The sequence below is a fragment of the Crassostrea angulata genome, chromosome 8 (assembly GCF_025612915.1).
Source record: "Crassostrea angulata isolate pt1a10 chromosome 8, ASM2561291v2, whole genome shotgun sequence".
Lineage (NCBI taxonomy): Eukaryota > Metazoa > Mollusca > Bivalvia > Ostreida > Ostreidae > Magallana > Magallana angulata.
In genome coordinates, this window is record NC_069118.1 from 42,200,849 (window position 1) to 42,321,429 (window position 120,581).

General features: G+C 32.1%; 5 protein-coding genes and 5 long non-coding RNA genes across 13 annotated transcripts; 7 read left to right on the top strand and 3 right to left on the bottom strand.

Annotated features, from left to right (window-relative positions):
• Nucleotides 1-2,640: 2,640 nt before the first annotated feature.
• Nucleotides 2,641-3,576, bottom strand: LOC128161634 (uncharacterized). Its single transcript, XR_008240397.1, has 2 exons — nucleotides 3,317-3,576; nucleotides 2,641-2,836 (listed from the first exon to the last, which is right to left on the bottom strand). It is a non-coding gene; the product is annotated as an uncharacterized LOC128161634 (long non-coding RNA).
• A 4,815-nt stretch (nucleotides 3,577-8,391) lies between these two features.
• On the top strand, nucleotides 8,392-9,434 carry LOC128161585 (uncharacterized). Its single transcript, XR_008240390.1, has 3 exons — nucleotides 8,392-8,559; nucleotides 8,746-9,005; nucleotides 9,271-9,434. It is a non-coding gene; the product is annotated as an uncharacterized LOC128161585 (long non-coding RNA).
• Nucleotides 9,435-11,975: 2,541 nt separating this feature from the next.
• Nucleotides 11,976-12,957, top strand: LOC128161227 (uncharacterized). The gene is made up of 3 exons (XR_008240342.1): nucleotides 11,976-12,154; nucleotides 12,377-12,569; nucleotides 12,799-12,957. It is a non-coding gene; the product is annotated as an uncharacterized LOC128161227 (long non-coding RNA).
• Nucleotides 12,958-20,419: 7,462 nt separating this feature from the next.
• Nucleotides 20,420-21,308, top strand: LOC128161624 (uncharacterized). The gene is made up of 3 exons (XR_008240396.1): nucleotides 20,420-20,527; nucleotides 20,681-20,870; nucleotides 21,112-21,308. It is a non-coding gene; the product is annotated as an uncharacterized LOC128161624 (long non-coding RNA).
• A 5,173-nt stretch (nucleotides 21,309-26,481) lies between these two features.
• On the bottom strand, nucleotides 26,482-30,518 carry LOC128157992 (uncharacterized). Its single transcript, XR_008239903.1, has 2 exons — nucleotides 29,833-30,518; nucleotides 26,482-26,783 (listed from the first exon to the last, which is right to left on the bottom strand). It is a non-coding gene; the product is annotated as an uncharacterized LOC128157992 (long non-coding RNA).
• Nucleotides 30,519-38,146: 7,628 nt separating this feature from the next.
• LOC128158623 (inhibitor of nuclear factor kappa-B kinase subunit epsilon-like) lies at nucleotides 38,147-75,650 on the bottom strand. Of its 4 annotated transcripts, none has more exons than XM_052821550.1 (18): nucleotides 75,472-75,650; nucleotides 74,881-75,009; nucleotides 74,237-74,366; nucleotides 73,373-73,463; nucleotides 73,182-73,272; nucleotides 72,769-72,926; nucleotides 72,315-72,425; nucleotides 71,433-71,612; nucleotides 69,868-70,094; nucleotides 69,189-69,345; nucleotides 68,533-68,698; nucleotides 67,813-67,922; nucleotides 66,742-66,858; nucleotides 66,251-66,349; nucleotides 65,399-65,492; nucleotides 64,793-64,875; nucleotides 38,602-38,673; nucleotides 38,148-38,322 (listed from the first exon to the last, which is right to left on the bottom strand). In XM_052821550.1, the coding sequence occupies exons 1-18, from the start codon at nucleotides 75,565-75,567 to the stop codon at nucleotides 38,271-38,273; spliced, it is 2,163 nt and encodes a 720-aa protein (XP_052677510.1). In that variant the 5' UTR covers nucleotides 75,568-75,650; the 3' UTR covers nucleotides 38,148-38,270. The 4 variants fall into 4 exon arrangements, with proteins under 4 accessions (XP_052677512.1, XP_052677510.1, XP_052677509.1 ...); XM_052821549.1 differs by lacking the exons at nucleotides 38,148-38,322; nucleotides 38,602-38,673 and adding exons at nucleotides 63,321-64,009; nucleotides 64,285-64,356; XM_052821552.1 differs by lacking the exon at nucleotides 74,881-75,009 and having other exon boundaries at nucleotides 38,147-38,322.
• A 1,012-nt stretch (nucleotides 75,651-76,662) lies between these two features.
• LOC128158624 (uncharacterized) lies at nucleotides 76,663-81,348 on the top strand. Its single transcript, XM_052821553.1, has 8 exons — nucleotides 76,663-76,799; nucleotides 77,159-77,532; nucleotides 77,643-77,702; nucleotides 77,920-78,015; nucleotides 78,175-78,225; nucleotides 78,344-78,406; nucleotides 78,671-78,748; nucleotides 81,289-81,348. The coding sequence occupies exons 2-8, from the start codon at nucleotides 77,164-77,166 to the stop codon at nucleotides 81,346-81,348; spliced, it is 777 nt and encodes a 258-aa protein (XP_052677513.1). The 5' UTR covers nucleotides 76,663-76,799; nucleotides 77,159-77,163.
• A 2,859-nt stretch (nucleotides 81,349-84,207) lies between these two features.
• Nucleotides 84,208-86,818, top strand: LOC128158625 (uncharacterized). Its single transcript, XM_052821554.1, has 2 exons — nucleotides 84,208-84,294; nucleotides 84,901-86,818. The coding sequence occupies exon 2, from the start codon at nucleotides 84,901-84,903 to the stop codon at nucleotides 86,635-86,637; it is 1,737 nt and encodes a 578-aa protein (XP_052677514.1). The 5' UTR covers nucleotides 84,208-84,294; the 3' UTR covers nucleotides 86,638-86,818.
• Nucleotides 86,819-94,538: 7,720 nt separating this feature from the next.
• LOC128158629 (MAM domain-containing glycosylphosphatidylinositol anchor protein 1-like) lies at nucleotides 94,539-102,803 on the top strand. Its single transcript, XM_052821558.1, has 6 exons — nucleotides 94,539-94,961; nucleotides 95,084-95,141; nucleotides 95,399-95,484; nucleotides 100,921-101,065; nucleotides 102,363-102,541; nucleotides 102,634-102,803. Exons 1-6 carry the CDS (start codon nucleotides 94,665-94,667, stop codon nucleotides 102,718-102,720), a joined length of 852 nt encoding a protein of 283 aa, XP_052677518.1. The 5' UTR covers nucleotides 94,539-94,664; the 3' UTR covers nucleotides 102,721-102,803.
• Nucleotides 102,804-112,348: 9,545 nt separating this feature from the next.
• Nucleotides 112,349-116,178, top strand: LOC128160979 (MAM domain-containing glycosylphosphatidylinositol anchor protein 1-like). Its single transcript, XM_052824255.1, has 6 exons — nucleotides 112,349-112,745; nucleotides 113,969-114,023; nucleotides 114,375-114,460; nucleotides 114,721-114,844; nucleotides 115,001-115,179; nucleotides 116,083-116,178. The coding sequence occupies exons 1-6, from the start codon at nucleotides 112,449-112,451 to the stop codon at nucleotides 116,176-116,178; spliced, it is 837 nt and encodes a 278-aa protein (XP_052680215.1). The 5' UTR covers nucleotides 112,349-112,448.
• Nucleotides 116,179-120,581: the final 4,403 nt, after the last annotated feature.

A 120,581-nucleotide genomic window follows, 5' to 3' on the forward strand; every position in this document is an offset into this window, starting at 1 on the left:
ATTTGTCTACAGACTGCAATACATTCCACAAAAAGAATTTTGCTTTGTAAATTTTCGAAAACTAATTAACAGATATGAATTAATATGACATTTTACTTTAATATATATCGTAAATATGTTATTATTAAGTTTTTATGCACATATTGGCCGCTAAATAATATTTTCCTCACTCATAGAGACCGATTTCAATGAATTTTTTTTTAGACCCCGTGTAAGCAAAACTTTTGTTTAAAAATGAATGATATGATTACAAATTTTATTTTGATATAAATTGATTAGGTTTGATTATACTTTTTAGTAGAAAACTTAGTTTTTGAATATCTGACAGGAATTCCGAAATATTTGGATGTAAAATGAAGGCGGGAAACGGGCGTTAGCGTTCGCAGTTCTTTAAAAACTGGGTTTTTTTTTTTAGAAAACAGTGCGGAATATTAATACCAAGTGAATGTGTTCACCAAGATATTATTTTTCTACTTCGGAATCGACTCGATCTTTGAAGCTACCGTGCCATGGTATCACGTGACAGTTAAAAATAGATCTCTTTTTTACTTTAACAAAAAATCAAAAAGTGTAACACTACCCCGAAGTTCATTTGTTTGTTTGCTACAATAATTCGATCGGCAATTAGCTCATGTTTCTTAATATTACTGCTAAAATCCTATTGTTAATCGCATAAAATAAATATTGTAAATATCAATCGGAAACCCTCTCAACTTTTATAATTTCATTGTTAATAGTTACGCATTTTTCATTTAAAACAACGAAGCACAGGATTCTAGCACCACTTTTCAAGTAGGTTAGGTCATATACCGTTGATATTTACCAAAGTCATCTTTCATAATATCCGGGGTAGTGTTACACTTTTGCCTTTTTTTGTACACACTGACAGAGGAAAGGCTGGTCAAGCCATATAAATGTCGATCTGCTTACCTTATAACACTCGCTGATTAAAAAAAATACCCATGCCTATTTTATCCTGATTATATCCTAACTGACACTCATTTAAATCTTAGGTATCTTTATTAAATAAGTCTCATTTCGGCATTGTTTACACTGCATTCCGATGATTTGTCTCCCGACATGATCTTCTCTATTAGACATGCTTGTGACGTCATCAATGATAATTATACGTTATAGAGAGAAATCGAAGATATATTCAGTTAGGATAGTTTCTAGTGATAATTTATGCCTGTAGTTTTTATCATTTAAACCAGAGATAAAGTCAAAATCGACATGTATCTGAGTAAAATATGACATCATGCTGCTTATTGTGACGTCATGTCGATCAGAGGAATTTGATCGCTGAGAGTTGCCTTATCATACCCGTGCATCTGCCTTAAGGAGCTGTCTCTTAACTTGTACTCCCGAAGTGCAAATCCTTAGTTCCCCTCAACTAGGAGCGTCCCGACGCAAGGCAGGAATTTCCCTTGATTTTCATCTTTCTCCCCCGACTCATCTTCCAGATTACCACTTGGCAAAGATTCAGTTATTAATATTTCCACAGTCATTTTGGCCTTTATACTTCTGATGGGTCGTCTCTTGGCCTATAGAGTTGACCCTATCCCGTTTAAATGGTTCTCCTTCATTTGCCCACAATTTTCGCCTGTCATTTTTGTTGATAGTTGGGATGAAATTCTGGTGCATTTTGTGACATGGTACTAGGAGCTGAGTCAATCTGTCTCATAGCTGGTTGCTGCTCCTCATTTGTTTGAGATGTCTGGTTGGCTTGTCTTGGTTGGAATTGTTTATTACTAAATTTCTCTCTTTTATTTTTGTTTCGACATTCTCTGGCAAAGTGTACAGGTAAGTTACAGAAAAAGCAGTTTCCATTCGCTGTATTTCTGGGCTTAGAATTACCCTTTCCAGGTGTGAAGTTGTCTCCCTTTTCATAAGTCTTGGCTTGCCTGTTAGGGCGTCTCTCTTCATTTGGGATGGAGATGTATATATACATATATGCTGCAACTTGCTGTACTGCCTCTTCAATTGATGATGGATCTCTGTGCAACTAAATATACTGTCTTGCCTTAGAATCCCAAAGACCTTAAAGGAATTTTGAAATCAGGTCCTCCTGACGAGTCCTAGCGTCTCTGATAGGGAGAGCCCAATAATACAGACGTTTGGTGTCTGCGGCTTATTTCTCAAGACTTTCATTTCTTCCTTGTCTTTTGTTGTTGAACTGGGTTTTATAAACCCTTTTTTTTCTAGGGTTCCGAATCTGGACTCGGTCTCTGCCACTAGAGTCTCATAGCTGGCCATGGTTTCCTCCTTGAGTTGACCAAAGACAAAGTCAGCTGCATTACCCTGGATTCTAGGCAATAATTGTTGAAGTCCAGTTTGCTAATTTGGCCACTGATTCAAAGCAATTTAACCATACTCTCCATTTCTCCGAGCCTGTGTATGGAGGAAGTTTACAGTCAAGCTTGTGGTTGTCTGACTTCCTTGACTTGAACAAATCCTCAGTGGCTATAGAGTTGGTCGATTGCTCTATTTCAGATTCGTCTGTATTTTCACTTGATTCCTCATGACAGCTTTTAGTAGGGTCCAGTTTATTACTATTTGAGTTTAGTTAGCTCAGTTTGCTCTTCTTGGACTGTGTCACGACAGCCGTCGTGACTGTTCAGTCAAACACAACAAAATTCGTTTTATATTTACAATTTTTATATAAAATAAAACCAAACAAATATACATATTATAAACAATAAGATATTTAAGTTTTCTGATGTCCATAGTCTTCGTCACAGGCATGTAGAAGAGTAGTGGGTAGATATGGCATGGCGTGAGACAGTGGCGGACAGGTATAACCACGGCGATGGACTGCCAGAAACTGGATAGGGACCTTATTAAATTAAACAAATAAACATATTTTGAGTAACATGATTAATATACCTTACATAAACATAGGCTAAGTCGCACGGACTTAAAATATAACATTATGGCAACAACAGCACGCCATACAATAGCACGAAACCACAGCGAATACGATCACTGCATAACGTTAAGAGTATCACACTACTTAACAAAGGAAAACCACGTCAAAACGATATACAAATACTCCGTACTACACGGACAATATACAAGTACACCGAACTACACGGCAAAATACAAGTATATCATGCATTTATATCCCAATATAAAGCACACACACTCGACACGTGACCACACAGGAACACGCGCGAGCAAGCACCTATGTTTAACAGTTCTACCTCGTAAAACCAGTATATCAAAAGTAACAAAAGATACTTAATATAAACTCCACAGTAATGTAAAAAGACTGAGCCGTAGTTAAATTACAAACGTATAAAATAGTTTAACTTACCCCTAATAGGAGAAAGGGTTACTCAAAACCTTAGCTGCTCATACCTGTCATGGAGAAAACGTGGCCACTGTCTGCCAGGTCTGCAATGCGGCAGTTTAAATAAAGTAATCGAACAATAGAAAAGAACTGACCAATACGTACTATAGCTGACACCGTGTCCAGAGAGGTACACTACGGGTAAAAACTAGTTACACAGGAACGTTAAAGAGGGTCCCTACAGGATACTAATATGTAAAGAAAAAATATAATACCGGTAGATACTGATTTGTGACAGACTGTTTCTGGTTATTCACATGTCTGAGAGTCTCTGTAGTAGCCTCCATCATGCCTTGCATGGCTTTCATTGTCTGGGCCATCTGCTCCATCATCAGTTTCATGGAATCTGTAACAGCATTATTGTAGGATTCAGGGGTTCTGACAGCTCGGCATAACAAGTGGCTTAAGGAGTTATCCCTCTTTGCTGTCGTAAAGTCCTGGTTGATCTCTTTGCTTTTGATGTAGGAGTTGACATACTTGGTCTGTTAATTGGTACAAACTCATCTTCTGTAGTTTCATGGTCATCAGAGCTGCTGTGATTTCTCTGGAGCGTTCTACTCAATTCAGACGGCGACATGTCTATGAGGAGTTCCTCCTCTGTAGTTGCCTCCTCTGAGTGTCCAGGATTTACGGACAGCTTCATGCTGGTCTTGGATCAGGTATTGTACCTGTCCGTGAAACTGGTAGTAAGGTATTTCTCAGCACTGGTTCTTGGTTACGTATCACTGGATCCGCCGATGTATTTCCGACAGATCCCACCGCTGCCACCAAATGTAACGGACCTGAGTGCTTGCTATTGCACGAGTATATATATACGCAATCCTGCACGAGAATAACCCGTGAATTTAATTCTGACAAATTACTACGAATTTCTCGTTAATATTACTCCTTTTGATAAAACACGAGAATTATCTGTGTTTGGACTCGTATTTAGGTTATTACCGAGGGTAATTAAATATAAGACTTATTTAAATTTTACGTAAATTTAATTCACTGACAATCGGGAATTACCCAAATCGAACAGTGGGACTACAGCACAACCTTCGTGTGTACGTTAATTCAATAAAAGGGGAGGGGGCACTAAACGAGAATGACCCGATCAGTGTACAAATATATATTACTGAAATCGAGAAATAATCTAGAATAACCAGACTATATCTCACTTAACTGTTAACGCAAAGCTTTGCCAATTATTTACAACAATAAATCTAAATTTACGTATAAATTATTCCTACTGTAACAATATATATAGGATCTCTCATGATTTGCGATGGTATATGATTTTTATCCAACGAGTTGTGTGTTTTCTATCCCCGAGCCTTGGCGAGGGGATAGAAAACACATAACGAGTTGGATAAAAATCATATACCATCGCATATCATGAGAGATTCTTTTTATCACATGTTTTACCTAATCCCAACTTTTTCTGTAAAAATTGTGATTGTGAGCCGCACAACACATTATTTACAACACGTCAACAACGTTACGCATGGAAAAAAGTTCCTTGAAGTTTAACAAACAGACATTTATTTTCGAACATTTATTTATGAATTCATGACAAATAACTGAAACAACATTAAATGTTTCAAATTTATATCTCAACACCCCTCAACTGAATTAATTATTTACTTTTTCATTCTACGTCAATCAACCGTCTAAACCTACGTAATGATTAACTATGACGTCACGTGGCGTAAGAACACACAGTGGAATATCAAAAATTTATCCCATGCGTAATATCCACTGTATATTGGGATAAACATGTGATAATATAAATATCGATAATTAACTTATTTAGAATAATAAAATTCCAAAGAATTATCAACGTTTACTAATTATTTAGTCGGTAAGACTTCAGAGATTAACCCTTTGTCTAACCGTAAATAAAACGAACTATGTCGTCTGTATCGAAATTAATTCAATACAAACTCCCTAAATATTAATTATTAATATCGTGTAAACGAGATTAACCCGTAATACTACGATGAAATAATAAATAAATTATTCAAAATCTCCTAATTCTACCAAAAATAATCAAAGTAGAAAAAGAAAACACCCTCTAACCTCAATTGCTAAACCCCGATGCCACCGGATAGAGTGATCTTCCCTTTTTATACACATACGGAGTCCTCCCGGTGACCCAAGCGCTTCCCTAGGGATCAACGGCTGATCACCGGCAGCACCGGCAGTCACCGGCAATAACATAGACAAATGTATAAAATATAATTCAACAATTAAATTAGGTGATTTTCACAATATGTGACAAATAAAATCATAGCAATTCATACAACAATTCAATTTTATACAGAAATCGCAATAAATTGCTAGTGCACAAAAAGTTGTAATTCACATCGGGCGTGAAATTCTGAAATTACAATACTGAATTTATGAATTATGAAATCATTTGAAATAGAGCTTGCCAGCGAAAATAAAAGACCTGAAAGATTGAAATACAATCAAATATTCATGTTCATCTGATGCAGTAAGTAAATAATAATAGTACAAATTAAGATATCTTGCTATAAAATACAATCGGTAATAAAGGGGAACATGTCAAAAAGCATTACGTACGTGTGCACTATCAAAATAAAATTCTACATTTTATCACAATCATCACATATCTCAAACAAAACAAGTAATCCTCAAAATTTCTATTTTGTGTTACAAGATTAACTCAATAAACAAAGGTTGATCCAAAAGTAAAGTCATAAATGTAGGAAAAGAAGAAACAGTTGGCGTAGAACGATGCAAATTCGTGACTGAAAATCTTTATGTAAGGTAATATTATTTTCCCGTTACAAGACTAGAACGATATACATATACAAGGGTTGATCCATAGTAAAGTCACAAAAGTAATAAAGTCTTGAAATAGTTGGCATATAAGGATGCAAATTTCTGACAAATACGCTGTATCTTTAGCAATGCTATTTTTATTTCGAATGAACAATGACAATAACGAACTGTCAACCATCTCAAAAATCAATAAAACTAAATACAAATTCAAAGCAGAGCAACACAGACCTCTAATAGGATAGAGGTAGGATCAGGTGCCTAGGAGGAGTGAACATCATCAGCTGGCCGGTCACACCCGCCGTGTGCTCTTTGTCGTAATCGGGAAAAAACGGAAAAGTCCGTAGACATTTAGGTGAATAGTTATGGTCTAACAATTAGCACGATAAACGTCAGTCAGCATGCGACCCAGTGGAAGTTTGTATTTGCTGACAAGGTCGTTGTATCGACCATAGAACTTACGACAAGAGAGACTTCCAACGAGACTGTTGATAGTCCTGTTTTATCAACTTGTTTGTTAGAAGTTTGCATCGCCTTAGAAATTGTTCATACGAAGAGCATAATATGATCTTATGATTATGATTAACCATAAACAATTGTTACTCAAGAAAAAAAGAAAATATACGGCTTGCTTTTAAATATGCCTGTTCGACTTTGTCTATGTTTAAAGACTTAACTACCGGGTTTTTTTTTTTAAAGAAATGAATAATCGTGATCGTATAAGAATATTTTTGAACTATATTTATATAAATATTGAAATAAAGAGTTTAAAAAATAGATACAGAAAAATACACAAACAAAAAGCTGAACCACATGGATTCTATTTATAAAAAAAAAAAAAAAAAAAAAAAAAAAAAAAAAAAAAAAAACCCAAACAAACAAACAAATAAAAAATAATCGCATTGAAAAAAAGCTCTATATATGGCTAATTTGTGACCATTCGTTTTCTTTTTAATGTTACATATTTATTATTTTTATTATATATAACTATTAATGTACTATTTGCTTACTTTTGCTTACTTTTTGATCAACCTTTTAGCGTATATTTTAAAAGGGCACATATTCTGATAACGTTTCAAAACAGCTCATAGTGCTTCTCATGAAATTCAATTTAAAAACCTACGAATATTTGCCTAACGTACGTGTATGTGTTGTTTTCCAAAGCTAGTGCATTTGGCAGTTAATGACTGACATGGTATCTGGTCTGCTTGCAAGACTGTGTCAAGTAATCACCTTTTCGAAAACCATTAAGTCACATTTCAGGTAAATTCATAGCACAGATTCGTCCTGAGTTAGATACTAAGGTTTTTAAAGGTAATCCTTGAATATTTTGTCAGGTTTTCATCAATATTTACGAAATGCACTTTCATGTGACATGAAACACCATGCATGGCATACGGATATTAATAAAAAAATATATTATTCATTCATGTTTACACTTGTGTTTGATTGTGATGATTTTCTTTTAATATAACATGACATTTTAAGTTAGGATTTATAAATTTCTGTGTTTAAGACATCTACATATTTAGTCATAAAACAAATGAAAAAAAATCACTCTTGCACAAGCATGGTAAATTTTGGATTGTTCGCGTATATGACATGAAATATCCGACTCATCAGGGTAAGCTTTTTTGCGCCAAACTATTGGTCCAAATATTCAAAAGTGAGTCAGAAGTAAAGTATGTTACAGGTACAGGTACACATGCTTTGAAACGCTTCTAAACATAACAAACATTCCCATTATTTCTCATTATTGTTAGAATGGGAAATACCCTTTTCTAAAAATAAGCAATATGTATATTTAGCGCATAAAGAAAAAAAAACACTGAACTATTTTAAAATTGATATTTTAGAACCTTTATACATAACACAAATTCACGGATAAATACTTTCATACAAAAACCCCTGTTTAAATGTTGATTACTGAGTTTTTGTTTACAAACACTGTGGTTTTTCTTCAGAAAATAAGACAATGCATCAATGTGTAAATGTAAATATATAATGTCTTAATATCTGTTGAAGACATACATACACGTTTTTCAACTTTACCCATCAGGGAAACAAAATAACAAAGCATGTTAGACTTGATAATGCTTACGTTTTTGTGATACCCCGTTTGAAAAGAAAAAAAAAGTTTTTTTTTTAATATCGAGAAATTTAACCCTAACTATGGCTGTGAAATATGCATTTGTTATGTAACCTTTCATTAGTCAAAATTTCTCAAAGTCAGCGAATAAGTTATAACATCCATGCTAAGAGGACGTGTACCTGTGCAACATATACGCTTCATGGCGTTATATATGGGGGAAAACCCAATGCTTTCAGCTTGCATTATATCAGTCTTTGTCAGATATATTTCATATTCACATTGGACTTTGAGGGATTTCAAGCAAAATTGAAATACACATTTGAAGGTAGGAAACTATTTTTGAGAAATTAGCTTGTCAATTTATTCTTTGGTTATAATTCATTTGTCTTTGAAAATATTTTGAAGGGGTTTGTTTCAAAAGTAATGTTTAAATTCACATAATACATGCTCCTTAAATGTTTCCATTATCGTTATTTTTAGTGTTAATGAACATATACTTTCATTGTTACAGTTTTGAACCCTGTTTGCATCTTATATAAAGAAACTAAGTGATATAGTTTGACAGAAGACTATATATTCCTCAGTAACGATGAGACGGAGTTCTTCAAAGATTAGGGAGTTCGGCATTGTCATAATCGGTGCTACGGGAAAACAAAAAAGGCAAACAAGGAAAACTAGGAAAGTAAAGCAGAAAAGAAGTGTTTGTCCAATAAGTTCAACAAAAACGATAAAACGCAGGAGGACATGTACAAGACCCCGTGCTGATTTAGTGTGAGTACTATATAAAAGCCTTAGTGTTTATATTTCTTTTCTGCAAATTAAAAAAACATGTTATTTTATATAATAAAATAAGTTCAGTGGTTTAATCAAAAGCCCTGGGTTATGTTAGGTTATGTCTTTGTGATGAAATTAACAGTTTCAAACTTCTTAATGTGTCGCATGCAGAAGATAATTATAATATTTGATTACTGTTAAGGTTACTTTACTGTATAACTTATTTATTGTTGACAGTAGAGTCAAAACATATTTTTTATAGAGCAATTTGGGCGTATGCAATGAGCACTGGAATGGTTATGAGAAGTACCCGATAAGTGCAACATGGATATATGGACAGCTAATCTCAAAGAAAATTTTTAGCTGTTTTTGAAATCATATATGTTGTATATTGATGTACGGATTTTATCAGTCTGAATAAAATTGGATGAACATGCATTGTGTTTTTGTCTTTTTGATCTAGGATTTTAAAGGGTGCATAATAATTCTCAAAAAGTTGAATTTGATAAATGACACACATTTAATACTTTTACGAAATCAATTTTTAAAAAGCATTCAATATAGAATGTCTCTCTAATATTTTTAGAGCTGTTCTTTAAGTTTTTATCTGAAGATAGCGGTGCGGATGAACTTAATTTACCAAAACTGATGTGGTTTGCAAGAGATGTATATTTTTCTTGGAAATTATCGGAAAAGATTTTTTTATTTTTGCTAAATTATACATTGGATTGCATTGTTATAATCCGAGTAGTATTTTATTCAGACGAGAAAAATATAGTGGAGTCTCACTTATCCAGATACTTGCGTTCCCACGTGAATTTTTTCGGAATAGGTTATACGATTTCTTACTCCTTTAATTGTGATAAGAATTAAGACAGTTTAAGCAATACAGCTTATGTTGTTTACTAAGATTGTTGATTTATATGACTGATGATTCTACAAATCTTTGTATAGAAGTATCTTAGATGTCAAACGTGTTTTTTTTTCTGGCAACAGAAAACCTTTATTTGACAGTACTGTCACGGACTTTGAGCGAAAAAAGGAGATGGTTCTTGCAGTTAACATTGGAGTCATTACAGGCTTGGAGTCAAAATTAGCTGCAATATTGTTGTTACTTGATGAAATGAACAGGAAAACTTGACTTTTATCATAAAACGAAATCCTTGAACATTGGAAGTTTTATACCTTTTTTGGGCACGCAATCGTTTAAAAAGAAAAGAAAAATAGTGGAATTGGTGACTAGTTTGACATTAAATATATTTATGATAAAAAATAGGTTTTTAGAAAAAAAAAGTGGTATCCTGCATCTCAAAAAAAAATTTGGAAAAATGTATACTAATTATAGAATCTTAGAAATGCCACATTACCGCAGGGTTATATTTTGGGCTACCTTAACTAGATGACGCAGAAAAGAAAACCGACACGACGCACCTGGCAAACAAATAAAACGAAACCGGAACAACCTTGAAAAAGATACCTTGATACGAAGCAGTTAGAAAAACTACTGCACAATATTGTCTATGAAAGGAAGAATGTAAATTTTAAATCCAGAATTTGTTTTAATTGATATTGAAAGTACTACCGACGGACAAACTTATTACAGTTATCTTCAATATGTACTTGAGAAACACCGTGAAATTTAACGTTTTGGTTATCGTATTCATTGTTGAACATTAAAGTTGAAAAGTGTCCTCCTTATTAAATTTACATAAAAAGTTGAAAGCTGTACTAGGGAACGATAACGGATTTAGAAGCGGTAATATGCCGCAATGATCATCCTGTTATCATTTTATCTTTAAGTGGGATGTCCTAAACAGACATAAGATACACAGTCCGTTCTAAATTATATCAAACATACCATAAACATAGAATATTAAAAAGAGACAAGCCAACCATATGAACATATGAAAAAGTTAAATATCTTTTCATTGATAACCTTGAACAAATTTTAAGTTATGGAAGCTCATTTTCTATTTCCTCTTGTGGACCTTTTTAATCTTCATATTACAAATATACAGAATATCATATTTTTTTATTATAATAATTATTTAATGAAACATATCAAACAATAAGCAAAGAGGTGTACAATAAGTTTCCTCTTCATAGTCTATGCAACCAATAAACTGAAGTCAGCAAATGTCATGCAAATGATTCAAGTTTGCCTTTAAAATTCTACATCCATCACTTTAGATATGACTGTGTTTTTCTTTTAGATCGTACATGTAGTTGCATGTATTCAATTTTGACAAATAAAAGCATCTGTAAATGCTACGTTCAGTAAATTAATTCAAAACTAAACATATTGAAAGGACATGTAGGTACAACGATACTAAGCAATGATTCTAATTTGATATAATCCATTTAAGCTTGATTAGATATCAACGTATTGAATGGTGTTCATTTTGTGAAATTGGAATGATTTTTTTTTGTACAATTTGATGTTTTATTTATAAACCGATTACAAATTTTGTAACCAGTTACCATCGTTCCTGTCGAGCAACCTGTCCGAAACTGCCATCGCTAATGCATGTATATATAATAATATAATTAACTAAAGTAGCTTAATTTACTCAAACAAGCGTGAAGTGAATGATTAATTGATTATTCTAGAACGATCGGCCAGCATCTAAATTGATAATTTTATATATGAGAAAATGCTTGTAAGATTTCTATGGAACCTTTTGTGTTCATGCCTTGTGTTTTCATTAAAATGTTGATATGATATTAGTGTTGATTGATATTACGATAACGTATTGTGTGTAAGCCAGAGAAATATTCTAAATTCCCGATTTATGAAAATACAGCAAATAAATTAAGACCAACATTTTATGAATAATTAGGCGCTACTTGTTTGAGACATATTTTATGTTATCTGATATAGCCGGGCGCCTTCGCAAGCAAAAATGCAAAAACGCTGCAGGTCATGAATATGAAATACAATGTTTTGTGCTAAAAATAGGGACATCTCATAGCGTGGATCGAGCAGGTTTTTTCTTCTTTTTAAGAAAGCGTGCAAAACCAGGTCCTTGGCCTTTAAATCTGGTCTGCGTCTTATGATTGGTCCATCGGTACATGCATATTTTGAAGTTACCAATTTATTTTACATTCAGGCGGCTTTCTCATTAAACTGAAATAAACAGCATAAGGTAAGAATTATACCATTTGTGTGGGACTCGCATGTAAAATGAAAAAAAAAGATATCGCTTCTCTTACAAATCATTCTCTAATTTGTTGTTACAATGTCTAAATTGGGTTTTTCCCGATTTTATAACACTCTTTTTTGTCGTTTTGACCATAATAACTTATACATGTACAATATTAAAAATGTTCGTCGTCATTAATGTCTAAATCTTATTCTCATAATTAAGTATAGAGGAAATTTCAACATTCGAAGTCTTAGACAAGATGGTTAGAATGGTTCTAGTTGGTGAAATTTCCCATCGGAGACGCAATGTTAACCGAAAAGCAACTAGACCCCCAAAACGGCGGAAACAAACAACGAAAAATGCAAAATCCGTACGAAAGAGGACAGGGCGCCGTGTTGGAAACGTTTTTGTATCGGTAAGTGATTTACATAACATTTTTTTTGTATATTTTTACACGACACTATACTAATAGTTCAGTGAAACAATTAAGTCATCAGATTATGTAAAAAAAATTAAATTCAAATTCATACTAATCGAAACAGTTTAATTAATATTTTGATCAGAAGCTATTTATTAAAAAAATCTACATTTATTGGTTTACATTATTTGTTGTTGGAAATTGAATTTGAGTTTTTATTTTATAGAGGTTTTTGGGCTTTTACTGGTAGAAGAACTACAAGAAAATAAGCAATCTTTGATAGCTTTTCTGGTTTAAAAAGAAGAACTGGAACGATAAAATGATCCGGAAAATAGTCAAACTGTATGATGGATGCATTCAGTGTAGAATAAATTGACCAAATCAATCTTGTTGTTGTTGTGTTTCTTTGTAAACAGATGATAATAAGAATGCAATAGGAATTGAAAACAGCATTATCTAGTAACCTGTTTAATTCTTTTTTAATTGGAGTTTCAAAATTGGATATTCCTAAATTTGAGATCCAATTCCATTTATATATGATAGAAAAAGAAGAAGATTTTTTCCACACAATATCCTTGTGGTAGAGTCAAGTAAATGGCACACCTACTAGCTAAAACTAGTTGGTTTAACCGTTAGCTCGATCGGTAGAGTACTGGGTGTGCATGCCAAACAATAAAGGGTTATTCCCAAGAATATTTGTCTCTGTTACATTTAGATAATTTAGTACGCAATAGTTTGGGATTTTAAAGTAATTTTTAAGTTGATCAGATAGTGGTCAAAATGGTTATTAACAAATAGAAATAATGTAATATACTTGATAGAGTTCATAAGAGTACAATTATTGTAATTAACGAAAACGATTCAACTGTCTATGACAAAAAGTTAATTGCTCTCTGACATTTGTAAAATATCTAACACGTGTAAAATATATAAACATAAATAATAACAATCAAATTACACTGTGATATGAGTACTTGTTACATGTACAACCACAGTGTACATTTTTTTAAAGGAGACTTCATAAACTATTTTTAAAAATTGATGTCATTCAATTAAAACGAAACGAGTTTCATATACAAAGTCAGAAACACAGTGAACTACGTAGAAATTTTTTAACACTCGGGTTTTAACTCCGTAAAAGTTTTGACTGACCTCTGTCAAATCAGATCATAGTAAGGCGGAGTTAGGACATTGCTGCTCATGACTTGAATAAGAGAGAAAAGAAAGAGAGAAAGTTAATGGAGTAAATTACAGATGATCCAGATGAATAAATTATCAGTGGGCACAAACTAGCGAATAAAGTAAGGTTTTTATGTTACCTCGATGTTCTGAATTGATGTAACTATAAAATGTTTTAAAGTAAGATTGTTCAAATTTCTTCGGCCATCGACAACATTGCCTAAATGTATACTGTAATGACATTCTGACATAATGTAATTTGGCATTCACTTTGTTTATAGACTGTTGATAAGTATTTCAAAGTTTTTCGGGCGCAGCTTCTCAAAAACCTTTTTTAGTAATATTACACAATTTGGATATTTTAACAACACGTCATTCCTATATGTATATAGACTATTTTACATTGTCGCCATTTAAAGCAAAATTACATCAATATAGGTTACAATGGACCTTAGCTTATTTGACAGTTATATATTATAACTAATGATAACCTATTTTAGTTCTCTTACAAATAAATAAATAAAAAAAAAATAATTGTAAAAAAAATAAGTAAAATTCACTAGATAACAGTTAAGTTATCTAAAAGAAACAGCTAAATCGTCTCCTATGGGAATTTGCGTCTGACATCTTCAAAATTATTTCGTGTAGTCTGTGATTTTTCTTGGGTCGCTGTAGGTATCGACCCAACGATAAACGGGGTGTGAATATTTCCGTCCTGTCAGTTTCCTCTCAGTTTTAGTCGCTTCAACCGATAAATGGGGCGTTTAGATTTCAGCCTGGTAGTTTCTTTAGATAATTTTCTTTTTGAATTAACTATAATTTTCGTAAGAAATAAATCATTCAATAGATGTAAATATTAAGAAATATTGAACAAGACTGTCTTCTAGCTAGATCCGTAATCTTTGAAATGATACGTATTTTGTATATACATGTGTACTTATTCTTTTTTCAAAAGTGTCATCAATAAATGACTTGTGTTGATGTTAACTTATAGCGCACGTTGAAAAATAAACATGAAGCTGCGTTTACTTGGTCCCACATTTAACACGCATTGAATACTATTTTTGAAGTATTGTCTTGAATTTTTAAAGCTCTTTGTGTAGCCTGACAAGAAGGAAGAGTGGAGAAGCAGAGACGATTGGAACATAAATATATGTACCAGATGAATTATTGAACTACAAATACGTATAACAGTTGACAACCTAGTTCGTTAAAAAGGACTCCATCAAAACATGCTGTAACGAAGAATTTTGACCCGGGTTGAAAATTGACCCGGGGTTCATTTTTCCACGTTGAGTATTGAGACCAAAGTTGTTGAATAAAGATCCTAATCCGTTGAAATTGATCCGGTTCAAAATTCAACAGCAAAGAAGCACAAATTAACGAATCACTGTTTATAACTTGAGTTTATTTAATTAAAAATTATCAGTTTTTACATATTTATTCTGTAGATTTACATGTTTACACCATTCAACGGGGGGGGGGGGGGGGGGTGTTAAAAATGAGACTTAAATGATTATTTTTTTGAATTTACAATTAATTCCTTCAAATATTTAATAACTATTTTATTCATAATAAACTTTTCGCATATAATTGCTGTTTTGTGTGATATCTATATATTTAAAAAAAAAAGATATGTTTTTTAAAAAAAAATATTTGTATACATGGTTACACGTTAAACTATTCAATTCAGAAATAACTCTATTTTTTAAATTCACTTGAGAAGTGTACACATATAAATAATTTAAAAATTACAATACGTCATATTGTTTAATTTTGGTTTTACATTCACACAATAAATTGAAACTTTGATATTGTTCATTGTATATTTTCTGGGTGGGAGAAAATACAAAATTAACAGTATATCATGTTGAGATTTTTGTGTTTGCACCCACTCAGTTTGTTAAAATTTTGTATTCACACCCATCCAGCCAATAATAGTTTACAAAATGATGATACGCTAACATGAACTCTTTCGAGAACAATGCTGTAGTAACTATATATCTTGGAAGCCGATATTTTTTAGTGTTTTATTTATTCCGTTATAGGATAACTTCTGATGGAACTAAATATCATCAAATCGCTAATTTTTCTAGGCATAAACAATTCTGCTTCATGGAATCTGTAGCAAGTTAGCAACCTAATTTTTGTACCGGATGACAATATAATGATTTTGCTTTAATTGTTTCTAAATTGCTTTGATCACAAATATTTAAAATAAATTTACTAACAGTAATTGTTTTCGTCAATAAATAGGTAAATTATATTTTTTGAACAAAAATATTTTGTACAAGATTATACAACAGCGTTGGGGTAGATGGTTGACCTTCCTATCACAGGCACCTACATTGTTAATTTAAACGTGTTTTATTAAACGGAATGTTCAAGTTATTGGATTGGATAACAGATAAGCCTATGTTAACCATTCCAAACATACAAAGTCAGGAAGAATTATCTATGGGCATAAGAATATGGTATTACAAATTTAAAGAATATTATTGATATTATGTGTATAAAAGACAGGGGATACAATTATCTGAACATCTACCATATATGACTGTAAGACATATTGTTGATAAACATGTTCACTCACACCTACATTAACAAACCTATCACCTTCATTTATAATTGCAAATATTCAAACCCAAGGATGGGATTTTCTTGATCCAGCCCATTTGAAAAAAAACAGTAAATAATCAAAGTACTGAAGTACTGTGGGGAGTTGATTTTATTATTATCAATTTTAAAATCAACGAAATGTAATGAAAATTTTTAAAATATGAATTCTCGAACTTTTCCGACAAGAATTTCGAGAAAACCCCATATGAATCATGTTGTGTAATATTTAAAGATAAAATTAATTCCATCAAACTGTGTATAAGTAATCGAAATGTTTCTAAAAATTGTACACGTCTGGATCCAAGCAATATTGAACTCTAGTCTCGTTCAACCAGACGCTCGGCTGTCTCCGTTAATCTCCAACTACCAAGAGAGACTCTCTGCTTGTCGGAGATTTACGGAGACAGCCGAGCATCTGGTTGAACGAGGCTACATTGAACTCTAGCGTAGAAATACATGCAACTACAAAAAACAATTGAATTAATCGTACTATATAAAATCTGACTATTTTCAAGGTATTTATAGATACTTTTCTTTTGAAAAAACAATGGTACAGCATACAGTACACCGAATTTATCTATTATTTTAAAGATCTACGTCTTGTCAGCGGTGATGATCTGTGCTTAGGTCCAAACACTGTTTCATTTTCGATTTGCCAGAGTAACTGCATAGGAGAGTTGATTAAAATCAACTCCCAAAAAGGAACTATATAATAAGTATATATACATGTATAATACTTAAATAGGTTTAAAAATTGTAACTTAAGAGAATCAAAAACGCTTGGGAGCTCCAATATAAATAAAAACATGGGAAACAATTTTACAGTTTTATTTATATGAAAAATCAGAACTACCATAAAGTATATTGATCATATGAAAAGGTGCCGAAATGCCGAAATAGAGCACGGCGAATATTTTCAACGAAATCTGTCAAGCGCCGACAGCGGGATTCGAACTCACGACGCTAAAATCATTGATTCTAGCATGAAGCCCAACGCGTTACCGCTACGGCTAAATTAGCCGTTATTATGAACTCCGGTATTTAGGTATATAAAACGTAGATATGTACGACTGACATCAAGCAATTAAAATCATTCATTTTTTCAAAAAAAAACTTCATTATTGACGGTAATTTTAAAGTTAAAGTTTCCTATAAACTTTTGAACAAATTGATTGAACATTTTTCAAAGAAATTCTACATGAGAATCACAAAAACGCTTTTTTAAATGACGCTTGACAAAGAATGTTCAAGAAAAAAAATTCACTGAGATTTCGTCTGCTAAACATTTCGAGTTTTCTCGGTAAGGCCAAACGTCTCTCTATTTCTTGAAAAGAACATAAACCTTTGTTGACTTTTTATTGTACAACAATTTGTTGATTAAATAGACAATCAAATCAATTGATTACACGTAATTTAAAAAACAACAAACGCTTGCTTTTCCGGTGATTATTTTAAGGGACTTGTCAACACTCGAACGTCAGAGCTACTTACAGCAAAGCACGTCAGTATATTCAACAGTCAGCATAATAATAACAATAGTGTTGTGTTGTGCATGTACTATGCCTAAATAGTAGTCAAGGTTTGATACATAGTGCACTCGCCTCCGGCTCGTGCACCATGTATCAAACCCTGACTAATATTTAGGCATAGTACATGCACAACACAACACTATTATATAATTATAATTTGTTTGCACCGCTAAGTGTGTTATAGGACCAACGACATCCAAGAATAAGCATTCAATGATTACATGTATATTTATATTCATACTAATATCTGCATGTATTTGTATGAAAATGTTGTGTTTAAAACCATTATATACGCTCTTAGTCAGGGATATGAAACATACATGGAACAGTCATATATAAACATGTTAATAAAATCTTTTTATTGACCAATAGATAAGGGTTCACGATTATTTTCCATAAATACATATTAAATTGGTTAAGTAAGTTTGAATCTTTCACTTAATATTACAATGATAAATCCACTGTATACTCCAAACGCCTGATGACGTTTATATTTATGTTCATGTCGCATGGATTGGCTATTAGGTGTATTCAAAGGAAATGGAACGTCGCACGTTTTTTAATGCAACAAACAGGGAAATATACACTGAAAGTAAATATTTGCTAGTGGTAATGTTGTCCTGTTCATGTAAGGTCATTTTTTGTGTTTTATGGATTATCATAGAAAAAGAGAAATTACCCTCTTTTTCTATAATGTGTATCTTAAGATTATTATATCAATAAGTGAAGGATTTCTACAATGCTATTTAAACCTTACAGTGAATGTTTAAAAAAGTTACTTCAGCGCACGAATTAATCTTACACATAGTACAATTAATTTCAATTTAGCAGAGTGTTGTTTTGCCGTACGATTAGTCCATATTTTCACAAGAAGATGGATATTACAGTATCCATAACACAGATTACATGTTCTTCATTTATGTATGATACGCTATTATCTCGCATTCTTGTTTGAATTGGAAGTACCCTTTTCTAAAAATAACTACATTGATATATTTAGCGCATTAGTAATTTTCAAAGCCATTGCTATGATAAAAAAAGAGCATTTTAGACTGTTTACTTTACACAATTTCAGGAAACTAGCATCGATGAATATTCTGATTACAATACTTTGTTTAAATTTTATCAATATTTTTCTTCCGGTAAAGGTTATGCATTTACGTGTGTCATACGTGTTTTTATTTAAGATGTTTATTTAAGATGTGTTCATAAGGAAACAAAATAACAAAATTGAAGGGTAACCGTAATAATGAACATAACAATGTTATTAATAATACTTGTGATAAGATAAAAGTAGGTATTTTTTCAATATGGAGAAATTAAACCAGCCCCGTGACCACTAGGTAATTTACGACTTAAAGCAATGTATGTGACAGTATGTGACAGTCGATTTAAAAAATGGAAATAAAAAAAAAACTTGTATAAATATGTTATCATTGACAATGTGATGCTAAAAGATTTTGATAGAAGAAAGGGGAATACAAGTCATTATATATTTCAGATTTCTAAAGTTTGGTTCAAATGATTAGATTTGTATTTATTCCGTGCTTAAACTCCCTAAAGATGATACATTTTATAAATGTCGTTTCGAATAATAAAGGATTTCATAATTTCAATTTCTTTCATCCATTTCATCTCAATATTGAAAAAGCCTTAAACGTGATTTAAGAAATTTTCCGACGATGATCAGGGTAATTTCAAGAACTCGGTTGCAAAAGTAGGAGTTGTCGACTTTGTTTTATTATTCTAAATGGTTTTAAATTGACAATTTGCTTATATTTTTTTTATTAGCTGATCAGATAAAGATTCCTTCTTCATAACTGGCACAGAAGGGATTGTGAAATATGCACTTGTTTTAAGAACTTCGGTTTTTCAACATCTCTCACATGTAGGGAATACCTGTATAACATACTAAGAGTACATACCCGATGCTCTCACGTTGCATTAAAGGATCAATCATTGTCGGATATATTTCCTATTCTCCTAGGCAATTGAGAGATTTCCAAGCAAAAGTGAAATACATCGATATCGTTGAAGGTAGGAGACGGTTTTGTCCCTCAATTATTTTTCTGATTAAGATTTTTTTTCGGATAGGTTCTGAAAAAATGTTTTTGAGAGGTTCTTTTCAAAATTGATGTATAAATTTCGCATCATGCATGCTCCAAAATGTTTTTATTTTTCGTCATGTTAAGTTTTAATAAACATATGTTCCATTGCCGATGACCATAATGATTGCAAAATCAAAATATATTGAATATATGAATATTTATTTTAAAAATATTGATAGATATGTCTCTCTTTGCGTCATATACATAGAATAATTGCTAAAAAAATAAATGTAGGCAGATTTAAAATTAATTCATTCTTTATCATAGAGGAATACTACAAATTCATATCATGGATTCAAGTTTATAATAACTATATATAAATATAATTACCGTTAGTGCTTGCGCGCAGGTGGATTGAGTTGGTGAACTCTTTATTTGTTCTTCTATTGGTAGTTATCCTCATTGGTTAATATAATATAATCGAATCAAATCATTTCTTATGTTATATGACCCGATAATTTTTTTTATTGCTTCACTGTGTTTTCGACGATAGTTTGTGTATACCAACACCTCGCACAAGGTATAATTTATTGTTAGTATTAACTTAAATAATCTATTCTTTCTTGCTTCATTCTAAAGTTTAATTGTAATTCTAAACCATAATGCTAAACTATAATGAGTTTTGTTGCGTATAATATAATATATATTTACATGTGCTTATATTAATTTACAGAATCACCTTTTTGTCCATATTAAATCCATCAACAGAGAACCATGGTCAGAGCAATGAGGAGAGTGAGCAGTTCACAGGTTCAGAGGGTCACTGTTGGTACAAGATACACCCAGCAAAGAACTACAACACAGACGATAAGACGCAGAACAACAAGACCCCGTGGTGGAAATAATTTGAGGAATACAATAGCGTGAGTATTATAAAAAACGCTTATTTTTGGCAATTAAAAGAAAGCATACTATAAAAAACTTCAGTGATTTAATTAAAAGTATTGGATAATGTTATCCTGTGTTTTGCTAAAATTCATAGTAATAAATTCTCTCGAAAGTCTTATTTTAATGTATTGCATGCGGAACATCGTAATTATAATACATGACTTCTGTATACTTTGCCATAATACTATTGATTACTTCATTTTATTTTTTCTGTAGAATTACTTTTGGTTTGACAAGGAGTACTCGCAGGAGATATCTCTTATAAGTGCAACTTGGTTGCATAGACAGCTAATCCGATGAATGCCGGTGAGAAGAATGTATGACCGGACAATCTTTAGCTTTTTTGGAAACCGTGTAATTCATATAATGATGTACTGATTTTATAATTTTTAATAAAATTAGATGAATACATATTGAAAGTTTTGGTCATTTTCATCTAGGATTAATAAGGTGCATAATGGAATAATGGTTCTCAACAAGTATAATTTAGATGATTTTAATATAATATCATCTAGTCAGTTAAGGCCATACAGTGTATGTTTATTAATATAGGAACATTGATCTATATGGGAGATGATTTTACAAATCTTCGTATAGCGGTATCTAAGATGTCAAAGGTGTTTTCCTGGTAACAGCAATTCATTGACCCTACTATCGTGGTATTTGAACGGTTAAAGGACATAGTTGTTCTTACCCGAATAGCCAGCAGACATTTGATTCTTTTCAATAAAGGTCATAGAGTAAATAGAAGATGCAAAAATTGTTGTTACATGAGTGAGGCATACATCAAACAAATATATTAAAAACTAGACACGATCTCGTTGCGAGCAACGAGGAGGTCTTCCGTCCAATTTTAAGAAGAGGAAATGACATTGCTCTTAATATTCGTCAACGAAACATATCTGGAAATGGAGGCGGGATCTAAGAGTTATGTATGAAAGACTATCTACCCCTTTCTTGATCACATAAGAATGCTCTTGTCATTTCAAATACATTTTGTTCCACAAGTGTTTAGGAATTTTGTAACGTTCTCGAGATATCTTGAGAAGGTCGTTTTAGGGGCCGACATGTAACTACTTTTAGATACCGGATAACAAAGAAATTTCGGTTGCACTTTGTTTAGCACATTATTTTGAGCATATTCTGTTCAATATTGCTTTTCAGAATTTCCCTCCATTATGAGATATTAAAGATCAAAGTTTCAGATATCTGGCCCCTTAAAATCTTTAATTACGTAACAAAAGAGTAAATAATTGTCATGCATAGGTAAACAACGTTATAAGAAACATAATTGCTTCTATTATGTATTACAAAATATTTCACCGTTAAAAGTAATCTTTAAAAAACTTTAGAGCTACCTCAGCCCCTTTTTTGAAGGGCCAGCCCCTTTTTCTTGATATCATAAGAATGTTCTTGTCAATTCAAACACATTTTGTTAACAATTGTTTAGAAATTTTGTACCGTTCTTGAGATATCTGGAGAAAGTCATTTTAGGGGCCGACCCTATAACTCCTTTTAGGGACTGCATAACAATAAAATTAAGGTGGCATATTGTTGAGCTCGATATTTTAAGCATCTTCTGTTCAATATTGCTTTTCAGAATTTTCCTCCATTTCGAGATATTGATGATCAAAGTTTTGAACTTCTGGCCCCTTGAAATCCCTAATTACGTAATATAGGAGTAAACAATTGTCATGTATAGATAAATAACCTTATAATGAACATAATTGCTTCTATATTCTATCACAAAATATTACACAGTAAAAAGATATAATTTAAAGATTTTAGAGCCCTCTCAGCCCCTTATTTGAAGGGCCAGCCCCTTTTTCTTGATGTCAAAGAAAAGCTTTTGACGTTATAAAGTTTTTTTGTTCTACATGTTTAAGCAAAATACTATCGAGAAAAGAGATATTGAAAGAAAACCACGAAAAATCACGACGCTTTTTCAACCGTAATTTTCGAGCTCGGGCGAGCTTCGGCGCTTTTCGTCACAAAAAAATATATGTACCATATTTCAGATCTACAACCTTTTGTCTACAATCCCTGAAAGTTTGAACTCAATATCTCAAATAGTTTAGGAGTTTATCCCCGGACAAGCCGACCCTCTGAAAATCGTTAAATTGTAAATATCTCAAAACCGGAAGTGATGTCATCATTCAAAAAAAATTCCAACAAGGTTCAGATTAATACCTATCAGATCTGAAAGTTTGACGTTAATCGGTTCAGCCGTTTCTGAGAAATCGCGTGCACAAAATCGGTAAGAAAAAAAAGAATAATAACTAGAGCAAAGCTCGTTGCAAAGCAACGAGTGGGTTTTCCGCTAATGTCGAAAGTAATGCTAGAAGTACCTCTAAGAAGCAGTGTTCTTAATCTAATGACAAAAGTAACTTAAGTACAAAAAAGATTTTAAAAATCGAATGATTCTTGGTATGACTTAACAAAATCCGAATGGTTTTAAGTACAAATTAACAAAAAAACATAACCATTTCAAGACCGAGTTAACAAAAAAAATCTGAATGTGTTTAAGTACGACTTAACAAATTTGACTTCATTTTAGGTAAAAGTTAACTTTACCTGGAACTAACATCTAATTTCTTAACCCAGAATGCAAAATTAAAATTTCCGTAAAAAATCAATTTTGTTTAAAACATAATTCCGAGCAACATTTCCTCTACACTGCTTTTCAAAGGGTTGACCTTTCGTACTATGTGCTTGTTGCATCATCAATTGTCAGAAACTTATCGATGTATAGTTTACTTAATTTTATTATTCCTCTGTGAATATTTTTATTTAAAATTACTATGAACCAGACAACATTGAAATGGTGAACATTTCAAAGGGCCCCGCTGATGTTATTTTAGAGAATTTTGCTTTGACCTTGACCTAAAACTTGAAATTTTTCCAGCTGGCATAGAACTTCTAATTCAATTTCATTGCCCCTAACATATAGGCATTTTTGTTCAATCTGACCAAGATTAAGCATATCCGGGAAATAATCTACTGTCTAAAACTAATTTTATTAAGATCTGCTATGACCTTCACATTGACATGGTTCAAGGTCACTGCACGCCATTAACCAATAAGCTCTGTTTAGGCAAAATATTAGCCAATTAGGGGCTAAAAGGAGAGTATATATATGCTCTTAAAATATGGATTTTTGTGTGATCTGATATGACCTTGACACTTGATCTACAAATATCATTAGAGGTCATTGCATATCCTTTGATCAAAGGCATCATGTGGGTGAAGTATGAGACTGATTGGAGCAAAGGGAGAGAAGATGTACTCCAGACAAGGATTTTTTAAATATAATTCTGCTATGACCTTCACAGTTTACCTTGAAAATAGGTTCAAGGTCACTACACGCCCTTTACTTAAAAGCTCTGCTTATGTGAAGTCTGAGCCCTATAGGGGTTAGTAGAAAGTATATATGCTCTGAAAAAAGGATTTTTGCATGATCCGATATGATATTTCACCCTTTACCTAGAAATTTCATGCAAGGTCACTGCACATCGATTAACGATAGAGACAGTCTGTGAGTATTAGCCAGATTGGACCAAAGGGAGAGAAGATATGCCCCAGACAAGGATTTTATATATGTAATTCTACTATGACCTTAACCTTATACCTAACAACATGGTTCAAGGTCACTGCACATCCTTAACCCAAAGGAACCCTGTGGATGAGGTATGAGCCAGATTGGGCCAAGGGGAGAGAAGCTATGCTCCGGTCAAGCGATCTCGGATGGACAGACGGACAAACTGATCACTAGAAGGCGCCCACACAAACTTGCTTTCTATCTAATTTGAAATAGTATCCATGCTATCTGCCCATGGTGAATAGTCATCAAAACCATTCATCAGCAGAATTTGATTTCCCTCCTTTTTAAACTCGGAACACCTCTGACCTAATCAGATCACCGCATTAAATACAAAGTTTGATAACTCTAATTTGTTTATCATCAAGAAATTCTGCATCGCTGACAAATAAAGTTTTCTTCGGTACAATAATTAACTGACTATCTGGACAATAGCAAGTTTATTGTCCCACCCCACAGCAACTATTTCCCTTGGCTTTGCCTCATGAAATAGTTGCTGTCTTGGGGGACAATAAACTTGCTATTGTCCTCATACCCAGTAGATACTAAATAGGCATATAATATCCCATCCACCTCCATTTCATGTTATATAACCTCCAGCTTGTAACCTTCAATTTCACTGTGTAAAGGCAACACAACAGTCAAAGCCGCAAGTTTCACAATTTATTACTGCTTCTCATGTACTTAAAATTAGCGGCCTTAATATTGCTTAGGCCTAAAAAAAAAAAGTTGTGTGTTTCGGGTAACCCGACCTAACCTACAAAAATGGCCCAATCCTACCATTTTTAGATGCCTGAATTTATCCGACTGTGAATTTCATCTTATTTCCAATAAAAAATACGTTTTTAAATATGAAACAAACAAACATTATTAGGATTCAGGCAAAAAAAATAGATAAAATAAAAAAAAATCCCCACCTACCTTACCTAATTTTTTCATCAGTGTTACCCTAAACACACTATTTTTTTTTTAGGCCTTACCAATTCCAACAAGAGACATCCCATTAACTATTGATAAACATTAAAATTCATTTCATGAATCTACGCAACACTGGTAAATCTTCAAGTACAGTCACTATCAATTTTACAAAAATATTGACGGTTCTTTATCCGAAACTATTCCTTGTACATGTACCTTTAACTGCAATTAGTACACTAACATTTTATGAAAGGACGGTTTGTCTTAGAATAAGAAAGCTAATGCAATTCTGAGAAAAAGAATACCACATATTGCAAATTCCATTGAGGTTTAATAAAAATATGGCCATTTAAGTGAACCCCCCATTTCCAATTTCCATTAGTAAACATAGATTTACAGGGTTCTCCATAGTAAAACATCTTTACCTGACCTTTAAGAGGTCAATTGTTGTTCAACCACCTTTGAAAAGAAACCTTATTCAATACAACATTTACCTAATTTTATGAAAGTTATGGCAATTTCCTTGAGTCATTTCTCACACATATTTGAAAACAATCATCAATGATTCTAAAATTTGATCCTAATTATTTGTTTATTTTATGATTTACACCATTTTAATTAACATATAGACAGCTGTCCTGCTTGTGATTTCTTGTTTTTATGAAAAAAAGTAAGCTAACAATCATATTTAGTGAATATCTAATCTATTTTGATTTCTAGTCTCCTTCTAACCATGCTAAAACAGTAAGATACAACCTACAAGTTAGAAATCTGCCTTAAATTAAAATAAAATTCAAACACCCAGGTAGCTGGAGACATGAAAAATGTTCAAAATTTGACATGTTTTTCTCCTTTTTTTATGCATATATACCTTAGAAAGGTAGAAATAGGTTGTTTCATGTTCATTTCAAAAGTAATTATCACAGCAGTTATTATTTCAAAGTCAAATGTACATTTACATATCCTACATGTAATCTTAATGCAGACAATTGGATGGGGTGGGGGGGGGGGGGGGTTCAATTATGTAAACACATCTAAATACCTTTATAAAATAAAAAATAAAGGAAACATAATTGCATACTTTTATTGAAAAACAAATTTTCACAACAATTATGAATTTCTTTAAATAGCCTTAATTTTGTTTTTCATAATTTCTTATCAAACACAAACCACAACATGGGATGATGCTTTCATAAAGTTCCATTATTGTTCATGCATTATCCGATTTAATTTGAATTACCGGTAAAAAGTCTGTAGAACACAAGCAATATGCATGTGGATAGAGGTGACAGGTTAATCTCAAGAGCTGACCCACAAGAATCAACAGGTAAAAGCAATGTGGTGCCATGTCGGAACAAGAGTCCGTTTTGAGCTGAAATAAAAAATAAATAATTAGCTGTGTTTACATACATGTTCTAGTAATAGCTGTGTTTACATTAACATATGCATATTATTTCTGGTAAAAATACACTGACCATGCAGTGTAATAAGTATTACATATCCCAATACATGACATAACATTTAGGCAGTACAAGATCAAAAATTTGCATATCAAGTCATAATATAATATTTAAAAAAATTCTTAGGTATAGACACTTATTAGATTGAGAGAGAGTTTGAGAGAGAGAGAGAGCTAGAGTTTATTTCTTGTAGTGCAACAGTCAAACATTTCAATTCGAAAATTACAAAGGAATATTACCCATCTGAACAGCGTCAAAGTACATGTATTTCCTTCTGGTATACCATGTTTTATCAATTCTACCGGGTTTTTATTTTGCAAATAAATTTGGCGAGGGTTTTGGTTTCTTTTCTTTTAAATTACATTTTTTAAAAACAATACTATGTGTAATAAGCATAAAACATGTATGAGTAAACTTAATGAAGAATTTTTAATAGATTATTTTTCACAGAATGTGTTACATTACATGTATGTCAATCTTTATAAAAGTAGCGTATATTTCGTGCGTCATAAATTGGAAGTTTTAGTAAATATCATTTACTTGCATGGTAGATATATATGTCTAACCCAAATTTTCTTCATAAAGCTACAGCTGTATGTACCACATAATCATATATTTGCATTTCCATTGTTCTTTCCCACTGTAAGCCCATACAGAGGAGCTGCAATTATATCTCTATAATCTCAATTGCTCTGTCAGTATACTATGACGTCATAAAGGTGTAACGTTATATATACTTTTCCATGACGTTATAGATTTATACCACTATACGATACATCATGTGTTTTTCTCCATCTCCATTAAAATTGACGCATTTACATGTAATATTAAAACATGTTTTTGATAACAATTTAAAGGAATTACTGTTATAACATATCATTGATTCTGTTAACAAATCTATGTGAATTAAAAAGATACATTACAGTCTGAATGTTTACTTTTGATGTAATAGCTAAATGTCAAGGTCTAGGCTAATACAGGGTATTTGCGAGTGGTAAAATGCAAATATAAGTAATAAACAACGATTATTTAGTGAACATGGCGTTATGAATAGCAACTGCTCTGCTGGCATATTTTCCATGATGCGCTAGCGCGCATCATGGAATATGCCAACAGAGCAATTGCTATTCATAACGCCATGTTCACTAAATAACGTTGTTTATTTCTTAAATGTTTTGTCACAAGTATACATTTTTAAAAAATACCCAAATTCCAACAGTTGAAAGTAACTCGAATTTTTCATTCTCTGATAAGTTCATTGTGTTTTGTGCGTGCATATATTAGAAGTCTGCTGCAACAGCAGCCAATCAGCGGTAAGCTGAATCCACTTATAAGAAAGTTTGTGGTTTAGGAGCGGGTAAAATTGTTTATGCATAATGTAGCTGACACTGACTTGAATAGATCTGATATATATGTACAAGATGGGAGAAATAATGACAGAACAGACTGGGATTCGAACCTTGCCCTCTGAATCTCTAGTCAAGTGCTCTACCAACTGAGCTACATGTATCTGGCACCGGTATTCAAACCAGTCTGACCGTCACATCCCCCCCCCCCTTAAATGATCTTCACCCTCAAAGATCACCCCTGGCTCTTCCCCTGGCAGGAGTTAACCTGTCAGTTCCAGGGGTTGGTTACAACACCAATATTGTATAGGGATGGAACGATCCACCGATGCACCGGTGCATCACGGTATTTATTTTGACGATATTTGGATTGTTACATTTACCATTAATACATTACGATACCTATGCGGTCTTTTTTTTATTTTCCAAAAATATCTGAGCTTCATATATCGGCTATTTTTAGTCTGCGCGCCTAATATGAAAGTACAAAGATGGCGGAAAACCTCGTAAAGTTGTCAAACCTGTTAGGAAGCTAAATCTGGAGTGTGGACAACTTTTGGATTACTTGTTAATGAAAAAGTAGTGTATATGAGACTTAAGTAATTTGTAAATTGTGCAACGCTCATTTTAAATATATCAAAATAACTTTGGACATGCGGTAATACATCGACAGATTGAATAAATTTTTAACCCTTATTCATGTTTTCATTTAGTTGCAATGTATCGTGATATGTATCGTATCGCATCTCATGTATAGTGATATGTACCGAATCGGGTAAGTACAGAAACGTCCAAGCCTTAATATTGTAACAGGATGGGAGAAATAATGAAGGACCAAACCAGGAATTAAACCTGGGCCCCCTGATTCTCTAGTCAGGTGCTCTACCAACTGAACACTGGTATTTAAACCGGTCTGACCGTCACATATATAAAAAGTTATTTTAAACAATGGTGTTCAATAAAAAAATAACACTTGCAACCTTCAGTTTTTGTCTGTAATTAATCAATATTGGCGTGCGATCAGTTATCGTTGAGTACCATTTTTCATCAGTGCATTGTTACGTCATTTTATCAACACATAAAATTATATACGAAAATATGATGTAACATTGCACCAGCGAGAAATGGTCCTTGACAAGAACTGCTGGCATGCCAGTACTGCCAGTAGTCAGATTAAACACCCACACCATAACAAAACATCTAACTCTGTAATTCTTATAAAATTCTTAACCCAGCAGATGTTAAATCATCAAGATATATTTGTAAATTCATACGCGATGGACATATAATAAGAAAATCTATGTACAGTACCAACTACATGTATATTTGTATACTGTATGTATGACTTTCGCCACATGTGGATTTTGTCAATAAATTGAATTTTAATTTACACAAAATTCTGGTAAAAAAGGAGAAAAAAACAAGTGAAAGGTACAACATTTGGGATTCAATTCTGTTAAAAGGATTTATATTGTCTGGACTAGAAAAATAACATACATCAGTGACAGTGTGCACGTACTTACATGTACATCTATAGACTAAATGTTAACCAGTTAACATGCTGACATTTTAACCACTATAGACAAGAAACTTTAAAAGGAATAAAAAGCCTCACCTTCTTCAGTAACATCCACATAGATCACACACTTTAATGTCCATCTTTTCCCCTTTATTACTCGTAGCTTATCAACGGCTGATCAATGGAAACATAAACATCCGTCGACATGGTCGACAGAAGTGTGGCTGTCAGAATTTCCTCGTAAACGATTCACACGAGAATATATCCCTCCTTATACAAATATGTAGTATTGTTCCCTGTGCATGTTCATATGTTTCACAGTAACTTGAAAATGCATGTGTACACCGAAAAATGCACAACTTATCTTCTGCATTACGCTCTCTCTTTTCTACAATGCCGTTCGTTACTGTTTACATTCGCGGGTCCGCGACAAACATTGCAAACATTTGTTCTGCGTGGCCGATTAGAACGTGTTAAATAAGTAGTTGAATTCAAAAATGATATAGCCTAGATGAAAAAAAAATGAAATTGAATCACAACAATTTATCTAAGACGCAACACAATGTAATGCAGTAAATGCCTGGGCCTTAAAACGGCATTTGTTCGCTTGTGTGTCTATGTAGACAAATTAACTCGTTCATGTACGATTCACACATATTTGTTTTATGAAATTTGAAAAAAAATAGGGCACAGAACTTTTTTAATTTGACACCAAATGACATTATTTAATATATTAACAATAACTGAATTCATTTTTTTTCATAAAATGATAACGATTTTTGCTATCAGAAAAATACGTGTATGAGCTGCTGACCCCTAATTATAGGGGCCAGCCCTTTTTTCTTAATTTTAAATGAAAGCTCTCGTTATTCTTAACAACTTTTGTTCTATATGTATTAACAAATTATTTTTTGTTTAAAGGTTATTATACAAAAAGCAACAAAATTTCAGACCCCCCAAAACCTTAAACTTTACCGGCAAATAGCTTAAAAACTAAAAACCATTTTGCCAAAATTTTCATGCCAGCAAAACTATAAAATGTTACCAACAATTCTGCTAAATTTCATGCAACTATCTTTTGTAGTTCCCGAGATCAACTCTGGACAAAAGACCCCCAAATTTTCAATTAAAGGGCAATAACTCATAACCGGTAGTGAATTTTAAAAATTTGAAAAAAACGTCCCTAGATATTAACATTGTCTACATACCCCGAAAGTTTCATAACAATCAGACAACAAATGTACGAGAAATGGCCTACACAAAATTTGCGGATAAAAAAAAAAAATAATAATAAGAAACAGTAGAATAACAGAAGGGTTTTCCGTTGAAAAACGGAAAACCCTAATAATAGGGAAAAAGAAACCTAAGAAAAACAATAAGGTCTTCCGTTGGAAACGGAAGACCTTAATGAGGAATTAAGCAAGAGAGCATGTTCATAAGGCAATTATCAACATTATAAATGTTCATGTGATTATAAAAACAAAAAAGTCCGTAAACATTGAAGGTTAGATAAATTTTCTTATTTTTCTTCCATTAAAACTGAATACTGCACAAAATATATTTTTCGCGATTTACCTGAGATAAACTGGTTCGCGGCTACTTTCTTGCACGCGATTAAAAGTTGGTCTACAGTGGATAGATAGATAGATAGATAGATAGATAGATAGATAGATAGATAGATAGATAGATAGATAGATAAATAATTTGCCTTGACAATTATTCTCTGTCAAGATTTTTTGCAAAACCTTTATATTGTTTGAATTTAAAGATATGATGTTTCATTAATGCTTACGTATTTATTAAAAATGCATTATAAATTTGGTTCCGGTATTGATGACCAGTTGATTTAAAAAAAAAATTTGTAATAAACATTTTTAAAAATAGAAATAGTATTTTCGTTCTACTCAAAAATAAATCTGAAAAAGAAAAAAAAAATCAATACTAGGTATGACAATAGAATGCAAACTAACCGCAGTGATATATTTTAAAAGGCTTCCTCAAAAAGAGGAAGCAGTCGACAAATAAGGGAAAAAACCGATCCCACAAAAATAAAATGCCCAAAATCGAACGATGTTACTTAAAAAATTCACAAAGATATAATAACCGAAACCGAAACAATTAAGGTACTAAAAAAACCACATAGAAATAAAATAAAATACCCGAAACCGAAACAATGTACTTAAATACCCGAAACCGAAACAAGGTACTTAAAAAATCACCAAAAAAAAATTAACCGAAACCGAAACAAGGTTCTTAAAAAAAAATAACAGCATACACACCGATGCAACGCACATATACAAGTCTTTGAAAAGAAAACTATTGATTTTTAGATTAAGGTTTATTTTTAACTAACAACTGTCAAATGTTAAATTGATACTACGACGACATTAACAATAAGTTCATTGTTTGAAACAAGTCCCGACATTGTATGATACTGTCTTGGTACAGAAACTACCAGCCGTGGGCATACTTATAACATAAAAAATATGTACGAGCATTTGTTAATTTATTGATTGATTATAGTTTTTGTTCTTTTATTTATTTATTTTTCTCTGAAAATATTTAACTTTTACATCACAGATGTATTAAAATCATACATACTTGAAACAAATAACGATAGATAGATAGATAGATAGATAGATAGATAGATAGATAGATAGATAGATAGATAGATAGATAGATAGATAGATAGATAGATACTGTAAACCATTTGCGCGCACCGGACCCAGAAACATCAACATAGGAACTTAGAATGTCAGAACCATGTATGAGGCAGAGAAAACTGCACATATTGCAGCAAAGATTAAAAAATTATAATCTGACACTGCTCGGCATAAGTGAGACAAGATGGATTCAATCAGGACAGTGCAGATCAGCTACTGGTGAACTACTCCACTATCTGGACATGAAGAAGAAAACTCTGCACACACACATGGAGTGGCACTAATGATATCCAAAACAGCAAGGGATGCAATGATAGACTAGGAAGCACATGGGCCACGGATCATTAATTTAAAGCATCATTTAAAACAAAACACAAAAGAATTAACACAAATATTATACAATGCTAAGCACCAACTTAGAAGAAACTAAAGGTGAGTTCTACAACAGACTCCAAAGTGTTGTAGAAAATTGTAAGGAAAGAGATGTTACCATCATGATAGGAGACCTAAATGCAAAAACTGGAAAGTATAACACCGGATATGACGATGTCATGGGACAACATGGACTGGGCCAAATGAATGAAAATGGTGAAAGACTTGCAAACTTTTGTGCATGCAACAAACTGGTTACTGGTAGCACCTGATTCCAACACAAAAGAATCCACAAAGCCACATGGGTATCACCTGATCAAACAACTGTGAACCAGATAGATCATATATGTATGAATAAAAAGGTTAGAAGATCTCTGCTGGATAACAGGGTCAAACGAGCATGGAATACAATGGACACCATGGGCACAGTTAGATGATCTAGACTTTGCAGATGACTTGGCACTTCTCTCTCACACCAACGCTCAAATGCAGGAGAACATTAACGCAGTGGCAGAAACATCACACGAATTGGACTTAAAATCAACATTGCTAAGACAAAGATCATAAGAGCAAATACAACATCAAATGATACATTGAATAAAGAAGGAAAGGAAGTAGATCATTTCACCTACATTGGTAGTATAGTTGACCAGAAAGGAGGAACAGAAGAGGACATTAAAGCCAGAATAGGAAAGGCGAGAATAGCATTCCTGCAACTTGGAAACATCTGGAAAGCCAATGGAATCACAACACAAACCAAAATTAGGCTGTTTAACAGCAACGTAAAGGCAGTGCTCCTATATGGCCCAGAAACATGGAGGATGACTATATCTACAACAAACAGGATCCAGACTTTTACCAACTCATGTTTGAGACGTATATCCAGATCAGATAGCCTGACAAAATAAGTAACACAGATTTGTGACAGAGAACAAGCCAAGCTCCTATTGAGGAAGAAATTCTGAAGAGAAGGTGGAGGTGGATAGGGCATACGCTACGCAAACCACAGGATAACATCATAAGGCAAGCCCTATACTGGAACCCCCAAGGAAAACGAAAGAGGAGCAGGCCAAGAAACACCTGGCGGAGAGATTTAGAGACGGATATAAAGAGAATGGGTAAAAACTGGAAAGAGGTAGAACAGATTGCACAGGATAACGGGACATGGAGAAATCTTGTCAGTGGCCTATGCTCCAGAAGGGATAGCAGGCATAAGTAAGTAATTTGCGCGCAAGAAATATTTGCGAGATTCACAAGAGCCTCTTCGTAGTAAATATTTCTTGCCCCGAACTAGTTTTGTAATTTTTTTTATATATGCAAGTCTTTATTTGATTTTCTAGAGGATATTTTTTTCGGAATGTATTTTTACTAATGCTCAATGTTTTTTTTTATCAAATCATCAAAAGTCTGATTCATACAGTGTAATATGAATTGGGTACCCAACAAAGAGACTTTGTATGATACCAGTCTTCTTTTCGTATGAATCTAAGGTATAATGAATCATTCTTGGAGTATTGTAAGAAGTGATCAATTATTGATATTGTTAGGTTATTTTTATTTTACTTTATTGGATGATACGTTACAAAATTGATTCGTAGTGTCACCAAATACTAGTATACATGTACGTAGGTGCTACGTCTTCGAGACATAGAATGCTTTGATATAGCCGGGTGCCTTTGCAATGAAAATGCAAAACGCTGCAGGTCATTGAAAGTGAAATAAAACGTTTTGTGCTAAAAAATAAGGACATCATAAAGTGTCGATTAAGGGGGGGGGGGGGGTCTAATGACAGTGGGCAAAACATGGGCCTCGACCTATAAATGTTGTCCGCGTCTTACGATTGGCCCGCGAGTACATGTATTCTTGAAGTTACGAATTTAACAACGGTATTCGCTAGCACTATTATATCTCATTCAGGCGATTTTGTCATTAAACTGAAGTAAACAGCAAAAGGTAATAATACCATTTTCGTGGGATTTGTTGCAATGAAAAGAGGTTTGTTCAATTCACAAATGAAAATGCAAGTGTATATGTTTTAATGTGGTTTTTCTCGATTTATTATAACGTTTATTACACTCTATTGTCTTTTTGACCATAGCTATTTTAATTTTTCTCAATATGATTATGAATATAAATATACATATTTGCAACAATTTTCGTAGTCATTTATATCTGAATCTTATTTTCACAATTAAGTCAAGAGAAGATTTCAACACTCGAATTCTTAGAAAAGATTTTAAGATTCAGCGTGGTAATAATTGAAGATACTTCACATCGAGAATGCGGCCGACAAACAACTTGAAAGAATCGAGAAAAAAAACAGCAGACACGAACATAAAAAAAAGGCCGTCACACTGTCAAGATTTATACAACGAATTACTAAAAGTTAAAAATCGCAATTACTCGCCAGGTCAGTCTTGCGATAATTCTACAGACGGTGCTTTTCAGATGGAGGCTGTATGACAAAATTATGTTCATGTGTTAATTGTGCCCATAGTCTGAACGAGAGGGAGAGAGAGAGACAGAGAGAAAGAGCGTTTAGGCGTAATTTTACGTAATTTTTATCTCTGTCTCTCTCATAATAAGAGAATATCTGGATCGACGACAATCATTAATCAACAAACCTTTTGTAAGATAGAAAAGGGAGGGGTTGTACGGTTAGACAAAGTAGTTTGCAATTTAAAGGATATATTTTGTCTTAAACAGGTGAGGGTTTGAAAATCACCACACACAGGAAATAATATCGACTTATCTAAATATACACAAGAGTAATTCAGGTTGTATGCATTTAATAACACATACAGTTTCCCATGTTTTGTGATGTAAAATAATTTCCTCCTTCCTTTTTTGGTAAAAAATAAACACCTTTAAGTGGTAATATAAAAAGCTTGTAAGGTTAAAATAAGAGAACAACACTTAACAGTTATCGTGAAGGGGGCTATTATCTTAATAGTATTTACCTAACTCTGGTATCAACCTAAAATACATAATCCTCGCGCAATAAAATTAAACTGCTTCGCAAATATCTATCATGATAAGTGGTAAGCGCGCTGTTTTTCCTTAAATAAAAAAATCATATATTGTCATTAGTTTAATTTTCTCCGAAATTGATACTTTCAGTACTTTGATTTCGAATCTAGTACGACTCGACTACGATGTCTGCTCGACAATGTTCAATGTTTGTGCGATACCATGACGAGTTGTGGCGATTTATGTACGAATTTCGGCGATTAAGTAACGGACGCTTTGAGATCTTCCTAGGAGCAGGTACATGTAAGTTGGAAGACGATTTTTATACGATACCCTTACGAATGAGTACGAAATTGTACGATTGATACACGATATTACCACGAATAAACACGAGTTTTACAATTATATATCTGGTGTGTTAATTTATAAAGTGATTATAAAACAAATTAATGATTGCCTTTTTGCATAGAACTACATTCCCATTCACTCGGAGGACTCTCGGGAAAGACTCGAGAAACAATCGCATGAACTCGAAGAATACTCGGGGTATATCGAAGGATATTCGTAGCATCGTAAGTACTAAGAAGTTTCGCGAGTTTCCTAAGAATGTAGAAGGAGTTTGTAAAAAAAAAAAAAAACCGCAATCTACACTCATTGTAACAATTTAATCAATATTTCGACGAGGAACGCCATTTATAAAAAAATACTGTATGTATTGGTATTCATTACTTGGTTTTTTTAAACTGAAGTTGAGAATAAGCATTTTTTTAATTATAGCAGCATGTTGGCTTTAACCGGCAGAACAATTGCTAAAAGATAATTAATCATTGAAAGCTTTTATGGTTTAAAAGGAAGAACTAGAAGGAACAAATCATCCTGAAATCACTCCAATTGTATGATGAATGTATTCAATGAAGATCAGATCGAACAAATCAATCTTGCTGATGTTGTTGTTTTCTTTTTAAAAACAAATAAATATAAGAATGCAAAAGAAATGGAAAAATATCTTTAAATAGTAGCCTGTTTATTTTTGTTTTCTAAGTGGCGTTTCAAAAATGGCAATTCCTCGTGAGATCGAATCAAATTCAATGTAAAAGAAATAAAAATCCACGAAGTATTTTTTGGTAGAGTCAGGTATATGGCATTACTACATGTACTAGCTCTGGTTAGTGTATTTATCATTTAGCTCGCGATCGGTAGAGTGCTAGACGTGCATGCCAGAGGACTCGGGTTCAAACTCCAGGCAGCAGAGACAATATTTTAGACAATTTAGTTCGCAATAGAATCGGATTTTTGAGTAATTTTTTAGTTTGTCAGATAGTTTTCAAAATGGTTATTAACAAAAAAAAAAATGATGTATTAATAATTATTATGAATGACAGATTATTATGTTAAGGAACAATAACAATTCAGATATATCAAGTGTTGATTAAAAATAGTTTATTATTCTTTGCCATCCCTAAAATATCCAACACATGTAAAATATATGAACATAATTAGTAAACAAATTTAACTATAATCTGAATAAGTACATGTACCTTTTTTGCACAACACAGTCACATGTAGAACTACATGTACATTTTTTTTTTAAATAGCGAATTTATAACTATTAAAAAAGTTGATGTAGTTCATTTAAGAAGAAACAGAGTTTCGTGAACAAAACTGTACTATATAATAAACAAATTCAAAAATAACAATCATTAAGAGATAATTAAAGTTTGGATCTACATTGCATAAAATAAAAGATTTTGGATTAAATTTATTTTATGCTTAAGAATATAGGACGTTACTATAAATAAACAGAACGATTTTCAAAAAAAATATCTGAATTCTTTGTTACTGTAAGTCCCATGTTCTTGCTTTCATCGCTTTTTGATGATTTTTAATAAAAATACACATACCTGTGAAAGAAGTACAGTTGAAATCGATGAAATGGAAAATTTGCAAGATATCTTCATTGACAAATTATCCGTTTTCGCTCATAAAAGTTTACAGGAACGAAAACAAATTTCTTACGGAGATTTATAATGGGAAATGTTTACATCTTTTCTCCATTCGGAAGTACTCGGGACACCTCGCGCAATTTTTCAACGTTATCATCCGGGCTTATTAATGGCTGATGCAATGCAAAATCCTCGTAGACTTTCTATTTTGGGATGTGTATTGAAACCTGAAGCGGTATAGGGGGCGTTTCAAAACAGATATTCTGGGAATTTTACATATAAATGGATGAAATTAGTTTGAGCTCAAAGGTATTTAATATTATCGAAATACCAAGCAAAAAGTGGTGGAAGCAAAATCTTGGGACAGAGTATAATACATGTAAGTTGCCCCTGAAACCATTCCAACATATTGATCCCCAAAAGCTTATAAAATTACAATTTAAAAAATAGCATAGTAAATAACATAACAATATTTTAAAAATAAAATCAACAAAAAACCATAAAAATAAATGAATTTAAATAAAAATCTTGACTTTGGTCTTTTATAACAATGGAACAGCTCTGCTGTAGTTCATTAAGTGAAAGTTTAGTCTGATAAATCACAATCCTCCAAATCATCCAGCATCAAGGACGACAAACTGTAAAGACAACGCGTACACTTACTGATCAATATAATATAGACTGTGTGCTTATAAATGTTATGTATATATGCTGTAGAATCAACATCCAAAAAGCCCATTAAAAAAACCACCACTTCTGTTATGCATTGTAGATTGAACTTATAAAATGCACCAGTACAGTACATATCAAACAGACAAAAAAAACATGGAGATAGAAAATATACAGACAGGCAAAAAGGACACAGAGACAGATAGGCGGGCAGACAGACAGACAGACAAGATATGTATACAACAAACCTTTCCATATGGATTCGGGACTCTTGTGCTATCTGTTTGGACTCACTCATGTCTTGACTTATAACATTGACTCTACAAGAAGAACACGTGCAATTGAATAGAGGAAAAGAAAAAAAGGATGAACTGTTCAAAGAAAATGGGGAAATCAAACACGATATATTTTGGTGCCAGGGCCATAAACTTTAGACCAGCTCATTTTTTATCCAAGTCTCACTTTCATAAAAGGAATATACTGGCATAGCAAAAAATGAGACAGAGATCAATTGCAAAATGAGTTCATCTTGGTTTTAAAGAACCTATGATTCAAAACTCAAAAAGGTGTTGACCCAAACTCCTGTTTCCTGATGTGTACATGCATGATCAATAGACAAATACATTCAATATGAAACATGATCACCATTATGCATGTAGATTGTAAGGTAAAGATTCTCTGATGGAAAAGTTAAAGTCTGACAACAAATGACCACAAAAAGATGGAATTAGATCAAAATAATTTTAAACATTAATTTTTACAATGCTTCAGTGGGGCATTTTTACAAAGCAACCAATTTTTAGGAGACATTCTTTGATTTTAAAGCGAGTTACAGAGCTGACAGTTCGTTGCTATGTAAGCAAAGCTTTTGTTTACATTTTGAATGTTAAAAAGTAAATTCCAATTTATGATCATTACCTTGTTTTGACCTGTTCTGCCAGTTGCCTTTGTTTCATGGAGGGTTTCTTAACTGACGACAGAATGGTTTTTTTTTTAAACCTGTTCGATTGAAATCATAGAATTAAGCAATTTTTTGAAAATCTTTGCTTTTATTTTTGGATAGATATAATCCATTTGGAATTATAAAAAAATTTAGCATTCGCGATTTATATTCTCGCGATTTGATGAAAAACCGTAAAATCGCGTAACTAAGTACTCGCGTAATATAAGGAATATACAGTACACTTGTTCATACCTTGAGGTTGGAGACGAGTTCTTGTAGTTGCCTTGACACTTCCATCGTGGCAGCATCCACTTTCTCATGCATCTCTATCACCTTTATATAGGCACTGTTTCATATTAAAATCAAAATAGAGCATTAATTATAGAACAATTTTAAAGCAAGACTTTGGACTTTCGTTAGGACATAACGATATATTTTTTGCATCAAAACAAGTTGAAAATGGGTCTGGTTTCAAGTGAAATATACACAGATTGCTTAAAAGCCAGACAAATCTTGATGATTTCCAAGAGCCATGGCTGAGTGACCAAAAATGAAATTGACAGGCCTACATCATATTGCTGTTTGACACATCTACCAAAAGTCCAAGCTCTTATTAAAATGGTTCAAATACAAAATGTATCGATAAAAATTAAATGTTCATCCTTATTGTATTTTCGACTCATTCACTCTCATTGCCAGTGGGCAATTGCTTAATGATAGTTATATTCTTTTAATGATATACATATACAAATGCATCAAGGTGAAAGTAAAATAGCTAGGACAAATATATACTACTACTACTATATACTACTATACTAAAATAATAGACTCGAATTTTTGGGCTTTAATACCGAGAAATTGAAAGAGTACTGTCTTTTGTTTTATATATTTTTAACATTATTTGTACTTAAAGATTACCAATTTGTTTGTATTTTTTCTCAATCAAGCTTCGCTAAATAATAATCAACGAAAATTCCTTTTGAAAATCCGGAAAGCATCTGTATTTTTTGGATTTTACAATCTTCCGCATGCGCATTACATTCACGCTAAATCACGGGAGGCTCTATAGTTTATGTTTCCACAATATTACATTTACATGGATAAATTCAGAGACGATAAAACAAATATGTGTAAATTTTCATTGAAAATTTGCTACTTATTCTGTTCATTAAAAAAAAAACAATACAGGAAATAACTCTAACTCAGTGCATTTAATATGAAAAATACCGAAATTTCCGAATGTCAACACAGTGTGTAAATTTGAAGCGAGTAAAAATTGTTTGTGAACAAGTGTTAAATTCTTCATTTATATGAATTAAATTTTTCAACAAAAAGGTATTTACTGTCTCAAAAACGGTTTGTTATGAATATTTTGACTGTTATTTTCAATTCAGCTTCATTAATTTCCTCCATAATTGTTTCGGAGCGATTCTGCAATTTTGCTCCAGATACGAGTATATGGGAGGCATTTTAACTGTGGTGAAGGCCTGTCCAGAGACACGTACATTATTCTAACTAAGCAGAGTGTAGTGAAATTAATAGCATTACTGTAGGCTTAAGGCTTGGTTATGTAAATGTGGTGTGCCGATGTATCTATTTCGTAAATGTCCATTATCATTTGCAATGTCTACTCGTACACGCAGGGGTCAAAGTCTTAAAAGACTAGTTCTTTTTCAATTAGATATTAGCTATTCAACACCAAGGGAAAATAACTCTGTTTACAGAAAGAAAAATGTCTTCTGTTTATATGCAGATTTTCATGAAGAAATCTCAAATAATTTTCATTTATTGTGTGCTATAAATCATGAAATTGGCATCTTTGAGTATAACATAATGTTCAAAACTAAACTAGGGAGTCCGAGTACTTTTATTAACATTTCCAAAAAGGGTTCCGGTCACGTGATGAAAGCTGACTGACGGTTTTTTAGACGGCTCCGCAAAAATTGCTCTTTTTTGTCTCTTTAAAACTTTAAAGGCTTACTAAAGGCGCTGAATCCATAAACGAACAGTAGGAAATCCGGCTGTTGCTGTATTTTGTGTTCTTTAAAGATATTATATTGTGAACTGTGAAGTTAAAATATTCGTAGTGAGTACCTACTCATCGGACTGTTTTGTGTTGGAATATGTCGCTGGCTATGGAGGGAAAACAAAAACAAGAAAAAAAGAACGAGAAAACAACAGACAAAAGGTTAGTACAATTGAGTCTGCATTCCGCCCCATCGTCTGTAAAAAACTCAACTGTATCTGACAAAAGACCGTCAAAATTACAGCGCACGAGTAGTTCAGATACGGACGGTCACGCCACTGATATTTCCGATGAATTGAAACTCATACACCAAAGTTTGTCAGAAATCAGAACATCAATGGTAAAAAACGACGATATTAAAAGCATTGTTACGACGATTGTGTCTGAAATCAAGGGAGAAATAAAAAATGAAATCATCAAAGAAGTAAAAGAAGCGCTTACAGAGGAACTCACGTCTACCGTTACGGCCAAGGTGAGAAACGAGTTTGATAGTAAGATCGACACAAAAGCTAAAGAATTTGAATCTTGCACCAAAGACATTTCAGAGGGAATGAATATGGATCTAGACGCATTGAAAGAGAAATTCCACGAACATCTGAAAGAACTGCGATCTTTAAAAGATAATTTGAAGCGGTATCAAACTTTAACAGAAACTGCATATACATTAGCGAATCAAAACCAGCAGTATTCCCAAAAGAACAATATTAAGTTCATAGGATGGAAGGAGAAAGGACAGGAAAATCTCCGAGAGGATCTCTGCGCAATTATGAAAGACACAGTAGGAGTGATCATCGACCCTGCCGACATCTTGGAAATCCATCGGATCCCGCGCGGGGGTGTTAAGGAAGCATATGAATTCTGAGTTACATGTAATTTCGTGAAATCACATATCTTAGTTATTATGTACATATTCAATTATCTAAACAACGAAACGTAGACCAAAATCAAATAAAAATACTGAAGTCATATTTTTTTCAGAAATTAGTTTGTATTACGTAGATTTACACATTGATGACGTCATGACTAAAAGTTGAATGTCGTGTGAATTTGATCGGAAAGCATTGTAAACATATTCAAAATATAACTAATCTAAGAACTCTAATAAAATATTGTGGTGTGATTTATTGAGAATGGAACATAAGAATACTGGGAGAGATAATAGTTTTATCAATCATTCGCTAAAAGGTATGTAAATTTGCTTTTATTTCTCGACCAGGCTTTCCTCTGTCGTTGTTTACGATATAAAAATCCGACTAGAACAACACTACCCCGCATATATTGAACTTGGAATTTTATATGTATCGTTAGTTTGATCAATGCTTAAATTGAAAAGTGCTGCTAGAATCCCATGTTGTGTGTTGTTTTGATGCAACTTGCCGTTTTCCGTACAAACTTTATTAAAGTTGGGAAGGTTTTACGAGAACCGGATGAATAACTATTGAATTAAGAAAAACATAGGATTCTAGCAGCAGTTTTGATTAAACTGAGATGTTTTGCCTTCACTTGGTATGTTTATTTTATTTTGGAAACTGCGGGGTAGTGTTGTTCTATCTCATTTTATGTTAAGGAATATACGTAAGCTATTTATAGTTGTCACGTGATAATGCACCAATGTGGCAGTAATGTACTACCCGATTTTATTGCACTGACATCTTTTTCAAAGGATAATACTAAGTTTTTGGTCGTATTTAAAATAGTTATTTAATTTCACGATTTTGAATATAACAGTCAAAATAAGACGCTAAATTGCCCATATGCTTCCTTAACACCCCCCGCGCGGGGGAACGTGGAAAAATTCGGCCTGTCATCGCCAAATTCAAAAACACAGAGGCAAAAGTTAATTTGATTAAACACAGATCAAATCAAGAAGTAAAAAAGAACTTTATTATGTTTGATCATATCACTCAACAAAATTCACAACTTCTTCGGCGATTAAACGACGACCAGCGAATTGACAGAGCCTGGTACTTCAACGGGAAAACGTTTGCACTGGACCACCAAGGAGTTCGGCACAAATTCGATCTACTGGATTCGGTGGACTTGAAGCTAAAAAAACTCTAAATCCGATATTGCGGGAGCAACAATTCGATCGGGATCGAGGACAAAGAACAGTTAATTGATCGGGATCGCCATACCAAATAAATGAACGATAGGTGTGCTTTGTGGTGTGAATGTCTATGTGTGTGTGTGTTTTTGTCAAATAATGGGCTGGTAAGTGGTTACTTGCTGAAATCTAAGTCATTCTCTATTATGTTATTTTGCACTGTTTTTTATTTCATTACTTTCCACGATGCCACAGTCAGATAATATTACAATAGCTACGGTGAACTGTCAGGGGCTTGCAACTCTAAATAAACGTAAAGATGTCATTAATTACTACAAACAAAAACAATACTCGATAATTTGTCTTCAAGATACGCATTTTATACCTGAGCATGAACCATTCATTGAATCTCAGTGGGGATATAAATGTTTCTTTAACTCATACATGTCAAATTCAAGAGGTGTTTGTATACTTTTTAATAACAACTTTGAATTCAAAGTCCTCAGAGAAAGGAAAGACACAGATGGTAACTTACTTGCATTGGACCTAATCATTGAAGAAAACAAGGTAACACTTATAAATATATATGAGCCTAATATGGACACCCCTAGTTTTTATGAAAATATTAGGGATATTTTTCTAGATTTTGATAATGATTATTTTATACTATGTGGTGATTTTAATTTAACTCTAAATCCTTCTCTTGACACTTTTAATTACACAGGAGTTAATAACCCTAAGGCTCGTAGTAAAGTTTTAGAAATTATGGAAGATTTGCAACTTATCGATTATTATAGAGTTCTGAATCCAGAGAAAAAAGTCTACACTTGGCGCAAGAAAAATCCATTGAAACAAGGCCGCCTTGATATTTTTCTTATTTCTAATAGTTTGTCAAATTTAGTTGAAAACTGCTCTATTAAACCGGGTTACAGGTCTGATCACTCCATTGTTTTGCTTGAGTTAAAATTTAATCCTTTCACCAAAGGACGTGGGCTTTGGAAATTTAATAATACTCTTTTGTCGGACAAAGAATATGTGGTAAAAGTAAAAGATATTATTCAGTCAGTCAGTAGCCAATATCTAGACAATGTAGAGAGTGGTAATTTTCAATGTAAAAGTGGTATTGACGAAAGTCTTTTCTTTGAGGTGTTAATGATGGAAATAAGGGGGGCAACTATTTCTTATTCAACATATAGAAAAAAGGTCAGAAACAACACTGAAGAAAAGCTTATTCAGGAGATAGAGTATATTGAATCAAATTCTACTGTTGATATTAATACTTTGGATGAAAAAAAAAGTGCTTTGGAAAAACTACGCAAGGAAAAGTTACTTGGGCATATGGTTAGATCTCGTGCCCAATGGTTGGAGGAAGGCGAAAAACCTTCAAAATATTTTTGCAATTTGGAATCTAGAAATTATTTAAATAAAACAATAAAAAAAATTGAAGCTGAGGATATTGGAACGCTACATGAACAAGGAGAAATACTAGATTATGTTAAGAAGTACTATGAAAAATTATATGCAAGTGTGGATACAAATTTGGTAAAGATTGATTTAGATAATATTATTTCTAATTACAATTCACCCAAGTTAGAAAAGGAGTTGTCAAATGGTTTAGAAGAGGCTTTCTTAGAAAAAGAGGTATTGAATGTCATAAAACATATGAAGAACAACAAATCTCCTGGAAGTGATGGGTACACTGCTGAATTTTTTAAATTTTTTTGGAAAGATATTAAAAATTTTGTTGTACGAGCCATTAACTGTATATTTCTGAGGAAGGAACTCCCCATCTCACAGAGGCTTGGAATTATTTCATGCTTGCCTAAAGGTGATAAACCTAGACAGTTCTTAAAAAACTGGCGACCTATCACTCTTTTGAATGTTTTGTATAAGATTATTTCAGGGTGTGTTAGTTTCAGAATCAGAAAAGTTTTGGATTATTTAATATCTGATACACAGTCTGGATTTATCAAGGGAAGGTACATTGGAGAGAATACTAGATTTATATTTGACCTTTTATCTTATACTGAGTTCAAAAACATACCTGGTCTTTTAGTACTTATAGATTTTGAAAAGGCGTTTGATTCTATGTCGTGGTCATTCATATACCAAGTCCTTAAATATTTTGGCTTCGGGGAGAATATTATTCAGTGGATTAAGATTTTAAATACAAACTTCCATGCTGCTATTTTACAGTGCGGCCATTTATCACAACAGTTTGTTGTACAAAAGGGATGTAGGCAAGGAGACCCTGTTGCTCCATATTTATTCATCATGTGTGCAGAAATCCTAGCAATAATGATTAAACAAAACAAAGACATTAAAGGTATATTTATTAACGATAATGAACATAAGATATCACAATATGCAGATGACACTTCACTAGCCCTTGATGGTTCACCCAAATCTCTTTTTGCAGCTCTAGAAACCATAGAATTTTTTTCTAGTTTTTCTGGTCTTAAAATAAATACATCTAAGACAAAGATTATTTGGATTGGATCAAAAAAATTTTCAGATCAGGTCTATCATCACACAAGATGGAAATTGGATTGGGGGTCAACAACATTTAACGCTTTAGGAATTCAGTTCTCGGTAGATCTTCATAATATTGTCGATATTAATTATAATTTACTAATTCCAAAAATTATAGCTATGATCCAGCAATGGAAACGACGAGTTCTTACTCCCATTGGTAGAATTACTGTTATTAAAAGTTTGCTCATTCCAAAACTAAATCATTTATTCATATCACTACCAAATCCAAAGAAAGAAACAATTTCATACCTTAACAAAACTATTTTTGAATTTTTGTGGAAATCTAAGATTGATAAAGTTAAGAGGTCAGTCATTACTCAGGACTATTCGTCAGGAGGGTTAAAAATGGTTGACATTAACAATTTTATAACATCTCTTAAGTGTTCTTGGATTAAAAGGCTTACAAAAGCACACAAACCTTGGATGGATTTTTTATTTACCATTTATGGAAATGATTTTTTACAAAAATTGTTTGATTTTGGTGATAGTTTTGTAATTGAATGCTTACACAAGGTAAACAATGTTTTTTGGAAAGATGTGTTAAATTCATGGTTATGTTTTATTACTACCTATAAGAATCACCCAAAGGTAAAAGATAATTTTTTAAATACTCCAGTGTGGTATAACTCAAATATACACATAGCAAATAAATATGTTTTTATTAAAGCCTGGTACAAGACCGGTGTAAAGGTTATTCAAGATTTTTATGATGAAAATTGTAATTTTTTAGATATTGAGGAATTTAAATGTAAATACAGTCTCAAGGTTCTATGTACAATGCAATACAATAGTGTAAAAACAGCAATTTTTAAGTTTTTCAAAATGTCAAATATTGACAGGACTTCTGTTAAAAGAAATCCTAATCCATGTATACCATTTTTTTTCCAAACAGTTATACCCCATGAAAAGTGTACAAAAATTATTTATAATGTTTTGAATGAAAATGTAGTTGTTCCAATTGCTGTAACCAAATGGAAAACAGATCTAACGGATTATAATGTTGAAGATCTTACTATATGTGACATTTTTAAGATTTGTTTTAATACTACCAAAGATTCTTCTGTACAATGGCTTCAATTTAGAATTTTACACAAAATTCTTCCAGTTGGCTTCTACCTTAAAAAAATTAATGTCAAAACTACTGACATATGTGGGTTCTGTAAAAGTAATGTTGAAACTATTATACATGTTTTTATTTCTTGTGAGAAAATACATACCCTGTGGAGTGAACTTAGTTTATACATTTACAGAAAGACCTCTGAAAGAGTCGGATTTAATATGTCTAATATTATACTTGGCCAACTTCCATTGTCGTTTCATAACAAAGTCATTAATTTTATAATTCTTTATATGAAACAATATATATTTTGTTGTCTTATGTCAAATAAGATTCCATGTGTAATTGGTTTCCTTTGTCATTTAAAACTAAAATACAATATTGAAAAATATGCTGCAGTACAAACTTGTAAATTACAATGTTTTGAAAAATTATGGGACAGTTGGAAATGTATCTTTGATGCTGACATCTAATCTATTTTCATTATGACTATTTTTTCTATTTCTGTTTTGTCACTTAAACTTTCTTTTTTTTCTTTTTTCTTTTCATGTAGGCAAGTAACCATTAAATAATACATTTAGGTGTTTTTTCATAAGTGTGGGTGTGTATGTGTGTGTGACTGAATGTCTTTTCTGTATGTTTGTTCCTTGAAAAAGAAATAAATTATAAAAAAAAAAAAAAAAAAAAAACATTTCCAAAATATACTGCAATATTATCATTTTTTGGGGGGTGGGGGTGGTTGGTTGGGGGGTGGGGGGGGGGGGGTTAGAATATGAACTGGGAAAAACCCTTTACCTGTGCCATCTCTTGAATGATGTATAGGTTGAAGCTATGGAATGTTGAACTTTCTTCAGATAGGACACGGCTCTCTGATAGTGATACGTCATAGAGGTCCTGCCAGAAATCAATCACAAATTCTGTGTTTCAGTCTGTATAGTTTACATATATATTTTCCTAACTTCAATATATGACCTGTGTTAGAAATACCTATCAATACTTATTGGGGTATTCACATATAATAGCCTATAATTTACATGTCGACTTGTTAATTTCATATATACTGCAGAACTGCACAGGGGAAAGAATAACCCTCAGTTTAATTTTCAAATGAATTTAAATTTAAAAACAAAAGTAAAACTAAGTAAATTACCTTTTCAAAATATGCAATTAAAAGAAGAAAAAGCTCTTGCATGTAGCTTTAAAAATCATTTGACCCAATAAACTAAAGATTTATGAATTTTTTCATTATCCACTGTAAAATTATTGTAAACCTCACTCGTCAAAACTGTTAATATTATTGAAAGAACGCATTTTGATATTTATGCATCCGGGGACTTTGGAATTAGTTGTGACATCGTAGAGTGTTTGATTTAATAGGCGAGAGTTAAATTATTCAATATTACAAAAAAACCTTCTTTTTTTACTTTTCACAAGGGGTATTACAAGAATGTAAGTATTATAAAGACTAACCTACTTTGTTTTTTGTTTGTTTCATTTTTAAAGTACGATGTGTGTGATTTCAGGATCAAAACCATGTAAAAGTCGTACCTGAGCAGACCTGCGCTTTATACTGCCAAAGGCAAAATATGAAGGAAAATTGACAAAATTTTCCAATCATCTGCAAATATGACCGTTATGATAATGGATACCAAAGTGTTTACAGAACTATAAAGCTTGGCTGCTTGTGTACTAGTCAGTATGTAATCAACAAAAATCCATTGTTTGAGGTGTTAAACATACAATGCATACTAACATCAATCACTTAGTTTGTGCACATAGAAAAAGAAGTGACCCAGATTATTCATGCGCTTTTGTGACCTCTTGACCAAGACTGCTTTCATGCAGGAATAACAACGGTTTTCTCAAATAGTGTTACATAAGAGAAACCATTTAAAAGTGGAAACATCTTTTTTTTCTATCAATCCTCGTATGTCATGCATGGTGTTTCGTGTCACATATTTTTCGTTTTTCATATGAAAAAAGTTCAGTTTTTACCACAGGATGAGTCTCTGCTACGCATTCACTGTAATTGTGACAGAACCATTTTAACAGGACCTATTTTTTAGTAAATAAAGTCTATGCATTTTAGCCTTTTGTTTGAATCTTTCCTTTATCTTTATACCGAACTTTTCATATTACTAATTACATAGATATTGTCTAAAATTGCTCAAAATTGTTGTAACGTGGTCACGATCATTTTATTTTTCAAAGTTTGATTTCTGTTTAAAATTCCATTAAATAGTATTTAGTTATCAAAAATACTGATGTTATTTTTTTTTTTTGAGTTAAAATCATTTATAAATTAAATCAGATCATATTCAAAAATAAAATAGTACAATGCCCAGTATAGGGCTTGTAAGTCACAAATGTGCATTGTCATATATGTATGCCAACTGTTTCAAGGTTTTATTGCATTTGTGACATTACTTTTGTATATTGTGCTTATCTTGTAACGCCAAATATATGTTTTAGTATTACTTGTTTTTCTTTTTACAAAATAAATAAGACACACGTCATATTATTACAAAACAGCATTTGCTTTGGTCATAGTGTATTATTTTAGGTAGGGCAATCGAACATCATGAGAATCTTTAATTTTACCTTCTTTGTAAGTCTTACTTTGTATATCACCACATTTGTTAATTTACAATCAAGATCAGTTTAACAGCCTTGTTCTGAAATAATTGTCGTGTTTTAAAAAAGGACACATTTACCATGCTCTTTCCTCTATTTACTGTGTATTTACTGGTATTTCTTAAGAAACTTTATTCGTAATAAAATATAGCTTATCATTAAAACAGAAGCCAATTGCAAGGTTGAAAAACCCAACGTCTGAGTTTTAAGCAATTTGTTCACATACGCATATTTCATGAACTTTGAGTACACGTAATTTGTAATAAATAAATAAAATAATGTTAACCGTCTTTAGTAAAATTCAAATCATGAAAATAATACTGACCGTCGTCGTACTTTAAACTCTTGAAAAAAGGCATAGCAATACACCAAATTAGCTTAACGTTCCCGTTTTCTTCCTCGTGTGCTTCACGTAATAATGTTCGGTGGGTTTTTTATTTTATTCTTTTATTTGCAATTGCTTAACTCCACAATTCTGCAATTTTGTTTCAAGTTGTAGTAAATTAGAGTATTGGGACTGAAGCGCCAATATTTTGTTGCAATGATGTAATATATAAAGACTAATCATTTAAAGAAAAATTTGCTAGATGATTATAATTCTATAATTAAATTAAATACATCTCTCATGATATTACACGGACATTGGTTTATCCCGTTAAAGAATTTACAAAATATACGATCTGGGTTCTTTAGAAATAGTTAGATATCCCATCAACTATACTTCAGTAAGTACAAAGAAATCGGTCATCGATGCCAAGGTTCAGAATCTATCAATTGCACGTACTTGTACTTTAACATCATTACTTTAAAATTCAAATTGAATCACCTCGATTGTTTGCTTCCTGTTGTTTGGATTGGTGATATCATAAAGTATTTAAAATGGCTACAGAAAACAACGAAATGGTTATTATAAATTTTCTTCAAAGTCAATTCAAATATATCTAATTGTGTCCTGTTACTTTACACAACATCTTACCTATTGATGATCAATTCTTTTTTCTGAACACTTTTTATCTGTATTATGTTCATCTGTCTGAAAACTTTAACAAATTCAACTTCTTGTTGATCCAGGGGCCAGTGTCAATCAAACCTTAGACAAAACATCCTTGGATAAACGTGCTAAATTGTCACATTGTGAGGTTTTAAGAAATGATTTTTAAAAAAAAAATTGGCATTTTTTTTACCATCAAAGTCCAAACAAGTAAAAGCACCCTTGTAGAGTAGTTTCTTGTTTTTTTTTAACTATTATCCCAGGGGTTATGGATGGCCAATGTTGAAGGTTTGATGTTTAACATAGAAATAAATGATAAAAATCTTTCTTTAATTTTTCTCAAAACAAATTAGCCATCAAAGCAGTAAAGCACTTAGTTGAATGGAAAAACCCTTAGGGTATATTCAAGTTGGGGTTTTTTTTCAATTCAATATCCCTGGTGTATCAACATTTTTTTCCATTGGAAAAACTAGAAGAAAAAATCTTAAAGATCTTATATGAAAAAATCCTTAAGTCAAAAAAAAATGACTTGTGTTATAGCTTTTAAAAAAAAATATTTCACAAACTTCATAATTATAATACATCTAAGCATTTTGGTATCTTTTTAACTCTAAATCGATAAAATATCACTTGAGTCCAAAAGCAGTGTAATGTTAAACAAAAGGAATACGTGAAAAACAATACTAATTCTTAAACCAGATGCACTCTACCATATTTCTAGATAATTTTATATTAATTATTGTTTTGCAGGTGAACGATCTATCTATCTATCTATCTATCTATCTATCTATCTATCTATCTATCTATCTATCTATCGATCGATCGATCGATCTATCTATCGATCTATCTATCTGTTCACCCATCCATCCTAATGGTGTATTGCATTTCATGAAATGGTAAGACTGATTCACTGCTCATTTGGTATACGTTGCTCTGATCTTAGACAAGCACTGCGTGACTCTACTAGGTGAGAATGGAATATTCCTGATTGCATTGACCGGAGACACTAATGAATTTGTGAAATCATTATGAAAAAAAATGATTGGAAATTACATCAATAATAAAACATTAAGAAATAATCATCAAGTTAGAGTTGAAAGTATACCAAGATGCTATTATGCAGTTTGTGAATTTTTTTTAATGCTTTTAATGCTTTTACTCAAGGTATTTTTTTTACCAAAGGATATTTTTAAATAAGATCTTTAAGTTTTTTTCCCAGTAAGTCCGATAAAAACGCTTTGATCTCCATTTATGATTTTTGAAACCTACTCCAGGGATCATGGTTTGAAAAAGAAAAAGAAAACAACTTGAATATACCCTGAGGGTGTTTCCATTTAATAGAGTGCTTTACTGCTTTAATGGCTTTAATGGCTAAATTGTTTTGAGAAAAAAAAAAGAAAGATTGTTTATCAATTACTATGTTAAACATCAAGCCTCCAACATTGGCCCACCCTAACCCCAGGGATAATAGTTCTTAAAAAAAAGGAATCTACAAAGATCCTTTTTACCTGTATAAATTTTGATGTTTAAATAAAATGCAAACATTTTTTTAAAAATATTTTTTAAAACCTCCCAATGTGACAATTTAGCCCCTTCATCCAAGGATGATTTTATTTATTCATAACAAATTACCTGCATTCAAAGTTCATGAAATATGCATATATGTATTCATACGTAGACAAATTGCTTAAAACTCGGGCTTTTCGAACTTGCAATTGGCTTCTGTATTAATGATAAGCAATACTTTATTACTAATAATGTTTATTAAGAAATACATGGAAAATACAAAGTGAATAGAGGAAAGAGCATGGTAAATGTGTTCTGTTTTAAAACACGACAATTATTGAGAGCAATCTGCAAAACGACATTGATTGAAAAATTAACAAATGCAGTGGTACACAAAGAAAGACTTACCAAGGATTCCAATGATATCGAATATCCTGCCTAACATTTTACACTCTGACCAAAGCAAATGCTGTTTTCTGATTATCTGAAGTGTCTTATTTATATAATAAACAAAACAAGTAATATTAAAACTATATTTTGCGTTACAATATTAGGCAAGCATGATATACGAAGGTTAATCCAAAAGTAAAGTCACACATATAATAAAATCTTGAAACAGTTAGCATACACGCATGACAATCCATATTTGTGACTTAAAAGCCCTATACGGGGCACTGTACTATTCTATTTTCGAATATGATCTTATTCAAGTTATAGATATTTGCATTTTAAAAAAAATAAAAATAAATAACATCAGTATTTTTTATCAATAAAAACTAAAACTTATTTCATGAAATATTTTCAATAGAAATAATACATAAAAGAATTGATCCTGACCATGTAACAACAATTTTGAGCAGTTTTAGACGATAACAATGTAATTAATAATATGAAGAGTTCGGTATAAAGATGAAAACAAATCAAAATAAAAGGCTAAAATGCATAGCAGTATTAACAAAAAAATATCTTATTTTCTTTTCAAAAGGTAGATCAGCTTGGTAGTTTGTCACCATACAGATTCTTTATAACGCTACATATTCATTAATTATTCTTATTATAGTAATGTACTATTTGTACATATTTATTATTTCTATAATAGGTATGTACTATTTTTACATATTATTTTTTATTATATAATAGTAATGTACTACACGTATCTGTACATTTTCATTATGTTTATTCTAATAATGCGCTATTTGATTTACTTTTACATCAACCTATTAGTGAATGATAGTTTAATATCAAGCGCACAAATTCCGATTTTTAAAATAGCTTGTAATGCATCTCAAAAAGTTTAAAACAATAGCCTGTGGTTGCCCTACGTACATGCAAATGAGAAATTTGCAAGCAAAAGTAAAATTCGTCGTTCAAGGTAGTAAACGATTTTCTGAGATTGTAGTCTGTCTTGGTTATAACTTATTTGTGTTATCAGATAAGTTTGTTGCACAAATGATACTTGAATTCATTGAATGCTTTCTCCAAAAATGTTTCCATATTTTTTTAACGTTGATGTTGATAGACAGTATATTTAATCGTATTTATGGTCAAAATGAATGATCGGAAAATTTATAATTATACACTTTTTTATTTTGAAAATGTTAGAATCACATCTGCGCCCTATATACATACTTCGTGACAGAGGTTGACGGAAAGCAATCAAACTCCTAGAAATGCAAAGAATAAGCAAACCACAAATTCAAGGAGTGGGCATGTACAAATTTGCCGCAACTGGAGGACGCGCCCCGCAATCCAAAAGAGGAAAACTAAAGTCAAGGAAATAAGACTTAACAAACAAAACGCAGGTGAACAGGACCCCGGGGGAATGCGTGTGCATTAGTGTAAGTACTAGATTAAAGGGTAGTCTTGGATTGGATGAATTTTCCGTGTGCTGAATTTAATTGCAGTTAAGCATTAAAAGTCATATTTCAATGTTTCGCATGTTGCGAGTCTCATAGTTATATTGCGATTGACAACATTATTTCATATTTTAATACACTGTATGATAATTCACTCGCTGTTGACATTGAAGTTAACAAGTGCCGTCTTTCTTTCTTTTTTTGTAATTAGTGTTAAAAAAAATTGACATATATATATATATATATATATATATATATATATATATATATATATATATATATATATATATATATATATATATATATTATTATTACATATTAGGTTAGTTACTGACTCACTACGGAAATATATTGGGTTGATCAATCTCATAGATGGCGAGGTGAAGCCAAGCCGTCTATGAGATTGATCAACCCAATATATTTCCATAGTGAGTCAGTAACTAACCTAATAAGTGTTTTGTTTTCCCGAGGACCATGTATTTATTCACAAATAGCGATGATCAACGCAAAGCCATGTACAAGATTCCTAACATCTCGTTCAAATAAACTTATTAAAACTCTTCAAAATTTTCAATCTCACTTTTCAAATACTTTTTAAAAATCTTTGCTTCACCCATGTTTACTTGCAATGTTCTGTTGCTATTCAATTTTAAATGCTTTCTCCCTTTCCTCTGCAGAGATTTGAGCAAATTTTTTTGCCATTTTGTTCTGCTCCAGACAAAACAATGTGACCTCAATATTCTAAGGGCCATTACTCTAATTTTAACGAATTTCAAAGGGCAATTACTCTAAATACTTTAAGAACTTACGGTATGCAGTTTATGAATTAAATACTATGAAATGTCGAAATGAGTAAGCGAAGCGTCCGGCTATGACGGCCATATTGCCTAATATTATTTCTCATCGAACAAATAGATATATGAGGCAATCACGTGCTATGAATGAAATTGTGACATTTCAGTTTAAGGGAAAACAAATATATATATATAAATATATATATATATATATATATATATATATATATATATATATATATATATATATATATATATATATATATATATATATATATATATATATATATAACACTTGTTGTTGTTTCTTTGATTTAGGATCTAAAGAGTGCATAATGCTAAACAATGAACATACAGTCTGTTTAGAAATATGCTTTTCCAATGCTAATATCGAACATTGTCCAAATGATATGTCTTTCTTCACACAATTGATATTTGCGTCATGACACTTATCTGGAAATATGAACAAAAAATGAGACATTTTGGATTTACTATATCTTGAGATAGTAATTGAGTAGTAAGGTGTATCTGTTGATCGAATAATATTTCTAATCAGGACTTCATTTAAGAAAAAATAAACAATGCGCATGTTATTTATAAGATTTAATACTCTATATCTATATTCATATTTCTGCCTATGCATTATGCCTGAAAAAAGGGAAATCGGAAATTACTAGGTGTTGCTATCAATGTTATCCTTTTTAAAGATTTTCAAATCATGGTGTGATTGATATTTACGTTTCCATGCATACATGAAAGGTTTTAAAATAGTTAAGTTACTCAAGTCCTCAAAAATGTTTTACTCATGCATATAATATGAGATGTCCAATTCATTAGGGTGATCTTTTGTTAACTGTACGACTGGTCCACATTTCCGTACTGGGTGGAAAATATATAGTAGCTTCCATAGATTTATGTGCTACGATTCACTTTTTTAACATAGCTAACTTTCTCTTTATTTTGCCTTCTTAAACGGAAAATACATTTTCCAAAATTAACTACATGTATTGAATATATTTAGTGCATTAAAAATTTCCAAATCACTGCACTGTTTAAAAAATGATATGCTACATTTTTAACGTAACACAAATTCAGGAATCCAACATCGATGAATTAATATTTTTTCATTATTATAAAACTCCCCATATTAAAGGTTTTTAAGGTTCAAATCATTTATTTTAGTAAAACAATGCATATAGTTGTCAACAGAAAGTATCCTACATTTGAATGTATCATATCTTTATTTCAGATGTATTTATGGGGAAAACAATACAACTTTAAGTAGATAAGCCGTTATAATGTTTATACTTTTATCACAACCCTTGTGATAAAAATAAATTGTTTTATTTTCCAACATGGAGATATCAGATTTCATATGCGAGATAAAAATCAAGTAGTAAAGCGTACTTGTTGACTGAATAATAGTTGTCCATTTTTATAAGTTAGTGAACTACACATTCATGTACATGTATACCTATATACAATAGTTAACATCCTAAAATGTTTATAGGGACTCCTTATTTAAAAAAAAAAACCCACAATGCATGCATTATTCCGAAATGTTGTACATTTATAATCATTCACCGTTTTATCATGCTTATCATGGAAAAGTAGAAAATGGATAAATTACCAAATTCTCCTATTGATGAGATTCTAAATTAGGATCGACAAACTACTGTGTTAAAGACATCTACTTACTGATGCATAAAATAAATGTTAAAAAACATTACTTTTGCTCGGGGCTGATAAACCTGAACCTGAAATATTCACAAGTAGTTCGGAAGTAAAGTAGCGGTCGTAAGTGCGTATGTGCTTTGATTACAAACTTTCCCATTATTTCGCATTCTTGTTTAAATGGGAATTACCCTTTTCTAAAAATAAGCTACATGTATATGTTAAGCGTATAAGGAATAAAAATGCCATTGCACTATTCTAAAAATAATATCTTAGACTCTTTATCTAACACAAATTCAGAAACAAATATTATCATACAAAATTCTTTTTCTGTTTAAACGCTGCTCATGTGTTTACAATCAATTTTCCCCAACAAATAAGACAATGCATCTATGTGTCACCATAGTAAACATAGAGTGCCTTAATTGCTGTTGAAGATATACTGTATTACAGTTCTTTTTGGTGCTTTTGGGTTTATCCATGAGGGTTATAAGGTAGATTCAGCCTTAATGATGTTTAATTTTTTTTGAAAATTCCCCTTGTGAAAAGAACACTAATTTTAAAGGTTTGTTAAAACGACCCCTGCCTGGTAAACCAAAAACTCGATGTTACCACCACAGAGGCAACAATTTCTAAACGCGTTCTTTCAATATATGCAGCCGTACTGTATACAAGATGATTTGGAAAAAGACAGTTATTGAAATATTCTATCAATATTCAATATGAAGATCACGTGATGCCTAAAGACTTTTTTGTCATTTGAAAGCGGATCACAATTTTTCTATAATATATCCATTCGATAATTCAATAATCTATGGAATTGTAAAAGTTATTTTAAGTTACTAGTATTAAATTTGTATTTTTAACATGCGTAAAAGCCAATATATGTCAATGTCATTTAAGATTAATACAGGATTGCGTGATTGAAATTTCTTTAAACCCAATTAATTTATCTATATATTTAAATCAAATTGACAGTTGAGAGTGTAAGATGAATTCGACTTTGAACCGAGTAAATTCATTATTACGCTATCAGATATATACGACTTGAAGACTTTGTTTGGTTGTATTTAATTGTTTAAATTTGGCAGTTTATATATAACTATTTATATTCTGTATTCATAAACCAGACAAAGCTTTTTCCCTCTGGGCGGGCACACGAACAGTTTTAAGTCAAGACAACTTTTGACATATGCATTTGTAATGTAACTTTTGATTGGTCAATATTTCTGAAAAGTACGGGATATATCAGTAAAACATAGTTAAACAAATATGCTACAGGTACATGCATCTCAGTTCTCAGTTTGCATTTTGAAAATCAACTGGTATAACTGATCAAGGTAAGAAACGATTTTTTAGCGTTTATCTGTAAATTCAAGTTTTGATTATAACTAAATTGTATCTGGCAAATATTTCAGATGAGTTTGTTGCAAAAATGATGTTTGAATTTCCCTAACACATGTTTTCAAAATGTTTTCATTTTCATTATTTTTAATGTTAATGAACATATATGTATATTGTAATTATATTAATGAACGAAATTAATGATGAATCGAGAGGTTTGAACGCTTAAAAGATTATATTCTGTAAAAAATGATAGAATGTCATCTTTATCTTTTATATAGGTACGTTTTGGTTTTGCAAAAAGACACCAACAGATTTCTGCAAAATGCCTGCTCGCATGAGTATGACAGCTATTGAAAGACTACGCATGTTTACGGTTGGTGCTACTAGGAGACGCACCCAACAACCAAGGAGAAAAAAACAGAGAGGAATAGTCCGTAAAAAAAATACAACAAAAGTCCAAAGACGCAGGAAAACAAAACCTCCTGTCGATAAGAGACAGATAGATGCATTAGTGTGAGTACCATATAAAAACATAAATTTTATTCTTTGTGCAATTTAAATATAGTATTATTTCATATCATTAGAATAAGTTCAGTGATTGAATCAAGGCCTTGGATTATGTAAATTGCTCTCTTTTTAAAATAAATAGTCACAAACTTTTTGGAAAAAACTTTTTTCAGTGTTTTGCATACATAAGAAAACTCGTAAATCTAATTTATGACAAGTATATGCTTTGCTTTACTATATGATTTATTAGTTTTTCACATTGAATCTTAGAATTATTTTTTTTTTTTGGCATCTTTAGAGAATTGTATGCTCTTGCGATTGCAACGGGAACGCGACGATAAGAACAACACAGAGTCTAGGACAATTAAGAAATCAGAACGATTATGTTTTAGACGGAATCAAGCAATGTTATATATGTTCAATATTTCGTTTTGCTTAATAAATTCGTATATCTGCATTAATGAAATTTTCTATAACCAATAAAATTCAATGAAAATATATTGCTTGTTTTTGTTCTTTTTACCTAAGATTTTTAGAATGCGTACTGGAATCAAACAACGAAGAAACAATTTATCTGTGTTTTTTCCCGTTTCGTTTGGGGATATGATATTCGAATGAAACATACAATTGGCACATGTCAGATTCACTGGTTGACTTATCAAATGATAATTCTCTACAAGTACAATATTTATAGACGATTGAACTATACGTTACGTATGATGATTAACAACGTTTTTTTTTTTTCGTTAGGATCCCATTTTATATATACTTGCTTGGTTCGAGGTTGTACGGTTACATCCTCATTGTCATTCTTCTGTTTTCTTCTGTTTTATGTCATGTAATAAAAAGTGGGAAATCCGGAAATTTCCAAATTTTCCTACTAATGTAATTCTAAGACAGATAAAATAATTGTATGAAATCAACTAATGTTAAAATAGCCTCTGAAAGTTGAATTGTGCTTCCTTATGGTTCGACGAATCCGACACATCAGGTTTAGCTTAAAATATAATTTTCTCTAGACTGGCACACATTCAAGTCATTTTTATCAAATTGAAAAAAAATCATTGAATGTAGATCGTCTTTATATACAAGTACATCTGATATGATCTTATTAAATGGCGGTGCGTTTAGAAAAAGGAAACAGTATTAATTTTACTAAACGTTAGAATGAATTCAATTATTTTACTGTTACCTTATACCTGTGTGATTCCTATTTCAGGATTTATCTATTTTAATAACTACTACGTGAGACAGTCTTAGATCAATTTTAGATGGTTTTTTAAATCGTTAGTTTTTGAAATCTTGATTACATAACGCATTTTTTATATTTTGTTTATTGGTGCAAATTTAATCCAAGGCTGATAAAATAATTCTTATTATGAATATCAGCAAGTACAAAGAGGGTAAAATGAGCAACAAAAGATTCGAACAAGACGGTACAAGGGCATTTTAGTAAATGTGAACAAAAACCACAATTGTTCGAATTATCCAAGTTGTTGGGGTTTGAAAGAGATCTATTTTTTTAAACTGGAAAAGAAAATCACGAATGCATTCTTTATATTAATTTTATCTTTTTATACATTTTTCATTGCATGTATATCTGGGTAGCTTTCTATATTCTTATATAGAGCTCTCCATTTAAAGGAGATCAATGCAGTCTGAAAATGGACATGACCATGGAGCCCAATTAAATAGGTCATGAAGCTTCTGTCATTTATCGTATACATGTGTATATGAGAGATGATTTTACAAGTCTTTGTATAGCAATACTATAGTATCTGAGATGTTTAGGGTGCTTTTCCTGACAACAACAATACGCTAACCCTATTATCAAGGATTTTGAGCAGCAAAAGGACACAACTAAATTCTTATCCGAATAAGAAACAAACACTCTTACGCAATCTTAATTTTCGATAAAGTTCTTGGAGTCAGTTGAAGCTGCAATATTGATGTTATTTGTACGAAGCATAAAATTATTTTTTTTGAAGAACCAAACAGGAGAACATTTGAATTCTTGATATATTCTAAATGATAAACATAAAATCAATTGACAATATATGTAGAGCCTTTATAATTTCTTTTTCCTCCCCTCCCCTCCCCCCCACCCCCCCCCCCCAACACTTTTTCAATTCTTTTTACTGTTTGTCATTTTTTTAGATGGGTCTGACTAGCCCTCCACTTTTATATAACACATTTAGATTTGAATAAACTATTCAATATGGACAGAGTTAGAAGGATTTTTACGTATTCGTTAGGTTTTTATTTGATCAATGTGTTGATGATTAGTTTGACTTTAAATACATAAATAAAAAAACCATTTGTGAATGAAAATAGAACGATGTCTGAAATCTCAAAAATTACATTTTGACAAAGGACACTAACAAAAGAATCCTTAGGAATGCCACATTACCGCATGGTTATATTAATATTTTAGAATTCTTTATATTGAGGACTCAGTGGACTATGAAAGAAGGAAAACCGATACGACGCAATTTACAAACAATTAAAATGAAACCGGAACAACCAACCGTATTTAAAACAGATGCACTGATACATTGTAAGACGCAGTGACACTGTAGCCAAGACACTGTGTTGTCTATAAAAGGAGGAATGCAGATTTTTAAGATTAAATTCTATTTGCCGCTTGCTTTCTAAATTTGATACTACGATGACATGAAGAATTGCTAGATAGATAAGTGTTTGACACAAGTCCTGAGATTTGTTTAAAACTGTCTTGATATTGAGAGTATTAGCAATGGACATGCTTGTTGCATTATATCTTCAATATGAACTTGTGGAACGGCGCCGTGAGTTAAATTAAATCTTAACTCATTAAATTTTTTTTCGTTTGACAATCGCCATCCTTAATTCATATTATTGATATAAGAAGTTAAAAACTGTTCTTAGGAGCACCCAAATAAAAATAGTAGTACTATGACACAATGGTTTTTCCCTGATCGAGGCAGTAAGAGCACCTATCGGTCCATCATTGGATTTGGTGTCTTGAAGCCAATAATGAAGCTACAGAATAGATTTTAACATGTACCAAACACACCCTTACCATGAAATATCTATCTAAGTAGAAATAAGCCAAACATATGAACATGTAAAATAAATGTTTAATGTTTTTCTAACTGCAAATCTTGGGCTGTGGGAACTAATTTTTAATATTTTTTTCTTTGGACATATTAAACCTTCATTTCACAATTGCATTAAAATCATACAGTCTTTTTTGAATCAAATATGAATAGTACATACAGTAAGAACATTTTTATATTAATAAATCGGTGCAACGTCTGTGACGTCTTTTTTTAAATTTTGATGTACAGTAGCCTTGCCCTTGCAAGGAAAACACAAAGCGCTGCTTTTTGTGCTAAAAATAAGAACGTCTCACGGTATTTATCGGGTAGTGTAGGGGTTTTCCTTGTTATGAAAGCGGGCAATGGCAGGGCCTTGACCTATAAATGAGGTATGCAAATTGTGACTGTTCCGCAGGTACATGACTGTACATAATATCGATACTGCAAGTGCTTGTTTTTACGATACGCTTCTTGAAGTTATGAATTAACAATGGTACAGGCACGTAGCATCGGGGGGGGGGGGGGGGGGGGGGGGCAGGGAGGGGGGCCACCCCCCCCCCCTCCACTTTTTCTCGCAGCAACAATTTTTTAAAAATTTACATATATAAAAATGAATTATAATGGAGTTGGCCCCTCCACCTTTTTGGAAGTAAGTAAAAAATTGATATGAAAATAAGGAAATGAGGAGTCAAATTGAAGTTACCCCCCCCTCCCCCCCGACGGATTAGGAATTTCATGATTTGGAGGGGGAAACAATTTTGGTAGGGAAGAATTTTTTTTTGGAAGTATAGTTTAGTCTAACACCCCCCCCCCCCCCCCCCCCCCCCACAGAATAGGATTTTGAAGATTTTTTGAAACTTTTTTGCTTGTCAAGATTTTTTGGATGGGTCTGCCCCCCCCCCCCCCTTTCAAAAACAATGCTACATGCCTGTGGTAACAGCATATACTGTCATATTATATATCACTGAACTGTTCTATAATTCAGGCAATAAAATCTAGGGCTTTCTCATTTAAACTGAACTACATGCATGCTGTCAGTGTACAACAGATAGCTTGTATGAAACCGTTTTCGATTGTTTAGAATTTTAAACGAAAAAAAATATTCATCAATCAAATCTTTTTTCACTTATACATATTCTCTGAGGATTTTGTTACAATGAAAGAGGCTTTGTAAATTTATTTTTCATGCATGTTTTTTGTCAACGTTTTTTTCTCGATCTGTAAAACATTACACTCTATTGTCTTATTAATCTCATAACTCTATCAATTTTTAATATCAATATACATAATAAGTTAAAAATTTCACTCATTCATATCTGCATCTTATTTCGAGAAGTAACTATATCAGCTCAAACCGATAGTACTAAAAAGGCTACAAGAATTTTGAAATATGGCCGGACAGCTAATCTATTTTCATTCGTAACAGATTAGCGGTCTCTATTTTCAAATTTTTATAGCTTTTCTAATACAATCAGTTAAAACCAATCGTTAGTGATCAAAAGTTAAAGTTAACTATCAACACTGATGACATCATACTGAAATAATCAAATATACTCAGTATGATATAATCAGATCAGTATTAATAATCGCGTACATACTTGTATCAATGTTATTGTTTTGTCCTTGTTTTTATTTTGTTTTGTTTTTTTAAGTAAGAATTTTTTTATGAATGTATCTAAAAGAATTTGGAAATAATTCGTAGCCCGTTAACTTCTAATTTCCAATTCCGTCAATCACAGATAATACGATTAATGGCTTTGGGATTATCAAATATTAAATTATGTAACATTATTATTTTTAGAAGCCATTTTGTTATTTTTGTTGAAAATAACAAATAAATAACTCGGGCTCCTTTATATATATATATATATATATATATATATATATATATATATATAGGTTAAAAAAGTTATTAACAAATTCAATAATTCTTATGAATAATATATATTTATTCAAAGGAACAATAACAATTCAGGTATAAAGTGTTAATTAAAAAAAATTTATTGCTCTCTGTCATCTGTAAAATATTTAACACATGTAAAATATATATTAAATTCAATTAATAAACAAATTTCACAATAATCTGAATAAGAATTTTTTTTCAAAACACATTTACATGTTCATCTACAGTGTTCATTTATTAAGAAAAGAATTTATAGACTATTCAAAAAATGTATGTCATTCATTTCAGACGAAACAGAGTTTCGTAAACAAAACTGTACTATACAGAGTCAGAAATAACAACCATTAATAGATAACAAAATGTTTGGTTCTATTTTGCATTAATTAAAAGATTTTGGATTAAAATGTCTTTTGTGCTTAAGAATAAGGGATTTGACTACAATTAAACAGAATATTTTTTTCAAAAAATGTCTGAATTTTTACATGATCATACTTGTAAGTTGCCCCTGAAACCATTCCAACATATTGATCCCTAAGCGCTTATAAAATTACAATTTAAAAACAGGCATAGTAAATCACATAACAATTTTTAAAAAATATAATCAACAAAAAAAACAAAACATAAAAATAAATGAATACAAATTAAAATCTTGTCTTTGGTCTTTTATAACAATGGAACAGCTCTGCTGTAGTTCATATAGTGAAAGTTTAGTCTGATAAATCACAGTCCTCCAAATCATCCAGCATCAGGGACGACAAACTGTAAAGAACAACGCGTACACTTACTGATCAATACAATAATGACTGTGTGCTTATAAATGTGATATATATTTGCTGTAGAATCAACACCCATTAAAAAAACCACTACCTCTGTTATGCATTGTATACTGAACTTATAAAATGCACCAGTACAGTATATATCTAACAGACACAAAAAACATGGAGATAGAAAATATGCAGACAGGCAAAAAGGACACATAGACAGATAGGCGGGCAGAGAGATAGACAGACAGACAAGATATGTATACAACAAACCTTTCCATATGGATTCGGGACTCCTGTGCTATCTGTTTGGACTCACTCATGTCTTGACTAATGACATTGACCCTACAAGAAGAACACATGTACATGCAGTTGAATAGAAAGGAAGAGAAAAAAGGATGAACCGTTCAAAGAAAATGGGGGAATGGAACATGATACATGTAACTAACCTAGTACCAGGGCCATTAAAAATTTGTCAAACTCACTTTTGATCTTAGTCTCTCTTTTATAAAAGGAATATAGAGCAGAAAAGTGAGACAGAGATCAAAAGTGAGTTAATCTTAGTTTAAAAGCACCTATGAATCAAGAGTGAAAAAGGCGTGAACCCAAACTCCTGTTTTCTGATGTGTACATGCACGGTCAATAGACAAATACATTCAATATGAAACATGATCACCATTATGCATGTAGATTGTACAGTAAAGATTCTTTGATGGAAAAGTTAAAGTCTAACCACAAAAAGATGGAATGATATTAACTAAATGTTAAACATGCACGTTACCTTGTTTTGACCTGTTCTGCCAGTTGTCTTTGCTTCATGGAGGGTTTCTTTACTGACGACAGAATGGGGTCTTTTTTTAATACCTGTTCAATTGAAATCATAGAATTAAGCAATTTTCTGAAAATCAAATAACTTTTCAGTTCTACATGTACACCAGCTGACTCAACTTTATAAATCAAACAATCAATTTGGTATTCACTTGACTAGTATTATTAAAAATTCTCTCTAGATTTTAAATATGTATAGGTATTACAATTAATGGTTCCAATTAAAAAAGTCTTTGTTTTCAATTTATCATGCTTTATATAGTTCTATAAAATACTGTGACACCAGTTTTACCATTCAGTATTTTTTTTTAAATACTGTAAATTTCTAATCAAACGCGTGGAGTTAATGTTCGCTTAAAATCATAAGAAGCACATCTCGCGGATTTAAAAATCTTAAATTGCTTTCATTTTTCAGAGAGATGTAATCCATTTGGAATTATAAAAACAATTCAGCATTCGTAATTGTATATTCTCGCAATTTAATGAAAACCATAAAATCACGTTATTAAGTACTCGCGTAAAATAAGGCATGTAGTACGTACAGTACACTTGTTCATACCTTGACGTAAGAGACGTATTCTTGTAGTTGCCTTGACACTTCCATCGTGGCAGCATCAACTTTCTCATGCATCTCTATCACCTTTATATAAGCACTGTTTCATATGCAAAACAAAATAAAGCATTAATTATAGAACCATTTTAACAAGACCTTGGACTTTCGTTAGGACGTAACTATCTATTTCTTGCATCAAAACAAGTTGAAAATGATGCTGGTTTCAAGTGAAATAAACACAGATTGCTTAAAAGCCAGACAAATCTTGTTGATTTCAAAGAGCCATGACTGAGTGGCCTTCAGTGACATATAAAGTCAAGCCTACATATATGTCATATTGCTGTTTGACACAACTACAAAAAGTCCAAGCTCTTGATAAAATGGTTCTTATTTAATACAAAATTTATCAATTAATGTTTATCCTTATTGTAATTTTGTCCGATTCATTCTCTCATTGCCAATAGACAAATGCTCAATGATACTGATAGTTATATCCTTTTAATGATATACATATACAAATGCATCAAGGGGAAAGTAAAAAATCTAGGAAAAATTCTTTTCCAATTAGATAGCTATTCAACACTAAGGGAAAGTAACTCTGTATACATAGTGGAAAATGTCCTCTGTTATGCAGATTTTCATGAAAAAATCTCAAATAAATTTCACTTTTTGGTATGCTATAAATCATGCAATTGGCATCTTTGAGTATATTACAATGTTCAAAACTAAACTAGAGAGTCTGAGTCCTTTTAATAACACTTCCAAAATATACTACAAGATGATCTTTATAAAAAATTTATTTTGTATTTTTAAGGGGGGGGGGGGTTGTTAGATTCTGAACTGGAAAAAAACCTTTACCTGTGCCATCTCTTGAATGAGGTAAAGGTTGAAGCCATGGAATGTTGAACTTTCTTTAGATAGGACACGGCTCTCTGATAGTGATACGTCATAGAGGTCCTGCCAGAAAACAATCACAAATTCTGTTTTTCAGTCCGTATAGTTTACATATATATTTCCACATACTTCAATACATGACTTACATGTGTAAAGAAGAACCCATCATTACTAACTGGGGTATTCACATAAAATAGAAGCCTATAATTTACATGTTGACTTGTTGATTTCATAATATACTGCAAAACTGTACAGGGGAATAACTCTCAGTTTAATTTTTAATTTAAATTTCAAAACAAAAGTAAAACTAAGTAAATTACCTATTCAAAATATGTAATTAAAAGAAGAAAAAACTCCTGCATGTAGCTTTAAATTTAATCATTTGACCCGAGAAACTAAAGATTTATGTATTTTTGCCTTATACATGTATACTGTAAAATTAATGTAACCCTCACTTGTCAAAACCGTATAGTTTCTTTTCGTGGTACGAGAGCCTCGGTGACTTCCTGTACTCTGAGAACTTCTGTAGAATGTCCGACATCTGACTACACGTCCGCTCGACACTGGACCTCCTGTAAAAATCAAAGAAACCACAAAAATCAAAGTCCTGAGATGATTGAGCTATTCTTGCATATTACTTGCATAATTATGTAATTTATAATACAGTGAAATAGTATTAAAACTAGTTTGAATTGCAAACCAAGATACCTGTCCAATGTGAATGTTTAGGTCACACACATAAATTTATACAGTGGATATTTATTAATCCAATCACAATTGTTTTTAACAAAATGGTCTAATTTTAGTTAGCAATCCAGATATTATCTTCCCAAGTCAAGGGTTTCTGATCCGCTCTACTCTACATAAACCCTTGACCGAAAAGACAACACATATGCGGGTTAACGATTATGCCATCTAGTGAGAGTACTCATTTTTAAACTTTTGTGACCTCTTGTTCTGACCAATCAGAGGATACTTTATAAACAGAAACAGTATAGCAATATAGCAATATGAACAAAATCAAATTCATAGAAAATATGGATTCACTCAGACTAAAAACTGATAACAGTAAGTCAAATACTTAGTACTATTCCGTCTCTTATTTATTTGACAACGGTTCAACATTGATCAATTCACAATTAACATCATTATTGAAACAACGTTTCTTATTGGATCATGCGAACTTGTATGACACCAACCAGCGTGCGAGGTTTCTGACCGCGTCAAACTCTGCCTATTCGGTCAAGGGTTTATGTAGAGCGAAGCGGATCAGAAACCCTTGACTTGGTAAGATGTCCAGATATATTAACGTAATGTCTTCATCATTGGCTACACAGTTTAACAACTCCACTATCTAATTGATATATTTACTAGATAAACTATAAAATAAAAGTATCAAAAGACTGAATTTGCTGCATTCTTTGGCTATCAAAGCTTGGTTATTAAAATATGTGTTCTATTTAATGTTTTGAAGGCCCAAATTTGATTTTTATGATCACATTCATTATGATAATAAATTTGCTTACAAGTTTTCCTGCTTAAAACAATCCATTAATCTGGTCCATTCTTCCAATTTTTTGTGTCTCTCTTTGCAATCGCCCAGTAAAGATGCGCAGGAATCCAATTTATTGTTTATCTGCAGAAACAAAGTAAGAAAATTTGATAAAAAGAAGTAATAATTAATAAAACAAGTCTGCCTTATGCTTGACTCAAACTAGTTCATCTGTAATACATAGAATACTGTAAACCAATTCATATTCGCAGCGCCTTTATTTCGCGATTAACTACCGATAAACTGGATTCGCCACGACTAGTGTTTGCGACCAAGCCTTATCCAAACCTGTATTGTAATAAAAACTACTGACAAAGGATTGGTTCGCGGTGAGAAATATTCGCAACTACAAGGCTCTCGCTAACCTCGCAAAAATTTCTGGGACATGAACGAAAGTTGGTTAACTTTACAGTTTCGTTAAAAAAATGGATGATATGTAACTGGTACTGTATACAAAGTACATGTACCAGTGCAGGCCAGCAATAAAATATCATCAAGATTCAAAATACAGCCTCTATAATGTTGATATCATCGCTAACCTGTGTTTCTATGTATAACATTTTTATAATGACCACCTGAGTGCGGATATTTTTTGTTGTGGATTGGTTCTAAATAAGTCAAAAGTTGAAGCAAATACTATTTTTGTTTTACTGTATTTCCATTTAGATTATTTTTTGTACTATCAGAAACCAACTTGTTCAAACTTTTCCTCTGCAGCATGTCCATCCAGAGTAATGGTCGTAAATAACGTCGTAGATTTCATTTTGGCGCTGTCCACTATCTGCCTGATGTCACTGTAGCGATCCTCTATATTCTTCACACTGCTTTTCAAGGAGGAATATTTCTGTCGTGCGGCATATCTGACATGATAAACAAAAACTGTTCTAATTGTACAACTGATTTGCATGGGCGGTACCTATCGTTGGGTTTCTTATACCCTTTTATTTATTAATCAGCTGTTACAGTAGCTGTATTCAAAAATTTAAGAAATGAACCAAATGTATAGCATGCTAATATGTAACTACACCCTTATCACATTTTTAAAATAAATAAGGAGAGAATCTTAATAAAAAGTTGTTGACTTTTAAAATTTTAAAAAGATATTAGAAAAAAAGATATTTGCTGACATACTTAATAACAACAAATATGTAACTTGGCAAACTGATCATGGAAAGAATTTTCCTTAAATGCTAATACTTCTTTGGAATTTTTATTTAGCACTTGAACAACATGCATACTATGCCATGTATTTGAACCTCAATTGATGGTTGATATGGCTGTAAATTTTATGAAAAGAGAACATATCAAGAACTTTTTCATTGTGTATTGAATGAATGACAAAATAGGCACCTGCAGTCTCTTGATGATTTACTCAACAACCGACACGCTGACGCTGCCTGACTGATGGCTTTGAGAATCAGCGCGGTGGTACTACACATGGAGCGAGCCGCGCGGTAGTCGTCATCACGAGATGAACTGTCCTCACTCTCAAATTTAGGATTCAATTCTGCAAAAAAGTTAACAGTACCATATAAAGTGCATGTACTTATTGATAAATAATAGATTGATAGCTATTGCAGATTTTTAATAACTATAAATGTGAGGAATTAATATCTGCATATAATTTTTTAAAAAGCAACCCTTGCAGATTTTTAAATATCGCATTAATTATTTTTGGACAGTTCTGAACTATTAAAAATCATCACAATAGCAGAAGTTTAGTATTTGCTATCATATTGTCTAATGATTAGCATTTAACTTTGCTTATAAATTTCAAAATACTAGCATTAACAGGGAGACAAAAAAAATATCTGTTTTAAAAATTAAATTTAAACTGGTCAGTTAAGATTCTGATAAAAGTTTGTCTAATCGATTAAAAATTTGTTTTAAACAATGGGCCATTAAGGCTGTATCAAATTCCTTCTGATTGAGGTTTTAGAGAACAAAGACAGGTTTAATATGAACAAAAGCTAAAAGAAAGTTTAATTAATATTTAATATAAAATTGTCTTCAAATTTGGACACATTACCATTAACTAGGTTGACTATAGAGTCCACTGGTATCCTTGTAGTGAGCGAGGTCCCCTCTCTGAGAGGTAACACCACAATAGGCTCTTCTGCTGAGGTTACTGGATAGGACCTCACTGGCTCCTCCAGAGAAACAGATTCCTTGAGGTCCTGGTTGTGAAACATGAAGCATGGTGATTTAATGTGGGTGTAGGTCTGTTCCTGAACGCACTTCTGTAACTCCGAAAACCTGAAAAATACAATTATTTTTTTTCATATTAAAAATGTTATTAATTAATATAAAAAATGATTTTTGAGTAAGCTAGATACATTTGTTAACATTTAACTTTAACATTAAAAAAAAATATTATATCCTCTTTTAAATTAACTTCTTTTCATGTTTCAATACATATGTCAATTGTTAATATCTATTTGAATCATAAGGACAGACGTATCGAAATTTTCTTTTAACCAAATATAGAAAAGATGGTTGGTATTGCTAATACTAAACAAAAGCATTTACAGACAGTAGTGATGACTGTATATATTATATGATTGATTAATTCCTAAGTCTCTGATTGGCTCATATCCTACTATCTAGAAAAAACAGCACGGAGAACAATATAACATTTGATTTTTCCTACATTTGACTAAAAATAGATCATCCAATGAAACATCAAGTTTCTCAATTTGTTCGGCTATACCTTCAAACTAAAATGTTGCTTAATAACACTCACTTTAATATGTGTCTGTATAAATTTGTCGCTGAATCATATAATAATTAAAAAAAATTATTGCTGTTTTTTCTATAAATATGATAGCTCAGCTACCCTTGAAGTACAATATTCACCTCCGGCTCAGTGAATATTGTACTTTTCGGGTAGCTAAATCATTTTATTATACTTTCATGTTAAATACTGAAATCTGATTGGTTAAGACGCAGTTAATAATATTTACTATTACCCTCAGCGTTAGCAACGCACTTGGCAACGGGTAACATTAAAAAATGTTACATGCGCGAAAATTATGCGCGTACAGTTCGCTGTAGAATTCACGTTATTCCTATATAAAAGCAGTAAAATTTTCTTAAAAATTTTAAAAAAGACATTCAGTATAACAAAATAAATAGTGCCTGTTTGGGAGGATAACAGTTGAAATTGACACCCCTCGAAAACCACTGTCAACCTCCACTTCGCGTCGGTTGACAATGGTTTTCTCGGGGTGTCAATTTCAACTGTTACCCTCCCAAACAGGCACTATTTATATAGTATTGACCTCAAAAACAGCAATAATTATTGTTTAACATTTTACACAACAGACTCTGAGTTAAATATGATCAGCTTTACTTTGTCCATACTAATAACTAATTTAAAAGCTTTTAATAAAATTGTCTTATTATATTTTAATCATTTTCCAATTAACACAACGAAGTGATTAATTGCTTTGCATTTGGCATAAGTTCCATATATTTTTTTAAATAGAGAGAATGGACAAACTTTCCGAAAACACAGACAGTGGTATGAGCTGAAAACAACTAGCCTAGGCTAGAATTTACATCCTATAAACTTTCCGTATAGCTGGCTTATACCTGTGTGTTGGGTCCATATAAATATGATAGAGCTCTGAATCCACCACAGAGAAGAGGTAGAGTCTATGCTTCTGAAGGAGATCATCAGCGGCTACAAAGAATCCGTCAAATGTCCACATCCGATTGGCCTGACATTCCAGCAGACGAACCAAGAACTCTGTCAATGTATCTCTAAGGTATCTGTGTGTGGATAAAATTAAACACTGTTTGTGGATGAAATCAAACACTGTTGATGAAATTAAACACTGTTTGTGGATGAAATTAAACACTGTTTTTGGATGAAATTAAACACTGTTTGTGGATGAAATTAAACAGTTTGTGGATGAAATTAAACACTGTTTGTGGATGAAATTAAACACTGTTTAAGGCTGATCAGATGCACTTGTTTATTGTCTTAAATTCTATTTACTGTACACAGGATTCCAAAGTATTTGCCTCTGTTTTATTTTTTCCACTTTCACCCTCGTTGTTATTGGGAGAATTCATTTAATTAAGACTGAACAAATTCCAATGTCTCCAATTATATCTCTTCAAACACAAAAAATGCAACTGTGTCTGGGCAAATTCAAGACGGGTGAAAATTACACGGGGCGAAAATAGCCATGTATACAGTATTTGAGTAATATTAAGTTACATAATTGAGATTTTTCAACCCTATAACCAGTGTATTGGGAGATGATGTTGAATCAGTTAACGTTAAATCAGCAGTTGACAATGCAGTCACACATGTTATGACCTCTTAATATGCAGATTCTCAGAAAATAACTTGAACAATGAGTGATTTTACCTGATCCCCATGTTGGAAGAATACACATACATGTACATATTAAAGAGTCCTTGCTCTCACACAAATTCTATATAATAATTTAAAAATTGGCTTACTTTGATAGCCTGCAAGTTTTGGGCAACTCCTTGGACCAGATGATATCTCCAGTGGCAGATGTCTGTTCACCAGATATCACTCCCGGATCTTTATGAGATATCATTTGAAACCTGGAAATTTACAGGAAAAAAATACAAATCATTGACTACAGATATTAATCTAGTAAACAATCATGGCTTTCTTAGCAAAAGCTTTGGAGATGTCTAATGATATTTTTCGTGGTGGACATTGTATAATGTGGGATGAGAGTGATAGCTAGGGTGAAGACACTCTAAGATGTGGTGTGTATGGTAAGGGTTGGGGTATATTTTCTATTGGTAGTTACTAAAGGTGTGGGTGGGGGTAAAAGTATTTCCTAGTGATGGTCACTCTATACGGTGTCGGTGGGGGAGTGGGGGTATTCTTTATGCCTATCACTGTATGGGAGGGGGTGAGGGTATTATTACACCTTACATGGTATGTTTGTCCCCACGCCCATGGAATGGCTGAAATGGAACCTTCCCAGTGGCGGTGTGATAGAGTGTGGCTCCCAGACTCCACAAGTCCACAGAGATGTCAAACTCACGCGGTCTGTGGCGTTCAATGAAGGCCGCCTTGAAGATGTCCGGATGCTGAAATTTTTAATTATTTATCCGTCAAATACTGCATCTATAATACTAATAAAGAAAACGACCAGAAGGCATGCATTGATGTACAAGTAACTGCTTATTATAGACACTTTTAAGTCATGGTTCCAATCATTGCTTGTTGTTGTTTATAAGGTAGTTAAAAAGAGTACAAGAAAATGGATTTCAAGTGAAAATTGCAGTTTAATTTTTTAAATAAAAAATTTAGAGAACTCTATCATCAATATAAAATTTATTTACCAGGTATTCTTCTGTTCCAACTAAAGACTGGAAGAAATCTCCATCCTTGAGAGGTTTAGCTGTCCCGAAGTCAGACAGTTTGTAGACATAACTGTTTGTAAAAAAAATAATATGAAAATCTCCATATCTTATTCTAGCATCACCATCAAATACATCAGAGAGCCATATTTTTGGAATATTTTGTATCATACCTGCCGTCGTCTGCTATGCACACTAAGATGTTTCCGGGTTTTATATCACGATGGGAGAATCCATTTTGACGAAGGTGCTTCATGCCAGACACTGCAAAAATTTCAACAGTTACTGCATTTTTAAGAATTATAGTGTTATAAGATTTGGAACCATGCAGCAGTGAATGAAAACCTAATCATTAACTTTTTTGGCCTAATGAACATATACATAAGACATAATACAAATTTTCATATCATTTTAAAATAAATAAATGCACTTTTCAGTGCCATATCTTTGATACAATTAGATGTATCTAGAAAGCTAAAATCAAACACAGATTTATCCTACAAAATTATGAAATATTTTCTAACTCTCTCCCTTGTTTAAAATTTCAAGTAAAAATATTTCTGATCATAGATCTGACAAGGTTGCTTTTTCACTACTGTAATTATGTTGATTGAATACTTTTAAATGACAAAATAATTAATAATAGTACATACATGTAATTTAATTCTGGTTGTAACGCGCTTTCTGATTGGCTAAAAAATTATTTTATATCGTATAAAGAATGTTGCGTACGTCATAGTAAGACTAACGTCAAAAACGTATCAATATGCCTGACGTTACGTTTGAATTTTGTACAATTTTTTTGTCATTTTTAAGGAATGAATTCAATATTTATTTATTTAGTTTTATACATTATAAAATGGTTTGAAACCAGCTTATAAACCATTTTATATCGTATAAAACAAATACATATTGAATTAATTCCTTAAATAAAATTGTCTTTAACAAAAATGTGTACAGTAAAAATGCTTGTTTTGCCACTTTGTAAGTGCACTCTACAATGTAAAAACAGATAATTTGGTACCATGCATACACACCTAAATGACTAAAGAATCTGAGGTACTCTTCCTCTGGGAGACCAAAGGCATTGCTGGGCTCCCTTAGTACCTCCAACAGGTTCCCTTTCTCACACAGTTCCATCACTAGGATTGGTTTGGCACTCTCCTTCTGTTTAGGAAAAAAAACTACGAATTTGATAACTATGGGTCTTTGTTTTCTTACAACTAAATGATATTACTGTGTAGAAGATCATAGTTACATAGCGTGTGATGTGATTTTGACAGTTGCTTTTCTAAAGAAGAAACGATAGTGAATAGATTTGACTTTTAGAAGCAATTTTTACAATATTTTGATACAAACATTTACTTTCATCTATTAGGTTGACATCTATCTGCATTAATGAAATGAAAATTATATAGGATTTATCATGTCACATTTTTATTCTATTAAATTCTATAATTACATCAAGTGAAAAGCCACGTTAATAAAGTTAACTTGATTTTTGACATTTTTACTTGTTTGAGCATGAAATATAATGAAATGCTTTAAACACATTAATTGCAATAAAAGTGTGCAATATAAATTCACATTAAGTCTATCATAACAGGTTACTTGATCCAATATATGCCCATGATATATTCTAAGAATAACTTTAAGTACATGTATATTATTGTATACACACATCATACTCCAGTTGGTAGAACTTGGTGATGTTGGGGTGCTGGAGTTGGCGCATGGCCTCTACCTCCCTCTGGAGCTGCTGGGTGAAGCGCGAGTCACACAGCTTGAGGGCACAATGCTCCCCCGTAACCTGGAAGTAACAAAACATACTGGTTAAATTAATCCAAATAAAAAAAGGCTAATAATCATCCAAACTAGATTCGGCTATGCATATTCAAATGCCTACATGTACGATTTTAAGAGCATAATACAAAGGTACATGCCTAATAGCTTATATTTGGCATGAGAAACTATCAAAGGCTTAATTTTGTTTGATTTATCTATACACTATTACCATGTTTACAGTGAGGGATTGCTTACATTGTCAATTAAATTCTATTTATTGTATTGTAGTACATACAATTCTAAAAAAAAAAGTATTCGTTGAAATAGTTGTACAATGAATAAAAATTAAACAATGAAGATACATGTATTTATTCTTTTAAAGATAACTGAACCAGGCTAGTATGTACATGTACTATGTCTTAAAAACAGAGTTTAACTTAAGTTTCAAGTGAAACTGAAAGTAGAAATATTTAATATCTGCGTTTACCTTGTGTACACCTTTGTATACATCGCCAGTGGCACCACGCCCGATACATTCGTCTGTTTTATACACATAATTCTCAGTGGCACGATATGTGCTCATTTTTAACAAAATATCGCCTACTTTGGAAAACGTAACTTGTCCTCCATTTTTTCTCTCAAAGATCTTCAAGGGAAACAACTCTCACATCGGTAACGTCTATAAATATAACAAATGAAAAATCCCACGAATTTGCATGCGCGGATCTAGAGAGGGGATGGGGGAGGGGGTACCCCTTTACTCACCAGAAAAATCAGGCGTATTGAATTCACATTGTAAATAACTTATTGAATGTATTTCTTGGACACCCCCTTTTTATTAAAACATGGTATATAGTGACATATACGCATTACATACACAATGTTTACGTCAATCATTACTGTATTGTATTCATGTGTAAAGTCAAGGTTTTCTGCTATAACGCCTTCGTCAGCTAGATATCAACAGAATAGAGAAACACCGTGGATCTTTATCCTTGGTTGGCGATAACTAAAAAATGCTACACTTTTACCAATATAATATACATTCTAAACAGATGATTTTTTTTTAAAATTAAAATTATGAAAAAATATTTTCATCACCCCGTTTGGAAAATTCAAAGTTTAACATACACATGTAGTTAATTAACGAATATTTAATTATCCCCCCCCCAAAAAAAAAATTGAAATAAAATAAATAAATAATGACCCCCTCTTGAAAAAATTATGTGATCTGTACATACAATACTGTTTTATTTACCATGTGTACAGTGCGTTGAAGTCCTACGAATAATGGTGAAAACCTCTCTAAAAGGTACCTGCAATTTTTACAGGTTAAAAAATCGTTTGATTTTATTCGAATCCAATTATATAACTCCTTCTACGTAAGTTAAAAAAGGATACGGGAAAAATCAATATTTATAGGAAGGGGAATAATCGATAATAGGTTCATGTAAGAGTTACCGTCCTTTTAATTGTGAGACACGTGACGCATCACTAAGCAATGACGTCATAATAGGCACCTAGCTTATTGGTGATTCTTGTTCCATTTGCGGTAGGTATTATATATTTCCTTCTTTCGCACACAAAAAATGTTTCATAATCTTTGAAGAAATTGAGAGTTAACTCAGTCTGATATATAAATTAAATTCTTAACCAATTTAATATACTTGATTTATAATTGTAAGTGTATTCCATGGTGAAATATCATCCTTTCAGTTTTATTTAATTGTTTTTCTTTCTTTCAATATTTCATAGAATAGAGATCAACAATTTCATCAGCAAAGTTGTGAAAGCTTCGGAATATTTTCTGAGCAGGTATGTATGTACAGTTTATATTATATCGAATATCTTCCAAGGATCCATAACTTCTAAAAATCATATGTCATATATCTCTATAATATATTACAAGGAATAAAGTATTATTAATTAATTGGTACAAGTACGTTCGCATTAATAATTTCATACTTACGATAGTTATTAATTCAAATTAAATATGTGATACAAAATATACATGTTTTACATACAATGTAATAAATAAATGTTTATATAATATGAACAACTGCAACGAAACAATGCCGTGATTATTGCCGAATTCCGTGTCATTTCTATATCCATGTCAATTTCAAATGCAATTTGTTTTATCAAAAAATCTTTTCATGAAATTTTGTTGACAGTAACAATGGAGATGAACAAAACCGTTGATGACCCACAGGGGTCCACAGAAGCCCTCAGCGAATCCTTGCCCCGGGAGACCCTGCCCACAGGGACCCAGGTCGAGACCAAAGAGGCACAACATGTGTCAACAGAGGCACATTCCATGTCCATGGAGGCTCAGCACGTGCCCACAGAGGCACACCACGCACCCACAGAAGAGGGACGGCTCGTGTCCACAGAGGCCCAGCACATGCACACAGGGGCACCTCACCTGTTCCAAGAGCTCAAAACCGAGTCCCTAGGGACACAGGACATGTCCCCGAAAATTGAGGCACTCGGATTAATGCAAACAGAAGAAGCCTGTGAACATTTAGAGAACGATGCCAAACCCAAGGTAATTATAAAGATATCGTTTTGTTGAACTGCCAATTATTGATACGTGGAATTATTGCATTTTTTATATTATTGTTTTTTCTTAAATTCTAATTTTATAAATTTCAACAGACCGGTGATTTGGAGATACAGGGTCCCTCGTTTACATCGACCATACGTAGAGAATCATTGGTATGCTTTATTGTTAATATCAGATCCAAAAATAATTGTGTACGGCGGTTCTTACATTGAACACACTATTTTGCAAAAATACAGACTGTTTATTTAAATAAATAGGCCATTAGCTGGACTTTTATGCAAAGAGAGAGAGAGAGAGAGAGAGAGAGAGAGAGAGAGAGAGAGAGAGACACTCAACTATTTTGGAAAAGTGCTTCTTGTTTTTATGTAGATGAACAAGTGTTCGATGATATCGATGATGTTGGACCATGACTGCGGTAACAGTGATGGCGACGATGAAGAAAATAACAAAGAGCTGGACCAGGCGGTATGGTCGTAATTAACTGTAATCAGATTACTTATATTTTCATCACGTCATTAGTTCAATATTTAGATTTTGTAAACATTCTCAGTAATCTATACTTGTTATAAATATCACAACAAATTTGAACACTTAATAATTAATTCATAGTCACGTGGTTTACAGGCCCTGTCCAGACTTTGTGCAGTGTCGGGGGAGATAATTCTTAGAGAAGAGGTACTGCAATAAAGACGTGTCCACCTTTTGTTTAAATATTCTATCAAAATTATAGATTAATCTAGTTGTTTTAATTTATATATCTATATATTTCTATATATACACGTTCTCTCTTTAGGCACGTGCATTGTCAGAGCTGACCATCAAAACAGTTCTGGCTGAGGAGCGAATAACATTAGAGGTGATCATACATAAATGCATATATCAACCGATAAATTTCCGAGATAGTTCACTTTTGTCTTGTTGTAAACTTCGGATTTGTCAATTGGGAATAGATACAAAATTAACAATATATTAATTTTGCATTTCATACCACCTGGTTAATTCAAAATATACAACATGACCTAAATAATGATTCGATAAATTAATACCGATGCGTAGTTATTCATATGAACAATTTTGTTGAAGGATTATTGTTCTTATAAACATTTATATCTGTTTTAAGGCCAGAAGGATCTCCAAGATGGCCATACAGTCTGCCTACTCAGCGGCCGTGGTTACTCCACTAAGGTTCTCAAAGAAGGTGAGAGGGAAATTCAGCTCAACAAAGGAATAATTATTTTAATGTTAAAATGTAAATCAGAGGTACTACATGTAAATCTCCATAGCTAATGCTATGGGAAAAAAAGTTCGGATAGTACCAATTTTAGGTCGTCCATCCGAATTTTTTTTTTCAGACCGGGAGCTAAAGACCAGGGGCCCGTTTCACTAAAAGGCGTACGCCCGGCGTAACCTTACGCCTGTCGTAAGTCCGGACTAAGTCAAATATTTGGACTAAGGTCCGTTTCACTAAAAGGCGTAACTTTGCGCCTGCCTTAAGTTAAGACAAAAATCTACGCCTAGCCAAGGGTAGTCGTAACTTATGGCGTAAACATGAAATGATTGCTAATTCTGATGCTGAGAATATCGGTGCTTACCGTAATATTAAATTGTACAATTTGTCATGTAAATTTTTAAAATTTCATATGAAATTAAGAAAATAGAGAGTTTTGATAGGTGGTACCAATTCTCGAATAGAAACTTTCTTACCATGTTTTATGCACATTCTTTATATTTGCACTTGCCGTTTACATGTTAAAATGACATATTTAGACAATCGAGATATAGTTGTCATTCGATTATTTTTATTCAATAATTTGATTTACGTTTTCATATATTTTAGTAAATTGGGCAATGAATAATGCAGAACTACATACATTATGCATATGTAGTACAAAGGTATATTTGTCAAGCATTTCAAGCATTTCACCCCCACCCCCCCCCCCCCCCCCCCCCACCCAACTTCCACGCAAAATATGTGTGAGCGGGATTTTTTCAATTTAAATCTCACTAAGTGAATTATTAACTTTTTTATTTTCCTCTTTTTTTATTTAATTTTTGGCGAGTAAAAGGTGTTAGCTTAGGTAGTGTAACTAAGGTTAATCACAAAAGTATTTTCAGTATTGTTAAAATGTAAATACCAAAATATGATGAAAGCTCCAACTACATGTATGTTTTAGAGTCGTCAAAAGTTCCTAATTTTTTTAAATATTAGATAATTTATTTATCATACAACCGATGCAAAACATTGACTCCAGATTAAATAGAATTTTATTTCGTAGGTTACATACACATCCTCTTTATTAGCTTCAAATTAATATGAAGAATCGTTCAATATACTAAATACACATGTAAGTGTACTTGGGTAGTTTATGTTGAGTCCACCATACGTCTGACACACGCATTTACAAATAAACGTGCATGCACTTATGGTTTGTACGTACCATTTCACTTAAATAATTAAAAAAAAAGCTAACTTCGGAAACAAATTGTGTAAAAAAAAATTAGACCTGGAATTCATCAATTATTTCCAAGGTCATTTTTGCTCCACATTTTACATTGATCCAAATCTTAATATGAAAGTAATAAATATATTTATCCGAGCCTCTTCGGTTTTTTTTTTTTTTTTGCATGAAATATTAAAATTTCGCTATTTTTAGTATCTGTTGTATGGTTGTTCGATGCTTGCTTAATATTGTCCAATCCATGATTAAATAGCTCATTATTGCATTAATTTGCTATATTTTCTATTTTTAAACAAATTCACTGATTTTCTTTCAGGATATTATAGCAAGAGGAAACCAGAAAATTTCATAAAAAAATATTTATACTCAGGCCATAATTAATAATAGAAATTCCAAGGGTGTTCGAAACATGGTTAACTTTTCGGAGATATCGATAACAAAATAGTTTTGTTGAGTAAATAATTTTGAATGAACATATCCTATATGCTTCATCAAATATATCTTTCAAATAAAACAGGTTAGCAAGTTTTGCTGTGTGATTTTGTCACTAAACAGGATTAATATGCCTGAATACTCTCTCTCTCTCTCTCTCTCTCTCTCTCTCTCTCTCTCTCTCTCTCTCTCTCTCTCTCTCTCTCTCTCTCTCTCTCTCGCGCGCGCGCGCGCGCGCGCGCAAACACGATTGACAAGTTTCTATCTTTTTATCTATCTAAAGAATATCTATCTATCTACATATCTAAATATTTATCTATCTATCTTCCTTTCTACTGTTTATCACCTGTCTGCGCATGTGCATAAGCCCGTTGTCAAGGACGTAAGCCTGGCCTTAACTTAGTCCGATACTAGTGTTTACGGCCAGGCGTACGCCTCTTAGTGAAACGCAGTTTACGCCGGACTAAATTTTGGCGTACGCCCTAAGGCCTAACTTAAGTTTCGTCGTATCTTACGCCTTTTAGTGAAACGGGCCCCAGCTATTTGTAACTATACAGTCACGTAATTGTGAAATAATTTGCCCGGCAAAGGTCATCGATATACAAGTATATTAGATGGCCGCATATATCAATGAAGCTGAAACGAGAAAGAATAGCTTCAAAGTTTTAATTATATAACCATACACGTGCATTGTAATGAGTCGCTTCATTAAGAATCCATAAATATGCATGCGTGTTACATTTCAGCTTCTCATATTTTTTTAAAAAGATTTGCTGAAGATTAAAAATTCTTAATAGCTACATCTCGTGAAATAATATCCCCATTGTGTTTTCGTTTTCTATTTCAGCCAAACATCTTCAGGCGACTCCTAGCTTGCTGTTTTGGGTGCTGCAGGAGGAGAAATTAAACTTTTAAATATTTTTATTTAAATAAAAAAAACAAACAACATTCATTGTTTTATTTCTCTTTGCAAGAAAACATTTCATAGCATAAAAGACAAATTTCATAATACTTTCCAGTTGTCATTTGTACGTGTTCATCTACAAATTAATTAACATGGTCCCATTTCAGAGCAATTTTCATTGGCGGATTCAAGGGGGCGCCCTCGGCGCGCGCGCCCCCTAAAATTGGCAAAATAAAGTTAAATCATACTCGTTCTGGCAAAAATAAAATATACAACTGCGAGTTTTTAATATCAAATCTTTAGAAACTTAAAGGATTTCTCTACATTAGACTAATTTCAACTGTGTAGTATGAACAACATGTGTGTGTTTAATGGTGTAACGTACAAACTAAAAAGCCCAACTTTGTTACGCTCTTTCAAATGTGACCAGTTGCTTACCTCAAGTATATATGTAATTGGTTATGCTTCAGGCACGTAGCATCAGGGGAACCACAACGATTTTTCTAAAATTTACATATAAAAAAAATGAATTAACATGGAGTCCCCCCCCCCCCCCACACACACACACTTTTATGGGACCAGTATAAAATTGAAATGAAAATAAGGAAATAAACAGTGAAATTGAAGTTCAAGGTATACTTTCTCCTCCCTCCTCCCTCCCCCACGGATTAGGATTTTAAGAATTTTGTAAAGTAACCTATTTTATTTTGCCCCCCCCCCCTACTTTCAAAAATGATGCTACATGCCTGTACTAAGTAGTGTTTTTTAATGACTCTTACATGTTTATTTTACAATACAAGCTGGTATGATGATCTTTAGATTTTAGATCTTTTCACTAACATCGTCCTATTGATCTTGATTTTTTTTGATTGACTGATTAATATACAGCCATTAGTAAGAAAAATTCTCATATTTCTGCAAGGCAGAGGGTTTCGATGGGATTACTGCAGGTCTCAAATCTACAAAAAAAAATTAAAATTGAAAATAGTTTTATTACTTCTAAGTTTAATCACAAGAGGACAAAAGTCTTAATTGTAAGACTTCATTTTAACCCTAAACAAATCTGTAGAATCCATGAGCTTCCGGGGGCTTTGCCCACTGTGCCCCCATAAAAATAACAGAAATTAACGTTTCTCATATTTCCGCTTTGCAGAGGGTTAACGTTTTGATGGGATTACTGCAGGTCGTAAATCAACAAACATTTAAAGATTATAAACAATTTTATTACTTTTAAGTATAATCACGAGAAGAAATATTACAAAAGTCGACATCTGAAGACTTCATTAGTACCCTACAACATCTCTAGAATCCAGGAGCTTCAGGGGGCTTTACACTCTGGGCCCTCACCAGGGCTTTGCCCAGACCCCCTGCCTAAAAATGGCGCCCCTTCAAATCCTGGATCCGCCCCTGAATTTTCACTCTAAACCAACATATTTCTATTGCTTTCGACACATATTTCCGATGTCTGCGGATACTGTGAAATTGTTAAAATTCGCGGCCCGGGAACTAAATGTTCTTGGATTTACAAATATTACATACAAAAAAAAACTTTATACGCAATAATATTCCAACGTACCTTTAAAAAACTTGCACTCCACAAACTTTTGGACCTATCAATTTTAAATAAATGATACCTCAGTATATATAACGACTGTCTATCGCGAATATTGATAATATTTATCGTATGAAGCATCGTAGGTTAAATATAGTTGTTTATTTTGAAATATTAACGGAGCACATTTCAAGCCAATCGTCAAAAAGTACCAATTTGAACACTATATATGACATTGGTCTAATTCTTTTCAGCTCTTTCAATATGAACATCTACCGGCTCATTGGAGCAAGTAAACGTTGTATGGGACACCTCCATATTGTGACGTACTTCCTATCGAAAAAAAAAACCCAATAAAATCAAGTATAGTTTCATAAATATTTTAGTCATGTGTTCGAATATCGCCGGTGCTTTTATAGTTTTTACCTTTCCAAAAACTTTTAAAACGTATTTTTTGGTCAAATACTGTAACAATTGAAAATTCTAAACCGGTGAAAGTATTTCGATTATAATATACTTTTATCCACATTTCTATCAACCAGTGTCCCATGCAAACCTCATTAAAAGAAATATAGACAAAACGCAAAAAAAAATAAAAAATACAAGGATTTTTCTTTATTCACACAGCACACAGCATGGTATGAGCAACGTATAAAAGTTATAATTTGATAAGCAGGATGTCACTAGGGAGAAGTATACCTTTAACTTCAATTTCATTGATCACTTCAATTTTTATATGGTTCCATCAAATGGGGGAATGACAACTCCATGTTAATTCAATTTTTTGTATGTAAATTCAAGAAAAATCTTTGCGGCTCAAAAAGTGGGGGAGGGGCCTCAATACTACGTGCCTGCTGCGCAAAAAAGTTGGGGGGGGGGGGGGGTGGGGCTAATGCTACGTGCCTGTGTCTAGATTGCCGCGTGGTCGCCGCTATGGTCGCTCTCTGCGAGGAGATTGATTCTGCAAGGATGGAGTTCAAACCCCGACCTGGGCGAGGAAAAGCTCATTCATCAATTTAATTTACATAAATGCATTCTGACAGTGTTTAAACTTCGCAGGCGTTATAAATGATCTTTTCGCACTGGCCTTTTTCTGCTTTTCTACTTTCATTTTACCTTGAGTACTTGAGCAATGGTTTTACTAAAAACCCATACTGTAACATTATAATCGTCGTAAATCATAGACTGATTTTAAGTTCATAGGCAATATAAATGTTAACAGATTGTTCTTCTTATCAGTTACACAGTATACGTCTTTGTATACGTGCTTTGAACATCTAGTAGAACACCAGGAAATTTAAATCTAATTTTGGCTCTATAACCAGGAAGTAAATTACACAAGTCTCGTTTTCTCTCGCTCTGATCTCAGGGCGTTACCTTGATTCAGGACTCAAGTGGTAAGTTACATATGTAATAAGAACAGTTTTGTCTAAAATTTTGAATATCTTTTATATCTCATGACGGTACAGCATTTGACATATAATTCATATTCATAATCAAGATGGATAAGTCAACAATGGATAATAATATATATTAAACAGTTAAATGCTTGTCCTTATTATTGAACCGAAAGTAGTGACTATATTTCGAGACACTGTGAAGTTTTCCAATTAATTTATTCCGATCCTTTGGCATCTGTAAAGAAATGTGTCATTCTATAACTGTACCGTTACTGGTGTAAACAAAGCCTAATCGGCCAAAATGTTTGTTTACAAATATTCGTATAGCGTCGAAAGCAAATTGAATGTGTGTGTGTGGGGGGGGGGGGGGGGGGGGGGGGGGCTAGACTGATCTTTGAATATGGTTATGTATAAATTTGCAAATAAAGGGGGGGGGGTTCACCCCCCCCCCCCCCCCCCCCGGTTACGATGCCTATACCTTATACCTATGTTGAGTATCTACACTGTTTCATTGTATTTATAAGTAAAAGATGATTTGTAAATGAAAGCTACTTATAACCTTACTAAATTTGATATACCTCTATTCAAATTTTCTTATTTCAGATGGACATATCTAAATCCCTAGAACCACCCGACGCCCAGCATTATTTGGTGTGTGGCACTGAAGACTGTGAGAAGAACTGTCAGTTTTACTGCAATGACTGTCACCAACCATTGTGTGAACAATGTAGAGATGAACATCAGAAGAATAAGAAAACCAAGAACCATGAAGTGGTCCCTTATAAACAACGCAAACGTAAACTTCCTGTAGAGAAATGCAAGATCCACCCAACAAAAGACATAGATCTTCTCTGCGAGGAATGCCAAATACCCCTTTGTTCTAAATGCACAGCCACAAAAGAACACCGCGGCCATGTGTTTACCGACCTAGAAATTGTCTTTGCTGAAAAATGCTCGCTTTGTCATGTAGAAATTACCAAAATTCGAAGCTATTTTGAGCCTACTTCTCTAGATTTGAAAAAGGAAATTGCTGGAGATGTCACAGAAATTAAAAAGATCATGAAAGATATAAGAACATCTATGAAGGCTGAAGCTGAGTCTGTGAAAAAGCTGATAGACACAGTCACATCAGATAAAATAAAACATGTTGACAAAATAGAACAGTCATTATCAGAAACTTTAAGCGGTCAAAATAAAAAAATAGATGATTACATCAACTATCTCAATGATTTGATCAAAACATTATATAGCTACCTATCTCCCTCAGATATTGAAACTTTAACATTTGCTCTCAAATCAGAAAACTTGATGATACAACCCATACCAGAAACATTCAAACCAGTCCTACCTGTATTTACTGCTGGTCAATACAGCAAGGAAGATATTGCCAAACTACTGGGTAGATTAAAAATTCCTAACACTAAACCAGAGAACAGAAAAAAAAAAACCATGGACACTGCCTTGAAACAGTTGAAACTTACAGGGAAACAGATGAAACAAAACAGAGAGAAAGCTGACGTGAAACAAACACTGTCTCTGTCTTCCTCTGTCACCAAGGTCAGGGAGTACACAGTACCAGGTGTTGGCAGTGTATTTCATATATCACTGGGTAAATCAGGCACACTCTGGGTCAGTGATGATGTTGGTAACCTTGTCCAAACAGATCTACAGGGGAAACAGCTACAAAAGATACAAACCAGTGGTAGAATAGAAGGGTACCACACAGTCACACAGGACGGGGATCTGATCTATACAGACAGAGACAACAAAGTCATCAATAGGATAACACCGGATAATACAATCACTGAATTCATTAAAACAGGAGACTGGGAACCACTCAGTATACACTCCTCCCACATCAATGGGGACATACTGGTGGGGATGAGGAAGGGTAGAGAAAGTAAAGTCACCAGGTACAACAAGACAGGGACAGAAATACAGAACATACAGAGAGACAACAAAGGACAGGGACTGTATCGTGAACCACACTACATCACAGAAAACATCAATGGAGATGTCTGTGTATCAGACTACATGGATGGGAATTGTGCTGTAGTGGTGGTGGATAAATCAGGACAACACAGGTTCTCCTACACAGGTCAGGGGTCAGAGTTTGAGCTTTATGGAATATGTACTGATGTACTCGGTCACATCCTGGTGTGTGATAGAATCAGTAACACAGTTCATCTTCTTGATCAGGACGGTCAGTTCTTGTCTCTACTACTCACAGAACAACAAGGGGTAAAGTATCCCCGTAGTGTGTGTGTGGATGATGAGAACAATCTCTGGGTGGGACAAATCACCACCAACACAGTGAAAGTGTACAAGTATCTACAGTGATAATAATATATCCATACATCAATTATGTACAGTATGTGTATGTTGTGAGACAATGTAACAACAACACTGAGATAGTGTACAATTATTGGTATCTACATGTACAGTGTACGTTAGTACATGTTAGTATTCTTATCACCCTGTGCATGTTTATAAATTTAAATATAATGAATTATATTAACTGCTAAACAATAAACAAATAAAAATGCACGTATTTCTTTTTTTAGCCATTAGATACTAAATTTCAATTTTTGATTGAATCTTGACAACAGTAATCAAAAGGACTTGCATTACATATATAACATTTTATCTACCAATGATTGAAGTAATGCGAAATGTTTTCCGAAATATAATATGATATCAAAACCGTACAATGTACTTAAAATACTACAGAACAATATCTAAAGAGGTATAGCGCCTTTTCCCAATATTTCGCCTACACCTGTGTTTTGACGGAAAGTACCTGTCACTAAAAAAAGCTTCAGGTAACTAGTTGTCACAGTATGATTTTCGAAACCTGGATACACTGTACTGATTTTATAATGGTGTCTGTAACAAATGATTTGTCATAAATTCGGGATACTCTGTGTATAACAGTAGTTGATATTCTGAACCGTGATAAGTTCAAGCAAAGTGCAATGGATCTAAGTGTAAATAGAGTACATGTACAGTGTTAATGAAGAGAACTCTTTATATAAGGTGTACTCATACTCAGACTGAATTAAACAAGATAATTTATTTAAAAAAACCAGAAGATTAGATACGTGTAACTTAATCACTCTGTTCTGTTCATGTTACAATTTAAGTGAAAAAAAATTACTACTTTATGGATTCGATCCAGCGACCATAAAATCAAGAAGATTTCTGCGTTACCACTAGGCCACGCATCTAACATTTTCAGAAGATGCATTTTCAATATATATGGCTATAAACATGTTTGTATTAGAAAAGACACTAATTGAAATATTTGTCTAATTTTCAGTACGAAGACCACGTTAAACCAACCAAAACTAATTCAATCTAAACGTGTTCTACAGTACCTGTGAACATAATTTTAATCGGATGTCTTTGGTTTAGAGTGGTTCAATAGTCAAATATCTGATTTTTTATCGTATACTAACTACTTTCCTATATATCCCTAACAAAACCTGAATATTTTAATGATGTCGTGTAAGATAATTAAGACTCTTAGAGCATGGTGATTTTGTAATTTTATTTGCGTTTCACTGAATATATTTAAAATAATTATTTATATTACTATATTGAAATAATAGAATTTTTGAGCTTTAATACCGATAAATCGAAAGAGTACTGTCTTTTCTTTTATATATTTTAAACATCATTGGTACTTGAAGATTACGAATTTGTATTTATTTTTTCTCAACTAAAACCTCTCAAAAAATTCCGGAAATCATCTGGATTTTTGGATTTTACAATCTTACGCGAGCGCATTACATATACGCTAACGGGATCTTTAGTTTATGTTTCCACAATATCATATTTGCATGAATAAACTCAGAAACGATAATACAAATAAGTTTAAATTTTCATTGGAAATTTGCTATATATTCTGTTTATATATATTTATGATTTCTTATAAGAGAAATTAAAAAAATAACAAATATACATATCAACTTAGTACATGTACTTACTTTTGTCTTCGTAATGGCAAAACAAAATTTATTCCATGCAAAAAAAAATAACATTATATTTCTTAGGAGGGTGAAGATAGAATGTTTTATTGTTTAAATAATAAATGTCTTACGGACCAGGTTTAACGATAGAATGCTTTCCGTGTATTGTCTCTGAAGTAAAGAAAATATGTGTACAGTGTCCGTTGGCGAAAAAGTGTTGAATTATTTTATTATATGGATTAAAGTTTTAGTTAAAAGGTATTTACGATCTCAAAAATGCATTTTTTATGATTGATTTGACTGTTATCTTCAATACAACTTCATTAATTTTCTCCAAAATCGTTTCGGAGCAATTCTGCAATTTTCTGCTGCATTACGGGTATATGGGAGGCATTCTAACTTTCCCGAGACACATTAGCTTATTCTAACTAAGGAAAGTGTAGTGAATTTAATAACATTAATATAGGCTTATAGCTTTGTTATGTAAATGTAAACAATACGGCGTGTCGATGTATCTATTTCGTAAATGTCCAATATGCTTTGTCAACCCGTGCATGCACGGGTTAAAGTCTAGTTGCACAATACTAGTATTGAAAATGTCTAGATCTGATGTTTTTGCAAAAGGCTATATTTGAGACCAAATCTTACATTAAGTGCGCTATACCTGTTTTCATTTTTCCATCAATTGATGAATTTGAATAAAATATATATATATATATATATATATATATATATATATATATATATATATATATATATATATATATATATATATATATATATATATATATATATATATATATAAATGTGTTACCGGGTTCACAAGCGTGTGACTGTCAGTCAATGACAAATGCATTGACAAAAAAGATTTGTTTGATTCACGATGTAGATTTTAAAATGATTGAAGATATTTTTGCCTGGTATTCTCATCTTAATATTTTTTTTTATTAAAAAAGAATCCTAAAACCTTTTTCCATTTAACGCACACGGTATGCAGAAATTAAAAAAAAGGTAAAAGAACACATTTTATAGAACAAGGGGACGAAGCTGCCGAAAGGACAGTCTTTTCATTAAATCAGGGACGACAGACCTTATATCTATTGCACAACTAAAAGAAGTGATTGTTAAGAACATCGAAATCATATTATTACGTCACAATCACTAAAACCCAATGAAAAAAATCGCCTATGACGCAATTTATGACTGCATGTTCAGAGTCATCTATACACACTTTATATAGTACAGGTAGTGGCTGACTTTTGAAGACAGTATAAAGAGTTGAAATAATTTACAGTCTCCGGGTTGTGCACTTCCTCTCCTTTGTGATTGGTAGAAAATACATGATGTGAAAATCTACATTTATTTCATTGGTTGGAATAGTGTCCGGCACAAGGGAATTAATTTTCTGATGATCTTTTTCACGTACGACTTAACAACTTTCGTAGATTTCAAATCTTAAAAAGTGAGAAAACGAAAAAGCAATGCAAATTGCTATGAATGTAATTCAGTCTTTGATTTTCAGGTTCAACTAGTTGAAAGCAATATTCTATACTACCATTTAAAACTGTTTGCTTTTCTTTTATTATTTTTATTTAAATACAAAAATGTAAAAAAAAAAAATTGATGCGGTATGGCTAATATCGGTAAAGATGTTTGGACCTTAGATATGTAATACTTCATTTGATATTTGTTAAACAAAATGCTGAATGCAGCGATATAACTTTGATTTTATCAAAATAATACGAGTCTACGACCCTTCTTAAGACCTCTTTTACCATACTATAGTCCATATAACTAAGAAGCTATAATGAATGAATGAATGACATAAAATGTTCCACACACCATGGTTTTTAGAGGAAGGTGACATAATATATATATATTTTTTTTTTAATGTAAAATTACTGTGAAAAAAATTCTCTCATGGTGATCGAAACTCATGGTAAATGTAGCATTCGATTTCACTTTTAGTTTCGGGACTCTTCTAGTGTTATCTAGTCGACTCGTTAAATTCAAAGTCCGATAACTCAAATTTGTTTACCAACAAAAATTACACATCATCGCCAATAAATGAAGTTTTCATATCTATCTACTGACGATTTACACAAAAGTAAGTGTATTGTATGCGAGATAGAAATCAAAGTCGTTGTGTTCACGTGCTTGAGTGAACACATAACTAAGTTTTGGGCGTGATCGTTTATCAAACAACAACATTTTGTGTATTCTTTTTTAAAGAAAAGATGCATGCGCTAAATATAATTAGCTAATGTACTGGCACTTGCGTTTGCGCTAAAATACGTATGCGCCAAGTTTTCTCGTTTTACATAATAATTGTTAACATTGTATAACCTTGCGATGCATGAAAACAATTTTACTTTCTCAAAAAAGAATACAATTTTATATCTAGTTTAAAATCAAAAACTATTTTCTTTCTATAATTTATGTTTCAAATTGTGATGTACATTGAACATGCTTATTTTGTATATATTCACTTTAAATAGCTCTCTCTTTCTCTCTCTCTCTCTCTCTCTCTCTCTCTCTTGTGATGTTTTGCTTTTGGTTTTTTAAATGTTGTATAACATCGCCGAAAGTACGTGGAAACATCAACTGCGTTTTTCAAATTGATTATAGAAAATAATATTCAATAGGAAAAAATACAGACACAGAAGACTTTTTATTACATGTATAACAATACCTTCAGTTTATCTCCTACGACTGTGAAGGTACAGAACATATTATACAATTTTAAAATCAATTGTTATATTTGTTTCATGAGTTCCACTGGGATGAAACTGGAGAATGAAAATGGAGGATGTTCAAAGATATAATACAAGGTATTTTCCTCCGTGAAAGGAATGAACAATCTTTTGAATGAATATCGATGAAACATTAGTTTAAGCAATAAAACCAAAACAATGGGAAAATAAATAAATTAGAACAGCTTAATTTACATATGGATTAACATTAGTTTACACAAAAATTAAAAACAATAGGAATAGAAATAATTAAGAGGAGTTTCTATGCGTGTGCATCTGCCAAGCGGAAGGACAGCACAATATGTTTTCAAGGGGAAATACGTTTTTTTTTTTCATTATGGAAAGAAATCAATGATACTGAATAAGCGAAATTATTTTTTATATAGAATTTGATCATAAAATGAACAATTTAACATTATCACAGTTTGAAAAAAGGAGTCAAATTTTTCATACCATGAATACAAGATTTTTTCTAAAAATCGAAATTTGCAATTTTATTCCCGAAATGTCGACTTTTTGTGCAGTACATGACCTGTGGTGATAATGAACAGTGTTCAAATTCAAAATCACAAGGAAAGATACAAAACAGGGGCCCGTTTCACAAATCATACTTAAGACTAAGTGATATCTTAGGAAAGATCTTTTTTCCTAAGTTCATTACTTATCCATTTCACTATTCTTGTCTTATCTTGTCAAAGTTCCTAAGTTATGTATTAACTTTAAGATAGGTAATTCGATGTCTTAGGAACAAACTCAATATGGCGACTGTTTATTTTGTATTGAAATGAATTACATGCACATTAAAGTTGAAAAAAAATACAAGAATACACAAATCATTAGGACTTGTCCACTTTACTTCTTTCTTCAATTCACATCTCTCGCATAGACTTTTAATTTTAACATTTTTTTAAATATTATCTGGTCGCACGCGCAGATGGGTAGCGGGTATTTTTAAAGCTAGTGCACTGATGATAATGAAAATAGTCATTCCCGAGAATCACTGATATCTTAAGCAGTTTGATCAAAACAGGAATAAATACTAAGTAAAACTCAATTACAGAATGACTGGGTGATTTGTCCTATTTCTCCACCAAATAAGCTTTTCTCTTACGAAAGAAATTTGAGGTGTATCCTTTGCGGTAGAATGAGGGGTTCTTTATTTCAGTTTTTGTTGGGAGAGGTAGGAGTGACCGGCAAGTGGTTTAGGTATGTCGATGTTAAATCATCCTTGGGATTGCTGTTTTATTAAGAAATTGTTGCCTTCTATCCTCGCTTCCTCTATCAGCCAAGATGCATTTATTTGCAATGTTTCCTTTTGTAAAGAAAAAACATTCTTATATCAACCATTACAAGAAAACACGCATTACATTACACTTAGTTTAAAAGTTCCACATCTTTCCATTCTAAATCTTACTTGTCACTGCATGTGAGTATTGAATTCCATTTTAGAATATACCGTATCCTGCGATCTCTCAAATTAAAAAAAAAATACTGTTTTCAAGGAATATACGGGTATATTACGTTATTTTTATCTACTCGTGTATGCATGAGAAGGTTAAATATTATAGTACATAATTTCAGTACATGCACATAAGCACTACACTATTTACACTCTATAAACACGTTTTAAATTTTTTTTCTAATTGGTTTCTATGTGAAAAAGGGAAAGAGTTTTTACGTTTACTTGAAAAGTTTACATCCGTGCCATATGAAAAAGAATTTACATGATCGATTTAAGTTAGGAATTAACGAAATTATTTAGAAAAAAGTGGCTTACAATGTATCTTATGAACTTCCCAAGTTATAACTTAGGCATATCTTAAGTTCTATCTTAGGAAACATCTAAGGAAATCTTTGTGAAACGGGCCCCTGGAGCAGAGCAAACACGGACCTTTAAAAATTAGAGGTAGGATCAGGTGTTCTGGAGGAGTGGGCATCCTCTGCTGACCGGTCACACCCGCCGTGTGCTCTTTGTCGTAATCGGGAAAACGAAAAGATCCGCGGTAGACGCGATTATATAGGTGATTAAAAAGCATACTGAGTATTTATTGAATGCTTCAGAAAAGATGACTCAGAAATAAATTGTACACCTTATGACTACTTTCTCTACACCGTAACATTACAACACAACTATATGTATCTAATTAAAAAAACACGAACTAAAAATGTTTTTATTTTTCATCTGACAATATGTTTGTTTGTTGGTTAAACGTAAAGCTGCAAAAACTCTTTTAAATTAAAAGTTTTGAATTACATTGTGTTTTCAGATCACAGAAAATGAGACTTGAAAGCGCCCGTTAGTTAGACCGAATCGTTAGTTCATCATCACGTCTACTTAGAAAATAAACATGATTTGAATTGTGATGATTTATCAATAAACATATTTTATCACGTACCAACCAATGTCATATCCCGGTGAACTATTAAAACATTGCTGCAAAATACGTTTAAAAAAGACAAATAGTTCATGAATAAAACCGAGTTGTTTGTTTAGAATGATGTAACTATTAAACAAATAGCGAGTGCAGTTATCACCGTGACATCAATTTCAAATTCAAAATGGAACCGATTACGATTTCAAAATCTCGTAAGGTGCTAGATTTCTCCCAGAATTCTCTGAAAAAGCATAATTAGTTGCAAATCCCGTGAGTTTATATGTCCCTGGATTTATAAATATTTTTTTCAAGAAATTAAAAACAGGAACATCTTTAACAACAGATGAATGTGTTTGCATATCGGATAAATAGGAAAATAGTCGATATGAACGCACAAGTATAAACGAGAAGTCAATTATTTTAGTTATATAAATGTGCTAAAGTTGCGATGGGTATACAAATCGAAATTTTAAAAACAATATTTTAAACTTTTATTTGAAAGCTAACAATTATAAAACTCTTTAAAAAAACATACGGCGGCGTTCTGTTCGAAATTGTCTGAATGTGGTAATGTGGTGGCGGTTGTGCGACGGCGAGTTATTTGAGAGTACTCGTTTTTGAAGCGCAAGCGGACTTTTGTAATGACCTTATTCAGAGACTATACATTTGAGGCATTTTTTGTTCCTTCATTTATATTCGAAGAAATTCATTTTCATGGATTCACAGTGATGGATATTTTAAACATATAAATCTTCGTAACTAATGATAATATAAACAAAATTATAATATTAGACATAATAATATACTGTATTTCAATGTTTAATGATTATTTGATATCGTGGATAAAATCAACAAATGAATGAATTTCACAGAAATTATTATTTAAAAAATTACATTAATTTTATTAATGAAACTTCAGTACATGTTCACGTAAGAATTAATGAAATGAAAGTGACAGCTAATTTTTTCAAACAGTAATGCAAATAAACAATTGACTTGGTTCTGAATGTGTAATATGACATCGCAATATATTAATTATTATAAATATTGCAATAAATACTATCTACTTTTCGTATGTCTATGACTTGTGTGAGTTAAAAGTATTCTATGAAAACTATTTATTTCTACAGAAGCACCTTGCCTATAAATTATTAATAAGAAAACTAAACTTCTTTGTTTGACCATTTCGACAAGAGAATTAATTCCGATAATATTTAACCGCAGTGCTATCAGCATTCTCTCATACTGTACACAAACTGTGGAGCGGCATGCGCTTCAGAAGAAGTTTACCGCTGATGGTCAGTTTCATTGAGTTAATCAATGGCTGCATTCAGTTTAAATTCTCCCGTGAGGTGTCTTTCTTAGACAATTCTCAAGTGATTGGAACTTATCCAGGATTATCCAAGCAAAGGCTTTTTGGCGTGTGTGCTCCAAGATGTAACAATGACATTCAATGTAACGCTATTGACATCTGCTTTGAAAATTTGAAGTGTAAATTAATCAGTAATTGGACACCACTGACGCCAGGAAACATCTCTGAAGTAGTGTGTAAACGATTCCAAATGGTAGGAATTTAACCTCTTTTTACTATTTCTTTTTTTTCTCTCTCTCTTTCTGTCTCTTAATACCACCCGCCACCTTTTAAAAGAAACATATGGTTAATTTGTGCGCTCTCTTTCTTTTATAGCAAGGTTGTGCAGATGGATATTTTTTTGACAGAAAAGATAATATTTGCATCGCTCAATGTAAGTCTTATATTAGTGATAACTGTATTTCTTAACAATCGAATTTATATTTCATACGAACACATGCTAAAAATTGTAATTTATTCCACCGAAAGTTGACTAAAAGGTCTGAAGGCGACTCGATGACAATTTTACTTTTAAGTTGTCATGATGACACTGACACCCTGTCAGTTTCATCATGTGCAATGTTTCGCCGATTATGTTTAATTTATATCAATGTTATTCGCTTTCCTAATTTAACTAATTTTCCTTTTCAGATTATTGCAACTTTGAGAGTGACCCAGAGTTGACATGTTTTCTTTCCGAAAGTCTTTCTGACGAATTTAACTGGACCATTCATGCGGTTGGTAGTTAACAATATAACTTGTTATACTTTCATGTTAAATACTGAAATTTGATTGGTTAAGACGCAGTTAATAATATTTTCTATTACCCTCAGCGTTAGCAACGCACCACTTAGCAACGGGTAACATTAAAAATGTTACATGCGCGAAAATTATGCGCGTACAGTTCGCTGTAGAATTCACGTTATTCCTATATAAAAGCAGTAACATTTTCTTAAAAATTAAGACATTCAGTATAACAAAATAAAAGAGTGCCTGTTTGGGAGGATAACAGTTGAAATTGACACCCCGAGAAAACCATTGTCAACCTCCGCTTCGCGTCGGTTGACAATGGTTTTCTCGGGGTGTCAATTTCAACTGTTGTTACCCTCCCAAACAGGCACTATTTATATGATATCTTATTCAAGAGGTGATATGTCGGGAGGGGATATTATGTTTATAACTTTATAGAAATAGTTTCATTACCATTAAATCAGCATCTTAAAATGCTTCCCACAAGCCCGACAATTTGTTAAGTATGGTCGTTTTATTATAACACACAGGTCTGTATTTGCTGATGACTATGATCGTTTTGATGGGTGGGATTTATCTACATTTAATGGTCCATGTTTTGATTGAACTTGCATTTCATCTAAAGGGCAAAATATAGATTTGATCACTGTTTGGCCTGTATTGAAATACCAATAACAATGAAGGAATTTCTTCCTCACGTAAATCTTTATTTGTACGTGTTCTCTCTCAAATTCCGCCATTATCAGTTTGTTCGTAAATATCGTTTAAAGCGATCATACGTTTATCATGAACATCGTTTATCCTTTCCTATCGTGTATCAATCCTATCATATCGTGCGTGTATACTCTTCTATCGTGCGTTAATCCTTTCCTTTCGTGCGTGTATACTGTTCTATCGTGCGTTAATGCTATCCTATCGTGCGTAAATCCTATCCTATCGTTTATCTTGTAAAAAATAACGTTGCGGGTACTGTATGTTTACATTTTTTCATTTTTCTTTTATTTGGCAATCATTAAACAAATTTAGATAAAAACAATTAAAAATCGTAAATCTCTCTATTTTTATAAAAATACCCTTTTCACATTCTGGGATTATTGATCTATTTTTGTAAATATTTTTTTATGATATGTATGTACATAAAATGTGAATGTGAAGGCCAAATACAAGATAACTTAATTTAAAAAAAATCATACATAACATAAACGAATCTATGTTCACAGTATACATTCTTCTACACATAACACTTAATGATTTAGTAGGTAATGGCATCTTGCATAATCATCGCCTTATGTTCTGATTGCATGATACTTATATAAGCTAATATAAATATGGTTTTGAAATATTAACATAAATTAATAAGCATTGCTGGAACATGACGTTTACAATGTACAGAACTATAAAGTCTAACTAAAAATATAAAATGAAGTATGTATGCTGCAATAGTTTGTAATAATAAACCGGAGGAGATTTAGTTAGTCCAAGTCAGCTGGTCAACCTCTTTATTAAAAATTATTGTGAATTAAGTACTGCAAGGGCCACTTGATTTTTTTTCGCCTGTGGTGAATTATGATCACAATGATATATATCACCTAAACAACAAAAGTCGTCTGACTTAATATATTGATTACTATAAAGATTTATTTTGTTAAATATGATTCATTTGCTTGTCTAAATTTTAATGCGAACACCTACATTATTTATCTAGAAAAAATCTAATTACAAATCAAAAAACTTGCAAAGGAATGTTTACTGCATTATTATTTATATAAAGAGTATTTTCCAATTTCATCCCCCCCCCCAAAAAAAAAACAAATAAAAAAAAATTAATACGTACAAACATTAATCTTTTATGCCATTATTTTTATTCATTTTCTTCCGGTAAATCATAAATCCCTAACTTTTCGTGCAAGCAGGGTTTTTTTTTTAAATATGGACCTCCCTATAGTTCCCGCTATCTGTGATAATGTTAATCTTCATTTTATAATAATGTATACTATAAGTTGCTTTTTAAGATTACTTGTCTAAATAAAAAAACAATTACATTTTTTTTCTACCTTTTGACCTTTGGTTTATTTTGTTACTAAATAGAAAATGGTGCATACAAAGGTGAATAAATATGCGGTCACCGTGACTGACGATGGAATTTTGCATCCGGTTTTCCATCCAATTTTCACTTTCTCATCCGATTTGCTGTCGACTTAAATCCCACCGTGTGACCACTAAAGTCGAAAGTCCAAAGCAAAGTCTCAAAGTCGATGTAAAATCTGAAATCACGGTAACTTTCCCTCGTAAAATATTAATAATAAATAGATTTAATTAATTACAAATCGATTGTGTTTCGTATTGTGTGACCACCTCAATAATCGACTCAAATGATCTTACCAAAGCAAGTCAATGGAAAATCAAATCGGATGAAAATCGCTTTGTGTGCCCGCTCTTTTAAGACTACATATGTGCAATACAAATGAGAATTTAAAAAAAAATAAGATTATGCAACCCTAAGGTAGTTTCATACTCTTGAAATTCTTTAAAGAGAGTTGAAAATAGAACTGATTTTAACATAAACGGGCTAAAACTTCATCATCATTTTTTACAAATATACATATCATCTTTGGAAGATGTCGAAGATGTCAGATAACATTAACTTGAAAATGATACTTTTTGTTTGTTTAAAGGTGAAATCTAAAAAGGTTGGCACCTGAAATACAAGTATTGTCAGTTATCTAAAACAATTTAGGTATAAAGATGGGGACTTAAATTGTTCCTTAATCTCTTTTGTAACCCCTGTCACATTCTATATTTTATTGAATATGGGGCCCGAAACAGAAATAAGAATTTTTGTGAAATTATTGCTATAAATTATAACACAATTTATAACAATCATAAGTAATGCCATCTTTCCAAATCATTGCAAACAAATACACATAAATCTAATGTGTCATGTAAAAGAAAAAAAGTAGGGGGTCACATTTCAAACATTTGAGATTTGGTATGAATTAAGTTATTTTTTGCAAAAATTGGGGTTAATCTTTTCTTGACTTTCATGATAAATAAGCTAAACATGCCAATGTGTAGATAGAAATATTAAAATATTGTTTAAATGTGCTTTTTCGGAAAACATGAAATTATCGTAATGCACAAACTTTTTAAAAGTTTGATCTGTACTGAAAATTAAGAAGCTAAAATTAACAGTACTCTTAATCTAGCGAGTTGTGAAAAATGTTCCGCCTAAAAACATAGTCCCTTACTAAACTCTTTAATTATGTAATTTTATTTTACCTTTTCTGTTCAACATAGTTTATTTGACATAATGAAATACAAAGATACGAGTAGAACTTATACATGTATATTATGCAGATTTTTCATACTAGAGGTAACCCAAAATGGTTACAGAAAAAACCCAGAAGAACGAACCTGTTTAAAATACTCACTACTTTATCTAATTTCATCACAGAAACTGCAGAACATTAGAAAGAAAGTTATTATGCCGTGCAAAGATAGAAATCAAAGAATGTATACAAATGAAAATTAGTGGTAAAAATCTAAATTATCTTGAGCTTTAGTATAATTTTAATTACTTCCGTGTGGTTATATTTGCGGAAAATCAGAGACAGAATTATTTATGTGTGCTAAGATAGAATGTATAGAAAAAAAAACAATTCAGTAAAAGTCAAGCTTAAAAAATATCATGAACTTTACTAAAAATTTAATTTTAATCGCAGAAAATCAGAAACAGAGTTCTTTATGCTCTGCATAAATATAATACATAAAAACTAAAAATATAGGGTAAAAAATCAATCTCAAAGATATCGTGAGCCTTACCGTAATTTTAATTACTTCCATGTGGTAATATTCCCATAAAATATACAAACCTTTTTGGAACATATATTTTTGACAAAAGTATGACATGGTCTTTATTAAAGGGGCATGTTCTATTTTAATTGTTTTCATTGCTTAAGTAATGCATTTTTTATGATCACTTAAAATTTGAGTGTTAGATTTAGAGTTATTAACAAGATGCAGAGCGTTTAATAGTTTGTTAATTAAATAAGAGTCGTGTCTTGTTTTTGTTTATATTAGTTTAATGTACCGGTAAAAGCTCTTCTTCAGCTGATTTTTCTATCTGCTAATTTGTTTTGAACATAAATGAACAGTCTGTTTCTGCTCAATGAACTTTTTAGCGTTTGTTAGATTCATTTTAGGTCTAAATCTGGAATTTTCTTACCAAGATTTATAATGTAAACAGAAACTTTGTTTATATAACATATAATTGTGAGCTCAGTATTTCGCTTATAAATCTACCAGTGACAATCAAATTTTGGTTGACTATTAGAAATTCCTAATTGAAGCACTGTAAACATTAAAGGGGCATGGTTACGATTTTGGTCAATTTCTAATGATCAAATTAAATTTGTTAAGAGTAAGATACAGTGCTCACAAAAATTGTAATGTAAACAAGGTTCGTGCCCTTTTTTGTTTACATAGGTTCAATATACCAAAAAACCGTTTTAAAGCTAATTTGTCTATTTTCTTATTCATTTTAAGCAAAAATAAACGGTTCCTAACGTTTAATACATTTATTTTAAGCCTATAACTGGAATTTCCACTCCAACATTCAAAATGTAAACAAAGGTAAGAACTGTAAGGTATGTAACTCGCTTATAACTGAACGAATGACACTCCAATTTTGGTTGCTTATTAAGAATGCCTTTCAAAAACATGTAAACATTAAATTAGGAAAAAGGACAAAAATCATGATCATGCCTCTTTAGTTGCATAGCTAAGTTCTCCATATGCCATCGGTTGAAAAGCAAACAGTCAATATGACGTTATGATATGACGTCACCGTCATTTATAAACAGCACTGGCTCAAAAGTTAAATCAAGTAAAAAGAAATATGTTAATATGTCGAACAATAAAATGATTCAAACGATTTATGAAGATAACGATCATTGCAGATCTACAATGCTACAATTTGTGACATTTTAATGCAAGCATACTACAATCGTGTAAATTTATTCTTAAAAATGTGTTCCCTGCATTAACACTGAGGGAGTTAAATATAGACGTACGTAGGAAAAATGTTTTAAAACTCTTCTAAAAAATCATCATAATAAGGTCATAGTGATCTTCTCTCTCTATAAAAAATTATTTATATTGATTTCCTTTTGACAGTTTTATGAAGGTCAAGTACATGTATAATAAGGGTGCATAAAAAGAAATCTTCTTTTTTGGACATCATAGGATCTAGGGTGCATCCTTTCTTATGCATTATTTGATGCATCTTAGGTCCTAAGATATGATGTCCAAAAAAGGCTTCTTTTAAAGCATTTAAATGTATTGTCAAATATCAGAATATATGAAAATTTTTGTGAGTTTCGAAACCTTTGAGAAGAATTTCATATTCAACATTTTTATTTTAGAATTCTACACCATCCCTCAAGACAGGTCCTACCTCTGCTGTTAATGGATCATACTACAAATACATTGAAACATCAAGAGGAGAAGGTTATCCTACTTTCATATCTGGTCAAAGGGCAATTCTGGAAAGTTTCATCAAATTTTCAGGTGCATCGTCATTATATAACGTTCTTGCATTTAATTAAATAAAACAATTTTTTTTTTATCAAAAATGACTTTTTATTAATAGTAAGTGAAGAATGGAGATTAGTTCTTAGACTCATTAAACTGCAATTTTCGCCCATATAAAATGTTTCGCCTGTATATCCCACCAAAAGACAAATTTTATCAAATATTGTTTTTAAATATTCAAAGCGATAATATTGATTATTGTATTCAAATTGGAAGCAAAGATATTTATCTATAAAATGCACAAATTTGAAAAAAAAACCCATACTAACTCGAACAAAAAATGACTTAACAAAAAGGAGTACACAAGATATCAACCAAAATGTTCCCATAATTGAATTGTTCTGAAATTCTTAGATTTGTCATATGGAATAAAATCTGAAAATATGTAAAAACATGATATGAAATTAAGGTATCCAACACCTCAATTGTATCAATATTTTCTCGAGAAGAATATCATTGAAATCTGTAGACAAAACATACTTCAGAAATACATGTACCAACAAAAAAAAAAATAATAAAGATAATATTCAGTGTTTATAGCTCTCAGTTATGGCGCAATTGATTTTACCTAGTTTGCACAAAACAATCTTATTTCATTTCGACATTCCGAATGACATTGTTGTCAGTATTTTTGATGAAGCAAAATCGTTATATCGTTAACTACAATATGACTAGGAATAAACGCTTTATGGAAATTAAGAAATTCATACAATTAAACTAGTTTGTCTAGATTTGATATGATATTACATGGAAGTCAACGATGTCGATTTTTATATAAATGGTTTCAAAAGTACTTTAACAAAACGGCTTTAATAAATTCAGATTTGTTCAAAATGTTTGAATTATTTCATACTGAAAGTCAATATTAAACTTTTTAGATTTAATTTTGTAAATATTAAACAGTACTTACAAACTGTGTTTCAAACCTAGTACATGTAAATGTTAAAAAAATGTTAATCAAATAAAAAAGAAAAATTTTTTTTTTTTACAATCACTTGATTTTGTCTTTTATTCCCTGAAATACTTTTTAAAAAATCCCGTTTTTATTGATTTTTTAAAATAAATTCTCTTCCTGTTAATGAAATAACCAATCTTTCTGTATTGATTAAATAACAAAAATCAAACTTATTTTAAATATAATTATCATGTGCGCAATGAACTAAAAACGCGACGGGTGAGATACCTTAACTATACATGTTTTCAATTCCATGCATGAAATTCGTCTTCTTGTATTTGTTAAAAATATAATAATTCCTACATGGTTGTATTCCAGATATAACCTACTGCTTTACGATGTACTACCACATGTACGGAGGCTACATAAACACTCTCACCATCAGAACTCAGAAAGGGAACAACACCGCCATAGACCGCTGGAAATTGTCTGGTAACCAAGGTGATGCCTGGCATCATTTGTCTGGGGTCAACCTTCCGTTGGACTCCCAATCAAAAGTAAAGACATTGTTTAAAACTTGTTTACTTTTTGGGAAATATTATATTGGGTGAATCGCTGTTTAAGATCTTTGCTTTTCATCATTTTTTAGATCATCATTGAAGCAACAAAGGGGGCTAACTACGAGGGGGACATTGCAATCGATTCCATTGAGTTGATGCCGTTTGCATGTCCCTAGAAAGAGTAAAAGAGTGACCAGACTTATCTCATATGCGCTTTTGATTTATTTTACCAATTTTTATTAATTGATTTGTATAATAAACATTTTAAATTTCGAATAACCATTAATTTTGTTCTTTTGCGCGTTTGGAGTGAGTTGGCTAAGTAAAGATTTATTTGATATTTCATTGGTTTTTTGACTTGGTAAGTATTTCGTTAATTTTTTCAGATAGGTAAAGTTAGCTACTAGTAACTGGCTACTAGTAACTGGCTACGAGAAGTAAAAAAAGCTAGCTACTAGTAACTGGCTACGAGATTAAATAAAAGTTAGCTACTAGTAACTGGCTACTAGTAACTGGCTACGAGAAGTAAGAAAAGCTAGGTACTAGTAACTGGCTACGAGATTAAAGAAACTTGGCTTCTAGATACTTCTTACCGTCCATGGGAGAACACATACAAAGGATTCTATTTTTGTTGTTAAGATGTACATTGCACTATATCACTGTCAATTGTCAATATATCTCAAGTAGCTGTATATATAGACTAAAGATATATGCCTGACTTGCTAATATCAACATTCTGCCGAGTCATCCACATAATATAACCACACAAATACTCAGATATCTCTCTTTATGTAGTCAGCTACTTGTGCATTTCGTTACAAATATCTTCATTTTTTGGCTGTTTTTTCAATATATCTCAAGTAGCTGTATATATAGATTGAAGATATATGCCAGACATGCTAATATAAACATTCTGTCAAGTCATCCACATAATATTACGACACAATTACTCAGATATCTCTCTTTATGTAGTCAGCTACTTGTGCATATCTTTATAAATATCTTCATTTTTTGGCAGTTTTGTCAATATATCTCAAGTAGCTAAATATATAGATGTAAGATATATGCTAATCTTGCTAATATCAACATTCTTTCAAGTCATCCACATAATATGATCACACAATTACTCAGATATCTCTCTTTATGTAGTCAGCTACTTGTGCATTTCGTTATAAATATCATCATTTTTTGGCAGTTTTGTCAATATATCTCAAGTAGCTAAATATAGAGATGTAAGATATATGCCAGACATGCTAATATTAACATTCTGTCAAGTCATCCACATAATATGATCACACAATTACTCAGATATCTCTCTTTTTGTAGTCAGCTACTTGTGCATTTCGTTACAAATATCATCAATTCAGCTACTTGAGATATATTGACAAAACTGCCAAAAATAAAGATATTTATAACGAAATGCACAAGTAGCTGACTACATCAAGAGAGATATCTGAGTAATTGTGTTGTAATATTATGTGGATGACTTGAAGAAATGTTGATATTAGCAAGACTGGCATATACCTGCAACCTATATATTCAGCTACTTGAAATATATCGACAAAACCGCCAAAAAAGAATGATATTTGAGACAAAATGCACAAGTAGCTGACTACATAAAGAGAGATATCTGAGTAATTGTGTGATTATATTACGTAAAATATTAGCATGTCTGGCATATATCTACAATCTATATATACAGCTACTTGAGAGATATAGACAAAGCAGCAAAAAATAAAGATATTTGTAACAAAATGCACAAGTAGCTGACTACATCAAGAGAGATATCTGAGTAATTGTGTCGTAATATTATGTGGATGACTTGACATAATGTTTATATTAGCATGTCTGGCATATATCTTCAATCTATATATACAGCTACTTGGATGTATAGACAAAGCAGCAAAAAAAAGATATTTGCAACAAAATGCACAAGTAGCTGACTACATAAAGAGAGATATCTGAGTAATTGTGTCGTAATATTATGTGGATGACTTAACAGAATGTTGATATTAGCATGTCTGACATATATCTACAATCTATATATTCAGCTACTTGAGGTATATTGACAAAACCGCTAAAAAATAAAGATATTTGTAACGGAACGCACAAGTAGCTGACTACATAAAGAGAGATATCTGAGTAATTGTGTCGTAATATTATGTGGATGACTTGACAGAATGTTGGTTTTAGCAAGACTGGCATATATCTACAATCTATATATTCAGCTACTTGAGATATACTGACAAAACCGCCAAAAACTAATGATATTTGTAACGAAATGCACAAGTAGCTGACTACATAAAGAGAGATATCTGAGTAATTGTGTCGTAATATTATTTGGATGACTTAACAGAATGTTGATATTAGCATGTCTGGCATATATCTTCAATCTATATATTCAGCTACTAGAGGTATATTGACAAAACCGCCAAAAAATAAAGATATTTGTAACGGAACGCACAAGTAGCTGACTACATAAAGAGAGATATCTGAGTAATTGTGTCGTAATATTATGTGGATGACTTGACAGAATGTTGATTTTAACAAGACTGGCATATATCTCCAATCTATATATTCAGCTACTTGAGATATACTGACAAAACCGCCAAAAACTAATGATATTTGTAACGAAATGCACAAGTAGCTGACTACATCAAGAGAGATATCTGAGTAATTGTGTGATTATGTTATGTGGATGACTTGACAGAATGTTGATATTAGCAAGACTGGCATATATCTACAATCTATATATACAGCTACTTGAGATATATAGACAAAACAGCAAACAGATAAAGATATTTGTAACAAAATGCACAAGTAGCTGACTACATAATGAGAGATATCTGAGTAATTGTGTCGTAATATTATGTGGATGGCTTAACAGAATGTTGATATTAGCATGTCTGGCATATATCTTCAATCTATATATTCAGCTACTAGAGGTATATTGACAAAACCGCCAAAAAATAAAGATATTTGTAACGGAACGCACAAGTAGCTGACTACATAAAGAGAGATATCTGAGTAATTGTGTGGTAATATTATGTGGATGACTTGACAGAATGTTGATTTTAACAAGACTGGCATATATCTCCAATCTATATATTCAGCTACTTGAGATATACTGACAAAACCGCCAAAAACTAATGATATTTGTAACGAAATGCACAAGTAGCTGACTACATAAAGAGAGATATCTGAGTAATTGTGTCGTAATATTATGTGGATGACTTGACAGAATGTTGATATTAGCATGTCTGGCATATATCTTCAATCTATATATTCAGCTACTTGAGATATATTGACAAAACTGCCAAAAAATGAAGATATTTATAACGAAATTCACAAGTAGCTGACTACATAAAGAGAGATATCTGAGTAATTGTGTGATCATATTATGTGGATGACTTGAAAGAATGTTGATATTAGCAAGATTAGCATATATCTTACATTTATATATTTAGCTACTTGAGATATATTGACAAAACTGCCAAAAAATGAAGATATTTATAACGAAATTCACAAGTAGCTGACTACATAAAGAGAGATATCTGAGTAATTGTGTCGTAATATTATGTGGATGACTTGACAGAATGTTGATATTAGCATGTCTGGCATATATCTTCAATCTATATATACAGCTACTTGAGATATATTGAAAAAAACAGCCAAAAAATGAAGATATTTGTAACGAAACGAACAAGTAGCTGACTACATAAAGAGAGATATCTGAGTATTTGTGTGGTAATATTATGTGGATGACTCGGCAGAATGTTGATATTAGCAAGTCAGGCATATATCTTTAGTCTATATATACAGCTACTTGAGATATATTGACAATTGACAGTGATATAGTGCAATGTACATCTTAAGAACAAAAATAGAAATCCTTGGTATGTGTTCTCCCATGGACAGTAAGAAGTTTCTAGAAGCCAAGTTTCTTTAATCTCGTAGCCAGTTACTAGTAGCTAGCTTTTCTTACTTCTCGTAGCCAGTTACTAGTAGCCAGTTACTAGTAGCTAACTTTTATTTAATCTCGTAGCCAGTTACTAGTAGCTAACTTTTCTTACTTCTCGTAGCCAGCTACTAGTAGCCAGTTACTAGTAGCTAACTTTACCTATCTAATTTTTTCTATCAAATAGTAAACGTTCAGTTGGATCATATGTTTCATTGCAATTTAATAATCAATTCATTTACATGTAAGTCATTATTTTAATTTCAAGTTTTCTTTACTTCTTTGTATTTTTTGCAGTCAAATAAATATTACATGTCCCTTCATATCATAACCGTTGGATCTAATTTGCATATTTAAAGTACCTTATAACAAAAAACGTCATTTGTAGATAAAATAACGCAACGATGTTACGTTATCGTCACCAGTTGCATATATTGTAACTTGAATTCAGTAATTTCGATTTGTAGCTTTTTTCTATCATTTTGAACCTCAAAATAAACATAATATAAATGACTATCTGTGTATCTGCTCTGCTACACTTTACACTCCTCATATGAACAAGCATTCTGAGAGTATCGCATAAGCAATACAAGTCTTTTACCAGGATTCCATATAATTAGTGTGCTAAATAGGTTTGGAAAAAAATCGGTTTAAGATTTTTTAAAACGACAAAACCAATTATCACTTACAAAAAAGGTTGTAAAAATTACTTGGAATTAATGCAGCTTTAATGCAAATTGTTGTCCTTTATTAAAATGGTGTGAATTATTCGGAAATAAACAGTTGCTTTTGGGAGATTGTAAGACGTCTTTAAAGCCTGACAGCATCAACTTTCAATTTTCAAGACTGTTGTCGAGAAACATATATCCCTCCAGAACTTTGTAAGCATTTGGTCGCATTTCGCGCATTTCATCGTATGCTGAAACCATATATATCCACGGCATATCACACAAATCAGCCCATGTAGTGTTAAAAAAATAACTGATCTTCTCGAATTTTTACGGAGAGGGAGAAAATAATAAAATCATTAACAGCGGTAATGTTTAAATATATAAAAAATATATGTACAGCAAAATAAAACAAAACAAAGTAGATAACTTTTTTCAGTGAGGGGAGGTAGTGGGTTTTTTCTTTTTGTTTCAAGTTAAGTTGTCATATTGTCCCATTTTAAAGAGCTTAAAATTTAAGGGAAAAAATAGGACTATTAGCTATATTTGATTACTATTTTGACGTCAATAACGCCTGCTCGGTGCACATTTCTTCAAGATCAGAATTATTTACAATGATTTAAAACTTCGCTAGACCGAATTACAATTGTTTTCTTAACGCTTTTGCCCATCATAAAAGTTCAAGGTAGAAAATGAAATGAGGCTGTTTGCCATTTTGACCTCAATAACACCTTTTTGAGACGGCCAGCAAATTTCTTCAGACTTAGCATTTTTATATGTAGAATCGTAGGTTAAACTTGAAGCTACACCCATTCTGAAATGTACATGGGTTAAATACCGTAAAGGATGAACCAGAACGATGCTATAACAGTTCTTTTTACAGTACGGTACTTTTTAACGATGTAGTACTATGTGGGCGGCGGAAATGGTACAATATGGGCGGCGGAAATATAACTATATGGGCGGCGAAAATGGTACTATATGGGTGGCGGAGAGGGTAAAAAAAGACGTTAATGCAAAACGAACAACTCATTTTTTAAAACATGCTTGAATTGGAAACAGGCTCGCTTTAAAAAAACAACATTTTTTGCAAACTCAACAGAAACCGATGTACATTGCTTACAACTTGTCGGTGGAAATCACCTCCAATTTACCCAATAAGTGTATTTATATGTGAATGTCTTGCTGATATTAAGTGAAGGGCATTATCGGGCTTCGACATAAGGTTACAAAGTAATTACATATACTGGCGTAATAAAAAAAAGTAACAGCAAATTAATAAATAACGTTATAAGTGTAATACTGTAAAACGAGAAAATTTGGCGCATACGTATTTTAGCGCAAACGCAAATGCCAGTACATTAGCGCAATTATATCTTAGCGCATGCATCTTTTCTTTAAAAAAGGATTAAAAAAAAATGTTGTTGTTTGATAAACGATCACGCCCAAAACTTAGTTATGTGTTCACTCAAGCACGTGAACACAACAACTTTGATTTCTATCTCGCATGCACGGTAAACTGTCGTTGAGAACAATACACTTACTTTTGTGTAAATCGTCAGTAGATATATATGAAAACTTCATTTATTGACAATGATGTGTAATTTTTGTTGGTAAACAAATTTGAGTTATCGGACTTTGAATTTAACGTGTCGACTTGGATAACACTAGAAGAGTCCCGAAACTAAAAGTGAAATCGAATGCTACATTTACCATGAGTTTCGATCACCATGAGAGAATCTTTTTCACAGTAATTTTACATTAAAAAAACACAAAAATAGGTATCGTCTTGTTATCTTTATATCCACTAATCAGGGATCAAAGAAATTATGATCAATCATTGTCAGCGTTAACGATCGCCACGCTTAATCACATTTTCACCTCGAGGCGCTAAATGGAAGTGGCATGGGGAGAAGCCCAATTTTCAAGGTGCTAATGAGATATATTAAAAAGCAATTAAAACTGAATTAATAAATCTATGTTTAGGCACTTATACCCGATAACCGATACCGTTTACCTGTGTAATTGTTTAAACAAACACAACCGACAGCATCTGATATTTAAATGAACACTTCTATATAGCCTTAAAAATGGACTGACGTTATTGTTTTGCAACTTGAAGAAATTTAATACATATGGAAAATCGTTGGCGCACTATTAATTTTAGCGCTCAGAGGCAGTTGCGCCAAAGGCGCTAAAATTTGTAGTGCGCCATATTTTCACGTTTTACAGTAGTGAAGAAGTGTTAGTACTTAAATAAAGAGCACTGTGTGTCTCTTTCGTCATTTAATAATCTGTAGAATCGTGAATTTTTAACACACATGTTACAAAAAAAAATGATAATTCTCTTCAGAAGAAATAATTATAAAAATACGGGAATTGTGTTACGCGTTGATGTCAAATATGACGTCATAATAAAACACTGATATGGATCTGTTCAACAGAGAATTGAACTTTGAAGGGTTGAAAGCTGTTTTATGAGTATCGTTCACCAATCACTACCGTAAAATGATGCAAAAAAGTACTTAATTCGGAAAAAAACTTTTAAAAACCCCAGATATAGCGTCTAAAAAAGATTCAAGAAAACAGGATCTACAGATGAAGGAAGAAAGATAAACACAGTGAGACCAAAAACTGCACAGACACCGAATGTGATTGAAGATACTCCACGAAGGTCAGTTCAGAGAGTAACTAACGGCTTGCCGCATACTAGTAAAAAAGCAAAACAAGTGTATACAGAACGCTTCGTTTTGATTTGAAACTCACACATCATGCTGTGTCAATCATGCATGCAGCATTTGAAACAATCAGACATCACAAGCAGACAAGAGCTGGATACAAGACCATCCAAACACAGTCGAAAAAAGTTTGTTTTCCGGTATCCGGAGAAGCCCACTGATGTTTGAGTTCTTTTGTAAAGAAGAAAAATTATTGCATTTGGGGAACAGAAACACATAGCTTTTACCTGGAGAAGCCAATGCATGGACAGAAAATAACTGTTTGGGCTGCTCTTAGCGCGTTGACTAGTTAGAGAAAAGGTTCGTAAACCGCTTTTTCTCTTTCAAAACAAATGATAGTTGGGCTTCTCATTCTCAAGATTAGAGCCCCTTACATTTATTTCTATGGGGTTATCTGATATATGGTAAGGGCGAACCTGTCCTTGAACACTTTACGATCTTAATAGGTTAACAATCAAGTGAAAAATGAAAAGCATAATCCTTGTCATTTGTGCTGCAGTGATTTAGAATTTAATAATTACAAGTAATGGAAAGGTAGAAGCATATTTTGTTTGTATCATATAATTTAGAAGTATAATAAAAACAAATACTAAATTTAGGCACATGAGAAAGTTCCAATTGCGACATATGTAAACAGATAGCCATGCTATGACCTTGAATTGCTAGTATTACATAATGGTCACTATGCTATTTATGTGTACCTAGGTACTGCGCACTGAATGGTGTTAATGATAATTAACAGAATGAACTCTGTGACTCTTGCAGCAATGCGTAGTATTCCTAAATGATGTTATGAAACCAGGTGAATAATACGGGCATAATAATATCCAAATTGAGAGTTTAAAAACAAGTTTCATATTTGGCGATTCTGTGTCTGCAACGATAGCTCTGGTACTCTATATTGACTCATGTATTGTGTATTCTATATATTAACCTTTGTAACCTTTTATGCCATGAATGAATGAACGTATTATGAGTAAGTGATGCCGCATACTAGTTGGGGGACTCCGAGACCCAGGACTCGGAGACTCAAATCCTGCATCCAGACTCTTTGATTGGCAGTTTTGACGGTTCTGTTACTTTATTTAGGAATAAACTATTAATCTTAATTTTGAACACTAAATGTTCACTAATGATCGTCGTAAATGGGCCGAACAAGTCAAAACTGTCCATCATCTGTAAAATGTTAGATATGCCCATGTAAAATGATGTTGGGCAGATAGATTCCGCGTATAGAGAGATTTTGCTTATAGAGATTCTGAGGCACTTGATTTGGGCTGCTTTTAGTTGATGTAATTCTAACTATACGATCACGATTGTTAATAAACTATTGGTCAAAGAAGTACTGGACTTCGAGGTGTGTATCATCGCCAGAAGATAACAAAGTCTGAAGGCTTACATGAACGTGTTTGAAGATTAGGGTATGCTTATACTTTTTCTCGTTTTTAAGAATTACCAACAGTAAAACCGAAAACTGGTGATGTATTTACTCAAGCTATATCTATTTAATTTGTAGTGAACTTTAGTATTTGTCTAAAAGAACATCATGTACATGTATGATTATAAAACAACTTTTTACATAATAAGTCGTGGATTGGGGAAAATCCGATTTTGACGGTCTATGATCACATATGAGCTTCTTTTATAAAGAAAAAACCTAATGTATGACAGCTTGTTTTTATGAACAAACAAAGAAATTTCATCCCCAACGAGTATGAGCTCTTGCTAATATAACTCTTTAAGCCTACATACCGAAGTGAAGAAGTGTTAGCGATGAAATAGTGTGACCTTTTAAATGCGTGAGTAGTTTCAATTATAAATTCAATATACTTATGAAGATTAATGCAACAAAATATAGTTTCGTAGAAAAAACATAAAGCCGTTCTTTTAGGAAAAAATCTGACTTTATGAAACCAAATACAGAACTATGCATTCCCTGTCGTCTCAATTTTAATGTATATTTTATTACATAATACTTATCTTTCTACTATAAAAAGCTACCTGCAAACGAACACCCAATATAATCACAAACGAAATAAAAAGGTCAAATCATCTGATCAGAATGGGTATCATAATACGAAGATAGCATAATTGGAACCCCACTGGTACTGGGTTAGATGATCAGATGGAATTATGTCCTTTTTTTGCTCCCCCAGAAGACCCTTGATATACACGACACACGGAATAAAGTAGACCTATCGTTTTAGGTAAACAATCTATGGCTATCTAATTTCCGATTGATGTTTGCAAATGTAGAGAAAAAGGTTCCTAGGATTAGTATCAAACATTTTCAATATCAATCTGCAGTCTAAATATTCCGACCAGTTATCATTATATCTGAGCGTTTGTACTGAATAGGAATTGAATACTGAATTCATCTAGTTGTACAAAATATAAGAGATAATTAACAATAAATTTAAGTTTAAGTCGGACGGAAAATCAGACAAAAACTTAGAGTAGCCTAAATGTAAAGTCACTAGTTAACAAAGTACAACCTAGTCCAACTCACAAGAAAGAGAATTCAGGACAACGGAGTTTAAATGTTCTGTACAGTTTTGGTTTTTCTGACCCTCTGGGTCAGTTCAACACGTTGCTCAGGAAGTTGTGTCCAGTTTGAACTCGCACAGGAAGTGTCGCCGACTGAGTCCATACAGGTTATATCTAACTACTCGGCCGCTTCCAGGACGGAGCTGTTCGGCGTATGTGCCCCTAGGTGTATGAAAGACATTCGGTGCAATGCTTTCGACATTTGTAATGGCGAGTGCCGAACCATCAGAGGATGGCTTCCGGTATATACAGACAGTGGATCTGGGAATGTGTGTGAACGCCATCAAATCGTAAGACCTAGATTTGGGGCACTCTTGTTCAATTCAGGCATCACATTTTGTTCACTTTGAAAGTTGTCAAAATTAATTAATCATATTATTATTAATTTCAATTGTTTATTTTTTCTTTGACAAATTTTTTAAGAAAGTTAAATTGTGTATAAACTAGTTAAACTAAATGTTTGTTAACAAGATTCTAATAGTATGCATTAGACAAATAATAGTAAATTAGCGATGATAATACAATTTGGTTTTAAAAGCAGCAAATTGAAGACAATACTGAAATTGAAAGTGAAATAAGTTAAAAGATATAAAAAAAACAAATATCAATTTTATGGGTATAGTTGTTGAGATTATGCCTTTTGCCATCATAAGTAAAAATTTAATGTATGATGTTAATATACATATATTTTCATTTGATTACATGTACCGATGTAATATTATGTTTCATAATCGGAGTAACATATTAGGTGCAATGCAGAATGGTAAACATTCCTTGGTGCAATATATGATTTATTAATCTATTGCACGGTTTTTCTATAATTTCATTTTCTTTTGTAGAATAAATGAGTATAATTTATTAGTTTTACTTCTATTACAACATAAAAAATTAGAAAGATATATACATGCTCTTGTTAAAGCTAAACAGCTCGTAAATAGGCACTGTCCGCCATATTTCTCTTTAATCACTGCTGTCCCTACAACCCTTATATAAGGGACATACCTCTAAACAGTTCAAAGTACTTCGCTGTAGAGGTCTCACCTGTGTGGACGTACATTTTGCCTCGCCGTGTTACCCGGTCGCGATGAAATTATCAAATTTATTTACGCACTTTTTGAAGCCAGGAGAATACTGACATCAAATAAATTGGGCAATGCATTATTTACGAACAGAAAATGAACATAAGATAAGAAAAAAATGCATAAAATCTAAAGACCACGAAAGGAATACTACATGTCGGCCTCGAGGTTCAGGTGTGCAATCGGGTGTAACGAAATCGAAGGGTTTATATACCAGGTATCTGTGTGACGGTGCCTATTTACGAGCGGTGTTCAGCTTTAACTTGTCTATGGATTCTTTTGAGTTCCTAGCACATAAACATTAATTAAAAATACATGTTTAGTTACATAGTTTTTTTTTACCATATTCATAATATTATGTAAATCACCATATTTTAATAGCGGTTCCGCTTGTATAAGTTGATGTAATTTGAACTTTAATTTTTGTCTTTTAGGACTGTGATGCTGGTTATTATTATGACAGACAAACAGAGAGATGTGTTCGTCATTGTAATTGATGGCTTTCTAGCGGCTCAAAGCTATGATATTGTGTCCTTTTTATGAAATGCATTATGAACCTCGCATATATATTTAAACTTATTATGGAATATGTTTTAACTTTTTGTCAAATGGTATTTGCCGAAAACTAAAGATTGCGAACATTCAAAATACCATATACCATTATTCCAAAATACTAAGTGTTAAGCAATGTGACACACCAAGTTTTGAAAGAACGAACGACAGTGCTGTTATTTATTAAAACTATTGTCAGTACATACTGTACACAAATACATATTTTAGCAATGATACATAAAATAATGTTAGTTATTTTATGTATCATTAACCTCACTGTTATCGTAGATTACTGTGATTTTGAATTGGTGACTGAAACATCGTGCTTTCTCTCGGAATCACATACAGACAATGCTGATTGGACACGGCGCACGGTTGTACATTTTTTTTTTCAAAAATTATTATTAAAATATTTTGTTTATTCAGAATGTTAACAAAACCACTAGATATCATGATCAGATCCGTTTACTTTTTCAGTTGTTCAATTTATAGCAATGTTGCTCATAGCTAGTCTTTGTTGTGAGAAATGGTAATTTAAAAAAATTATTAACATTTTATTTTATTATAGATAATTATATAGTGCTTACAGACTTTACAAATTGAATGCTTGATGAATTATATTGATGATTCTTAGGGAACAACTCCGTATTCTAATACTGGCCCGTCGTCAGCAAAGTTTGGGAGTTATTACAAGTATCTCCAGTCAGCATATTACGCGGGATATACAGGCATTCTCGAAAGCATCGAACACTTTGAAGGTAAATTGACTGAAATAATTTATCAAGAATACGGAAAACAACTAACATTGCATTTATGAAACTTCAATTCTCATATCAAAAAAATAATACGAATTTGATACTTATGGAAACAAAATTTAATTCCTGTTTTTTTTTGTTTCTCTTTTTTTCAAACAGATAAAACATACTGCCTTTCGCTTTACTATCATATGTATGGCAGCTATATGAACAGTTTGTTAATTTCCACGCAAAATGGCACTGATACCCCTATTAACCACTGGACCATGACGGGTAACCAAGGAAACGCGTGGTACAGACTGTCGGGTCTAAACCTTCAATTAGATCATAATACAAAGGTTATCTGTCAACATCTATTTACTTCTCCTTTCTATATACAACTGAGAACATTACTACATTAATACTATTGTTTTTATAGAAGTATGACCCCCCCCCCTAAAAAAAATTAAATAGAATTAAAAATAGAAACAAACAAACAATCATATCAAAACAGAAAAATCAAACGAAAAAAAAAAATACAAAAAAAAAAATACCCCCCCCCCCAAAAAAAAAAAACTAAAAAAAACAAGCAAAGCAAAAAAAAAAAAGAAGAAGATAAAAATCCATTTTTTTTTTCATAAATGAAATCTATGACTTAAAATGACCAAGATTCCAATGAACCGTGTAACCGTTAATCAAGGAACTAGAGCTAGTAACTGCACTAAATAGTTACATTTACATTTTTCAGTGTCTTTTCCTGTGATAACAATACGTATCGATTTTATACTATATAACTTATAATTTCAAATACGCCAAATTGAGGCGTCAGCGGGGTTAGCTTATTTTGCATTTAAATATTTAATCCTACGACGGTTTAAAATTATATAAATATAAGTTATAAGGAATCATTCTTTGAATATTATGAGGCGATAATTTCGGTTGGGGCGTGAGCAGATCTATCATAAAGCCCTGGATTTGATCACGCCCCGACCAAAATTATCATCTCATAATACTTAAAGAATGATTCCTTATTCCTTAAGTAAAATATTTTTATTCAGACAGGTAGACATAGTGATGTCAGCCCAAAATCTACAGATGTAGATGTTTTTATACTTATACGTAAACAATATATAAAAGGATGGTACACTAAAGTTGGTAATATATGGTTTGCTACTTCGGATTTGAATGCAACACCAATAAAGGGCCCAAAAACACCGAAACCCCAAACTTAAGAGATAATCTGAGATAAGATACTTTTACAGGTTTTAATCACAGGAGAACAAGGATCTTACTACGCTGGAGATATTGGCATAGATTTCGTACAGCTTTGGCCGTTTGCGTGCCCTTACAGTGTCTGACATCTTTACAAGTTTTTGTTGCGTTTTAGTTAATACCCCTATTTGTCTTGAAAATCTTCAGAGATGTGTCTTTACTCTTATAATGATACAGATGTTCTACTGCATCATAATGCTTAATGAATTGTTAACCCACCTTACCAGATAAAGGCATAAAACAGCATATTTTGTTTATTAGTGTTTAGATACATAAAGAGTAGTTTTTATTACTTATATTCTTACATGGTAAAAGTAAATCTGCGAAATATCCATATTATTTTCGTACTCATATTATTTTGACAAGTATGATAAATCATGAAAGATAATTTTAATGTTTTTGAGATAAATAATGTCAACGTTTGAGATTAGGACATACAATCATATAAAACTGACATAATCTTGGGTAAAAATTAGGCATTGATTAATATGTAATTGAAGGGATGAATTTAAAGAAATGTGTCTTTTCTTTAACTTTTGTTTTTGCAGTAAATATGAATCCGGGGAGAATCTCTGCTAGTGCTAGAGAAGAGTTAAACCTTAATCGATGATTTGTGTACATTTAGACAAGAAATGGTTTTTTGCTGATTTAATACTCTGTATTTTATGTAAAAAAATAATCTAGTTCTAATTTATATCCGTAAAAGAGTTAAATATAAATCTATTTTTTGTGTACATTAAGACATAACAAATCTTTTTTGGTGATTAAATGCGCTGTATTTGATGTAAAAATAATCTCTTTTTTATTTGTATCCGTGTTCAAACTTTGTAGAATCTGAGTAATCTGTTTACTAGTTTTAAAGTTAAAGAAGTACATGCATATTGAATAATATTTGTTTACATTTTTATAACAACATATCTTTAAAAAATTAGACCATGTTTTACTTAACCACATATATTTCCGTGATTTTCTTCTGAATTAAAACTTTGCAGAGGAATTCCATTGATTGATAAACATCTAAAATTATCTGCATGCATGTATATGAATACATTGTGGTCAAATACTACATAAGTACATGTATCTAATATATTAAAGGATAATTCAATTCCCCGCCATTACTTTTTGACATATGCTTTTAATATTTTTTGTTGTAATTATTCTATCTCACAAATTATTACTGCGCAAAACAATGCATAACCACATTTAGTATGACCAAGTAATTGTCGTAAAGACCTCAATCGTTAAGATAGAATCCTTTTACTACTACATTCAAGAATGTGATCACTTGCACGCATTAAAGTGTGACAAATATTTGTTCCAGTCTGTCGCACCATTTCAATCAAGATAAAATGTGACTAAATCTTAATTGTTTCGTGTCGATTGTTCCTGTTACCTTGTGCGATCTCTTTCTTTTGAATGAATATTTGAATTGCATTACTAAGTTAAAGCATTTTTAAAACAATAAAAGTTGGAAAAACAGTTTTAGGCTTTTGTCTCTTTCACAGTTACGATTACGATTACGATTCACACAGTATATTTTTACATTTACATGCATTGCCCGTTGAAATACACATTAAGTTTTATAAAGAACAATTGTATCTCATTAATTTAATCAAGTCTAATTTGTGCATAAAAATTAAAATGGTTTTTCTCCGTCGAAACAATCAACCCGTTTGAAAAAAGATTAAAACTTTTGCTCGGTCTTCTAAAAACACAAACATTAAGTAAGGCACGTTTTGTCTTCAATCATTTAAATTCTATTAACGTTGAAAATGTTATTTACGCCAAAACAACAACCATAACAGTTGCGTCGTTAGATTTTCAAAGAAAATATGGAAGATTATTTCTCACATTTCTGGTTTATCACGCTTCACAGTTTCACTGTGTGTAAATCCATCTAAACTAAACAACTGTGTACGTACTACCTACATTTACATGTAATAGCAGTCACAGCTGAACGATGGAACATATTTAAATGGAAGTTTAAATTTTATTCCAAACAATTAATGTTTGATATATTGTCTAAACTTAATGTAGATGTCCAGTTCAGATATTATCTCAATTATTGATATTTAATATAAAACAGAAAATACGTGAAAAGCAAGCGCTTTAAATCGAATATGATAGCAAATATTGATTTTGTATCTTAGTTCTCCGGCTATTTGTGCAGTAAAACAACGTTTCATTGATGAACAGAACAATCAATTTTTTTTCTGCATTTAGTTATTTTGTCAAAAATTTGAATCTCGATCATTTGTTATAGTGTTGGAATGATGTGTCAATATTTGGTATCATTGATTAAAATCCTACGCAACTAGACATCTGATTAATGGATTGGTGGTATGTGTTTTATTCACGATGAATGTCTCGCAAATGAGAGCGTCATAAACCTGGGTATTGTAGCATTTGAATCTTTATAAAAAAAAGTAATCGTTAAAAATGACATTTATTTTAAATTCTAGAAAAGATATCTTTGCGTGTGTTATCATTAAAAAAGTGCAGAACAATTTCAACAAGTATACCTCATTTTTTTAAACAGAGAAAGAGGGACACATGTCTTTTATACATGAAGAACATACGTACATGTATGTGCATGAATAGTTATTATCTTTTCATAATATCTAACCCACTTTATAACATTATTTTCATACAAATATCAAGAAAAAACTTGCATTTAAAAAAAAGATCCATACGTTTTGGATTACAAAAGTAAAAACTCCATCTGTATAATGAATGAATCATTACTTTTATATCAATGATGTTGCTTATGGATATTTTTAAAAACAATATGACGGTAGTTCTCATCAGTAACCAACATCTAACTTTACCTTTCAGAACCACGCACTTAAACAGTTTACAAAACAATATCAAATTATCAATAATTAAACAGAAAATGCTTAATTGATCTGATAGTCATTATAAAAATGCTTCTAGAAATTCATCAAGGAAAATATTTTAACATCTTCCTTATTCATATCATAAAAATTCCGGTTGATAAAAAGTTCAAAACCTTATTTTGTTAAAAATAACGGAACTTAATAAAATGGAAAATGTATTTTGTTTGTTTACAATCAATAATTTTAATTAAAAAGTCTTCAGCCATTGATATGATTACCTACGGTATCATACAGAAAATAAATGCTATGGAATCATTCAAATTTCTGGAGACAAATTTTCGAGAATTCGGGTATTTGTTTATTTGTACGTATTGATTTTCGGTTTTCAATTTTAGTTAGAAAACAAACTCTTTCAAAATTGTTTTCGTCCAGGATGTTAATTCGTGGGGTAGGGCTACCCACCAATACCACAAAAATTGATCCACCACGAAAAGGCACGAATTCTAATGATTCCACAGTATATAAAGATAAATACAAATATTTATAAAAGTAAATTGTTAAACAAACAATCATGAGACAAAGCTTGTTTCTAACAATATCAATGGTGCCTTATTACCAGATTGTAAAGCCTTGTTGGTCTGTTTATTCAAGCTCCATCTGAGTCAAGCCGCAGTCACATATATTTCATCAGTGTGTTTGACAAACAAATCTGATATGGTATTCTTTTTTTTTTAAGTTGATCCATTTCCAAGAGTGTTGCAAGATATTGTAATATATAATTCATTCTGTCTGTTTTTGTGTAGATCCTGTGGGGGACATTTTTAAGATTAAACATATTCTGTACAATATGATATCTCCCTAAAGACGCAACTAACCTATACAGTATTAATGTAAAATGAACATTTTTATAGCGTGTCCTCGACCGAATAACTGCTTAATCATCTGTGTGGTTTAACCGTTCAATGTAGGTCAATCAACACTTCATGTTATATACAGCCCACACTTTCTCAACAATTCATACACTGAGGCAGAATGAAATTTCAAAGAGCGTTGCCGACGATGGTCGATTTCGTTGAGTTAATCCATGGCTGTATTCAGTTTGACCTCTCACGTGAGGTGTCTTTCTGTGACAATGCTCAAGTGATATGCACATACCCAGTAACCTTAAGTTCTATCCAGCAACCACCACACTAACTTACCCTTAAGAACCGCGCACTTAAACACTTTTTGAAAAAACAAACATCAAATATCAATATTAAAACAAAAGTTTAATTGATCTGATTTTACTTTTTAAAATGCTTCAAGGAATTTATCAAGGACTAAGATCGATTTTACATCTGCGTTCGTCATGTAAAAGTTTTGTTTAATAAAAATTTCATAGCTTTTATTTGTTTAATATAACATACAAAACAAAAACTATTTTTAAATATCTACAATCAATACGAATAGTTAAAAAAGAGTCTAAGATATAAATGTGATTACACGCGGTACAGTGTATCATTAAGAAATAAATTTAGAAAGACAAATACTTGTGCTATTTTAAGTGATTTAATTACAAGCAATTATGATAGAAAGTTTATTCCTATTGATATTAAGTGTTGTCTTATATGCCGGATTGTAAAGCCTTAAGATTGTTGGTATCATCATGCAAC

Bases quoted from the DNA above. Each gene is read 5' to 3' on its own strand.
- LOC128158623 (XM_052821550.1), bottom strand. From the start codon at position 75,567: ATGAGCACATATCGTGCCACTGAGAATTATGTGTATAAAACAGACGAA. The intron at 70,095-71,432 runs GTATAAGCCAGC...TGTATTTTTCAG, and splicing joins TATATGGACCCAACACACAG to GTTTTCGGAGTTACAGAAGT. The intron at 69,346-69,867 runs GTAATGTGTCCA...ACTTTTTTGCAG, and splicing joins TATAGTCAACCTAGTTAATG to AATTGAATCCTAAATTTGAG.
- LOC128158624 (XM_052821553.1), top strand. From the start codon at position 77,164: ATGGAGATGAACAAAACCGTTGATGACCCACAGGGGTCCACAGAAGCC. The intron at 77,533-77,642 runs GTAATTATAAAG...AAATTTCAACAG, and splicing joins AGAACGATGCCAAACCCAAG to ACCGGTGATTTGGAGATACA. The intron at 78,226-78,343 runs GTACTGCAATAA...TTCTCTCTTTAG, and splicing joins AGATAATTCTTAGAGAAGAG to GCACGTGCATTGTCAGAGCT.
- LOC128158625 (XM_052821554.1), top strand. From the start codon at position 84,901: ATGGACATATCTAAATCCCTAGAACCACCCGACGCCCAGCATTATTTG.
- LOC128158629 (XM_052821558.1), top strand. From the start codon at position 94,665: ATGCGCTTCAGAAGAAGTTTACCGCTGATGGTCAGTTTCATTGAGTTA. The intron at 95,142-95,398 runs GTAAGTCTTATA...TTTCCTTTTCAG, and splicing joins TAATATTTGCATCGCTCAAT to ATTATTGCAACTTTGAGAGT. The intron at 102,542-102,633 runs GTAAAGACATTG...ATCATTTTTTAG, and splicing joins CGTTGGACTCCCAATCAAAA to ATCATCATTGAAGCAACAAA.
- LOC128160979 (XM_052824255.1), top strand. From the start codon at position 112,449: ATGTTCTGTACAGTTTTGGTTTTTCTGACCCTCTGGGTCAGTTCAACA. The intron at 114,845-115,000 runs GTAAATTGACTG...TTTTTCAAACAG, and splicing joins AAGCATCGAACACTTTGAAG to ATAAAACATACTGCCTTTCG. The intron at 115,180-116,082 runs GTTATCTGTCAA...ATACTTTTACAG, and splicing joins AATTAGATCATAATACAAAG to GTTTTAATCACAGGAGAACA.